General features: G+C 44.1%; 2 protein-coding genes across 2 annotated transcripts; one reads left to right on the top strand and one right to left on the bottom strand.

The window, feature by feature from the left end:
- Positions 1–57,326: 57,326 nt before the first annotated feature.
- LOC136643909 (bcl-2-binding component 3, isoforms 3/4-like) lies at positions 57,327–57,929 on the bottom strand. Its single transcript, XM_066619333.1, has one exon. The coding sequence runs from the start codon at positions 57,927–57,929 to the stop codon at positions 57,327–57,329; it is 603 nt and encodes a 200-aa protein (XP_066475430.1).
- Positions 57,930–58,048: 119 nt separating this feature from the next.
- TUB (TUB bipartite transcription factor) lies at positions 58,049–136,847 on the top strand. Its single transcript, XM_066635258.1, has 12 exons — positions 58,049–58,126; positions 98,471–98,522; positions 101,519–101,681; positions 110,184–110,318; positions 122,288–122,452; positions 124,806–124,927; positions 126,325–126,516; positions 127,926–128,038; positions 130,455–130,569; positions 134,278–134,376; positions 135,168–135,339; positions 136,223–136,847. The coding sequence occupies exons 1-12, from the start codon at positions 58,089–58,091 to the stop codon at positions 136,354–136,356; spliced, it is 1,500 nt and encodes a 499-aa protein (XP_066491355.1). The 5' UTR covers positions 58,049–58,088; the 3' UTR covers positions 136,357–136,847.
- The last annotated feature ends 7,332 nt before the right edge of the window (positions 136,848–144,179 follow it).

The following is a 144,179-nucleotide window of genomic DNA, read 5'->3' as shown; positions in this document are numbered from 1 at the left end:
CTCTGGTTCACAGTACTTTTCTGTACCTTATGGGGGATGGTTTACATGGAGAAATTGTAGTGGTAAATGATCAAATGAAACAAATTGTATTAAACCTGGGAATGAAATTGCATCTCTCATGTTCCAATTTTCTTCAAGGGTCTCATCTATTTTATTAATTAGCTTAGTTTAGCTTTCGGGCATGTTCTAGATGCCATACTTAGTAGCCAGAGCATTGCACTGTCAGTATATATTTGCAATATGCTGAGGCACTTTTTAAAAATGTTGCTTTTCTATGTTGTGGCAGGGCTGAACCAAAAATAAAAATAAAAATCCACACTGGAAACAAACATATTGGAGGATAATATCTAATTGGGATAAGAGTTCATATTATCATAATGTTATTTGCCTGAGCAGAATGTTTGCCATGGAACAGTTACTAAATATGCATTTTGCCTCTGCGTGTTTGTCCGCCAAATGTGAACCTGACAAAAATACTTAAATGGCTCTAAAAATAGAGGTTTGGAAAAAGATGATGATTTTTGGTCTTTGCATTTAAGTGCCTTGTTTTCGGGCTATGACATGGTATGTTCAAGATAATTTAAAATGACAAAGGAATGATTGAGAGCTTCAAGGACCCAATCCTATCCGACTTTCCAGTGCTCATGCAGCCATGCCAATAGGGTGTGAGCTGCATCCTGCAGTGGGGGGGGGGCAGGCACAGAGTCCTCCTCAATATAAGAGAATAAAAATAATGTTCCCTTTCCTTGGGGCTGCACTGCAGCTGCAATGGTACTGGAAAATTGGTTTGGATTGTACCCCAAATCTCTTAGAGTAGTTGTCTGTAGTGTAGTGATCACTGCCCCCGCACATGCAAAATATTCTAGCTTTTAAATTCAGCAGAAATAAAATCACTCCAAAATGTGAAATCCATGAATCTCAGCAGCCAACGTTGATGCACACTATAATGCCCATGGGTTGGACACATCCAGATGTTTATCCTCATTGGGGGCCAGTAGTTGTTACATGTGGTTGGAGCTTGATTGTGGCCATGATGCCCCATGTTCCACTGGCAACTTCCCAATTCAGTCACTATAAGGATATTGAAACATTTAGCGATGTCTAATAGAATCAACCCAAGTCCTGTGGCAAGATAATAGCATCCATTTCCCATCCATGCCTTTTTCCTTGAGCTAATTTGAATGAGCATAGTCTCTGGTGCAAGGATCCAACATCATCTGAATATATGATCCAACTAGCAGTTTCTGAGCTGCAGCACACAAAGTAGCCTCAGGGTTTATCTTTTGTGTGTGTTAGTCTTGCAGGTCTCCAATCAAAGCTATATCCTATCAATCTGTAAAGGTGGGGGTGGGAGAGAAGAACAGCATTGTTTGCAAAGGGAGTTCTCCTTACTGATGTCAGCTACTTCCTCAGCTTTGCTTAAATCAGGGTAGATGTGTAGGTAGAGTGGCAGGCACACCTCCAAAGAAGAAAATTGAGCAAATACTTCGTTAAACAATAAGAAAGACACATGAGATGGAACATAGCTGAAGATGTCAGTTGTTAAATAATCCTATTTTAAATTCAGTTTCGTTCCGAACAGGGAAATGACAGAGAAGGAGATTATGGTTATTTTAACAAATTTTGCAGCATAATCACTACAGACATCTTTGATAGAGGGAGCAAATGAACTGTCTTCAAGCGACTCAAGACCTATCTCCACTCCCTGAAGATTTTCTTTAATGAGAAGTTTACCTTGTTGGCCCTCAGAGTGTAATTATACAAGCACCAGTACTTGTGTCAGCTTTAGCTATATGGCTTTGAGTACCAAGACAGTTTCTCACATTTTAAATGTAGGATTATTATTGCATTTATATGTCCCGCACTGGCAAACATTTGGAAGCATTTTTTAAAAATCAGTCTCAAATCTAGATCCACTTTGAGATGAAAAACTATGGATGAAAGAGAGACACAGGGATGTTAGTGAAAACCTTGGGGATTGGTATCTGTCTCTAGGACTTGGTGTATTCTTACGGGGATTATGCTGCTGCTTTAATTTACGGTAGAGAACTGGGGTGTTTCCATATATACAAATAAACATATTAGACAAATGTTCTCCCTCCAGGCAAGCTGATGAAATTGGTTGTTATTAGCTACTAAAGTGTTTGGGTTTGGTTATGTTTGGTGGTGTGTGTTTTTTGTTTTTTTTTTTTGGTCTCCCTACAATTCTATCCCTGCAGCCCTAATTTGCCCTTTTTAATTTGCTTTTATTCTATATTTACTTAGAAAAAAAAACTGAACAAGGGGGGAAAGGTTCATTGCTTAAATGTCACCTGCAAAGCAAATGAATTCACCTGGGAAATATGAAACTCATTTTTTTCCTGACCTAATTGTAGATGAGCAGGATATGAACTCCATGTGTGTTTTTTTTCCAAGCTCAAATGAATCAGGTGAGGCTGCCCTGTTTGATCCTTTCTGTTTTCCATTAAGCCAAGCTGTTAGCTTCAGTTATGGTGTGCTGTTCCCTCCACCCCTCAGTTGCTAATTTCAGAATTACAGCACTATACTGTAAATGTGGACTTCTCAAACTTTGTCATCTTGTCCCATTTTTTTTAAGCTAGATATAAAGAATTATCTTAAACCAAGGGCCAAAGTAGACATGATTGAGCAGCCACGTCTGTTTTTTCATGTACTGTAGAACCTCTTTAAGTTGACTACCCAAGAGACTGGAGGAATTGGTCAACACAGGGGGGTGGTCAACATACGGAAAAAAAGGCTCTAGAAAATTAGGTCAACTTAAGGAGGTGGTCATTATAGAGAGGTGGTCAACTTTGGAGGTTCTACTGTATTTGCTCCAACCACATTTAAAAAGCAGGTGAAAGTCTACTTTTTAACTTTTCAAAGAGAGTTTAAAAGTTGTTGAATGAATCTTGTACCTCTCTGTACTTTGTTGCACTTTGCTTTCAGTTTTGGCTCACCTGGATTATCAGAGCTGAGTAGGGACAAGCAGAGCATGGGGATTCAGCAGCCATTGTCTCTGACTTGAAAAAGTTGGTTACACAATAAATGCCTGTAGCTAGTACAAAAATGAAACATGTAAGATTACCTGCTGGGAGAACTGCACATAAATACAATGATGGTGAAACTAACACTTGTATCACTTGTAGCTAACACTTGTATCAGGATGAAAGTTCATCATGACACCGATCTTCATGCTTTGGAAATACCTAAACCAGGGTATACCGTACAGCATCTCTGTAACCAACCTAGCAAAGACACTGATATGAGTCAGAACCTGCTTTAAAGGATTCACATGATTCACTCACAGATAAATAACTATTATTAAAAATATTTATATACTGTGTTGTTTGCCAACAAATATAGCATCTGAGCATGAACAGAGTGCCTTATTTCCACCACCAGGTGACTAGAACATCAAATAGAAGATCTTTGGAAACATGGGCATAAGGGAAAGTGAGGCAATAGAAAGAAAGAAAAATCACTTGTCCTGACTGCAAAAACACCAACATACTCAACTAGAATGTAGTAATACCTCTGATAATACCAGGAATCCATTCCAGGAAATCTGAGCATTGTCTGAAACAATGCTATAGGATACGTCATTGGAAGAAACTGGTGCTGATTGGCCAGGATGAGATTTCTCTAATTGGCGAGAGTAGCTGTCAGTCCACCTAGGTCAAAGAGTGTTGTAAAGAAACAGAGTTAAAGAAAGCATTGTTATCTGAGGTATCATTGTATCCCCCTCCTTTCTACCCTCCAGGAAAAAAAACTTCATGTAGATGTGAATACTCACAATTTCAGATTCCTCAAAATCAGAAAACATCCAAAGGTGCACATCCCAAAAATGGGGTGAGGGGGCACCAAGTCCAGAGGCTGTTAACAACTTTGCTATTCAAGCTTTGCCAAGACTCTTCTGTCTAACTGAGCACATTTAGCCCCACTGTTTTACTCTTTGAAATGTAACATGTTTTGCATCCTGGAAGGGAGGTGCCAGCACACTATGAGTTTGGTTCCCTCTGAGCCCTTGCCCTAAAGCAGGGGTGCCCAAACCCCGGCCCGGGGGCCACTTGCAGCCCTCGGGGACTCCCAATCAGGCCCATGGGGAGCCCCAGTCTCCAATGAGCCTCTGGCCCTCTGGAGATTTGTTGGAGCCCGCACTGAGGCAACTATTCTCAGCGTGAGGGCGACTGTTTGCCCTCTCACGTGAGCTGTAGGATGAGGGCTCCCTCCACTGCTTGCTGTTTCATGTTTGTGATGCAGCAGCGCCAGCAAAGGAAAGACCAGTTTTGCTTTGTGCAAGGCCTTTTATAGGCCTTGAGCTAATGCAAGACCTTCATTCCTTTATATAAGTTCCACCTCTAATATATTCAATCATGTAAATTTATTCAAATTTTAGATGTAAATTAATTCTTTTTTCCCCAGCCCCTGACACAGTATCAAAGAGATGATGTGGCCCTCCTGCCAAAATGTTTGGACACCCCTGCCCTAAAGTCTAATTTGATTGCTGTGATTGTTGCAAGGTAGAGAGAAGACAACTCAAGTAATCTCGGTACTCAGGAGTGAAAGTTTGCAGGCTTTATTTCATTGCAAGCAATGGGCATCTCAAGGGACTCATGTCACAAAGCATTGAGAGCAATTTCTCAATATTATCTGGACCCTTTATACCATTCTGGGTCCTTTGTTTGAAAATCTGAACTTCCCATTGGCTGAAGTTTGACATCATAGATGGGACAAACTCCTAATAGGCTGTAGATAACCTTAGAGACACCTGATAGGTGACTTTCAAGTTACAGGTTTCCAAAAAAGATGAAATTAAACAATTAAACACATTGAATTATAAAGTTTTCAAAAGCCAGTAGAGTGTGCTATAACATCATCTATCCAGTGCTGACCCTTTTTCACATCCATCAATTCAATTAAAAATTGTTTTGACAAGGTTTAGACTACCCTCATTAAAAGAGATGACACAATGCTCAAAGACAGGTGTGAAGGCCAACATTTGGCAGATCTTCAGACCCGTTTCTTGGCAGGACTTCACGCCCATCTCGTTAGTGCATCTTGATACAGTCCTCTTATTTTACCTTTCTTCTGTGTTAATCCAAACATTGAACACCTGTGAAGCCTTTCTGCAAAACTAAAGCTTCTTTGTCTTTTCTTAAGACTTTTCTAAAATCAAGCAACCCTTTTGGTTCCTTAAGAACTACTTCTATGGCTAATATGTCTTAATTCTATATAACTATTGTGACCTTTTACTTTGGGTATGTACTTTGGTTTGGTATCAAGGGTCACTTGGTCTCCATATGTATACTTTTGCTCCTAAAGCATTACGGTAAAAGCTACAGGGATACAGGCAGTTAATTAGTGAGTGAATGTTTTTGCCAAGACATCTCTGTCTCTGCCAAGGTCGTCTGCCTGAAACTGGTATTTGCTTATCTGAGTTACATTCCAGACTCTGAGGCCCAAGCATCTTTAGTAAGCCTAGCCTTATTGCTTTTAATAAAATCAAGCAGCTCTTTACCATTCGGTGTGTTTCCATGCTTTAGTCAGACTTTTAAAATGATTCTTTCTTTGCTTATACTTATTCTGGGTTATCCAGTGACTTTACAGTCTAGGGTCAAGGGTCACCGTGCCTCATGATCACAACAGAGATCATATTCTCATAAGGCCTTGTAACCCTGGGGCGAAGGAAAGATAGGCCTCATGGAACTGTGACGCAGCCAGTTGAAGGCAGCTGTCATGTGGTTCTCTCTGCAAATAACCCATGTCATTCCTTGGTGAGGAGGATAAGAATGAGAAGGACCTCCTGACTGGTTACTAGAATGACCAAACTCCTGGAGTATGAAAGGGATACAGCACAGCAACTGGAAAAACAAACCGTTTGGTTAATGGAGTGATTGTTAACGCAAGACCAGGGACACTCTAACTGCATTTGCTGTCTGAGTGGGCACAGCCCTGCAGCCCCAAATGGAGAAAACTCTCATGGATACTACTCAAATACTACTTGAAAGCCAGTAGTACTTATGGAATGGCAAGACTGCAAAGTGCTTTTGGTCAGAGCAGCAAATATTAGTCAAAGGGAATGAAATACTGGCTGCTATAAATAGGACTGCCAGCTTCTTAGCTGGAGGCTGGTGAGCTGAGAACCTGGTGCCCACCACCCTCCTAATTCTGCACATATCCACCTCCATCCGTTGCAGGGTGATTATAGAGGCTTTGAGAATCTCCACCCCCAACATGCCTTGGAGGCAGGGGACAAGTCCAGCTCAGCTTGGGCTGCTCAGTGCCTGTGTGCTTGCTTGTCACTCCTCTCTCCTGATGTATGCTGGGAGGGGGGGGGGGTGAGGGCATTTGCAAAATCCCCATGATCAGGCTGGTGGCTGGTAGGTGCTGAGAGAGGTTCTGAGATCCAGTATGGTTCCAAGCACATGGCAAAGTACACAGCAGAGGAGAGGAAATGGGAACGTGGGAGCAGCTGCTACAGCCATAGGGTGTATTATGGTACGATATACCTGTAAATGAAAGATTTTCATTTTCAGGGTAAAAGAGGTACTTTTATTTTCTGATTTCTCTCTAGCAAACTGTAATAATGAAACAATTGTTTTAGTGAAACAACCTCTTTAAAAAATATCTCCTGGAAACGTTTTAATGTTGATTTCTCTTTCCTTGAGTACTGATTCAGGTTGTAAACCTATCCACACTTACCTGGGAGTAAAGCCCCATTGAGGTTAATGGGACTTACTTCTGAATGCATAAGATTGGCTTCTCAGGCTCTCTACACAGGTGTTGAAAATGTTGCAGTCTTATTTCACAGAATTATATACTCTGGCAGAACTCTAAATTATATACTCTAATTATATACTCTGGCAGAACTCAGGCCTGCAGTAAGATTTCTCGAAGTCTAAGATAAGAGAGACTGAAGCCTGGACTGTCCTTAAGTGCGAAGTTAATTCACTGTACCTGAACACAAAACATCTACCAAAGAATCCCCATGCCCATGGAATTCGTTTGAATTGCAAAGGATTCTGGGGCATATTCTTGGGTTCATAGGACACTGGTCCAGTCTATTGGACTACATTGTTCTGCATGAATTGAAGATATATCCCAGGGGACTACTACCCCCCAAAAAACTTGCTCCCCTGCACAGTGCAGAGCATTGGTGGACAAGCTGTCTTTCAGGAAAGCTAATATAAGGTGACTAATGTTCTCTTGGAGGAACCCCTGATAGGTGTCCAAAGAATTCCAGGATTACCCTGGAACACAGCTGAAAAAGCAGTAGTCTTAACCGGTGGCCAGTAACTACCATAATTCTTAACTGATGCTCTGCTGGCTCAGTTCCTGTAGTGGGCACATGATGCTTGGCAATCCAGTCCTAAACATTTACAGCAGTGACTGCCAGCAAAACGGGTGTAATGTTCTTGCATTGCCAGCAACAACTTCCCTGGTTGTGTGCTGTATTCACCAAGCGATTTGTCTGCCACATCCCAAGCCCTTATTTACTGCTCCATCAAGTCTTCTTAAGCTCAGTCAGGCTGTTGACAGTCACTTGAGTGGCACTGCTTTCTTGTATTTTTCCTTGCTGGGGGGGGGGGGCAATCTTTCCTAAACTGGTATCAATGGGATAGTCTCCAAAGCCTGTCTCTCTGGCTGGAAAGTGCTTGCTGACATATTTGGCAACCCTCAGATATGAGCAAGTACGATGGCCTCAACGATTAGTTATTTAAGAATCCCAGCTTTGTTGCCAAGGCAACAGCCTTTGGCAACGACTAAAAAATGTTGATCTTACGTCAAAGCTTTCAACAAGGATTCCAAAAGGCCCCTGTATCACTCTTCTTGAACATTAATCTTTGTTCAAGCTGTCTGGGCACTATAACTGACAGAATCAAACATGAGAACAGGAAGCAGGGGGAACAGAAGAAGTGCCAGGATGCCCCCTGCAAACACGGTGTGCTGGCACATTTTGTACGAAGTGGTACTTGCAATGCCCTCTGGCATCTGGCTGAAGGAACTGCCTGCTTCCTTTGTTTCATAACCATGCAGTGCATTACAGTTATGGTTTCATTTCAAGAAGGTGCCTTGCATGTTTTACAGATCAACAAGTGATTGTTTAATTGTTCCACACCTATATGAGATGCAAGTCAAATCCAACTGCCTGCATGTGGTAATGTGTCTGCATGCTGGAGATAGTGTTTAACACATCACCTCTTTATGATAGCATAGAAAAACGTACATGTAAGAAGACAGCACTGGCCACCTGTACGCATTCAGCATTTTCATTATCCCATGTACACAGAATAAGCAATAATCATTAATGTCTGTATTCAAGTTCAGAGCATATGCGCAGGGTGAACCTTCCATCTCCAAAACAGCTGTATACAAGACATGCACTGCTGCACTCAAAAAGAGATAAGTAAAGACATGCATTTCAGCAATGTATGGGTCACATCATTCTGCACTGGCAGAGGAACCTGTAGGTGGAGAGAGTTGCTGATAAGTATACCCAAACCAAAGCAGCCCTAGAAACCCATGGCAAAGGTCTCAGGGCCCAATCCTATCCAACTTTCCAGTGCTGATGCAGCTGTGCCAGTGGAGCGTGTACTGCATCCTGTAATGCAGGTGCAGTCATGGAGGCCTCCTCAAGGTAAGGGAATGTTTGTTCCCTTACTTCATGGCTGCATTGCCACTGCATTGGTGCTTAAAAGTTGGATAGGATTGGGTCCACACAGACTCTGGACTTTAGAAGACTCCATTCCCTAGAGTGGATTGCTCAGAGCCACAAATATACAGATGGGGTGGAGACAATTAGACACCTTTGGAAAAGCTACACAGTCTCTGACTTAAAGCAAACTCAACATGTCATCTGAATCCTGACTTGGGCAATTTGAGTGTGTCCCAACTCCGGATTCTTCTAATCAAAGTGCTGAACAGTCTGCCTAACACAAGACTGGGCAGTGGCAGACCTGCCATTCACTTGATGGGGCAAATGCCCTGGGCGCAGAGCCTCGTGCACCTTTTGGACCCCAGGCAAACCTCTTTGAGGCTCCCAACGTGATTGGAAACTGTGGTTCGGGTTTGCTGGAAGCACAGTTTAAAGTATCAGGGAAACTTCTGGAAGCTTCCCCGATGTGTCCTGGAGTCATGTGAGGCTCCGTGCACTTCAAGTAAGGGGGGGCAGATTTGCACGCGGGGGAGTGGTGGCTTCCTGCAGGGGGATGCCATCGTGGACGTTTCCTGGGGTGCATGGCTGGGGAAGTCTACTACTGAGCATGGGCTCCCTCGTGAAACATTTTCAAGCAGAAGTTGGTTAGCTACCTGTCAGGGATGTGGTAGTTGCCTGCACTAAGCAGGAGGTAGGACTAGATGATTTTCAAGGTAGTGGGCAGGGGGAGATATGGGATGGGGATTGGGCCAGGCAAGAGGTGGGGGGAACATCTTGGTGGCAGCAGTGTACAATTAGATCCTGTGTCTCCTTCTTGTACACCCCTTGACTCTCCACGGACTTATGCCAACAAAAGAACTGGCAGAGGACCGAGGAGACCTGTTGACAGCCAGGCAGCCTACAGAAAGTAGTTTTACTTACTTCTCTTGGATTGTCTGGTCACCCCCCACCCCACCATTGCAAGCAGCATGTGCTCTGGCAGTGGCTGCATAGCATAATCTGGTGGGGGGATAGGATTGGGCCATAATGACTGGAATGCAATGTGATCAGTTATGTAGGATCAATTATTTCTAGTTGGGAAAAAAGTAATAGCATCAATTGCACACCAAATTCCTGTGTGTGTCATATACTTAAGATGTTTGGGTTTGGTACTCAGCATTCATTCAAAGACTCTTAAAAGGTCAATCTGCAATGTTAAAATGTCACTGTTCAGTAGTACTCCACAAGCTTCATCATGCTGCATTTAGCATCTAATACAAATCCAAGTTAGCGCAGTTGAACATGTGGCACCATCTGAAAATCCAGGAGAGGATAATTTTGCTTCCTCCTGCAACCCAAGATATTCCAGACATACCATGAAAGTAAAGCCAGTAAATGAGGTCAGCTATTTGATCATGTGGATTATTTTGATATGTGGAGTATGTGGATACTCTTAAGGCATACCACAAGTGAAAACATCATCCAGTATTGCCTTTTAATAACAAACCTAAAATGGAGTGGTTCTGGCAGGTTGCAATAAACTCAGGGCCAGCTGTCACTATGGGCTGCTGAGGTGACCCCATAACTCCACTGGCTCCCTTTACCTGGCTCCTTCTTCTATGCAAACTCTTGAATCAAAGCAGGAAATGTGGACCACATCACAATTGCTCCTAAAGTGCTCTACCTAAGAACATAAGAACAGCCCCACTGGATCTGGCCATAGGCCCATCTAGTCCAGCTTTCTGTATCTGTACCTGTACCTGTCCTCCTTTGTTTAAAGAGCCTGCATGGCGGACAGAGTGATCTTGCTTCTTCCTGCACCGGGCTCTTTTAAAGTACCCAGTGGAAGAAGGTGAGGGACCCAGATTACTGCACTCCAAGGATCGGAATGCGTGATCACATTTCTTCTTCTATGTGGCTTCTTTAAACAAAGCAAGCAATGCAGGGTACATTGTGAGCATGCCCTGCATACCCTGCTTGATTAAAGAGCTGTGCAGAGGAGGCAGCCAGCATGAGGCTGGCTCTGTTCATGGGGGCAGAGTGCAGGGAGGTGGCAGATGTCTCTCTGCCGCCCCTCCACTCCCATCAGGTAGGGGGGTAGATAGGATTGGACTGCCTGACTGTTATAGTCTTAGTCTTAGTCCAGTCTTTCAGTTATATTCTGGCATAAGCTTACATGAACAAGAGCCCATTCTGTCAGTTTTATGCAGTGTCTCAGATGGCAGGGTATGTGTGATGGGCAGGAGGTCTGGTCTAGAGGGTAGAGCCTCCGTTTGCCTGAAGATAACATCCGAAGGTCGCCAGTTCGAGGCCACTGGCACCATGAATCGCAAAACCTTGAAGCAGCTGACAAGCCGAGCTGGGTTATTCCACCTGCTCTTTGGCCGCCCTTCAAGTGAGATATGAAGGATTGTCAGCCTGTGTGGGAGGAAAATGGAGGCCAGAATGTGATACCAGATCATAAAAGATCCATCTGAAGTGTTGTGGTTCTTGAAAGACAGAACCTTCTTCAATTGTAAAAATCCCTATAGGGATTTAGTATAGCCTGCCTATGTAAACTGCCTTGAATTAAAGTCTGAGGAGAAATCTGATGACCAAGAAAGGAGGTATATAAATACCTGTATTATTATAATTATGTGTATAATTGTATCTATATTTGGAATGTTTTAAGTTAGCTTCTTGGCCACCTTAAGATTTTTCTGAAACAAGATGCAATATAAATCTCAATACATCTGCCCCCCCCCCTACAAACACACACACAAGTACAAAGAAAAAATATTGCAAATGGAGTAGACGACTTCCAGAGACATCAGTCTTTCCTTGTTAAAAAAAAAACTCAAGAGTTTTAGAGGTATCCTTGCTTTTTAGAAATGAACGTTTTAACTGAATTCTCTAATTGCCCTAGTTGGGAATCTTCTGAAACAGGAGGATGAATTGACCATTCTCAAAACTTATGATATTGGCAACCTTCAGCCTCGAAAGACTATGGTATCGCGCTCTGAAAGGTGGTTCTGGAACAGCATCTAGTGTGGCTGAAAAGGCCAAAAGTGACAATCCCTTCCACACTGGGAGCAAGTGCAGTCTGTCCCTGGTCTGTCTCCCTGGCTATGGGCCTTCCTTCTTTGCCTCTTAGCCTCAGACTGTTGGCCAAGTGTCTCTTCAAACTGAGAAAGGCCATGCTGCACAGCCTGCCTCCAAGCAGAATGCTCAGAGGCCAGGGTTTCCCACCTGTTGAGGTCCACTCCTAAGGCCTTCAGATCCCTCTTGCAGATGTCCTTGTATTGCAGCTGTGGTCTACCTGTAGGGCGCTTTCCTTGCACGAGTTCTCCATAGAGGAGATCCTTTAGGATCTGGCCATCATCCATTCTCACGACATGACCGAACCAACGCAGGCGTCTCTGTTTCAGCAGTGCATACATGCTAGGGATTCCAGCACGTTCCAGGACTGTGTTGTTAGGAACTTTGTCCTGCCAGGTGATGCCGAGAATGCGTCGGAGGCAGCGCATGTGGAAAGCGTTCAATTTCCTATCCTGTTGTGAGCAGAGAGTCCATGACCCGCTGCAGTACAGAAGTGTACTCAGGACACAAGCTCTGTAGACCTGGATCTTGGTATGTTCTGTCAGCTTCTTGATGGACCAGACTCTCTTTGTGAGTCTGGAAAATGTGGTAGCTGCTTTACTGACGCGTTTGTTTAGCTCGGTATCGAGAGAAAGAGTGTCGGAGATCGTTGAGCCAAGGTACACAAAGTTATGGACAACCTCCAGTTGAGAATGAATTGACCATTCTCAAAACTTAATGCAAATGCAAACAAAGTGAAATACCAAGAACAACTTGCAGCTCTTCCACAATATAGTTCTTGTCCAAAGAGGAGACTAGTGTCAGGGCAAAGCATGACTGGCTGGCTAACGCTACGGAAGGAGAGTTTCGATCTAATATATTGGAACATTGTTCATGACCCATCCATTCTTTATGTAATGATTACCCAGGCAATGCTGACAAGGTTACTGCCTTCCTGGGTTATCTGTCAAGCAAATGCTTGACTTGCAAGTTAACAAGAGCCTGGGCAGCCCTGACTACCCATGTACCTGACTTTTAACGTTGGGCAGAAATGAAATATTGCCATGGGTGACAGAAGGGTTTATTTCCCCTTCAGTGTGTCTTCATTTTCTGTGTGCTACTTTCAGGAGATCTTAAAATGGCTGTTGGGTTCTGACTGGAGATCATAAATTCACCTCCAATGCAAGATTTTGGTAAAGACAGAACAAAATATGGTGACTTCTTCAAAAGAAGACTGCAGTCTTGGGTTGTAAGGTGCATTTTTCATTTTGCCAAAGAAGCTCAGTTTGTGCAAGGAGGAGAAGTAATTTTTGCCAATCTCCCCTTTCCTCTGTAGTTACCCTGCATCCTCCATATATCTGTTCCTGATGGTCCCTTAATTCTCAAGAACAGATTTTCAGCAGCTGCAGAGAGAAAGGGAGATGGCTAAAAATCATCTCCTTCCACAAATGAAAAAGGGGCCCTCAGACAAAAGCCATCATGTTGTGCAGTCCTTTGGGATCTGAGCTTGAGAAATGTTATTCAAGATACATATTTGATATAGATGTTTTTGGTAGCTATAATTAGTGCTGCATATTAAAGGTTTTATCCTATTGCAAGCATTTGGAGTGTTAGAAACTCAGAGATGGGCAAAGACATTTTAATGCCAAAAAAATAAAATTTAAGTGGTGATGATCTCCCTCCAGCATTGTGGAGCTGGCCTGGAAAAAAAGTGTTTTAGAGTAATTCACTTGAAGGTGAATGCTTTAAAGATATAGATTTTATACATACAGCACCAAATACTTTCAAGATCCTTTTCATACCCACCCTCTTTACATTATAATTCTTTCCCCTGCCACAATAGTTTCCTGAGGGACTCTGAACATTTTTGCTGGTTAAAAAAGGTTGTGGACATCTTTGACTGCAAAGTATCAATATCAGAATAAATACAGACCACTAACTAAGCATATGATAATGTGGGGAAGTCTGCTTATTTCTCAAATGTGGGCTGAAGTGCAGCAATACCGACGCCCCTCCTTTGTGAATGCTGGTGTTGCATCCACTAGATGGTGACTAGTTCTGCTGTTATAGAGTGTTACTTCTATTGATCTCTGTAGCTTGGGAAAATAATACCTTATCCATTCAGTATCACCTACTATATATTACTAATTCAGATGATCAGCTGACTAATAGCACAATCCTATCTTGCCCTTATGCCAGTGGAGCACACGCTCCATCTGCAGAAGCTGTTGCAAACTTCCCATAAAGCCTGTTGCAACAGTGCAGAAGTTAGTAGTGCCGGTAGGAAGGCCTGCATTGTCCCGCCAGTGCCAGTGCATGCTGTGATGCACATTGGAACAAGTAAGTTCTATGCCAAACAGCAGAGGGGTGGGGGGCTGGTGGGGGAGTGAACTGGGCTGGGGTGGGGGCTGGATGAGTGGTAACAGTGTGCACTGTATCCTATTCCTTTTCCAAGGCTAGATTTGCGAATAAGGGGCAGCATAGACTTGTGCCAGTGATTTAGCAGGTGCTGGTCCAAGTCACCCCATTACAGCAGTTGGGCTTACCCTGGGGCCAGGTGACAAATGTCCCCTTACCTCAAGGAGCCTGTCAGCATTCCAACTATTTCCATAGGATACAGTGGAGCCCTCTCTGGCACTGCTGTGTTGGTGTGGGGAAGGTTGGTGTTGCGTTGTTGGCGGGGGCTCTGCTCAGCTTCCCCTTGGGGTAGGCCTCTACTGTCAAGGGTTTGGGGCTTTCCCAACTTATCCTGGTCAAGAAGGAGGCGAGATGGTCTCTCGAGAGGTTGGCACAAGTGGTTTATTCTTGTTAAGGCTTTCACATTCATTGGCCCTGTTACTTCTCAGGGGCCATGCTGCTTCAATAGTCCTTACAAAAGGCTGCAACCAGTCTGGTAACATCACAGGGATCACGGGTGTCCAACAGTCTTTGCCAATAGTCCTTGTCAGAAAGATCTTCTCTTGTTGTGCCTCACAGGGGGAGATGTCCACAGGTAGGCACCTGTCTGAAGCTTTGTCCCGCTTCCCCATATTCTCACCCCTGGTTTGGAGCCCAGAAAGGAGTGACCTCTCCCTACAGCTGCTGGGTTCCTTATGAACCCTGCCAGCTGGCCCCATCCCTTCCAGCCCTACTCTCATGGAGCCCCCCTCCCTGGGGGCCAGATCTGGGCATACTTACTCAACCCCCCTACTCCCGAGGACACCCCTGCTCCCAAGGAGACCTGTGGTGCCAGGGCCAGGCCCGGGTGACAGTTGAATTGGACTGGGCTGTAAGTGGTAAATGTAGGGGGCAACTTAAAAGCTATAAGGCCCTTAACATTCACTACACATTAAAGTATGTGGAGAAAGTAAAATTGAACTACATTTTCATTCTTACAGACAACTAAACAAAAACATGATAGAAAACCTTGCTGCGTGATCAGTTGGTCTTACTAAGGATTGGTATTAGGCTACTACTTGTATGTAAAAACATTTCCCTCCCTCCCATCACATTTCTGCTGGTTAACATTGTTCTAACAGAAACCTTTTATGTGCAAAACAAGCCTAATTTGTTGGCTAGAATGTGATGACTCATGGGAAGTGATAGGACACAGCAAATTGCAACAGAATATTACATGGGGGGGGGGGGGAGATCATTCCTAACCCTAAGTTACATTTTAATTGGGTATATACTATGTTGTACAGTTGTGGCCTCTCAACACAGTCTCATTAGAGAAATAATAAATATAATGTGAAGTGGAGTTCCCATTAGATACATTGTGTGCCATTGTGTGCCTGTTTGCCACACAAAAAAATAATGCAGCCTTTTCTTCTTCTGTCTCTGTTGAGTACAGGTGCAACCTATTTATCCATGGATTTTTTATCTGCAGATTTGTCTCAGTGGGGTGAGGGAACTGAAAGTCACATACACCTTTGCCTCCTTTGCCCTGCACTGGCCTCTGCTCCTTTTCCAGGCAGGCCAAAACACTGCAAAAAGGCTCCACCTCACCCAGGCAGGGAAATAGACCTGGAAGAGGTTCCCCTTGCAAAGGAACAGTAACACTCTTGCAGCTCCTGAGCCAACAAAGAGGCTGAATAGGGGAAGAGGGGCAGAAAACCTCTGTAGCCAGAGCAAGCAAGGTGGAGTGTGCACGCTCACTCGCACACGCACACGCACACGCACACGCGCGCACACACACACACACAGGGGCAGGCATGGTAGCAGCAGAGGAGATTGCTTTAAAAAACCCAGGGAGTGTTTGCCCAATTCCCCCCCCCCATGGTGCAGGCTCTCCCGCTCCAGCCTACGGAAGCAAAACAGCCCAGCAAGCAAGTCTTCCCAGCAAGCAAAGAATGAGACAGATCTCCACACTTTCCTGGGAGTAAGCCCCATTGACTACAATGGGGCTTACTTCTGAGTAGAAATGCATAGGACTGGACTCTTAAAAGCTCAGCATCCCACCTGTGAAAGGGGGAGGAGGGGAGGGGATTGAGAACAGCTGCCTTAGTTTCCTTCCAGCCCCTAGTGTCAGGCTTCAGTGTATTTACTTAACTCTACGGAATTTAGCACAACGTGTTTTTTGTTAATCATACTGAGTCATGGAACTGAACTAATGTGGATAAATAGGCTCCACCTGTACTTTACTGTGGGAGAAGAGCAATGAGGTGGAATAGGAATAACAGGATTTTGTGCTTACTGTTTTGGGAAACCGTAAGTGCTTCTGGATGCTAATGCTAAGAATCTGCATGATTCTGCAGTAGCCTTTTTGTCTACACCAGAGACTCAGCAAAGCAAGATCTTTACCAAAGTTACAGAATAGGCTGGCCAACCCTGACTAGCTTTTGTTCTCCAAGTATGCATTGTTGCTTCCAAATCTATTCAATTGTGTTAACAAATGTGGCAGCTCAGTAGCACAAGGAGTTCTGTTCAGGGCTGGACCATACAAGCATGTCATGGCTTGGTTTACTCGATGGATGATGACTTTTGACCCAACTGTGAACTTCTTTGGTTGGAAAGTCTGCTTTTTTGAGTTGACACTGTTGGTACAGAGATTCCATTTGTGGCCATTAATCTGTGACACAAGCATATCATCTGTATTACCTTTCATGCTGACCAAGTATTTTGGTTAAGCCTCATACCCTTTCCCTATTTTTTTGCTTCTGTTCAAGAAGTGTTATGAGATTGGAAGTGTCCAAGAACCTTCTTAAAAAGGCTTTTGTGTTGCATCTAGCAACCTATTAAACATATTTGAGTTAAAGCAATAGAAAAATTCTGTAATTGAGGAGGAACCTTGTCAATACATGACCTTGTCATCCTTTGTGTAGCAGTACACATCGAAATGTGTATTCCACTGAATACAATGCTGTGCACAGACACATTCATACTTAGATGTTCATTGCCATGTGCATCTCATTTATCTTAGGTTCCATTCTATGGTGGGGGAGTTCGACTTTGGCAATGTGACGCTAGATCAGGGGTGCCCAAACCCCGGCCCTGGGGCCATTTGCGGCCCTCAAGGCCTCTCAATGCAGCCCTCAGGGAGCCCCCAGTCTCCAATGAGCCTCTGGCCCTCTGGAGATTTGTTGGAGCCCTCACTGGCCTGACGCAACTGTTCTCAGCGTGAGGGCGACTGTTTGACCTCTTGCGTGAGCTGTGGGATGAGGGCTTCCTCCACTGCTTGCTGTTTCACATCTGTGATGCAGTAGCGGCAGCAAAGGAAAGGCCAGTCTTGCTTTGTGCAAGGCCTTTTATAGGCCTTGAGCTATTACAAGACCTTCATTCATTCATATAAGTCCATCTTTAATATATTCATTTATGTAAACTTATGTAAATTTATTCAAATTTTAAATGTAAATTAATTCTTTTTCCCCCCAGCCCCTGACACAGTGTCAGAGAGATGATGTGGCTCTCCTGCCAAAAACTTTGGACACCTCTGCGCTAGATGATTAATCTCTGAGGCCAATTCCTCCTTGTTTTGGTCCTTTAAGAACATAAGGAGAGTCCTGCTGGATGTAGCCAAAGGCCCTTCTAGTCCAGCTTCCTGTATCTCACAGAGGCCCCCCAGATGCCTCAATGAACACTCAAGATAACAAGATACCTGCATCCTGTTGCAACTCCCTTGCTTCTGACCTTCTGGTATTCTTTAAGCTATGAGAGAGTAGTCCATGGGTGGCCAAACTTTCAACTTTAGAGCTACTGGACCTTTAACAATTGTGTAGCAGAGGGAATTTCAGCAGGTACTGCTTGTCACCTCACAGAGATGTGCAACTCAGAGCCCAATCCTATCCATTCCTCCCCCTGCCTAGGCAGTGGCACCAAAAAGACTATGGTGGTATCCTGTGGGAGGAGGGCAAGACAATTGCAGAAGTCTCCTTTGCGTAAGGGCACATTTCTAAGTCTCTGCAGTGCAGAGGGGTTTACTCAGACCTGGGCAAGTAAATTCACTAGCCTGGACCCACACCTCAGGATGGGGTCTGGGAAGGGGGGTAGGCTTTTGCACCTTGTTCCACCCCACCCAACCCTGTCCTGTTGGGTTTGACCACACCCAACCTTGTTGAACATAGCTGCATTGGTAGATCCAGGGGGATCCTCCAGTGCACATGGGAGGCTCTGGTCTTCCCGCTGGCACTCCTGCAGCATGCATCTCTGTGCACTGTTGCAGGGTTGTTTATGACTGCCATAAGGCAGACTGTGCTAGTGGCACTCTCATTCCACCAGTGGGGCAGCCAAACAGGATAGGGCTGTTAAACTACTGCCTGCTGCTGGCCTATTCTCCCCTTGCTTTCTGGACTTGATGGGTAAAATTACACAGGTGGCAGCCATGCCTTGGGAACTTGGGACATGGCTGTCCCTGACAGAAGGTTCTATGCTCAATGTGCTCAGCCAAACAACTACTCATTCTATAACTTTCTCACAGCTAAAGAGCATATGAGCCTCCTTTCCCACAACTTGGACTTCAATCCTATAATCACTTTCATGGAGTAAGTGCCTTTAAGCACAACTGTATATACTTCTGAGTAGGCATTCGTAGAGTGAAATAAACAGAAAACACCTCTCCCCTCCAGCAGGAAGAGGATTGAAATGCTTTAGGCTTCCCCCTCCTTTTACTTCCCTGGCCACTTCCAAGATCTAAGCTGGCTGACTCCCCAAGACCAACTGGAAGATGCTCCATAGAGTCAGGCCAGTGGGCCTAAGCAAAACCCTGTTAATCTTGAGATGGTGTACCCCGACTGGGGGTAGGACTATAGTGTGTGTGTGTATGCCACAATAAATGTCTGAGCATTAGCCACCTGACCTCCCTGTCTGCCTTACCCAAGTGCACCCCATAAGTAGGAGCAGGTCTTATTCCAACCCTTATGACATGGGACTGCATCCTTGGGATGACCCCCAGGGACTCAGGAGTCACACAGTCTCACTGAATTCTGTGGAGTTTACTTCTGGGTAGATATGCATAGGCTTGCACTGCTAGACAATTGGAGGCACTGGCATTTGCAATCTATCTGTTTTGAGAATGTATTGCATTTTGTTTTTTCAGGATATCTATTAAAATTGTATGAACAGATAAGATTCTACTTACCTGCAATTCCTTTTTTAAAAAATGGCAGGGAAGGCATACACAGACTATTGATTTAAAAAGTGAGGCATAATTAGGTATCCTTTTTCTCTGCTCACTACAAGTTGCAAGACTAAGCACAAACCTAGATATGTTTACACAGAAGTAAGGCCCACTGTGTTTGACAGAGCTTACAGTCACGTAATTGGAAATTGGACTACAGCTTGACTGCCCTCTAGAGGCAGTATCTTTGCATCATATCACATGGAACAAACAGGATGTGGTGACTTATTTTAAATCTCTGCTTAATAAAGAAGAAATGCACTTTGCTGCCTTCAGTAGTGGTTGTCTTAGGCAGCTGTGTCTGTCTGTCTTTCTGTCCACTGCTCCAGTGCTGCTCCTCTTCATCCACCCCTGTATTGGAAAAGAAAAAGGGTTACAGAAAAGAAAAGGAATTGTGGAGTGGAGGCTAAGCTAGAACATTGGAGAGTGGGAGAAGCAGAGACTGACACATCATTGGGGGCAGCATTTGGCTTGCCCCTCAGGCATCAAGAGGTCTTGGGCCAGTCCTGGTAGAGGATGTTATAATAATTGAGCATTTGTAATAATGTAAGTGCTAAATGGGCCAAAGGCCCATGTTCTTAGCATTTTGAAGAAATAGATACATTGTAATAAAAACATACTTTTAAAAGATTCAATCAATTTCAGAATTAATTCTGAAAGAGTTCATACAAAGGTTTTGTTTGTTTGTTTTTTAGTTGTTCCCAAACCCAGAAAAAAAATGGAAAAAATTGGTTCTCTCTAAATTTCTCTTTTTGGGAGGGGGGTAATGGGGGGTGTCTTCACATCTCTACTCTGGAGCCAGCTGGGATGAGTATAAAGGGGTAAAAATGGAATCGGTTGTATCCATACAGTCATAAAGTGCTGAAGTTCATTAGTTTTATTTGCTTATTAGCTTTTGTCCTGACAGGGCAATTGAGTTGTTGATAATGATGATGATGTTAATAATAATAATAATCACCCATGAGACACTACCTTGTAGTGGTGGTGGGGCTTGTGTGCCTCAGTGAGGCAGGGGGCTAAGCTGGACAGGGCCATCCAAACCAGACAGACCTCTGCTGACAAGACAGACTAAATATGTTCCAAACCCATTCCTAGTATGGTGTGAAAAATGAATAGAAAATCTATACTGGCTTGATCGTGACCTGGGTCAACAAGGACCGTGCCAGGTGCTGGAGTTTCTGGGCACCTAGTGATAAGTGGGCTACGGAACTCAGGATCTCCAATTGAGCAACCAGGACCGGAGACTGTAGGGCTACTGGAAGAAATGTCACTTGAGTGGAAAAAATTCATAAAAAACACCAACAAAGAAGTCATGAGATGCTATTAAAAGGCTAGCCCAGCCAGAAGAGGTTATGAGAAAAGAATGTACCAAAGCTGGAAACAAAAACATCCAGATACAGAAATATCAAATATCAAAACAAAGGTTAGCAGATCAGCAAAGATTTATCGAAAGGAAAAAAAGTATTAACAGAAGTTGAACTGGAAGAACTGCAAAGAATAATGCAAGCTCAAGAAATGCAAGAATTACCACCAAGGGAAGAAGGTGCCCAAGCAGAGATGGTGGAGGCATTGGCGATAGAGGATGCTGTGAATGTGTCATAAAGCACATTTGCGCCACCCTGGGAGTAAGCCATGCTGACAGGGAAGCCTGTGCTTCCCCACCAATGCTACACCCACAATTATGGCCCTCAGCAAAGATAAGGAATGTGCCAGGTGGTGACGGGTGGGTGACTCAGAGGCAGGGAATGGGTGTTTTTGGGCAGGGGCAGAACAGAGAGTAGATTGGGCCCATGAGGAGGTTGGGATTGGCAGAGCAGGCCTCTGCTGTATCCCAAGCCCCCTCCCTGACCAGCCAGTGTTACACTGGACTGCTCAGACTTCCAAGTGGCCCCATAGGAGAGGCTAGGGTGTTACTTGGGGCAAGGGGAAAAATATCTCCTTACCCCAAGTAGACCTCCAGCCTTCTTCAAAGCTGCATTGGATGCAGTGGAGACCATGAGGCCTCGCTGCACCAGCACAGCTTAGGATTGTGCTATCAGTGAGGAGAAAACATGATGGCCACATGGCTGCTTGGGTGGGTAGAACTGGTGCAAAACCTGACAAATCTTCAAAATCTGTCTTCAGATTCTGATGTCAAAATGCAACCCAACATGCTACCATTCAAATCTGAAAATCAGCATTGGATGGGAAATTCAGTTCTTTTGATCAGCCAAATAAATTAAATAAGTGAATGTGACGTTTGCTAAATTCTACTAAAAGTTGGCTCTCAGGTACTATCAGAGACTGAACTCTGCATGTCAGCTGTCAGATTCTGTCAGATGTTGACTGCTTACTGCATGTCATCTGTCAAAGGTTGTCAAATACTGACAGCCACATTTTAAATCTGGTCAGATGTTGATTGCTTCTGTAAAACCTACAGCTGTCAAGTGCAGAAGCTGAATATCAAATATTTGCTGGATACTCACATAGCCACTCAGAGGATATTTGCCATCAAAACCAGCAGAGGGGAATTTTGAGAAGAATTGTGGATATTCAATCCTCAGTTCTGGAAATGTACAATTCTGTTGCCTCCCCATAAACTGTTTATTTTCTTGCTTTGTATGGGGGGGGGGGAGTACAGCTCAGTGACAGAAGGTTCTAGGTTTAAACATCAAAAAACATCCATCAGAAACATGGAGATTAACCATGTGGGGCTGGGAAAAGATTCCTGTATGAAACCTTGGAGACCAGTCAATGTGGGCAATTGAGCTAGATGGCTAGATGGTGTGACTCAGTATAAGGTAGTTTTGTATCCTATGTATATATAATTGAGTACATACACTGTGAAAGGAAAAGAGTAAAGTCTCACTTTTTATCGCACTGGTGACATTGAAAATGTCTCTTGCAGAGTTTTAAATATAATCTAAAAATCATTCCTGTGGTTTAGATGTTCAAGGTTCAACCAAGTTGTGGCTCAGGCTAAAGCTCATAGAGCAGCCTTGGACAAGTGCTGTCCCTTCTCAGTGTAGTCTACCTCATAAGATTGTTGTGTGAATATCTATTTAAAGTGCTATGGAAATGACACATTTTAAAATTGTGGTTGTGTATGGCTTAGCAACTGGCAGAATATTCACTTCTACATTGCATTCTTTCAGAAGTCTTTCCATCAATATTTTGCATGTGCTTGTTTGTTTCAGCTTGAGGGGTGTGTGTGTGTGTGTGTGTGTACCCACTAGATAAAATATGATATACATGTAATAAAAGAAAAAAGTGATAATTCTAGTTGTGAACACATGCTAGTGCTATAAAAGTAGGCCATTGTCTCCTGCACATATTTGTCTTAGTGTGTTACCATGGGAACATATATCCCCCTGTGATCGTGCTGGTCTTTGGTATTTCCATGGAAACTGGAACCATGGTGCCACCGAGTGGAACTGCTAGGTCTTTGCAAGACCGGCAGAACCTGCAATTATCATTTGTGCTTCTGAGTAGCATAGAAACCGAGCAGGCTCGAATAATTAAATTGGTAACTTTTCTGTGAAAGGCTCTGTCAACAGCTGTTGCTCTAAGTCAAACATTTCTAAGTAGGAAAATTATTTCCGAGTGCTTCTCAGTCATTAAAAATATAAATACAGAATCACTGGTGTCGGCTCAGAGTGGGGTGGAAGGAATTTTTTATTTTATACATCGGAGTTCTCTTCCTTTTCTCAAGAATGATCACCACAGGATAGTTGTAGGCACAGGATATATATAACGCTTTTAAGCCAGCATGCTAAAGTGACAGCATCAAGATAAACTGCACGTCACTACAAAAAAAAAATAAAGTAGCTTCCCTATTAAGATCGGTTTTGCTTGACGCATCTCTTGTATTCTGTTGCAATTGAAAGGGCAGTTCAAGCAACATGGAAATGACTGAAACTTTGAAAAACTCTTGCTTAGTGCAGTGTTTCTCAAACTGTGGGTCGTGAGCCAATTTTAGGTGGGTCCCAATTCATTTCAATATTTTATTTTTAATATATTAGACTTAACACTAACCTGGTAAGTGACTGCATTTGGGAAATGTCACAGATCTGTGCGTTTAGCAGGCTACTATGAAGATGCTTTTAACAATAATAGTCAATGGAGCTTACTCCTGGGTAAGTGTGGGTAGGATTGTAGCCTAGGAGCGTAAAAATTTTTCCTGCTTGATGATGTCAGGGTTCCTGACAGATTCTCATTCTAAAAAGAAGGTCCCAGTGCTAAAGGAGTGAGAACCACTGGCTTAGTGAATTACAGCCCTGCAGCCCACAACACTCTGTCTAGATGAGTACCAACAACACTGACTGTCTGTGGTTCTCCAGGGTTTCAGGCAGAGGTCCTGGGACTTTCTGTGTGCAGGTAGTGCTCCACCACTGAGCTACAGCCCCTCCAAGTCTGCACTCAGGAGTTCCACAAAAACAGAACTTCTGGAAAGCAAACACCGGCAGAATAGGTTTGCTCAGATTTCCTGCCTCAAAAATGGATTCAGATGGATAATTCGGCAGAGGGGAACAAAAGATACAAGGGAACTTTGTACAAGGGATGCAGTAATATGTGATGGCCAATTGCACTGGCTGACCTGCCTGCTGCTAGTAGCATAGCTAGAGGGGAGCCAAAACAGTAAGTACTGCAGGTGCTGCAATGCACTGTGTAAGTGGCCCCTTCCACTCACTGTTGGAGCCATTCTTAGCAGTGATGGCAATGCACAGGAGATGTTTGGTTCGGCAAGCATCTGTGAATTGTTGTTGCTGCCTGGAATGGATCAGACAGCAAGTGGGAGGGGCCACTTACACAGTGCATTGCAACACCTGCAGTACTTACTGTTTTGGCTCCCCTCTAGCTATGCTACTATGCTATGTTACACAGCATTTAAGAAGGCTGCAGTACTTACCATTTTGTCCCCGCTCTAGCTATGCTACTACCTCCTGCCATAAGCAGTTGATGGTACAAGCAATGATATCTAGGGCAAACATCTACTAGTTCTGATATCATAAGCAGTTGTCTGCATCAAGCTTGTATGGTACAACAGGGACAAGTGTTAGAACTGAGACTGCCTCCAAATCATTTCTCCTGCCATGGATGGCAGGCTTGAAATAGCTGCCATCAGACTAGCCATAGTAAATTATCCCCGAGGCAGTTCAAGCAGTTGCTTACGTATGAGGCACGAAGGAAGAGCAGGAACATTCTGATTTGACAACTAGCTTCTTTTGATGTTGCCCTTAGCAAGTGTGAGCAAGATGCAAGGTGAGCACCCAGGACATTGTGATACAAGCTGAAGCTGAATGCAGGGTGCACGGGGTTGCAATAACTTTAGATTCTATGCATGCAATCATTTTATCCCAATTTTAAAATGAATATGTCGGGTATAAATGCTTTAAAATAATAATACATTAAATAACAGGTCAACACTGTGTTGGTAGAAGCAAGAGTGTTTCTTGGAATTTCTGTATCCTTAAAATATGCCATTCAATTGCCCCATTTGCAGAATACGAATGTTATTTTTGCAACCATTTGGTGGCCTAATTTTTGATGCACTGAATACTTTGGCTTCCTCTCCCTTCCCCCAGCAATAGAAATGCGCTATTCTGTCAATGAAAAAAGTCTTGGAACTATTATCAGACAAGTGATTGGAAAATATACTAGATTTCTCTTCCATATACTATATTCTGAAAATTGTATTTTCTACAACAGTGTTCTCTTGAAATATTATTGGAAACTTTTCCTTAAAATATAATGAATGATACATGTTTTCTAAGTTAACATCTTGCTAAAATTGGATTTGCTTTGCTCTATGGAAAATATTACACCCCTCTCCATAAGTAGAACCATCTATATTCTATCTATACAATCGTTTGATCTAAAAATCACCGTTTTTCAACAAAGAAACTTTAAAGGAAGTCTGCAGTTGGAATGAACTAAGTTAGGATTTATCAAGAGGTTTGATTCTGTTCACTTTGGTTTAAATTGGAATCATGGTTTCCTATAACGTTATAGGGTTAAGGTGCCACAAGACTACCTGCTGTTTGTGCTGTGACAGACTAACATGGCTACTCTTCTGGAAATAAATGGAGTGTTACAAATGTGTTGCTTTTGACAAAGTCTGTCAAAGGCACTTAGCAAATAAATCCTCTGAGCACAGATATATTTGAAATCCTGGTCTGGCAGATTTCCAGTCAATTAGAATGAGCAATTCAAAGGAGCTCTAACTTGTTTTATGGAATGGCAGGAGGGACACATCATTAATCGGTGACATCAGTGTGTACAGTTATTTTCATCTACCTCTGTTTTACCAGCTAATCTTTTCATGAGATAATGTTCTTGGACTTTGTTGTATCATTAAAAAATAATGCGCTTGGCATCACCGATGTCACAGTAAATGGGGTTTGTTCACAGAGAGGGTTAAAAATGCCTATATCTCAATACTGACAAGTCCATCTATTTGTTACATCTTTTTCCAGAGTTTGCTCAGGAATATTTTTAGCTTCACAACAACCAGTGCCTAGGAGAGGGGGGTAAAGGGGGTAATTTGTACCTGGGCCCAGGGTCAAAAGGGGGGCCCTGGAGCCAAAGGAGGGGGCCCAGAAATTTCCTGAGATATTATGTTTTCCTCTCTACTCAGATTTATTGCCCCCATGGCATGCTAGGGACACTACCACGACTGGGGATGCTGGGGACACTACTGATGCCACATGGGTTGGTAGACCTGGGTTCCAAAGACTTTTCCAGTTGTTCTCTATCCTCCCCTCACCCTGTTTCACCCCTCCCTGCCCCTATTCTGCTCACCCATCACCACCCTCCCCCATTCTTTCACCCCTCCCCCTTTGCAAAGGGGCCCAAAAGAAACTTTGTACTCCCTGATAAAATTCCTCTCAGAGGCCCTGACAACAACCCTGTGAAGCAAGTGATATTGAGAGATCTCAGTGCTATTGTTGTGTGGGAACCTGAAGCCAGTTTCCTACATCCAAACCCAGCACTCTTGCCATTACATCACACAGTAAGATCAGGTGTAAGCTTAAATGGTAGCACATTGTACAGGTGCAGCCTATTTATCCACAGATTTATCATCTTCGGATTTGTCTCAGATCCGCACATGGGGTGGGGGAACCAAAAGTCACGCACACCTTTGCCTCCTTTGCCCTGTGCTGGTGTTTCAATCCATTTCCAGGCAGTCCAAAACACTGCAAAAAGGCTCTGCCTCGCTTAGGCAGGGAAATAGCCCTGGAGCCCTGGAAGAGGTTCCCCTTGCAAAGGAACAGTAACACTCCTTGAGCCCCTGAGCCAGCAGAGAGGCTGAAGAGGGGAAGGGGGGCCAAAAATCTCTGTAGCCAGAACATATGTAGCAAGGTGGAGCTTGCGCTTGCTCACTCACTCACTCACACAGGGGCAGGTGTGGTAGCAACAGAGGGGATTGCTTTAAAAAAAAAGGGAGTGTTTGCCAAATTTCCTCCCCCATTGAGATGGTGCAGGCAATCACCAACACAAACAACCCTCCCAATGGTGTGGCTATCACAAGCCACAAGCAAGCCTTCCCACCAAGCAAAGCATGAGATATAGCTTACAATCCTCTCCACACTTTCCTGGGAGTAAGCCCCATTGACTGGAATGGGGCTTACTTCTGAGTAGAAATGCATAGGGCTGGACTCTTAAAAGATAAGCATCCCAACTGTGAAAGAAGCCGGGCAGCTGGCAACAGGGAGGGGGAGGGCTGAGTGGGGAGGGGGAGGCAGGAGGGGGAGGAGAGGGAATTGCTTTAAAAACACAGGGAGTGTTTGCCAAATCCCTCCCATTGAGATGGTGAAGGCAATCACTGACACAAGTAACTCCCCCCCCCAATGGTGCAGCCTATCACAGACACAAGCAAGCCTTCCCACCAAGCAAAGCATGAGAAATAGCCTACAATCCTCTCCACACATTCCTGGGAGTAAGCCCCATTGAAAAAAATGGGGCTTACTTCTGAGTAGAAACACTTCGGGCTGGACTCTTAAAAGCTCAGCTGGACAGCTGGCAATGGGGAGAGCTGAGTGGGGAAGGGAGGGGAGGGGATTGATATCAGTTGCCTTAGTTTCCTTCCATCTGGAAGTGTCAGGCTACAGTGCATTTGCCTAACTCTATGGAATTTAGCACAACCACCGAGTCACAGAACAGAACTAACACGGATAAATAGGCTCCACCTGTAGATATAGGCCTATTAATCTGAATTGGCCTGGTTTTATAGTTTCCTCATGTCAGTGTTCTCTGCAAGAAGATTGACTGATGCCTAGTTGTGATTAATTAGCTAGCCATCTGCCTGTTTTGGAATGGTTGACAGATTACGTTGGTGGGCCTTATACAGATGGCAACATGACCAGGTCTGGTTTGGTACAATGTCTCTCAACTAGAAGCATGGTAGGAGTCAAGGTAGAGGCAACAGTGGATCCAGCACTGGGTGAAAAAAGCAAATGTCCCGGGTGCTGATCCCACACTTCTTTCGGACTGTGCAGAAAGCCTCAGTGAGGCTCCTGATGTGGTTGGACACTGCACTTCTGGTTTTCCGAAAGTGCATTTTAAGACCGCGGGGAAGCATTCTAAAGCTTCTCCAGTTGGTCCTATGGTAGCACGAGACTTTGTCATGCTTTGGAGGTGGGGGATAGCATCTCATGGGGGCAGCTGCACAGAGCTTTATCCCGGGAGCGGGGAGGGGAAAGTTCACCACTTGGCTGGGCAGAGGCAGGTACCTTTGTCCCCACAGTGAGCATAAAAAGCCAGTGACAATTCTTGTCAGCAGTGTGGGTCAGCATTAGTTTAGGTTTGGCTAGCATAGCTAAAGTGCTGTGCAGAAGCTTACCTTGCATGGGTAAACAGTTGGACAAGCCAGACTGGAATTCAATCTGTTTTATATTTCAGTGTGTTATCCTTGGTGGACAGCGAGGCACCAATTTCAGTACAGGCTCAAAACAATTACCCTGAAACATAATCATGTCATTGTCTTGTTATTCAATTAGGAATTAAGCACTGACTGGTGCAATTTGAAGAAACATCACTTTGGAGGTTCTATGAGGCAGGAAATATTGACTTGTTTTCAGGATAACATCCAAAATAAAAATACATGTTGCGTGCTGAAACGAGGGTATTCTTGTAGCATTGTAACAGACACTATTGCATGTTCAAATGTTTATAATATGGAATTTTTTTAGAAAAAAGGAATTGCCTTTAATTATCTCAGTCATTCTGGCCCGATTTAAAAACCAACTGAAACCCAACTCCTTTAAGTATCCAGCTCCTTATTTATCACTCTGTCACCTTGGAGGCTCACTTTTGGAAGGAGATAGCATTCTCACATTTTTGCCTTTTTATCAGAAAGATAAGATGGCAACTGAGATGGGGCTTGGTTTATCAGACAGCCCAGATGATTAATTTTAGGTTAGGTTTATAGCACTATCTGGGATGTGACTAAAATACACAAGTTAAAATTCAACAAAACTTTAGAGAGAGAAAAGAAAGTCTTAAAATGTAATATAAATTCTGCTAAATCAATTCTCTTTAGCAAGTAGATTTTGCAAGATCAAATTTTACCTCTTCCCTTTTCCCTCAAAGTCCTTCAATCTCTTCAGAGTAACTTTGGCCCACAGAGAGACCTCAGTATTATAACAAGCACTCTTGGATACCAATGGGCTACTGAGACTGCAAACCTGTTCGTGTGACCAGGCTGAAGTTTCTCATCATCCCTCCTGGTTCTGAAAATGACCACATCCCGGGCACCGGGGGGGACGGGGGACGGGACGGACGACGACAGTGTCAAATAGTTGCCAGGAATACAGGTCTGCAAGTTTGATTTGCAAAGTTTCACCGCTGGCTACAACTTCACTTTTGGGTTCTCAGTTGCCTAAAGCAGTGGTTCTTAGTGGTGGGTTGTGACCCACCATTGGAAATGAAATGGGTCGTTTCCCCTTAAGGGGAGTGACCCATAAATGAGTGTTCTGATGGCGCCACAGCAAACGCAGTGCCACAGGCATCCAGGTAAATTTAAACATACCTGGGGGAACTGTTTAGCCCCCTGGAGGGTCCTAGAGGCTCGTAGTCCCCTCCGCAAGCCTCCCCTCTGCTGCAGTCGGCTCCAATCTGCACTTGGAGCCCACTTCTGGTTTCAGAATCTCTGCACTTCGAAGCTCTGACTGCAAACCAGAAGTGGGCTCTGACTGCAATTTGGAGCTCACTGCAGTGGAGGGGAGGCTCACAGAGGGGGCTGTGAGCCACTCGGACCCTCCAGGAGGCTGCACTTGCTGTAGCCCTTCAACTTAAGGCAGGCCTGATTTTGTGGCATTAAGCGAGTGGGACTGTGGCATTCAGATCCATGGGGACAAAAGTTACTATATTGATAAGGGAATTGGGCTGCTGCTAGCCTCAGAAACACATTTCAATGACAGGGAGAGATATTGTCCCAGCCAGATTCTCACGGAGACCGTGTCAAGATCAAGAAAGGATGTAGCTTCTTTTCGGTAAGTATCTATTTAAGTTTCTTTTTCTGTCTCTGAACCAACTAATCATGAAACCTATCTGACCCACTCTTGGCAAAAACAAATGTTTCAAATTCAATTCCAAAGAAACTGGTGTCTAGACACTGTTCTACTGATACCAGCAAAGGTACGCGTTATCTGTTCTACATATATATGTGAAATAGACATTTAGGGGAGAGTTCAGTTACTTGAAATGTCAATTTATCATTACCCTGATATCCTCCACAGAGGGCACCTTTGGTGAAGTAATGAGTCCTCTTCAACCAGCAGCTCCTCTCAGACAGTCATTAATCTTCAGGACCTGCATATAGTTCATTAGCGCTTAATTAAAGGAGCACTTCAGGAAACATTCCTAATGTTTTTAAAAGTCAATTATACACCTCCCACAAGTAGTACATTTATTTACTAGACAAGTCATATATTTATTCACTCACAATGTGAAAATAGTGTGGTTGTTTTTAATTGAGTTTCAGATTGAATCTTGCAAACGCACGAACAGATCAAAATTGGAGGGATAATAATATATACAGTATAAGCCAAGTTAAAATGGGGCACTTTTATCAAGGCGTATTTGAATTTACATTAAGAAAACAGACAGCTGCTTTGAATGCCAGGGAGATAATGTGGGGTATAAATGTGTAAATAAACAAACAAACAAATATTTGAAGCTTTTAGGAGGCACCTGTACTAAGACGTCAACTTCTTTGCTGCTAAAACTGAGAACACAGGGCAAAGTCTAATCAACATTAAAAAATGGAAATCCTATTAACTAGGTCAAGCCACAATACACATCCATCAGGGCAGCATGTACCTCTATACCTCCTAAATCAGTTGCCTGCTGCCATCCCTGCTTGAGCACTTCTATTCCGCCTTCCCTGTACTTACAAAGTACATGCTCCGCAGCCTCCTTCATCTGTGTGTCTTCTGTTTGAAAGGAGCTAGAGCAAGGGATGCTGTGAAACCAGCACCCCCTGCCCTTGCTCAATGTAAACAAAAGAGGAGCAGAACAGGGAGGATGCACACCATGATTCATGTAAGTACAGGGAAGGTACAGGTGGTTGGACAGGCTCCAAATCATATGAATCAAGTTGGCAGGGAGAAGCTACTTGGAGTTGCTTTCCCCCCTGCTCTAACAGTGCTGGAGGTTACTGGTGCTGCTACAGTCCTCTTCTGGTTTATTCTCAGCAGGTCAGAAGAGGCTTGGAGCATCCAGTAGAGTGGCAGACTGGAGGGGGAGAGGGTCAGCAGATGGGCTGGGGGCTTTTCTGTTCGCCACCCCTCTAAAGGTACCAATCCGCACAAACATTTCAGGTAAGCTCAGGGATGGGCTGGCCCTGACATCAATGGTTTTAAGTAACCATTGTTTATTTCACTCACAAACCTTGCCTAGAGCCACAGAAAATCAACAAACCAAGGTTTGTTGAAGCCACAGTTTGTCTGGTGTTCCTCCTCCTTCTCTATTTTTCAGGACTTCTGCCCTAAACTATATACTGTTGCACAGCTCTTAACGAAGCATCACTGTATCGACTATAAGCTTGCTATTGGCTAAGAGCAGAATGGTCCCTACAGATTATACTGCTAAAGCTAGCTGTGATAAATATAGCTGTGAGTATAACTATGGAATGAAGACAAGACCAGAGAATACATTGTCTGCTGGAAGGAAGGTGGAAACCGCATATCCCAGCAGCCAAAGAAGGTGATAGGAAAATGCAAAAACCTATAAGATAAAAATGCAATGTAGCCTTGTAAGCAGTACTTTCTTTACAGTAGCTAATGTGACATCAAGAATCCCTAAGTATTCTACGGAGAGCACAGTTGTGGTCTCTTTTCAAAGAAGCTACAAAACTCTCCATGTTAGAACTAGGTACAATCAGGTCAAGAATCTTTCAATGGTCTGTAAGTTCAGATATGCTGTAAGCACAAACCACAGTTAGCACAAATGGTGGTTTTCCCGTCCAAATATCCAACTCCCTTCTAATGCCCACTTTTGGGCTAATTAACCCTCTCTTCTTCAAAGAACAGCAGCTTTGGTGTGAAAAGGAATGACTAGAACTCCTTATCAGTTTGAGCAATTAACAGTAATTTATTGCCACAAACACAGACACTCCCTTTACTTCCTCTTGTCCAGAGGCTTTCCCTCCCCAAAACTCCACTTAACTTAATAGGTAAAGGTCCAAAACCTCCAGTCCAAGTTCAGTCTAATCTCCCAAAGCACAGTCCTATCTTCCCAGTCCAGTCTTCTGCAGCAGAGTCCCTTCTCTGTATCCTCTCAAGCAGAGTGTCTCCTTCAGTAGGGTCCTGGCAGTCCTCTCTTCTGTGTCTTCCAGCAGAGTCTTGGCAGTCCCCTTCTCCCATAGGTCCTGGTCTGTCTGTCCATGTCCCGTAAGTCTGGGTCCTTGTTGCAAACTTAGGGGGGTTTGGAGTGCTCAGAATTCTTGGTTCTCAAACCCTAAGGTTCATAAGGTTACATAAGGTGTACATAAGGTTACAGTAAGGCAGCAAATGCTAGAGGCATAAACATCTAGGTAACATATCAGCAATAAAATAATAAAGCTAACTGGCTATCTCTCACCTGGGTCAGTTATTCTTGTAGATCTTTTAGCTCCAGGGCTACCTATGAAGACAGGTGCCCATGGTGGACAGTGGAGCTCAGAGCAAAACTCTGTCCAAGAAAACACGGACACACCCCTTGGGCACTCATTATTATACTTCTCATGCTAATAGTACTGAGGTGACTTCATACTTATTTAGACTGTGCAGTCAGAAACTTTTGAGGACAAAACCTTCCTGAAGTTGGCCTGGTTGCTAGCCCTCCTAGTTCTTACCCCTCCCAACTGGAGATCCATAGCTGCATTCCATCATGCTTGATCAGGCGCCTCTCCATCTACTAAGATGTTAAACATTCCAATGGGTTATAATTCTTGTTGTCTGTCCTTTCTGGCCAGCAAAGGAGAGACAATCTTTTTGTTTTTTTTACTCATATTCTTGCAGCTAGGAACTGCTAGCCACTTCTCCGTTACTGACTTAGTTTGATTCAGGCTCCACATGCTAACCTAGGCCTAACACGTACATATGCATGACAGTCCTGTAGGTCTGGGGTGTCCCATAGGTCTGGGGTCAGGCTTTGCTCCTTCTGAAGCTGCCTTTTATCCTTGGATGTCCCATTATCCAAAATGCAGCTCAGCTGTGAGCTACCTCATTAGCCCATGACCATTCAAAGTCCCATCAAGGTCAAATTAAGCCCAGGTGTCCATCAGAGTCACCATTGGCCTTGATTGATTACAGCTGTGGAGCCAGCCCTGCCCTTCCCAGAGCTGTCAATCAGCTCTCAAAACATGGGAATCGCTGTCAACACCATATCATCCACCTGGTGATCTTCTGATCTTCCATTACAGTGGTTTGAAAGCCAGCTCTAAGACATGGCTTCAGATCCTGGTCTGTTGGCCCCAAATAAGCCATGGTTTATAGATAGACTTGGGTTCAGACATGAAAAACCCTGGTTTATTTGGGGCCAAGAAACCAAGATCTGAAACCATAGTTTGAAGTTGGGTTGTAAACCCTTGTTTGTATTAACTGTGGTCTGCTCATATCTGAATTCACAAACTATTGACAATGGTTTAGCAAACTGTTTGAGAGGTTTGCAAGTTCTAAAAGAATTTTCCTGATGAAGCTTCACTATACCTTTTATCTTTTACAAGCTGGGCTCAGATGTAACTTGAAGTCATGCTTTGAGAGGGCTGATTCATCAAACACTTGCTAAGGACCACTCCAGTGACAGCATCTCCAATACAGCATTAGCAGTCAATCACACTCTTTGAGGTGTTGCCCAAGCCTGATAATTCTTGCTAATACAACACAGAACATTCTTCTTAACCTGCAAAAATAGCATACGGTATTTTTCGCTCCATAAGACACACCTGACCATAAGACACACCTAGTTTTTAGAGGCGGAAAACAGGAAAAAAAATATTCTGAACCAAATAGTGTAATAAAATATTTAATAAACTATAACAGAACAACATTTGAACCATGTAAAGTGAACAGCAGTCAACAGTGGCATTAAGAACCATTATCACTGTCATTAACAAATGGAGAGACTTAAAGGTTTGAGTACTCTAGTTTTCTGGAAACCCCAAGAACTCATCATCTTGAGAGTCAGAATTTATGAAGCTCACAAAAGCAGGTGCACACAAATAGGGGATCACATTATCTTTCTGCTACAATGATGTTCTGCTAAATTCCAATCCACTGGGCCTCATGCCTGCTTAAGGCTGATCAGTCCCCCTTGTGCAACTCACCAGTGCAGCAAGCAAAAGTGAGTCCAGTTCCAGTCCACAGATGCCAAGTAAATCAGTCCCATCAATCAGAGTTGCCAAATCAGAGTCCAGAACCAATAAGCCAAATTACAGTCTGTCAAATCCATCAGGGTATCCAAGTCCAGTCACAATCCACAGTCAGATTCCAAATTCAATAAACCCAGTCAGTCTCCTCTCCTACCTCCAACCTGCACGCCTTCAAAACCCACAAACCCTTTCTGCCTCAGGTACTCCTTATATCCCTGAGGGCCCTATTGCCTTCCAGTGGCTGCAGCTGTGTAGCACACTCTGCTGGATGCCCAGGCCTTACCCTTAAAGGGGCCACTGCTGACACCACATCTACCTCCTCGACAGTTCTTCCGTGATTCCAATACAAATGAACAAGTGGAAAGTCCAACCACAACTTGAATTCTCAAGACACAACAAACCTCTGGATTTATGGTGAGAACTGAGCCTTACCTGGGGCTTGTGCAATAAGCAAACACTGGCATTCTGACCAAGGAGACAGTTTTTTCTTTGTGATTGGGGGGCTTACATTCAGATGCTGGATGAGGTGAGTGAAAGCGCCCCTCCCCTGCTGTGTGAGTAAGTGTGTGTGTGTGGGGGGCAGAGCATCTGTGTGAGTAAGAGAAGGGGGCAGCCTGTGTGTGAGAGAGAGGGGGGAAAGTGTTTGTGTTGCAGAGAAGTTGTGATGCTCCAGGCTTGGGGTGGGGGGGAAAGAGAGGCTGTGATGCTCCAGGCTTGGGGGGCGGGAGAGAGAGGCTTTCCTGGGAGTAAGCCCCCCTGACTCTAATGGGACTTACTTCAGAGTAGGCATGCACAGGATTGGGCAGCGAGACTGCCACCCCACCCACGCTTTCCTGGGAGTGAGCCCCAGTGACTCTGAGACTTACTTCTGAGTAGCCTCTGACTGCCTGGGGAAGCAGAGCAGAGCGAGCGGGCAGGGGGCGGGGCCAGGGCTGGGCAGAGTTTTTTTTTTTTGCAGTATTCGCTCCATAAGATGCACACACTTTTCCCCCCACTTTTTTTTTGGGGGGGGGAAGTGCATCTTATGGAGCGAAAAATACGGTAATATGGCCTAAGTCCAGATCCTTCTATCTGAGCTAGACTCACTGTGCCAGGGCTCCCAGCAAGCCTGGAAGGTCATGTAGAACCTGCAACATTTGAATTGGCATGGCTTTGGGGAACCAGGTATGCTTTTGATGGACCAAAGTAAAAAAGAGATGCAGAACTTGGTACATAAAATAAACTTACCAATGCAAACTTAAAGCAGTATGAAAGATGCCCAAAACACATAGTTGTGTTGTGTGTAGGACCCAATCCTATCTCCCACTAGAAGTGTCACTGCAGCAACACCAAAAAGGCACATGCTGCATCCAGTGGAATGGATAGACAGACAGAACCTAAAGACAAATGGGAGGTAAGTATAAAACATTTATAACTCTGGCATAAGTCCTGGCATAAGTCCTATGAGTCTCTTTGGATATTCGCCACCTCTTTTGGAGGCATATGTCCAAACAGAGAAAAGGGGCTGAGAGGTTTAAAATGGAGGGGATAGGATCTGGTGTGTACCATTGCTGCCAGATCCACCCCTCCTGCCTCCTCCCTGCCCCCAGTTCCTCCCCCTCCCTGCCCATTTACATCCTAGTCCTCCCATTTCTTGCCCCCTCCTGCTGACTTACAGATCCAGCAGGTGCGGCATGGTCCGGTGGGGTCCAGCAGTGAAGCTGCAGTGCTGTTGCCACCTGTGGCAGTGCTCACAGAACTCCAATGGAACACTGTGCACATTGGTGGCCATTTTACAACAGTGGATGTATCTTGTGCTGTTGTACACTCCTCCTTCTGACAGCCCAATCCTGCAAACCTGCTGTGAGTCAAGTTTATTTCATGAAAACCTGGGTAAGAGTGTGATCACCCAACCCAAATCTACCCTGCATTCCTCATAATGGCAATGTCCTTATTTTATAGCTTGTTATCTAATAAGAAGGCATCAGTGCTCTAATGATGCATTTAAGTGAGGCTGAATTCAATTTCCATTTTCTCTTAGACAAAATCCCATTAAAATGAAGAGTTTTGCTGGCCTAAAAACACACTCTTATTCACAAAACTGATTTATTGTAGTTAAGTGGAGGCCACTTTAATTTATCTCTAATAGTTCATTTGAGGAGAAAACAAAAAGTACTGAAAAAATTGTACTAAATTGCATTAGATTGTCTGAACCATTTTCACCAAGCAAGGAAAAAAGCCATTCATCTCAACATATGCTAGGCAGTAATTAAGAAGGCTGCAATCCTGTGCCATTTTTGTAATGTTTTCAGGGAAGTTGCCATATTGACACCATCAATTACCATAGAACAGCATGCACTGCAGAGCACTAACAAGCTTCATTAAGCCATTAATTATTGCTAAAAACACATGTATGCCTGGAAAATCCAACTTTATTTGTCCAGATGGCATTGGAGAAAAAGACAAAATATTTGAATGATTAGAATAGCAATTTTAATATAGCACTGTAAAGTCAGAAAGCCAAGGATATAATGAACAAGGATATGCGCAACCTCCTGATTTTAGAAATGGGTTATGTCAGAATGCCAGATGCAAGGGAGGGCACCAGGATGAGGTCTCTTGTTATCTGGTGTGCTCCCTGGGGCATTTGGTGGGCTGCTGTGAGATACAGGAAGCTGGACTAGATGGGCCTATGGCCTGATCCAGCGGGGCTGTTCTTATGTTCTTATGAAATCAGAAACTCAGGAGATTAGAGTTCTAGTTTGGAAACTTACATGGCTCACTCTGTCCTTTAGCATGATGGATCAATGGGAATGGCTGGAGGTTGTCCTTCTGTCTAGAATGAAAAGGACAACAGTGGGTTTAATTGGATGAAGGAAATTAAAGGTGCACAATAAACAAGCAGCGCAATCCTAAATTGCGCTGGAACAGGAGGCCGGCATGCTTGTATCCAGCGCAAGTTTTGGGCTGTCTGAGTCTCGGCCTGAGGCAAGGGAAAACATTTCCCCTTATCTGGTGGAGAGCTGCAGCAGTCCCAATGGGACTACTCAGATCTGCGCCACCTAAATTGGTGGTGCAAATCCAAGCAGCCTAGGTCTGCCTCAGGCTGCCTGGGAACAGGGCTAGAACCTGGCATAAGTGCCAGATCCTGACCCTGCCTCCTGCTCCCTGCCTGCCCACCCCTGGGAATGCCTACTGCCTGGCCTCCCCCCCACCTGAAACTCCTCCCTCCCACCTCCTCCACACACACACCCCCCCCCTGACCCCTGCACCGTCTGTGCTCAGCTGATGCAACCTTACTGGGCTCTGGGCTTGCGTTGGCACAGGGAGGCTGGCATACGTCCATGTGCAGTCCTATCTCCCCTGAGAGTGGTGTGAAAATGCTTTAGGGCACTTTTGTGACACTCTTTGGCTGGCGCAACAGACATGCACCAGCAGAAAGGGTGCTTTGGATTGCGCCTAAGGTGCTCAAGTAACATAGAGATAGACAAAAGGAGAACAAGAGGTGCCAGAAAGGAGACCACTGTACATTAAGCAAGGCTTCACTTCAGTGATCACCTTCTGATTCTCAAGGTTTTGGTGAAATGCTGCCTTGCTTAAAGGACAGAGGAAGAACACAGAAGGTAATCAGAACATTAAGAAGAAATGAATTAGTTGATGGATTTCTAAAGAGAAGCCACATCAGAAATAGATGTGGGTTCAGGTGAAATGTCCATCCAGACCCTTCACCATCTAAGGAGGAGTGCATCTCTGCCCATCCTTTGAAAACATATAACATTACTGTATACAATATATACTGTAATACAAAAGAATAAAATGGAGGGAAACCAGAACATTCCTTCACATGCTCCATCACCAGAAGAAAAGAATGTGACATAACTGGAGACAAGAAAAGATATATAGGGTCATGGACCACAGCTGGAGTCACACTGCTGAAGCACAGTGTTCCCCCAATGTTCTGAGCACATTTTGTGTCCCCATATGGGGAAGGCGGGACCAGAGCAGGTTTTCTGACTTGTAGTTTAACAGTAGAGCCAACACAAATGTGATATAGGAGTTCTATGATTGAATATACTGAAGAAATTTTTGTTTTATCTTTAAAACAGCTGCAAGGGCTCTTAATCTGATTAGAGCATCATTGTGCAGAACAGGAGAGAAGAACTTAATCTTTCCCCTGTTCCATTTTCCAGATCTAAACCACCTCTTGAGCTGCTGTGAGCCTCACAGTAGAAGTGCCCTTCAAGGAACATGCTGTAAAAGTAGATTGACTCTGAATCAGAGATGGATGATTGCTCCACTGAGAGCAACTGAGTATTAATTGCTTATTCCAGACCTGCAGCATCTTTCATCTCGGATGTATTCATGCATGTACTGGAATTGGACCATGTTCCAATAACAACAACGACAACAACTAGGTATTTATATACTGCCTTTCTGGTCATCGGATTACTCTGCTGACTTTATTCAAGGCAGTTTACATAGGCAGGCATTTCTAAATTCCTCAAGGGGATTTTTACAATCATAGAGGTTCTCTCTTTCAAGAACCAGCAACATTTCAGAATGGATCTTCCTGGTTTGGTCTCACTTCTGGCCTCCAGTTCTCCCACGCAGGCTGATAAGCAGCTCCATCTCTCACATGGAGGGCAGCCAAGACGCTTCTTGCTCACACCAAGAGCAGGTGGAATCACTCAGCTTGGATTATCAGCTGCTTCAAGGTCTCATCCATTCTCAGCTGTTCAGGGAGCTGCCAGTGTCCTCGAACTGGCGACCTTCTGATGTTATCTTCGGGCTAAGGGAGGCTCTATCCTCTGGACCAGACCTCCTGCCCAACCACTACATTACCAGTATACACTGAAAGAGCTCCAATGTCCCTTTTTAGCATTTTTTTTTTTCACTTTACAACCTTTTAACTCTTGCTTGCCCTTTGGTAGAACCATGTAGCATTGAAAGGACTTTACAGTAATTACATTAATCCTTAAAACAATCATGCAAGGGAGGCCATGGATAGTCTTAGGAAAGTGAGGTTCACTGTAGTTTGCCCAAGTTTCATGGTTAAGCAAGCACTTGAAATTCTACCTCTGTGTTTCAGGATAACACTTTGTCTGCTAAATTACATTGGCTTCTTTGTGTATCATTTCCATGTGCATGTGCTCTTGGACTCTTTCCCCTGATTTAGTGGCTCCTGTGCACATGACAGAACTTTATGCTTACAGAGTATTTCCTTTGAGAATGAAGAAGCCTCTATGTTCACAGAGCCTCAAATGTGCATTGATGCCCTACAATGCATTGCATTGCATTGGTTCTATTATCTACTTGTGATTTCATTTACCCATGCACCCACCAGACTGTGGTTGGAAATTAACTGGGCCACTATGATTTAGATTTTACAATTGCAGAATGGCATGGTGGGGGATAATACACAAACTGATTTTCCCCCTTCAGTGTGCAGAGCCCTAATGAAGGGGGAAACAGTTCTAGCTGTCTACCTCCCCCAAAGTCTCAAGGGCGAACCACCTGACTTAAGGCTGTCTTCGCTCAACGTACTGAGACAACCTGTCAACACCCCCAAAGGGTCAAGGCAGCTGAACTGCATAGCCCACAGTACAAACCTTGTCAAGTCTTGCAACTCCAATCAAGAGGTTTGCTGGCCTGCCTTTTCAAACTGGTCAGGTATCATGTGAGTAGTACTGGCCCACCTCTTGGCCTTGGGTTGGACACCAAGAAGTTCCTACCTACCCTGACCCCACATGCTTCATGTCAAGTGACCATTGAACACCTATTCACTAACAGAACAAAAACTGTGCCCATCCCAACCAGTTTGGAGTAGGCAAAAAAACTACCAGGCGTGGCCAATCAGACTGGCAGCAAAAAATTCCTACCTGGCCCTGGAAATAGCGACCAGCTAGCAACCAGCGCTAACAGCTTATCTTGGCTAAATGACCATTAGTTTTATTAGATCAATGATTATCTATTACATCTCTGTGACAGCCATACAAACTACATTTTGACTGATAGGAACAATAGCACTGAATCATTTATTTCACTCAGATGCTCAGAAGTCACAAACTTGATCTGGCAATGCAAGTACAACCAGTTAACCTGTGAATAACTTGCTGTCATCTTGCTATCATAGTGCTAGCTGGAACTCAGCACTGCATTTCCTGAACAACATAATCTGGGCTCAGCACATATGCCTGATCTCACTTACTTCCTAACAGCACCCTTTGTTTAGGAGGCAATCTTCATGTGATTATTTCCCCCCCCCCCCACAGCTAAACTCTCTCTGTAAAGTGCCTTAAAACTTGGAGACTATTAAGATGATCTATGACTCTGCAAGTGAAATTCAAGGAATTTGCCTGCTGTTGTGTCACTGATAAACTGTAGTCTGGATGAAACGGTTTGGGAGACAAGCTTTTCTGTTCTTTAAAGGCTTCAACCTTTAAGTCTTAGGACAGAATGACATTTGAGCCAGCACTAGAATTAGATTAGCCAGCACAAGAACTAGAATTAGATAATGAAAAAGAAAAGAAAAAACCACATGCAGGCATTAAGTGCTACAAAGTAAAAATGTAAACAAAGTAACTGGTGAAATCTACACTAGCAGGAACAAAAGATACAGATAGAGAATTTTTCATGCGCAATGATTCTGTATCAGAGTTTAAGTGTCGGATTTCTACATGGAAGATCCTGATTTGGGTGAAGTGTTACCTCTCAAGTTTTGGAAACAGTAGGGGCAGATAGAGGTGTCACAGAATGTGCTCAGTCTTTGCTTTCTCCAAAATATGCATATGTCTTTAATTGCGTTTCGCTGTTTCATTCCATAACTGCATTTCTTGGAATCACAGTTTTTGCTATTCCACTCCAATATTGCTCCATCCCATCTCAAATTCTACCATTTTCTCCAGGATACTGGGGGCTTATTTATAGGGGGACTTTGTCTGATTCTATCTGAAGCAGTTCATTAATCTTTCCTCACATTCATCATGTACTCCACCCTAATTTTTTGTCCTTGATTTCAGCATTTTAGGAGATTGTCAGCCCAATCCTAACCACTCCAGGAGCAGTGGGGCGGCCTGGCCCATGCTGTATCCAGCACTGGAATTGAGCAGGTTGAAGGTCTCTTTGGAGTAAGGGAAATTTGTTCCCTTACCCTGTGTTGAGTCCCAGCCTGCACAATGGGGCTACTCGGATCTGCACCAGCAAAATTGTTGGCATAAGTCGGAGAAGGCTTTCAAGCCTGGGAGGGGAATAGCATGTGTTGCTGCCACTAATCCCACCCCCTCCTGAGACTGATCCATCCCTTACCCACCTTCCCCCTGCCTGGTTACACGCTCTCTCTGCCCCCATTCTGTCCTCCCCCTGTCCCCGTACTGCCCGGTGGGAGCTTACCTACCCCACCCGGTGCTCCATTTGGATCCAGCACTAGTGGGGCAGTGCAAGTCTTCTGCCATCAATCCTTACAGGGATTGATCCTTACAGGGTGTCACTGAGCAGTTTATGACATTTTTGCAACACCAGTGTAAGTGCTGGTTAGGATTGTGCCCTGTGTGCATTATAATGTTTGTGCTGATTATTATGGACCTTTTAATTTGCAAAACAAGTTCAACAACTCCCCCCCCCCCCCCCCCCCGCAAACCTCAATTTTTCTTTCTCGCTACTTATAGGGAGTTAATATTTACCTGTTCTCTGATTTTTCTGGCAAATTATGACTTGGATGAGATCTCCTGGAGAAGTCCTTGATTATCTGCAGATATTCAGATTGATTAGAAAACCACAAAAGTTCTAGATAAGTGGTTTCCCCATTGAAACAAATAGGGAACAAATGACCAAACAAGATAATGACATGGATGATTTTCCATGTTGTGACAACTGACCAGCATGATTCCCCATGAGCTAACACAGACATGAATGAAAACATACATTGCATAGAAACGTGACTAGAGACAAGAAAATTTTTTTCCAGTGTCATGTGGACTTTATACATTGAAGTAGGCATTCTAAAATAATCAACCCAGTTTTCTATGTACTAACTGAGAAGTAAAGTAGGTGAGCTCATGGCTTTTGTTCCCAAGGATTGGTGCACAGGATCCCAGCCTAAAAGAGTTCTGAACTTAGCCTTCGTTATTGTAACCTTTCCATCAAGCAGCTAAACCAGTGGCATAGCTAGAAGGGGTGCAAAGCACTAAGTTTTGAAGACAGCCTCAATGCTGTATGCAAGTGGCCCCTCCCCCTCCCCTTTGGAGCCATTCCAGGTGGTGACTCTGAAGGGGAGGGGCTATGCCACTGGGCAAAACTGGCTTTCCTGAATGGCACTTCCACAGTGCACAGCTTTAAGTTCTTTGGCTTGTTTCTATCCTCCTCCTTTTTTTCACTGTGCCATTATCAACATCTCCCTTATGAATTTAGCTGTTGGCACTTTAAATGAAACTACTGTAATATTTTTGCTGTTGGCTTTGTTGGCCTCTCATTATTATTATTAACTTTTTTTAAACCCTCATTTCCTCTAGTGGTTTCTTTTGAGGCCTGTGAAGAGGATGGTCCTTATTGTTCTTTGAGTTCTTCTACAAGTGAGATTGACAGACATGCTGAGAGGCATTAAAAAGATTATCTCCGGGCCTTAAGAGCTGGTGCATGCAAGCAACCCCCTTTTTGGTTTCATTTTCTAATGCTGTGTTCAAACAATTACTTGCATTTTGGAGAATACAGCTCTTCCGACAATGGAAAAGTCTGCCAGTGATAGCAGGCACTGAGGAGAGGAAGCAGACAAACAATGAGCATATGGCAACATGAAAGTGTCTGTTCTAATCTATTGATTCAAAAGCTAGAATGTCTCTGTGAGATGGATATATGAGCATAGGTCGAAGGCATGGGATATTCTTGCCTACAATGAATGCAGATATTTAAAATGGGATGGGAAGGAGGTTTGTTGTCATTATATGTAGGTTTTACTTCTGTCAACATTCACTGGCATTAGTTTTAATCCAAGAGTTATTGAAGGACAAAGTTGGATCAACCAATAATGTTTCCCCAAGCAATTGAGTGCTCTTATGTTTGGGGAGAATTGGAATTTGTGACCTGTAGATCACATAAAGCAGGATGGGTGTGTGCCCCCTCAACCCCATTGCCTTAAAGTCTGCTGTTCTAGTTTGTTTTGTCCTTACGGGCCATCTTATTAAATTTTGCCACCATAGGGTAAGACATCTAAAAAGCTTCTGAATTCAAACTCAGCTGCTACAAGATGCATTTCACCATGGCACCAGCACTAACTGTTTTGGAGATGGAGATATGGATGCACCATTTAAGTGTCTAGCACATGAATCTTGATCTCACTGTTCCACATCCAACAATTTCCATTGCATTATGCACCCTTATCTATATGGTTTCAAAATCTTGTTGGAGCACTTGATTGTTTGTAAATTTTATTTCTTTCCACAATTGATTAGGGGAAATAATAATATGTTCTTCTATCCCACAAAAAGTGACACTTCTCTTTTGAAAGAAAAGTGCATTGTATCAGGAGAATATGACTGCACATCTCTATGGCTGATTTTTTTCCCCATCACATTTTTTGGAAATCCAAATACTTGTTTTGCATACTGACAGATGCTCACTTAATTTGTCAAAGGAATGGGAAAGGAAAAAAAACCACACCAACTTCTCACTTCTGTGCTGTGAATCATGATCATTTTGGAAACAATTTCTTGACAACTTCAAAATAGAAGACTAACAATGGATTTTTTTTCCTATGTAGAAAAGTCTGTTCAAAATTCTGAAGCTTATTGCTTATTGCTTATTCTGATGATGGTAAACTGAGTTGCTAATGAATCATAATGACTTCTTTTGGCTTCAAATGTGAACTGCCCAAGGTGCCTGAATAAAATATTGTTCTATTTGAGGAATTACTCAGTAGGGATTGTCGCATATTTACGTCAGTAGCCATTGCTGTGATAGGCCAATCACCTTGTCACAGGCCAATGCAGAGAAATGCTGAACATTGCCTGTGATATCTTTTTAGACCCAGGAAGGAATTCATAATTGTTAAAACTAAACTAAAAAAAGTGAAATGCCAAGTTGAAGATGACATATGGAATTGATTTATTTTCTTATATCAAAATAATATGCTCAATATTTTTCAATAACTCTGAAATTATTTCTTTCAACAACGTCCTTCCGTGGTATTCACTGAAATAACCTCCAGAAGGTTTTCTCCATGGTCCCTGCTGGGCAACCATTAATACGTGGAGACATCATTTGGAATGATGGAATGAGCGACTGCTCTGCCAAGAAGGTTGAGAAACGACATACTGAAGGTCAGCCTGAAGGTTAAATACCCAATTGCTGTTTAAGGAAATTAGCCAAATTTGTATCCAACCCATCATGTAGTATTTGAATTTTAGCATAGATTCATATATGTCTAGGGATCTCAATAAAAGAACCCCGCATACTTAAATCTACTTTTACACCCACAGTTAAAACAATGAACCAGGAAAGCCATGATGGACCTAGGGTGACCACACACATCAGTAATCACCAGCATAGGGTAGGACATCTAAAAAGCTTCTGAATTCAAATCCCACTGCTACTAGATGTAGTTCCTCCCCTGCTCACAGTTCCTACCCCCTCCCTACCCAGTTATGCTCCCAGGCCTCCCACTCCCCCTCCCTCTCAGCTCACAGCCCACCCTCGCCATTAACTTACTGGCACCAGGTGCTCCAGGAAGGCCGCTACTGCGAAGCTAGTACAACTCACCATTTCCAGCAGTGGCCCTTTGGGCAATATCTGGTGTTGCATTTTGCGACGCTTTAGGTCAGGCTGCAGTGCCAGAATAATAAATCCGGCAGCGCAGCTCAGTGATAGGATTGGGCTGCCAAAGTATTTATTCTGACATCATTGTGGTGAATTTCTTAACCCAGTTTCTGAAGGAAATGTAAAGGGAGAAAGGAAGCAAGATGAAGGTTGCCTAGGTTTCCAATGGTTTTTCATGACTTTGTTTCAGTTAAATAGTTTTAAAAGGGTGCTTACAGTTGCACATACTCACTTCTTTTGCAAGCAGATTGTTAAAACTGCCATGTAATACTTCAAGTGTAATGAGCCAAACCTGCTATACAGTGGATGTAGCAATAAAACAGGCTGCATTATTTTTACTGTTCCAAGAGCAAATGTAGTGAAGGGGCCATAATTGAACCATTACTTTACAAGGCCAAGTTGCTGTATATTCCAGTTAAAATTAAAGCTCCCCACTGCAGTCTTAACATTGTTTACTCCATAAATATTGTGAATAGAGCATCAGTGCAAGAATGCAGCTTTTAATTAATTTCCGAGAATAACAGAAACAAAACAGAAAAGTGAAAAAGACTTAACTTGACTCTCATAAGGACTTGGAAGTAGGTAAATATGTAAAACATTTTGTAATGCTAACAGCCCAATCATGCTCCCATGTTCCACAGATGTAGGTGTGACATCCATCATATCCTAAGCCCATCCAGCAATGCCCCGCCAGCACAGCCCATGTAACCCCGACACAGCTCGTCACCCACAAAGCAGTTTTTTGAAATGGCCACATCATTGGTGTGGCATTTATGCACCATCAGTGTTACATTCTTGCATCATCAGCGTGATATCTAAGGAGGCAATTGCTGCATCTACACAGCCCCAATACCAGCAGCCAGACTATATATAGGGCAGGTCTGTGGCACTTTGGAAAAAAATCAATTGCTTTTTGATATTTGTGTTCATCTGGCTTGATGTTTATAGCTATGCAGGCCTCATATATATATTGCATCCTTAATTGTCACCTTACATTTCTTTTGTCTGAGTTTATGTTCCTCTTTGTTTTCCTCATTTGGACAAGACTTCCTTTTTCCTAAGGAAGCCTTCTTGCCTTTGCCCGATTTTATCCTATTAGAAAGTTCAGCAGCCAGAATGAACTTTTTGAAGTATTGGTTTGTTCCATTTTGGTAAGGAAAGTGCACTCTTCATTTGAGGGTACGTAAAATACACAGTGTGGGAGCTCATTAAAGTGAAAGAAAGACAATAATCTCAAATGAAACAGTACAGAAATGTACTGTAAACAGAAATGTAAAAGTCTCATTTGCAGCAATGCAGACTTAAGGGCTGCCAATTCAGCTCCTGAATCTCTGAACAATGGCTCAGCAGAATGGTCAGCGATGTACCTCATATGTACCATGTGAGGTACATCACTGGTACATGTGAGGTACATCACTGACCATTCTGCTGAGCCATTGTTCAGAGATTCAGGAGCTTTGATACCTGTCTGCACAGACCACTTTTGTGTAATAAAAGACATTGTGATGGATCACTGCACACAGCAGGTCCTCCGAGCTGCTCGCAGCAAAGTCCAGCAGACTGCCAGGAGATGTGCTAATGACTACTGGCTCCAGCTCTGCTCCCAGATACAGATAGCAGCTGACATGGGCAAAATCAACGGGATGTATGACGGTATCAAGCAGGCCCTAGGTCCAATACAGAAGAAAACCCTCTGAAGTCTGCCACAGGTGAGGTCATCCAGGATCGGGCGCAGCAGATGGAACGCTGGGTGCAGCACTACTCTGAGCTATATTCCAGAGAAAATGTAGTCACCGACGAAGTGCTGAACAACATTGAGTGCCTGCCTGTGCTGGAGGAGCTTGACAGTGAACCAACCCTAGAAGAACTTCACGTGGCTCTGGACTCCCTTGCCTTTGGCAAGGCACCTGAAAGCATCCCTGCTGAAGTCCTAAAGAGCTGCAAAGAGATCATCGTCACTAAGCTGCATGAAATCCTCTGTCTCTGCTGGAGAGAAGGTGGAGTACCTCAAGACATGAGGGATGCAAACATCATCATGCTGTACAAGAACAAAGGCGACAGGGGTGACTGCAACAACTACCGCGACATCTCTCTCCTTAGCATTGTAGGAAAGTTGTTTGCCTGAGTTGCACTAAAGAGGCTCCAGGTACTTGCAGAGAGTGTTTATCCAGAATCACAGTGCAGATTCCAAGCCAACAGGTCCACCACTGATATGGTATTCTCCCTTAAGACAACTGCAGGAGAAATGCAGGGAACAATGACAGCCACTCTTTATAGCCTTCATAGATCTCACGAAGGCCTTCGACCTGGTCAGCAGGGATGGCCTCTTCAAGATTCTCCCCAAGATTGGATGTCCACCCAGGCTCCTCAGCATTATCCGATCCTTCCACAAGGACATGAAGGGCACTGTTGTCTTCGATGGCTCCACATCAGACCCTTTTGACATCCGAAGCGGCATGAAGCAGGGCTGTGTTCTTGCACCAACCTTGTTTGGGATTTTCTTCACTGTTCTGCTGAAGCATGCCTTTGGAACCGCAACAGAAGGCATCTATCTCTGGACCAGATCAGACGGAAAGCTCTTCAACCTCTCCAGACTGAGAGCAAAGTCCAAAGTCCAGCTGAAATGTCTGCGTGACTTCCTCTTTGCCGACGATGCAGCTATCACTACCCACTCTGCCAAAGATCTCCAGCAGCTCATGGATTGTTTTCGCAAGGCCTGCCAAGATTTTGGACTGACGATCAGCCTGAAGAAAACACAGGTCATGGTTCAGGATGTGGACTCACCTCCCTGCATTACAATCTCTGCAAATGAACTGGAGGTTGTCCATGACTTTGTGTACCTTGGCTCAACGATCTCCGACACTCTTTCTCTCGATACTGAGCTAAACAAACGCATCGGAAAAGCAGCTACCACGTTTTCCAGACTCACAAAGAGAGTCTGGTCCAACAAGAAGCTAACAGAACATACCAAGATCCAGGTCTACAGAGCTTGCGTCCTGAGTACACTTCTGTACTGCAGCAAGTCATGGACTCTTCGCTCACAACAGGAGAGGAAACTGAACGCTTTTCACATGCGCTGCCTCCGACACATTCTCAGCATCACCTGGCAGGATAAAGTTCCAAACAACAGTCCTGGAACGTGCTGGAATCCCTAGCATGTATGCACTGCTGAAATAGAGATGCCTGCGTTGGCTCGGTCATGTCGTGAGAATGGATGATGGCCGGATCCCAAAGGATCTCCTCTATGGAGAACTCATGCAAGGAAAGCGCCCTACAGGTAGACCACAGCTACGATACAAGGACATCTGCAAGAGGGATCTGAAGGCCTTCGGATTGGACCTCAACAAGTGGGAAACCCTGGCCTCTGAGCGGCCCGCTTGGAGGCAGGCTGTGCAGCATGGCCTTTCCCAGTTTGAAGAGACACTTGGCCAACAGTCTGAGGCTAAGAAGGAAGGCCCATAGCCAGGGAGACAGACCAGGGACAGACTGCACTTGCTCCCAGTGTGGAAGGGATTGTCACTCCCGAATTGGCCTTTTCAGCCACACTAGACGCTGTTCCAGAACCACCTTTCAGAGCGCGATACCAGAGTCTTTCAAGACTGAAGGTTGCCAACAACAACTGCACACAATGAAGACCAAGGCTAATGAGTAATTACTCCTATTTCCATAAGTAGTGATGGGGCTATGCTTTGTCACATAATTCAAGACAGTAATTAATGGATATAGACAAGCAGATGCCACACAGAAATTACGGTGCACTGTCTGATGGCAATTCAACCTTATGACTTGGGATATTTCTCGTGTTCCAGAATACTTTCTACTTTACTCTGAACGTTATTGTTTAATGAATTCAACCAGCAAAGCACATTATATGTCAAAGAGCTGCTTTTGGCTCATGAGCCATGGTTTGACCATGCTCATAGGCACAAGATATTTTGCAGGGGCAGGGTTCTATATGGGCCAATCTTCTGTCTTCAATGCCCAGCCTCATTTCATGATTCTTACTCATTTGCTCCACTCATGAACACTTTGCAGTGTCAATACAGAAGGGGAGGGTGCTATCTGCACAAACAGGAAGAATGTGCAAAGTTCTATTTCCCTTTGGGGAACTTAATATTAGTGCTTTCTCCACCAGTGCTAAACTAGGAATGCTGGAAGCTCCTATACAGCTATAGGAGCCTTGGGTAATGAAGGTTCAGCTGTACTGGTAAAACATTTTATATAAATAGGCTCACCAGACTGACTTACCAGACAGCCCAATCCTAACTGGGTTTTATGACAGCAGAACAGTGGTTCCACTGCTGTAAATGGCCATATGGCAATACGTGCAGTGTGCCATGAGTGACCATTCTGGAGCCTCCGCCACAAACAGTAGTAGTGTCAGAGCCCCTGTGTCACAGCTCTCTGTGTGTGGAACCACAGGTAACCCAGTACAAGGGAAGGCTGGTGAGAATAACAGAGCAGGGAAGAAAGGAGAATGTGGGAGGGGAGGGGCAAGCTGGAGGTGGGAGGAAGGGGTGGATCCAGGCAGCACCAGGATCCTATTTTCATTGCTCTCCCCTAGTCTCCTTGGTTCTGCACCAGCAAAATGATTAGAAGAGATCCCCTGGGGCAGTGGATGCATGTCCCAATGTAAGGGAATGAAATGTCCCTGACCTCAAGGAGGCGTCTGGGACTGTCCCCTCTCCCCCAGCATGCTCTGTTGGTGCAGCTGCATTGGTGGGAGGGTTTTAGTTAGGATTGGACTGAGAGTTATTCATTCAGCTCCTGTGCTTAAATTTCAACTCTGGTGAGATTTAATGAAAAATACATCTTAAATTGTGATAAGCAGTAGGAAAGGTAGGATAATATAGTTTAATGATGGCAAGACCCAGTGTATATGTCATATGCACTCTGGATAATTATAGTTTTGCTCATGATCTCATTCTGCTAAAATGTAGACGTGAAATGGAAAGGGGGAAAATAATTAATGCACATGAGATGGGAATTTTAATTAGGTAACTTAGATAGCCCCAATTAGCACAGGACAGGTATGGAAAATGTTCAGAGTCACAGTGATTAGAGAGAGTATAATTGTGTACAAAGGCATTCATGGAAAAGGCAAAATAACAAAGAAAAGGAAAAAAGAGAGACAAAAAAGAAAAAGGATTGTAAGAAGGAAAATGTAATAAGAATATCAACCAGACACAAAAAATTTATGCTTTAATAATATTATTATTATGTATTATGCTTTAATAATAACACTTTGATTTCAAGTGTTAACAGATATTTATGGTTGGTCAGAGACATTGCATTCACCCTTCATAATACTGCATTATAGGGCTAGGCTATTTAATTTTTGATTGAAAGCAAATCTGTATCAGTTCTTTTTCTTAAATCCTATTCAGATTTTTCTGATGACAGAGACCATTTTCCATAACTTTTCTGAAGCAGGACTGTAAGGAAGAACCACTTTTGCTCTGTGGTGCAGGCAGTAATGTTGAAAGTAGGTCTTCATACTTGAAAAGAAAGTTCAACTTTGCCAAATGTAGATGCTTGTTGCAATTAAAAATCCTTGAGAAAGAGCTGCCAAGCCAGACTGTGGAGTAGAATTGGGAGAAAAAGAGCAAAAAAAAGCAAAAAATATGTGCTGATGTCCATCATCATCATCCTACCTTGCCAGCCTGCCAGATCCACAACATGATATAACAATATAAAAATGAAACAATACGAACATATAAAACAATATCATAAAACCAGTATCATAGAATCAGCAGCAGTGACCCATGGAGGACATAAGGGGATGCAATTATTAAGGAATAACAAGGCTTTTCCCCTTCTGCTGAAACACTAGTAATGAGTGCACTAAATGAGCTTCTTCCCTTAGAGGGATTTGGGTACTGTTGGGTACCCTTGGGTACTGTTGAGAAGGCCCTATCTCATGTGGAGCCATCCACTGCACATCAGATGGGTGTGTGTATACAGAGCCAAGCCTCAGAAGATTATCCAAGGGCTTGTGATCTCAGCTAAGGACACTTTCTAGCAGTGCAACAGCCGAGCCACTGTTTTGCTCTGCTGGGCCACTGAAACAAATTACAAGAGTTGCGATGCGGGTAGCAGTGGCTTCAGAAGGCTCCTCAGGAGCTGGTAAGTTTGTGGCAGGGGAGGGGGAGATTTGGGGGTGTTCCAGGGTGGGAGAGAGGGAAGGGGAGGATCTCAGTGGCAAATGTGCACACCAGATCCTATCCTATATTTTGGTTGTCCCACTGCCTTCCTCTCCCCTAACCTAAACCCAGTGGTGTCGCTAGGGGGGTGTAGGGGTTGCAGGCTGCACCGGCTGATGCAGACAGAGGGATAACACCAGTACTGGTCAAAATTTTTAAAATCTTAGTATTTTCAAATAATACCATCCTGTTATATACCAATCCATGTGTAATTTCATGCAGAATGTAGTGAAGCAAACCTCATTAAAATATCTCTATTCTATCAAACATTATAGCCAAAAACTCAACAGGGTGGGGAAATGGTACACTACCATATCCACCATCAGGAGCATTGCCCCATCCACTGCATGGGAGGAGGTCCTCCCACACCAGGTGACACAAACCCTAGTGACACCACTGCTTACACCAGCTATATTGCTGGCATGGGTCCAGGGCAGACCCATAAGGCATGGTTTTGAGGAGACCCACATTCAGAGTTAAGTAATGATATATTTACTTACCTCTGGCAGGCCTCCTGATCAACCCCCTACTGTTGGATGCAGCATGTATTCCACCAGTGTGGCTGCATCAGCACCAATGGTGGTGGTGGTGGTTAGGATTAGGCAGTTGGTGAGCAAGAAACTCTTGTGAGAAAAGGTGAGCTTCAGGTGTCCTGGCCCTACCTAGATCATTTGGGACTTCTAGGGACAAAACAAACACTTTGAACTGAGCCCAGAAACCAAGTGAACTTAATGAAGGTGACAAAAAAAATCAAAATATGCTGCATGCAGTTGGCCCCTGTTGACAATCTTGCTGCCCTTTCTGAAATGGTGATAATTTTCGAACACTTATAATGAAAGTATGTGTGATGTAAACATGTATTTATTTTGAAGATTTATACCCTGCTTTTTGATCCAATGATCCTCAGAACAATTTACAGCAGGTTACCACAATACAACCGCATAGTAGTAGTAGTATTAGTAGTAACCACACACAAGCACTGCAGCAGCCAGTCCTCTAGTCAATGGCAGAGGCCAGAGTGTGCTCCCTTCAGTTTTGCAGCTTCAGGCAGCAGAGATTTCCAGCAGAGCTGGGTGGGGAGTGGGGGGAAGCATGCTCTCTGCAGTGGCTCCTTCTCTGCTTGCTGGATAGTGCTCAGTTTGTTTGCCCCTTGTTGTGATTTCTTCCTAAGGATGGCAGAGGGTGCAAAATCCTGGCAACCCTTAACCCTCCCCTTGATACTTTTCCAAGACAGACCCATAGAGCTCATTGCAATCTGAATGCTAGCAAGACATGGCCAGTGGCCAGATCTCATGTAGTTCAAGAAAGGGCTCAACTTGCATATGAGCCCATGCTGATAAAAAGCACCCCTGGACTTGCCCCCATCTGAGTTCCCAGGGACAGTGTTGGATCCTGGAAAACCCCCAAGCTCTGAGCCTGAATGTTCAGGAGCAGTGGAAGCCCATCCAGAACAGATGAAACACCTATCCCCTGATCCATTAATCCCCTAATAATCTGAACTGTCATGTTCAGATTGAATTTCTATTTATTTGCCCTCGTCCAATCTAGGAAAAGCTGTGAGGAAGGGTAGGAATAGAAAATGGTAAAGTTAAAAGAAAATTTTTTCTTGTTTTTTGAGTAGGTGCAGAATCAAAACAGCCTATGAGAGAAAGCAAGCACCCCTCTTCCCTCTCTCTCACCATCTTCCAACTCTTTGTTCTGTGAATACGTTTGATACCTCTTCTTCATAAACAATGTGCTGCCAGCCTTTTCTCTGAAACAGAAAAAAATCTCTCATCCTGCATAGGACTTTTATTTTTGTACTTAAAACAGTCTCCCGCTACTAAAACAATGCAAACAGTGCTTCCAATTCAAACAGCTCAAAGGTTCAGTGAGACCTTTTTAATGTTTGCATATGCATTCATCAAGTGGATGGTTGTACTTCCCATTCCTTTGATATCATCAAAAATCCTGAGAGCTTCAGACTTGACAAGTAATTCTTGGAAACAGGCAAGGTGAAAACACTTAGGGCAACAGAGGAGTTTATACTCACCATCTCATGACAATTGGCTTTCACCGATTGGTCTAGGAAGCAGACAGGCTTTATTTAAAAAAAAAAAACTGACTAAGGTTTTGGGACAGCTTGACAAAAATGCTACTACAGCCTTTGGATGTGTCCACTCCTTGCCTCCCATTTCATTTCATTCCAATCCCACCACACGCTAGCCAATCCATCTGGTGTTCCCCATATATCTTCCCAGAGATCAGGCTTGTGTTTCTTTTATTCTTGACAACGCTGACTTTGTGCAACTGTGCACCTCCACATGTCCCCCCCCACCCCATATTTGATGTGACATGCAAAGAAATGGTAACACTGACTGATTGCTTTTTGGAACAGCAGAGCACCTCTGTCTTCACACTGTCAGGCAGCCAGTGAGAAAGGAAGGTGGTGGAATGCATTTTCATCTTCATCAGCTGTAATTTGAGCTACAAATTAGAGGCTCTCAAACTGTTTTGGGGTACAGGTAGGGTGACCAGATACAATGGAGGACAGAGTGCCTATACCTTTAACCATTGTATAGAAGAGGGAATTTTGGCAGGAACAGCTTTTCAAACCTTTCCATTTTGGCACCTGCCAAAATTCCCTCTTCTATACAATGGTTAAAGGTATAGGCACTCTGTCCTCCATTGTATCTGGTCACCCTGGGTACAGGTAGGTTACTGACTGGGAGCACCATTTAAAATGTCAGAGTGAAAAAGGACTGTAGGGCTATTATTTCCTAGGGGCTTTAATTCTGACTTCTTTTGATTGATAGAATTGTCTGAGCAGAAGCTAGACAGCTGGATTAATAATGTAATAACGTGAAGGCAAGAGGTGACAGAATCCTTTATGAAAAGAAGCACTGTCAGTACATAGAGCAATTTTCATGTTTCATCAGCTAGTTGCAGGCTGTTGACCTCCTGGGTTTGCTAGACTGCATGTGGGCATCAGACCAAAAAAGGAAACAAATTCTGTAGGAGTATCTCTCTAAGCCACATACTGTACTTGGTAGTAGTGGCATCACTAGGATTCGTGTTACCCGGTGTAGGAGGCCTGTGCGTCACCCCATGCAGTGGGCAAGGCAACGCCCCAGGTGGTGAGTGTGGTGATGTACCATCACCCTGCCCCCACTGGTTTTTCGGCTGTACCTTTTGTTAGAACACAAATATTTCAATGTGGTTTGATTCATTGCATTCTGCATGAAATTACACATTGATTGATATATAACTTGATGGTATTATTCCTCCAAACTCTGATTTTGAAAACTTGTAGAGTCTCTCTCTCACTCTCACTCTCACACACACACCGTGTCAACTTACTAACAGTGCAGCAGTTCTCAAACTTTTAGCACTGGGACCCACTTTTTAGAATGACAATCTGTCCAGGACCCATTGGAAGTGATGTCATGACTAAAAGTGACATCATCAAGCAAATTAAAATAATTATAAATAATTAAATTAAAATAAAAGAAATAAATAAGAGGGAGCCAGTCCTGTTCCACCAAGTGAATCTACTCTGAAGTAAGTCCCATAGTGGTCAATGGGGCTTACTCTCAGGAAAGTGTGGGTAGAACTGCAGCCTGTGAGCCCAAGCCTATGTAGGTCTACTCTGAAGTAAGTCCCATAGTGGTCAATGGAGCTTGCTCTGTAACCTGCTTGCAATAACAACCCCCAAAAAGAATCAGTGAGATCTTCAGCCCTCCCCAATGCCCAGTGTAAAGTTCTTCTATTTTAGGCATATCAAGATAAAGACCCAACTGGTTTTGCAAGTGCAAAATAGAAAACATGCTCCTTACCAGTTCAAGCCTCTTTTTTGTCCTTTTTGGGGGGGGGGGGAGGCTGCCTTCTGGAGCATTTGTTGCACTCCAGCTCCATCGGATAGGGACCTGTCTGGTGTCCTCACATTCCCCTTTGCCTGGCCTGACCACCAGCTAAGGCATGTCTGCCTACTCATGAGTAAACTTGACCATGAGGCTGCTTTGCTTTCCATAGGGCTCCACAGACTCGCAGCTTGGAAGGAGGGACCTCCTTCTCAGGTGTTTTTTGGGGCTGTATTCATTGGATCAGGGCCATTCTGACGTTGTTGGAGTCCTCTCTGCCTGCCCTTTCCAACGGACTAAGGCAAGTTTGCCTACTCACAAGTAAACACGGCCACGTGGCTTCGTTTCAGGCTCAATAGTCTGCAGCTGGGAGAGGTGGAACCTCCTTCTTGGGTGTTTTTTGGGGGCCGCATTCATTGGATCGGGACCATTTAGGTTTCATTGGATTCCTCTCAGCCTGCTCTTTCTGATGGACTATGGCAAGTACACCTATCTGCGAGTAAACACGCAATACGGCTCACTTTCACTTTCCATAGAGATCCATGCATTTTTTCTTTCCAGTTTTTTGGCCATAACTTTTGAACAAAAGGAGCTATTTCAATTGTTTTTTGCATTGCATTCCGCTGGACATTCCACATCCAACAGGGTATGATGCGGTAGCTCCTAAAGCTGCAATGTTAGCATGTCACCCCCCCCACACCCCCTGCACATCACCCGGTGCAGCCCGCACTCCCTTAGCGACACCACTGCTTGGTAGAAAAGACTGGTTTAAAGCAGAGATGAAGGGTCAAAGTGAGCCTTGTGGAGGAGCTTCCAAAACCAAGGTGTGGCCAATGAAAGGATTTAGTCCCAAGGCCCTGACAGTCTTTCCTTAGCTGACAAAGGATTCTGGAGCAGGACTTCCCCAGATGATCTCATCAGATGTGCAGATTCAAGTAGGGTAAGATGACATTTCAGGTACACTGGACCAAAGTTCTTTAGGGTCCAATCCTAGCCAATTTTCCAGTGCTGATGCAGTTGTGCCAAAGGTGCTTATTTAGTATCCTGTGGTGGAGAGGCTATTACAGAGGCCTCTTCAAGGTAAGGGAATGTTCCCCAGCGTCAGGACTCTGTTGTGGTTGCATAGGTGCTGGAAAGTTGGATAGGACTGGGCCTCCAGGGTTTTAAAAGGTCAAAACCAGCAATTAAGCAGCAGTTCCTGAAAATGAAGGAATCAACTGGGGGGACACAGCAAGACTTGAGGAACCAAGTTGATTCTTTAATTTGGAGAAGAAGTACTTCTTAGAGTGCAATTCTATGCAAGTGTTTATCCAGAAATAAATGTCATGGGTTGAATGGGGTTTCCTCCCAATTTAGGACTCACAGGTGCAGCCTCATGGCCCAATCTTATCCAATTTTCCAGTGAGGGTGAAGCTGTGCCAATGAGACATGTGCTGCATCTTGTGGCGGGGAGGCAGTCACAGAGGTCTCCTCAAAGGAAAGGGAACATTTCTTCCCTTATCTCAGGGCTGCATTGCGGCTATACTGGTGCTGGAAAGTTGGGTGGGATTGGGCCCTCAGTCTGTGGAAGCAAAACCTTGCAAACCTTTGAAGACTGAAGGCCCAGTCCTATCCAATTTTCCAGCCCCGGTGCAACCACAATGCAGCCCCATGGTAAGGGAACAGATGTTCTCATACCTTAAGGAGGCCTCTGTGACTGCCGTGCCACTACACGATGCAGTGCATGCTCCATTAGCACAGTTGGAAAATTGGATAGGATTGGGCCCCAACAGCTATCCACACTTTCCTGGGAGTAAGCCCCATTGATTATAACAGGGCTTACTGCTGATTAGACATGGATTTCGATAGGGCTGTAATTCATTTACTGTGGCCGCAGCTTTTGCAGTAGGCAAAGGCTCAGGGCACTGAAGGCCCAACCCTGTTCACCTTTCCAGCAGTTACCCCTGCTAACTGGTTAAGAGGCACTTTTTCAAGTGGGTGCTCCTCTTTTACTTAGCAGGGGGAGAGTAACTGGCCCACCTCCCCCCCAGCAGTGTCTTTTCTAGTGGCTGTCTGCTGGTGTTGCATCTTTTTAGATTGTGAGCCCTTTTGGGACAGGGAGCCATTAGATATTTGATTTTCTCTGTAAACCACTTTTTGTTGAAAAGCGGTATATAAATACTGTTGTTGTTGTTGCAGCGGTGCCAGTGGGACGGGCACTGCATCCAGCAGTCACAGAGGCCCCCTCAAGCTAGTGGGATGCTTGCTCCCTGACCTCCGCGCTGCGCTGCTGCTGAGAAGCGGCTGGGACGGGCCCTGAGCCCGAGAAGGTGCCACATGCTCGTGCTGCCGCCACGCCCCTCCGTTTCCCACGCGCCTGTGCCAGCTCCCCTCCAGCCGCTCAAGGCGGCGAAGGAGCCCCTTCCGCGCCCGCAACAGCCCCGGGAAGTAGGCGAGGCGGAGGCCACGTGGCTGGCCCGGGGGCCAAGCGCGCGTCGTGCCTGAGCCTGCCTGCGGTTCGAGCCTTGCTGGTCCCTCCGGTTCCCGGCGCCCGACTCGCCCCTTGCAGCCCCGGGGGGGAGCCTGCCTGCGCCGGGCCAGGCCGGGGCGGCTGCAGCGCCCCCGCTGTTGCACTGGGCGCGCGAGGGGCTCCCGGGCCGGCTGGGCTGGGCTGGACTGCGGCGATTGGCCGGCCAAGCGGTCGGCGCGGCGGGGGGAGGCTGTGGCAGTGCGGGCTGCGCTGCAGTGCCCGTGCCTCGCCGCTACTGGGACGGCGGCGCCCCTTGTGCCGAGCGCGAGCCGGGCGGGCGCCGCTGACCCTGATTGGCTGAGGCGCGGGGTAAGAAGAACCGCGCAGGGAAGGGTCTGGGGCAGCGCCGCGTCTCCTGCCTCCTCCTCGCGCCTCCCTCCCGGGGCAGTGGCGGGGCGCCTGCTGCTGTTGCTGCTGCGTGACCCTCCCGGGGAAGATGTTCTCAGGAGCGCTGCTCGGGTAACCCCTCCCCATGTTCTTGCCGCCTCCACCTCCGTTGCTTCCCAGGCCGGATAGAGGATGCTGCCCTGGCCGGAGGGGGGCTGTGACCAGGGGATCGGCGGCCGCTACGTGTCCTCCCGTTCCGGCCACCGGGGCTCCCGCCGCCGCCGCCGCTAGCTCCTTGGGCGAGCGATGACTTCAAAGCACCAGGCGGACTGGATCCCTTACAGGTATGCCCCGGGCGGGCTGCTCCTGGGTTGTGGCCCCCCCCCCCAGTCTCCACTGCTGCCAAAGGCTGCCTGACAGCCCAATTCCAAGTAGGTCTACTCAAAAGTAAATCCCATACTGTTCAATGGGGCTTGCTTCCAGGAAAGTGTGCATAGGGTTGTAGCCCAAGGCTGCAATCCTATCCACACTTTCCTGGGAGCAAGCCCCGTTGACTGTAATGGGGCTTACTTCTGCGTAGACATGCATAGGATTGGGCTCTCAGGCTACAATCCTATCCACACTTTTCTGGGACTATAATGGGGTTTATTTCTGAGTAGACAGGCATAGGCTTGGACTCTGAGTGTGGCTGGAGACGGGCTGCTTGCCTGCAAAGTTTCTGGGGGACGCACACACAGACACACACACAGTGCGCTCCTCTTATTTTTTAAGCATGCGATGAATGCATGCTCAGTTTTGGGAAGGGGGGAGGAGACATCCGGCGGAGCGGAGCGGTTACTAGAACGAGAAGGCTGGTTGTAGCAGAAGAGGTTCCATGAATGAACGCGGGAGGGGGGAGTTGCCTTCCTGCCCTTGCCTGCCTGTGATCTGCTGGGCTATGAAACAGAAGAGCGATAGAACCGGGATCTGTGCAACGGTTCTGGAGGCATCTGTGCACCCCTGTCCTTGCTTTGAGCCATGCCAGGGAAACACTTCGTTTTCAGGGCTGAAATATGGAGTCTGCTGGATCGCTGCCACTGTTTCATCACTCCAGGGAAATGTTTTAGAATGTTTCACCCAGGGATGCGTGGTGGGTGGGCAGGTTGAGGCAGAGCCTCCCCACTGGAGTCCTTCGAAAAGTGCCGCCACTGTATGCATGTTCTGCGCATGGGTTGTGGGTGCTTGGGTGCCTCACACTTTTTGGCAGCACTTTTTGAAGGACTCCAGTGGGGAGGCTCTGCCTCACCTACCTGCCCACCCACCACACATCCCTGGTTTCAGCAGCTTAGAGCTTAGAGTGTGTGTCCTTCATATCCTTTCTGCTTACCAGTTTCTCTCCCACTATTAATATTAGTGAATATATCCTGGGTCATGGTGGTGGCTAAGATGGATCCATTATCTGTTGACATTTGTGTTTACGGCACATGGACGGATTTGTGATCCTACTTCATTTTGAGATTGGCATTTTTATTGTCATACATTCCCTTCTGTCACCACAACATTTTTTGACAGCTGCAAGAGCAGCATTTTGTTTGTTTTTAAACTCAGTAAGCTTTCCTTTGGTACATGTGGAGCATTGAGAATTATCAGAAGGGAAGCTTTTTGGGGGGGGGCAGTCTAGAGGTGAATGTAAGAGCCTCGATTTCTTTTGTTTCAGGGTGCCAGATTTTGTCCCGCTCCTGAAGCTTCATTCTGTTCTGTGGTATTGTCTTAGGGACTCTTCACATTAGAGACTAATTTCAACACTTATATCATTTCTGTGCACTCATATCACATCATCACAATTGCATGAAACCTGTGTGCAAGTGCTGAATGCACATGTGTCTTGTTTTGCTGTGGGCACACTAAGCAAGTGGCTGCTGCAAATTGTGGCTTCTCAGTGTGCATGCATGTGTTGATCAGACCCGGGTGTGTTTTATCCCATGCAGTGCACTGCATACAAGTTTCATGTAACTGTTTACCTGGAAGTGACTTCTGTATAGACATGATTCTTGTCCTAAGTATCCCAAAGAAGACATTGTAGAGCAGAACCAAACTCAAGGTGCCCAGCAAGATCTGGCACCTGCAATTCATCGGAAACTGCAGAGATCAAAGATCTTGAATTAACCTTCTATGTAAGAAATCCTGTCATGTATGAAACAGTCCTTACCTGATGAAAAAGTCAGAGATCATAGTCTTATTAAAAAATATATAGTTGAAGAAGGAAATAAAAAAGAACTGCTCAAAGATAAGCAGCTGGAGTTTTCCACGCTTAGTTTTATTTCTAATTGGATATTTTGTAATCTAGGCCTTGATAAGTAAATAGCTTTGGGGAAGAACACAGTATCTTACATAAGGCTTCTCAAATCTTTCCCCTTCTCACTCCCTTGCCCTACTCTCCCCACCGGTTCCTACAGAATAGCTACACCGTGGACCATGCAGCAGCTTGGCAGTCATGTTAGTTGCTCTCCCAGATCCTCCTGCTGCTGTTCTCGCTACCATGGAGAAGAGCAGGGATCGCCATGGCAGCGCCGGCAGCTGTTGTCTGTCATTGGCTCTTTGGTTGCCATAAGCTACCGAAGCCTCTGCCACTTCTCTTTCTGGGGAAGCAGGTGCGTCAAAAGTGTGAGGGGCAGCACTTGTCATTCTGGGTTCGATCCTCTGGTTCATCTCTGACTGCTGATGAAGGACAGAAAGTAAAGTGGCATAAGATAGGTTGTGTTGTAGAGCTAGTTCTAAGGTTCCTTAGTTGAGAACAATGGTAAGGGGGAGTAAGTTCTTCTTGTTTGTGTAAGGAATCCAACAGTTACTTGGAGTTGATAAAGTTTAGGAGTGCAGTTTTGACAGAAACAGAATTATGACAACAGACCTAAAACCCTCTCAGACTGTTTTTATAGTTGCTTTGATGTCTGGCTTTAATGTATTGTATTTGATTTACTCTTAAATGAGAGTTCTCTACTGAGTGAGACTGAACACTTCAGACATACAGAGTTTGTTGCTACCAGTTTTGTCTGTGAATAAAATCTCTATTAGACAGAATTTAGCAGAAGGGGGCACTTGTCTGAACTACTTGATTCTAGAGGATTGAGCCTTCGTTTATAAAACAGAGGTACTGTATGTTGTTTAAAAAGGTCATTTTGTAGCTGCATAACTACTTGAGCAATTTATTTTTGTTTTTAGGAGATGTAATGGTAAGTGGAGTTGTAGGGGCTTGGATCCTTTGCATTGCTCTGTGTGCCCTGATAATTTCTTGACTGGACTACTGTAATGTTCTCTGTGTGGGGTTGCCCATGAATACAGTGGGAAACTTCAGTTGGTTCAGAATGCGACAGACTGGTGATTCATGTTGGCTCCCAGAGGCAAATGCCACTAATGCTGCAGGGGCTCTGTTGGTTACTGATTTATTTTTGAGTGAATGTCAAGGTGCTGATTTTTGCTGTTAAAGCTCTGTGTGTTGTCCGGGTCCCGGGACCCTCAAGGCATGCCTGCTCACATTCATATCTCCTCAATCACTGTGAGGCAGTCACTGAATCTTTGCCACTTTCAAAGGTTAGATTGTCCTCAACAGTTAGTAGAGCAATTGCTGTCCATTGAATTTATGGAATTCATTGCCTCTTGATATTTTCCAGATTTGAGAACTTGGCTCACTTATGGCACAATCCTATTCAGATATTGCACTGATGGTGTGCAATTGCTAGCGCAATGTTTGTCATATCCTAAGCCCATCCTGGCAATGCCATGCTGATGGCGCACCAATGCCGGTGTAACAAGGACCAAAAGCCAATTTTCACCTGGTAAAGCAACTCTGGTGTAACCCTTCCCAGTAACACCCTCAGTGTCATGGAAACATCAATATAGCCCATTATGCAATGAGCATCATCATGATGTCAGCACATCGTTGGCATGTCATTGGTGCATCTTCATAGTAATGTCACCACATCACTGTGGGATGCCTGTGTGTCATCAGTGTGATGTTCAAGGAACCCATCATTGCATCCAGTCAGCCCCAACTCTTGCGGGCACAGAAGCACTCCCAGAGTGAACTAAGCAGGATATGGGAGCAGGGGGCGGGGTCAATGTGTGGCCAATACTGGGGACACATACTCCTCCCAGTCATTCGGAATGAACAGCACAGCCACAGGCACCACCCCCAATCATGGGGAGATGCTCCGAAGACATAACACACATATACACACTTGCACATAAGAGTACACAAGAATTCCACCACACCCCACCTCCTACAGGAGTTACAGTGTCATCAGCAGCAAAGAGGCAAAAGGAAAGAATTACTAGGAACCCCTGCACTCGGGGTTCAAGTCCCCTCATTCCACTCACCCGAGGAATATCTTTCTGAGCAGAGCAAGGGTAGAAAGATAATTCCCCTTGGAAAAGGGCAGCCATGTGAAAAAGCACACAAGCCCCTTTTTGAGATGGGTTCATATCCTCGTGGGGGCATCTGCCAACTGGAAAGAACCCTTTTGTTAGGGGGGGGATGAGTCACAAGGGGAGCTTCAGTGGCACCTAGGCAGAGCAAGGTGCTTGTACCTCACTGCACAAAGACACACCCAGGTTAGGAGCCAGGCAAGGTGGGTTTGAGTCCAGCCAGGGAGCTTTCCCTAACCAGCAAGGTGCTCACCTGTCACATGACTGGCCAGAAACATCCCTTGCAGGGACAAAAGAAAAGGAGGAGGCAGGTACAGAATCTATACCAGCTACTCCGCAGAGCTGCTGTCTAACCAACCAACCACAGCAAGAGACAGGCAACCAGTGCCTCATCTGGCACTTAACTCCTTGTATTGCCCCTAAAGGTCACACTTGGCTTGGATGCTGTAGCATGTAGACCTATCAGAGGGAGCACTGTATGGGCCAGTCACTGGGCTGGGGTCTAACACAAAGTGCCTACTGCAGCAGTCCACCCGGTTTGCCATAGCCACATAAGCTGATGCTCTTTCCTTCATTGCTGGCGCTTGCTAGTGTGACTGTTGGTATGCTGCCATCCTGTCCCTCTACCCACTGTCCACTATATACCATGACAGCAGAGAAACAGCTAGAGTGGGAAGAAGGGATCCCTATTGACTGACTAAGAGATAAGATGTGTGATCAAGACAAACATTTTATTAAACAGTATCATAGTAGCTTGGGACAGTACCTTTCCTCCTCTTGGGGTGCTGTAGTGGAATTCTTCAGAGGACCACTGTTCAACCCCCTGTGGCAATGGTGCACACCTGAAAAATGAAAGGGATTCTGATGGGTGTTTGGCTAGCAGTAGCAGTGGTTGGAATCTCCGGCATTCACCAAAAAGAAGCAGACACTCCTAGCTCTTAGCTGTTGTAAAAGGAAAGGATGGATAATCCTTTGATATCTGCTATCTCTTGATAGCAGAGACACATGCTGAAGGATCACAATGGGGGAGGTAGAGACATAAGCGTGTGATACAGCATCAGTACATTATAGCATGGGATTTCCTCCCTGCTTTAGTTTACCTGTGTGGGGTGCATTGTCCTTCCTCTGTTGGGGGGTGGTGAGGGTGGGGTTCCTATTGGTTGTTTTGTGTGTGGAGCAAAATACCTGCAACAAGAATCTTGAGACGATATTCTGCCATATATGTTATGAAAGGCATGAGGTTGTTTGTGCAAAGTGCTCCCTTTGTTTGCCAAGTGCCCCTTCACCATGGTTTTCATCAACAAAGTTCCCATTTGAGGGACTGGAGAAGTATAGCCCCCATGCCATGCATCTTCTCTTAGTAACGAGCTTTAATAATGAGGTTGGTGTGGTGTAGTTGGCTGTGAAGTGAGGTCTGTATCCCAAGTTCCGTGGTAAGAAAGTGTGCAGGGTAGGGGGGTGGCAGGAAGTGCAATTTTCTGCCGTTTTCCCCTTCCCCATTTTTCCTTATGTCATTCCTTTTTGTAGTGGTGTAGCTGAAAAGAGTGCTGTCCTCTTACCTGGACTGCCCGCTTACTTGTACCCCTCCAAATGCAACTGGAGCTTTGCTCTGGACGTCTCTGGAGGGTGTTCATGTGACCTTCCCAAGCCTCAGAAGGCCTTCTAAAAGCCTTAAAACATCACTTAAGGAGGTCTTGGAACACCCTCTGTGTGCTGCTTCAAGTGATGCTGGCCAAAGTGGGTGGCTTAGCTTTGAGAACCTCAGCTGATTGCAAGGGAGGCAGGACCCCAGTGGCTGTGGCGGGTGGGTCACCGCATCCGTGTGAAACCCCTTCTGCTATGCAATTGCCTTTCTGTCATTTGCATAGCTTTTTTCTGGCATCATGGCTGTGTGTGTTGTCTGAAGGCTGGTTAGGACATGGAATGTGTCAACTCTTCCTCATCCCTCCTATGTTCCTCCCATGATGCACTCCAACCTTCTTTCTGTTTTGGCCTTTCTGCTGGCACAATTGCACTGACATCCAAACTATGCCAACATTGCGTTTTTCCAGCATTGAGCTGGCTATCATGGCGTGTCCAGCTGCGGGTGGGCTTCTGCACTGGTGGGACTTCCATCGCATTGGCGTATATGGAGATATACTGGCTTTAGAGGACAGGATTGGTCCTTTAGACAAGCTATTAAGACTTTTCTTTTAAGTAGCTTTGAACCTTGAAGTGTGATGGAGTTGGATTTGTTTTATTTTTCCTGCTGTTAAAAAATAATCCTGCTAACTTATTGTGCGTTTTTTCCTTGAAAGTGTTAATTGGTTTTGTCTTTTTTAACATTGTTCTCCACTTTGAGAACTCTAGAGGCTAGTTTTTGTGCATTAATATTTTTTCTGTGCTCTACCGGATCCTGTGTGGAAAATAACTTGTTGGGCCAGTCTTATCCTTTCTGCCCCCATTGTCACAGTGGTGCCAAATGGTGACTGCTGCATCCAGTGGGGGGGGGGCAGTTGCAGAGGTCTCCTCTAGGTAAGGGAACAATTGTTTCCTTACCCGGGGTATGCCTCCTTGATGCTGACATGTCTGCTCTGACCTGCAACAGCTACTTTGCCATCCCATGTCTGCATTGACCTGTGTCACAGGATTGGACCCGAGAAGGGGTTTATGGTATTGATGGCATTGTCACCACCGATTCCGCTACCCTCCTGGGTTTGAGCATCCTATTCCCAAAGTAAGTACTCAGCAACTGAGCAATAAGCCTACATAAAGCAAGAAAACAGAAACCCAGCCTCTTACCACAGAAACATGGCATTTAACAGCACGTCAGAGTGCCTCTTGCTTGCTCTTTCTTGCTGTATGTGCTGTATTTTCATACTTTTAATCTGAGGTTTCCAGAAGCTTAGACATGAACATAAGCTCACTGCAAAGGTCTACATTTCCTAGAGTTTGCACATTAGCTTTTTGACAGAGCAGCAAGCAGGCTTTGAGTGAAGTGTCACAGTCGCAGTGCTGATTCTGCAGAATTTTTGCTAAAAGAGTCCTGAAGTGATAATTCTGTCTTTGGTGTCTTAATGTCTCAGTAGGTGCCGTTCTTTGGATTATTCATACATGGATGGAAAAATTATTTGCACAGTATAATGCTAAAAATGATGCATATATAAGTGGGGGGGGGGGGGGGTCAGAGCAGAACTGTAAAGCAGCCATGCTCTGAATGTGTGGGCTGAGCCTAGGGAACCTGCTATCATTGCCTCTCTAAATTCTCAGCAAGCCCCATATAATCTGATTACCAACATTCGGCGCACTTCACAGCAGCAGATGGCAGTGCATAAAGCACCATAAATATGCAATACGGGAACCTTTTAGGGGGAGAGAGTGGATGGATGACATCTTCAAGTCTTGATTGACTTAATCCAGAGTAGCTTTATTAATTTCACAGAGACATTATCACAGGAGCATTCATAGGGGAAGCGCAGCACAAACAGAGACACTTAACACAATGGCACCTGTTGATTACATTGTTAGTACATTTCAAGTAAAAATGAACCTTCCCTGCTTGCTCCTATAATTTAGCATGGTAGCTGCACTCCTCCAGAGTTAAATGTTGTCCAGATCTGAGCTCCCCAAGCTTTAGAAATTGAAAGTGGAGCGATCGCGCCCTACTTCCGGCTTTCGATCACAAACCGGAGGTGGGGTGCAATTGCTCCACTTTAGTTTTCTTAAGGTTGGGGAGCCCTGCAGAGAGTTGCACAGGGCTCCCCGCACTCCTGGGAGGCTGCTACAAGGACTGGTAAGTGCATGCCAGCGCCTGCGTCTCCCTTAGCAACATGATCCTGGGGATCGCGTTGCTGCCTTCCTCCCACCCCTGCTGCCTTCTCTGCTCCCCCCATGCACTTATAGCGGTTCTTGAGTTCCCTGGGAGTTTGAGAATTGCTGGTGTATAGGAATACAGCCTATCTCCCTGGATAAACAGTTGGCTAAGAAAGAGCCTCCAGCCTCTATGAGAGCACACTTCACAAAAGCAGCTTCATTCTCCACCATGAACCTGAGGGGTGTTCTGCTCCAGGAGCTCTGCAGAGCAACAGTGTGGTCAGCACATTAGCAAACTCTACTAGTAGTGTTCCTAATGGGTACACAGTGCTACGTTTTGCAGTCACCTCAATGTGCCATGTAAGCTGCCCCTTCCCCTTGCTGTCAGAGCCATTCTGGGCAGTGAGAGGAAAGCGGAAGAGATGCCTCTGCATTGCTTTCACCACATGGAATGGCTCCAAAGGTGAGCAGGAGGGGATACTTACACGGTGCATTGACACCCACAAAACTTAGCACTGTCTCCCCCCTCTGGGAACGCTACTGAGCACTACATTCTGTGCACAAGGTTGAGAGCTGATGCCTTGTTTTGGTGCACTGTTCTGCAGAACAGTATGTGTGATTGCACAGAAACTATGAGCAAGGACATATTGCTTGCCCATAACTGTAATTCACCTGTGCAGAGACACGACAAACTCAACTGTCCTCAATCCCGGTCTGATTGTAACAGCTTGATCTGTCTTCAGATCTACAATTTGAAATAAGACGTCAGCTCCTCAAAAGAACTGAGGGATTTTGTGTTTTTCATGGAATTTTAAAGCTGTAGTTGGGGATTGGAACCTTAAAGCAGGAACTTTCCAAATGACATCAGTAAAACAATAGCAGATGACTAAAACCTGCATTTGCTTAAGGCAGCATGTTGAAGGAGTGGGTATTAGGAACATTTGAATGAATCCTTAGTTGCTATTTTTGTGTGCTGTACCAGGACTGATGACAAAAAGGCCCAGTTGATTGAATTCAGTGAGGGGTAAAGATTTGCTTGAGCTTGCAGAAAAAAAATCAAAGGCACATTTCCCAAGTCAGTGTTGGAGCCAGAAGCATGGATATAATTGTGCAATACGCTAATAGTGAGGTTGAGAGTAGCAATAGGCTCAGGATAGCCATTAGGTAGTGAAAAAATTACTTACTACTGAAATGGCCTAGATTTAAATAGTAATAAATAATACTGATAATAATACCAGTATTGATATACTGCCTTTCTTACAATTTGACTTTAATCCAAGGCGGTTTGTGTAGGCAGGCTTTCTAAATCTCCCAATTAAGGATTTTTATAATTATAAGTTCTAATCTTTCATAGAACATCTTCATTCCAGGTAGAATCCTTCACAGTCCGCTGTCGTTCTGCCTCATTTGCCTCCATGCTTTATCTGATGGCCACTCTTTCACTCTCAAGGAAAGCCAGGGTCATCCTCCACTCCTCTCATGACCAGGATGACTCATCCTGTCAGCAGCAGCAGCTCTTCTTTGTTTCCAGCAGTCTCGAACTGCATTCCCAGATGTTCTGTGGGCACTGTAGGCAGCTCTACCACTAAGCCAGACCTCCAACCTATCTACAGGAGGGTAACTCCTGCCCAAATACAAGAATGACTTCTGGGCCTCATTTTCCTTAGTTTGTTTTTGGGATGTACTTGTCCATCAGTGTGCCTTAACTTCCATCCCACGTAAACAGCAGACATGTGATACAGTCTCACATATTATGTTTCTTTTTGACTCCATGCATCCACTCTTTACTCTTTCAAAACTAAGACCTTCTCCTCAGACTGGGGACAACTCTGAAGCTGAGATCAGTAGTATGTGGTCACTGGAGCTAGGCAGTTTGACTCTGTCAGCCCGCTTCTCCGGGGGCTGCATTGGCTGCCCATTTGTTTCCGGGCCTAATTCGAGGTGCTGGTTTTGACCTTTAAAGCCCTATACTGCTCTGGGCCAGGGTATCTCAGAGATTGCCTACTTCCGTACAATCCGGCTCGTCCTCTTAGGTCATCAGAGAAGGCCTTTTTACAAGTGCCGCCGCCTAAGGAGGTACGTGGGGCGGCAGCAAGAAATAGGGCCTTCTCAGTAGTGGCACCAATGTTATGGAACTCCCTTCCCCTTGATTTTTGAATGGCTCCCTTTCTTGAGACTTTTCAGCGAGAACTGAAGACCTTTTTGTTTAAACAAGCCTTCTGTCTCCATGGCCTTTTTTTAACATCTTTTCTATATCTTTTAGTATTTTTACAGGCCTGATTCCTCTATGATTTGCTGCGTTTTGCTCTTTTTATCTGACTTTTTATCTGACTGCTGTTTTTATGGGTATCTGTTAATGTGTTTTAATATGTTTTTATTTGCAGTTAAATTATGTTTTTAATCTGTTTTTAATATGTTGTAAGCCGCCCTGGGTCCCTTCGGGGAGAAGGGCGGGATATAAATAAAGTTTATTATTATTTATTATTAGTAGTATGTTAGTTTTTAAGGAGGAACATGCTTTTAAATTCTAAATGCTTAATTCTGTCAGCCAACAAACATCTTTGCAAAGCTGTTGTTTGCAAAGCTTTTCGTAAACTGCAGAATGCAATCTTGTGCCTATTTACCTTTAGCAAAGTAATTATTCAAGCATTATCAGAACATCAGACTTGCTGTGCACTGTTTGTAAATTCTAAGGATTGAACTAATTTATGAGCTACCCTCATTGTCCAGGCCAGTCTATATGGTATCATATTTGCATGCCTTTTTTTTTTTGCTTGATTTTGTATATGACCTTGTGATACAGACACTTGCTCCAATTCTCCAGTTCCTTTCACATCTTCTGTCTATCAATTTTGTATGTCACTTGTTCACATATAGCTATATCGCCACAAACACATGCCATTCTCTTTAACCCAAATGGAAGTATATAGGGAAAGCAGAGGAGACATTCTCCAGCTAGATTGCCAGTGCTCCCATAGTGTCCTTGGTGTCCCTCAAGCTGCAGAGGAAAATGAAGAGATAGAAGGGTGAAAGATAATTTGTAAGTGAGCATTACATGTGAGTCTGTAGAACAGGTTTTCTATTTACATGGCAGGATAGTTCATGGTTTATTTTTTCTTTTTTTTCCCCCCATGCACGGACCAATTTATAAGCACCTTACCTCTAATTTTAAACCAAAAGCTTTTTGATCTTTGAATATTATCCTAGCTGGTCCAGTTTCAGGATTTTAAACCCAGCCAGATCTTCTGCCCTGCCTAACTTCTTTTTCTATTCTTCGATCTTAATGCCTCCATATTTTTTTCCAGCTTTTTTCAAACTTTTTAGGATTGAACAGTGACTAAATTGGTTTCTAACCACCTGCCAATCTTTTTCATGTAGTGCTGTACAAAACAGCAATTCCAGCTGCAAACTGTTAGCACGACAGATGATGTGGTACAGTGGCCAAAAGAAGGAAATGTGTGGGCAAGCAGAGATGGTTCTTAATTGTATCTATGCAGAATGCCAGCTTACTTCTACAACTGCACATATAGCTAACCTCAAAGAGATTTGTACTTTTTAATCCAGGATTATCTTAAGCAACAGAGCCTTGTTTCTCACCTTCTGGAGGTAATGTTTTGGGAGTAATGTTTCTGTTGTCATTTGGAAGGATGATCATGTTGGAAAATTTCATGCAACAGAAAGGTGATTTAGCTCTCCTTCTGTGTTATTTATAGCTGTTGGCTGCAGATAGGGGAGCCACATACCACATGATTTATTTACCAATTTATCAACTGAAATTGCAGGGATTCATTCATTCATTTCTTAGGCACTTATTAAATGCTTTTTAAAAAAATCAGAGTTGTTGGTTATTGAGGATTTTTATTTGTTTTACTTAACAGATGAGGCTTGTCATGATGCTGGGATTTGGTCAGTCATTAAAGTCACCTGAACATAAACCATAAATATGCCAGGTGGTTCAGCCATCTTATTTTCTGTGGCAGAGCTCAGGGATACTTTTGACAGAAGGTCAGGTATCATGGGTAATATCTCTGTTGTGAGAGAGACTAGGATTTGTGTGTCTTTTGAGGTGACAAAGAGGCTGTCAGGCACAACTCACTGATTACTTACTAAATAACAAGAGGAGTCCCACAACAAAATGGTGCATCACCCCATCCATGAATTATTCATATCCAGGTGTTAAAAACTCAAGCAGTCTTCCCTTCAACTTCTGTTTCCCGTGCCCCAGTTTCCACTTCAATGTTCTGGGGTTCTCAACTTCTGGGCCACTGAGGATGCTCAGTCTGCAGCAGGATTTTTTTTTTTTTTGGGGGGGGGGGTAGTGTTTCCCTTGAAGTAAGCCCCACTGGATTCCATGAAGCTTACTTAGAGAGAACCTACCCTGATGCACAGGTTGCAGCATTCACTGTGTTTCCAGTCTTCCTGATGCTCTCTCTCTTTTCACCCAGTCGGCTTTTCTAGTGTACCTCGAATGCATTGTCCTTCTTCTGCTTATCCCTGCCTTGTTTCTAGCAGGAAATGCATTTTCTAAGCGCTGTGAAACTTTTCTAGGAAACTGGACTCTCTCTCTCTCCCTAACCTTTAAAGACTTTGGGACTAAGAACATTTTGTTTCTGTTACGCAGCAGCAGCATCTGTAAACCTCTGGTGTTCAGTAAGTATGTAGAACCCTCCATTTTCTTTTCAAGTGGTCCCATTCAGCTACAGTCTGATTGGTTTGTATGCAAGAGGTGAATTTGTTATCATTAGGAGAAATACAGCCACAGATACTTCCTCCCTGTCATGCAGTTCTTCATGTGAGTATAATAATCTTCATTTTCCTGTTTCATCAGTGTGCACACAGTCTTTTGACTCTTATGATTCTGGATTATAATTTGCTGGTCAAACGGAGGGATATTTATTCAAAACATCTCATCTAGCAGGGATACAATTGCTACAAATCCTCTTGTGCTGGCAGAGCACAGTATTAAGTCAGAAGAGAAAAAAATGACACTAGCATTGAAATTGCCTTTTGCTGATGGGAAGCTGCAACTGATGTAACCTTTCCTTAGAAGAAGTCCACCAGCAAAAGAGGAGACGTGGGTCTTTGCCCTCTTCTCACGCTGAATTCCCCACCATAATGACAGCCTGAGGTAAGTGCTTGTCCTTCCTCCCTTGTGTGGGCCTGATGTATTCTCTCGCAAAGGCAGGTTGTTTGAGGCTATATGCTGGCTATATTTGGAAAGTGGAGATCGGGGCCCCTGTATGAGGGAACCCCTGGATGTTGTAGTTGCAAGACTTGGTTACCATCTCCTGGTGCTCAATCTGTGTGAGGTTGACAGTGAAGGAAGACTGCATCCTTAGTGGCATAGCTATGCCGGCCCCTGGGGGGGTTTTCCACTGCCTCCCCAGGGGTGATAAGCACTCACATTAGGCACACTGCAAACGCTGCATAATCTGCCCTATTGGCCACTCTTGTATCCATACAGCTGTAAATGGAGCCGTTTCTGGGGTTGCGCATATGCGAAGGAGGGGCGTGACAGTGCAGGTGCGGGGTGACACAATGACGTGGGGGGGCATCATGCATCACTGTGCCCCATACACCTACCTCCCAGCTATGCTACCGCTCATCCTGACTGCCTTTTGCTGCCTGCTACCTAAAGTGGATGGAGGGTGGGTTGCAACTTCACATAATTCATGTATGAAACAAGATAGTAAAATAGTCAATAAAATGGAGAGCCTGGATTGTTGTTTCAGGTACCAACAGCTGTAGCATGTACTTTCTATTACCTGTAGTTTCTCTCTTATCTTACATGCATTTTTCTATAAAATACCCAAATGCTAACAGGCTGCAATCCTAACCTCACTTTCCTGGAAGTAAATCCCATTAAGCACAACAGGACTTACTTCTGAGTAGACTTGGTTAGGATTGTGCCCTTATTTAGCAAGAACAAAAGCACAAACACATCATCACAAAAGCAAATGCAAGTAATAGCAACAGCATGTCATAGTTGGTTAAAATACAATTTAGGAAATACAGCTACCAATCAGAGTTCAAACATCTGCTGTAAGAAATAGGTTTCAGCTATCCACTAGAAACCAAGCAAAGATGGAGTCAGGCAGATTTCCCTTTGGAGGGCATTCTGTAAGTCAGGCAACACATTACAGGTGACTATATATAATTGTAAGTAAGTACAAAGAATAAAATGGGAATTATGAGTGGGCTGACCCCTGTGAGCACTGATTGGTATGATCTGAAACAAATCAAATGAAGGAACCTGGCTGTGTTCCTTCAGGAGTACTTCACGCTTTTGACTGCTTTCACTACTTTGCTGGTCAATACTCAACTACATGGTTCTTCCATAGCTGCTCTACAGTGAGTCATGTCAGAAGCATAACAATAGAAGAACACCCTGCTGGATTATGCTTTTCAGTCATCAACAGTATTCAGCAGCTTGAATGTGCTTTGCTCTTTCTTGGCTTCAGGCACTGAGTCCATGAGAAGCTGTAAGACTCTGCCGTGCCTGTTGCCCTCATTAAGGCTGCTTTGCATACTATGATGGGAGCGATCTGGAGGCTTGGGGAATAAGGAAAATGTTTTACTTTACCCCTCTGTAAGTACCCTGACCAACTGTGGGTCTCCTTGGATCTTTTTAGCTGGAGCAATTGCAAGGAGAAAAAGACAGCTGGCTCTGGAGAGTATAGCATTCCATTCAGAGAGTATAGCATTCACCACACTGGGTGCCACCCCCTCCTGCCTCCACCACACCCCCAGAATTCTCCCCATTCAGCCCCGATCTGCCATGCCCTGTTATATACTCTCTGCCTGTTACTGCGGTTGGTGAGCCTTCTCCTCCCTACCTCCATGCACAAGGCCTCTACGGCATCTGTACCAGCAGTCCAGAAGGCTATGCGTGTTTCGGGATCAGTGTTTGTGATGCCATAAAGTGCATTCCACTACCAGAATGCCAGGTAGAGTTGTAGCAGTGTTGCGTAGGATTAGGCAGTAAGCCTCCCAACAAATAGTTATCAGGCTTTTCATCTACCAAAGAGAAATGGTAAAGCATAACATTATTTTAGAAATTGTGGATATGTTATGGGTTCATCTAGGCTGCGCCTGCAGCTAGGTACCTTTCTTAACCAGCCCTAGTTACTCTGTTTTATATGGTGGAGTACTGCAGCTTGTTTAGCGTAAAGCAGTAGTTCTCAAACTGGTGGGTCATGACCCACCAGTTTGTGTGAAGCTTCCCCCATCCCTTTAAGGGGAAGGGGGAGGCAGCGATGCAATCCCCAGGATCACATCACTAAGGGAAGTGAGCAGGGTGCTTTTACTTACTGTGGATTTAGGCAAGCAGCAGGAGGTGCGGGGAGCCCCACGCAGCCCTCTGCCGAGCTGTTGAGAAACAGCACATGCAAACCACCTCCTGGTTGCAATGCAAAACCGGATGTGGTTTACGCATGCTGTTTCTCCACATTCCAAGCCTCGGGGAGCCCTGCAGCAGGCTGCGTGCGACTCCTTGTGCCTCCTGCTGCTTGCCCAAGCCCACAGGAAGTGAAAGCACTCTCCTTGCCCCCCTTAGTGACATGATCCTGTCATGTCACTGTCCTTGCCCCTCCCCCACAAACTTATTTAGGGAGTAAATTTCCCTAAAAGTTTGAGAACCACTGGTGTAATGGTTAATCCAGCTTCCAGCTCTACAGTTTAGAGATTGACAGACCAGTCCTATTCTTTCCAATGCCCAGGGCTGCAGCGGTGCCAAAATGACTACTGCTGGAACCCACAGGGTTGGGAACTAATGCTGGGACTACTTGGAGTACAGGAGCTTATTATTCCTTACCCCGTGTAATCCCTAGGCAGCCTCAGTCAGTCTTCTTGGATCAGGTAGAGGTTTGAGGAGACCCGAGACAGGAAGGGGGTTAGGATATGGTGGCAGGACCTGCTGCCATCTCCGCCCCCTCCTGCTCCACTCCCTCTCCCTGCCATGCCTTCTCCCTGCCCTCCCCCACCCTAGAACACTTCCCTCCATGCTCCAACTTACCTGTCCACTGCCCAGCACTTGCCCAGAGCTCCGGACGGCGGTCGTTGCTCCTCTGCCCAGTACTGGCTCATTCATTCATCTATAAAACATTAAAAGTTGGAAAGTCATGCTTGAAAGCAACTGTTTGCTGTTACATTCTTTCACTTTGCACACTTAAATTCAACTTGTTCATCTTAACTGGACTGGGAGTCAAAATAGCCTATTTGGCATAAACTGTGTAATGATATCATGTCATTATTATGCCGTGTGAGCTGTGATAGGAACCTTATTCATGCAGACATGCAGGACTGTGCAACCATGTGTAATCATTTGCAAAGCATGGCCAAACAATTAGGCTACAGATTTCAATTATGAATAGCAGGAAATCTTATTCTGGCTACATAAACAGTACAATTTGGGGAAAATAAACATAACATTTAGAAATGGCTTCCCGCAGAGCCAGGAACAACATAATTATAACTGGTAGTATTGCAAATAATCTGTGAGGTTGTCTTCTGTTCATTTCCAGAAAAAAGTAGCAAAATTATTATTCCAGTTCTTGATGTTCTGAAGTCCATTCAGCTTCCAGTCATCCAGTCTGAGGGGCTGATTGGAAGCTGATCTTCATATGATGGAACAGATTTGTTCTCAGGTGCTATTGATGGTAAGGCCTGGACATGTGGATTTAAGTTAAAAGGAAGGAGGCAAGGAAGATTTTTACTAAATGTTCGGAATAACTTCCTGACAGTAAGCATGGTCTGGCACTGCCGCAGCCAGTCAATGTTCCAAGGCAGGCTTTTTCACTGCCAGACAGTTCTTACCAGGGATGGAAACTCAACTTGTAAAGACTTGAGTCAAGTTGCAAAAACACAGTTTTTGTGTGACTCATGTTAAGTTGAGCCATGGATGTCACTGACTTAAATCCGACGCGTGACTCAGGACCAGTGATAAAACTTGGATACATCTAAGTCTCGACTGGCTTTTGCATGTGCTTTCAATTCTGTTTTGTGTGTGCTTATGCGTGCTTGCTTACCTTTTTGGGGGGCCGCACTTGACACACCACAACTAATTTCTCGTAATGACTTGAACTTGAGTCAATAATGACTCTATGGTGGCTCAGGACAAATTGTGACAGCTCCTCACTATGACTTGTGACTCAACTCGAGTCGGGATAATTGAGTTGCGACTCATCTTGCAACTTGACTCTGTCACTCCGGGACATCCCTGGTATTTACTGTCAGGATACAGTGGTACCATTACTTCTTGCATTCTGGACATTATATTTCTCTTGATACAGCATACAATCACATATTGGTAGGTTTTAAGAGTAAACTTAGAAAGCTGAACCCTGTGATCCCAAGCACGTTAATTTGGCAACAAATGCTATTGTTGATTCCAGATTCTAAATGCTATTGGAATGAATGAATGAAATGAACAAGCTTAGAAATTTGGAAGTTGTACCATTTCTCCTCACAAAACATCATAACAGTGCATCCCCATCAAAACTCCCTCTCCACACCAATGCAGCTGCACCATCAGAGTATGTACTGCATCCTGTGGGGGGGGGGCAGTTCCAGAGGTCTCCTCCAGGTGAGGGAACAGGTGAGGGGGACGACGACACCCTCACTGCAGCACTGGGTCTACTATGATCTGTGTCAGCTATTTTACTGGCACAAGTCCGAGTGGTCCCAGGAAGGTGGGTTGAGGCTGGGAAGGGGATAGAATATCAGTAGCACAGCTGCAATTGATGCCATCCCTTCTTGACACCCGTTGGTCCACCCCCCTCCAGTCTCTAACCTGTTCCTCGTCATCCCTGTCTTTTTCTGCCCACCTCGCCTCCCTACCATCGCATGTGCTGATTTACCTGTGCCAGACGATCATAATGAGGCCCTTGGTTGTGGCCTCTTGCTGCTATCGGGGATGGCGCAGGTATACAAAATAGCACAGTGCCTTTTGTGACAGCTGTAAAGGACCTTGTGCTGCCTTATGTTAATTCTGGCAGCCAAGGCCCCAATAGGATTGAGGCTTTAGAGCCCAATCCTATGCAGGTCTTCTCAGAAGTAAGTCCTATTACAGTTAATGGGGCTTACTCCCAGGAAAGTGTGGATAGGATTGGGCTGTGAGTCTCTTCACAATACTGTAAATGTGCATTGTTTTCTCAGAGTTGTGCCTATTGCCTTTAGAGACCTCTTTGTGGATGGTTGTTGGGTCTTGTTCTGTACAATTACTGTGACCTACTTTATGAACATCTGAAGAATTCTAGCTTCTTGTTGTGCTAGCAAGTATTTTTATTGACAGGGACTAACTCATAACTGCTGCGCAGAGAGTAGGTTTGGATAAACAGCTGTGGTTCTGAAGCAACAGTGAAATGATTTTATTCTTAATAATTTAAACGATCTCATGCTTCACAGATAACCATCAAGATTGCAGTCTCTTGTATATCTTCTGGAATCAAAGCTGAGCCAGAAGGTGGCAAGTCGTAATCTTGCCACTTCTATGTAGTGTGTCAGAGCAATGGTCATTGCTCCAAAATGATATCACTCTTTTATGGATTCATGTCCTCAGCTGTTCATTTGAATCCCACGAATCGTTTAGCTATAATGTCAGTGTGCCTTTACACATTGGCCTTGTGCATGTTCTTGTACCTTCCATATCTCTTCTTAGTAATATTATTGTTCATTTGAAAACTCATTATGCAGTGGTTTTAATTTTGGAGATCCTGCCGGTTACAGACATATATCTTAAATATCATTTTAAAATTTCAGTCAGCCATGTAAATGGGCATGCAGTAATGAATCTTATCCAGAATAATAAATGGAACATTGCCTGCATTCCTCTGTGTTCTGAAAATTGTCTGGCAATAATTGGGATGTTGTCTGTATAGTAATATTAAATGATGCCTGGTCTTAATTGTCTATAGAAATGTTGACCAGCTTAGGTAAATGAGTAACTGAGTGTGACTCCCCCAGAGGCAGCCAGCAACCCAGTCCATGCGGCGACAGACTGCTGACACCCACTACTTCAAGTAAGGCTGTGCAGGGGCTGGGAGGGAGGCAGAGAGGGGGCAGGATGAAGTGGCATTTGGGGCATGGAGGTGAGAAGATCATGCCTGGAAAGGGGGTGGGTTTGGTGGCAGTGGCACCCGCTGAATCCTGACCCCCTTTCTGGGCCTGTTCTGCCTTTGTGGATCAATGCAGACTAGCGCCAGCAATATCTCTGCCGCAGGTTGGAATAGACCCATCAAGCTGACACAGGACTTTCTCAGGGCAAGGGAACAAATGTACCCTTATCCTGAGGAGGCCTCAACACTCTAAAACTCCCCCACGGGATACAGCAGATGCCATGTTGGTGCCACAGCATCCCCATTCTGGGGGTTATGGTGGATTGGGCTGCCTAGCATCAGCTGCCAATGACCATTTTAATTCTGTTTGTAAGCTTCAACACTTGGTTCTATTCCCTTTTATTAGCTTGCTTTTATGTTTGTTGCTGATGAACAAGTTGCAGGTGCTGGTATATCTTCTGAAAAATAGAGAGAGGAGCTATCAGTGGCAGTTAGACTAAATTGTAACTTCCTAATTCATTCAAGGCAGTTTGCAATATGGGCCGAAATGGAAGCAAAATGACAATTAATATTAAGGATGCCGCATATTATATATATCAGGGTTTTGTACTTTATTGTGTTCTTTATTGTGAATTAATTGGAGATTTTCTTTAATATAATGAAAGAAAATTATATTCACAGGATTTCAGACTACTGGGAAAAGTCATTAGGCAAAATTTGTGTCTTTATTCAGTGAGGCATGCTTACAAGGCTTACATGGTGTAATTTTCAATTTGTGATGTACATGTTCCACAGAGAGAGAATGAAATGTGTTTAAAGAAGGTTCAGTGGAATTATGACATAGAACTGTCTGAGATGCTCTTTGGGCAGCAGTATCAAGTTAATGTGCATATTTGGGACTGTCACTCACAAAAAATCTTAGGTAACCAATTGCCTCACTTTTAGTCAGATTAAATTTGCATACATTTGCAGATGTAAAACCAAGGTTTCAAAGAAAAACATTTGAATACGTTTTGTTTGTTAGAAGTACGATATTGTTTCGCTCCCGCTTCTGATATTCAGATGTGTCACAGACACACGTATCTGCTTCACCCCTACTTGCAAAGAATTTACCAGCCCAGTCCTAATCAAGGGCTTTATTTCTTCCAAATCAAAACCAATTTTATTTTTAGTGATCAGAGTGACATTGTTTTATTTACATTTTTGCAATGTTCTTTTCTTATGGAGAAAGAGAACAAAAGGCTTGAAAGCATTCTTAAAGAAGTCTGTTTGACAACTTCTCTGGATTGTTATAAATGGGACAACTTTGGTTCATATTAAAAAATAAAAGAAAGGAAAATAAACGTATTTTACTTGCAGTGAGACTTGCTATTGCACCAGCAATGACGGATATTTTGTACAAGGCTTGTATTTGGTTGTTTTGAGAGCGAGGCTGTGGTTACTTGTGACTGAGAAAGCAATGAAGAAAACGACGATGCGTTTCTCATATGCAACCCTTTCTTTGAGGTAAACGCTTCTGTCTTCTTGGCTTTCCTGCCTCTCCCTGCCAGGAGTCAGCTGTGCAGTGCGCCCCTCTGCCTTCATGGAGTCTCCTTTCTTCCTTCTCATCCCCCAGCCAAGCTCAAAGCTGAGGGACGCAGCCCTTCACTTTTGCCACCAAAAGGAGGAGGACCATGACTGAGAGAGACACCTGGCGCCTGTCTGCAAGGCGGACGGGAGAGAAGAGTGGAGCACTTGCGAGGGTCCGACTCCAGTGATGGCGGCTACAGCTGCTGTAAAGGTGTGACGGGCATGCTTGGCCTTTCCATTGGCAGCAGCTATTGCAGCTGGCGCTTGAGCTGGAGCCTCACTAGTGCTCCACTCTGCCTGAGCTCCTTGTAGGCAAGAGAAGCATGGGGTCACCACCAGGGAATGGGGCAGGTCTTACGGCAGTGTTCTCATGGAATCCCTGAAGGGGTTTCACAGAGCTCCAGGACTCCATAGAGCACAGTTTGAAAAATGCTGCTTTAGTCAATCTTGGATATCACGATGGCGCATACAGTAGGATTCTCTGCATGTTTAGGTTTGAGTGTATTCTGTGTGCTTTACTCCTAGGTATGCACAGAAGTAGAGCCTTAGGTATGTTAATTTCAATGTTTCAGGGCTTTGTAAGTCAAAATCAACTCCTTTAAATGTGCTTGGAGGGTACTCAGAAACCAGAGCAGATGCTGACAGCATCTCACACATCACCTGCTGCTCAGTAACAACAAAGTATGTCATGATATGGTTTGGAATTCACATTTTTCCCCCCCAATACAAAATATCTAGTGGCTGTCTGCTGGTATTTCTAGTGGCTGTCTGCTGGTATTCATTTTGCATCTTTTTAGATTGTGAGCCCTTTTGGGACAGGGAGCCATTTAGTTATTTGATTTTTCTCTGTAAACCGCTTTGTGAACTTTTAGTTGAAAAGCGGTATATAAATACTGTTAATAATAATAATAATAATAATAATAATAATAATACTCCTAGAATGATCAGTAAGAAACACAAACATAATGAAGATATTACTCTTTCAATTCACAAAAGTAGGATAACAAATTGGAGTAACAGTATATATGTGCCAATTAATTAGATAAAAAGGTTTTTACATCATTAAAAAAGGGATTATATCTGATATCCAAACTACATATGCACACTGATTTGGATGCAATGTGGTGTTCAAATTGCAAAGTATAATTCAACTCCATGCAAATTACAAGCTTAATTAGGATTTACACAGTGCTCACTCTCATGGTAGCAAGGAAGGGAACAGTGCTTAGAATGCTAAGCTGTACCTATCACTTCCATGTAATTATGGAAATTGGCTAACATGTTACAACACATCAGGCTATTCTTTTGCCAATTGGAAATTTGCAGACATTTGCCTGTGCAGCTTGTATAACAGCGGTACCTGGGAACACAGCACAGAATTGTACCCTCAAATAACATAGAGCATAAAGCAATAAAAGAATCATTTTCTTAATTGTTTTTAAAGTAATAACAAAGCCAGAGTTTCAGTAGGATAATCATGAACAAACTTGAAAAAAAAATGGACTCTTATACGGAATTCTTAATACTCCAACTTTAAGAGTCCGTTTCTGCACAGCCCACAGGTGTACACATTTGATCCCTGTTGCGTATATGCACTGTTAGGCAGAAATGGCTTTTAAGATAGAGCCAATCCTGAGCTCTGCTTAGTGCCAGCCCAGCACCAGAGATAGCCTAGTGCCAGTTGGCACTGAGCTAGCACTGGTGGAAAGCCGGTGCTGCACAGTTGCCCAAACTGCTGGCGGCGGAGAAGTAGGTGGGGGCATGGGGTGAGGCGAGGAGGAGGTGTTTCGGGGTGGGGAGATGGGGGAGTGTGGGGAAGAAGGGTTCCGGAGGGAGAGAGTGGGGTGAGAGGAGGTGGGACCTGTGGAGCTCAGCTCCACTGGATCCTGAGCTCTGTGTCAGGGCGTGTGACCTGTCACGGAACTCTTTGATTCTGTGGCAGCTCCAGAGCTGCTGTAGAATCAAGTAGCCTCATTGTGGGACTACTTTACTTTACTTGGGGGAAATGAACGAAAGTCCCCTTCTCCCGAGGAGGTGGTGACAGCTACTTGGGGCGTACTGGATGCTGCAGTAGCAGTTTTTGCCTCCGTGACAGCCCTGCACTGCAAGCAGCTCAGAATTGGGCTGTAAAGACTTTTTTTTATATGTTACAGTAAGAAGGGCAATTGCATCTTTCTTATTCTTTTTGTGTCCTATTTGGATGTCATTGATGTGGGAGTGAATTTAGAAGTAAAATCAGAAGTACACCTCAATCAGTGCAGGTTTTCTGTACACTTTAAAGTGAAGCAGTTTAAAAGTTTCCTGGGAGAAAAGTAGATGCCCTGAGCTGGTATGGATGTGGCAGGCCCAAAGAGGGCTGCTCTGCAAGCTGTAGTCGGTTCTGCAGGCTGTTAGATGTATTTCACTTCTGACAGAGGGTGAGAGGAAAGGAAATCGTGTTATACACTGTACCTATACAGTGAAAAACTTATAAGATAGCTCTGAAGAGGCTCTGCAAAAATGTAAAAATCACTACTCAAGTAAAGCATTTTTCCTATGCAGGAAAAGACTGTCAAATTGGACCTTGCACACCAGAGGCAATGTTGGGAAGCCCATGTTGGGGTAAAACGAATGGCTTGGAACTAAAGGCCTTCTTCTGATAGCAGAAGTCTCTTTTGGTCATGGAAGAGGTTGGTGTGGCAAAAGTGAAGTGAAAGTCAGAGATGTTCTCCCATTTGTGCACGCTGCGTTCCTCTGGATTACCTGTTGTCATAGAACGCCCTAACAGTGTCACGGGGTGGGGCAAGTGCCTTTCCCCTTAAAATGGATTAGGTTGGTTGTTGGCTACCCAGGTGTAGTGGATCAGTAATTTAGAGAATAAAACCTGGGTGTGGGTGCCTGAAAAGAGGAGACAGCAGGAGGAAGGAAGCTGGGGGTTAACAGCTTTTACACTGAAAGAAATGCTGAGAGACCTGTAAGGTGGTAATTTTAGCCTATTTTAGTTATATGATCTCCTCTTGTTTTTAGCTACTGTAATTCATGTAAATATGTTTTTTGGAGCAACTGAAGCTCCCTTAAAGTTATAATAAAAATCTTATGCATGACAATTGAGTGCAATAATTGACCATGGAAATGTATGTTAATAGGACCTGGGGCTTGAAGTAAGAAAAATAGAAAACATTGTCCTTGAGGGTTTATGGAGGATGGTGTAGGTGGAGGAGGGTTAAATCCTGCTTGATTTGGGAATCTCCCCTGGTCCTTCCCTACCCCAAGGGAGATGTTTGTGACAAACAGTATGTGCAAACCAAGCCCTAATATGTGCCCCAATGGACATTATTGTGATTATTATTACAGTTATTGTCATTGCGTGCGTCGTCTACTTCTTGCAAGGTCGTCAGGGAAGCCAAGTGTCATTGTCCTAACATTCCAGGTGCCCAGCTTTAGGGCAGGAGTTTTCTGTTTTCTGTTGCCTGGCGCAGAGTTGTCGATCTGCTTGTCGTTTTTCACCCTAAATCCCACACACCCCGTGAGGTTAATGGACCGTGGCGAGGCAGCACCTTACTGGTCGGGGACTGCCCAGCTTAAGGCAGGCAATAGCTGCCCAATGAGATGCAATGATCTCTCCCACTGTCGGAAGCAGCCCCTGGCATTGTGCTCTACGCCAATTGAGCGAAGACTTATAACCGGTAAACTGCTGCTTCCCGTGTTGTGCCGACGCCATATGGCGAAGTTGGAGTGTCCTCTCCAGTGCGTGAGGACTGGGTAAAGTGGGTATGGAGGATAGACTGTTACCCATGCAGCAAATCCCCCCTCTCCACGTCACTGAAGTGGTCCAATGGAAAGGCAGAAGCCAATACAGACGGAACATACCAAGATCCAGGTCTACAGAGCTTGCATCTTGAGTACACTTCTGTACTGCAGCGAGTCATGGACTCTTCACTCACAACAGGAGAAGAAGCTGAATGCTTTCCACATGCGCTGCCTCTGATGCATCCTCGGTATCACCTGGCAGGACAATGTTCCAAACAACACAGTCCTGGAATGAACTGGAATCCCCAGTGTGTATACAGTGCTGAAACAGAGATGCCTGCGTTGGCTTGGTCATGTCGTGAGAATGGGCGATGGTTGGATCCCAAAGAATCTCCTCTATGGAGAACTTGTGCAGGGAAAGCGCCCTAAGGGTAGACCACAACTGTGCTACAAGGATATCTGCAAGAGGGATCTGAAAGCCTTAGGAATGAACCTCAACAGATGGGAAACCCTGGCCTCTGAGCGTTCTGCTTGGAGGCAGACTGTGCAGCATGGCCTTTCCCAATTTGAAGAGACACTTTGCCAACAGACTGAGGCAAAGAGGCAAAGAAGGAAGGCCCATAGCCAGGGAGACAGACCCGGGACACACTACACTTGCTCCCAGTGTGGAAGGGATTGTCACTCCCGAATCGGCCTTTTCAGCCACACTAGACGCTGTTCCAGAACCACCATTCAGAGCGCGATACCATAGTTTTTCGAGACTGAAGGTTGCTAACCACTATTGTCATTGATTTCTATACCACCTTTCTCACTGACTCTCACAATGTGTGAGAGTCTTGCAGACCGAAGGCAGTTCACATAGGCAGGCTATCACCACACTCCATTTTTTGAAAATTGAATTTTTACAAATAATGTTCTGTGAGAACTCCGGAACTCCTTATTTCCAGATGTCTTTCCTCCCAATGTGGCCATCATTCTTTTTCCTGCCACATCCCATTTGAGCTCCCAGCAGGAGCAGCCATAAATCAGTCAGGTGTTATTCATTTTTGGCAGCTGATCTCTACACTCCTCCACTTCACAGCTAATCACAGTGATTCCTTGCCCTCTCATGGCCTGGTAATAATCGGCAACAGTGACTCCTCATGGCTTTGTACTCTCACCAGTGGTGTCACTAGGAGTCGTGTCACCCAGGAGGCCTGCACGTCACCCCACGCAGTGGGCGGGGGCAATGCCCCAGATGGTGGGGCGTGGTGATGTGCTGTTGCCCCACCCCCACTGGTTTTTTGGCTGTACTTTTTGTTAGAACACAGATATTTCAATGTGGTTTGTTTCCTTGCATTCTACATGAAATTACACATTGATTGATATATAACATGATGGTATTATTCCTCCAAATTCTGATTTTAGTGATTTTGAAAACTTGTAGAGTGTCTGTCTGTCTGTCTGTCTGTCTGTCTGTCTGTCTCTCTCTCTCTCACACACACACACACACACACACACACACACACACACACACACGTCAACTCACTAACACCTTATTGCAGCAGTTCTCAAACTTTTAGCACTGGGACCCACTTTTTAGAATGACAGTCTGTTGGAAGTGATGTCATGGCCAGAAGTGACATCATCAAGCAAATTAAAATAAATAATTATAAATAATTAAATTAAAATAAAAGAAATAATTGAATAAGGGGGAGCTAGTCCTGTTCCTGTCGGAGCCAGTCCAGTCCTGAATCTACTCTGAAGTAAGTCCCATAGTGGTCAATCGGGCTTACTCTCAGGAAAGTGTGGGTAGGATTGCAGCCTGTGAGCCCAATCCTATGCATGTCTACTCTGAAGTAAGTCCCATAGTGGTCAATGGAGCTTACTCTGCAGTCCGCCTGCAATAACAACCCCCCAAAAAGGATCAGTGAGATTTCCAGCCCTCCCAGTTTAAAGTTCTTCTATTTCAGGCATTTCAAGATAAAGACCCTCCTGGCTTTGCAAGTGCAAAATAGAAAACTTTCCTGTTGCCATTCAAGCCTCCTTTTTTGTCCTTTTTAGTGGGGGGGGGGTCTGCCTTCTGGAACATATGTTGAGCTTCAGTTCCATCGGATAGGGACCATTCTGGTGTCCTCACATTCCCCTTTGCCTGGCCTGACCACCAGCCAAGGCTTGTCTGTCTACTCATGAGTAAACGCAACCGTGAGGCTGCTTTGCTTTTCATAGGACTGGGAGGGAGGGATCCCTTTTGTGTTTTGGGGGGCTGCATTCATTGGATCAGGACCATTCTGATGTCCTTGAAGTCCTCTCAGCCTGCCCTGAGTCCTTTCAGTCCTTGCCTGGACTAAGGCAAGTTCACCTACTCGCGAGTAAATGCGGCCACATGGCTTTGTTTTGGGCTCAATAGACGCAGCTGGGAGGGAGGCAGGGATCTTCTCATTTGGGGGGGGCTGCATTAATTGAATCGGGACCATTCTGATGTTGTTGGATTCCTCTCTGCTTGCCCTTTCCGACAGACTATGGCAAGTACACCTACTCGTGAGTAAACATGCGATACGGCTCACTGTCATGTTCTATAGGGATCCATTCATTTGTTCTTTCCGGTTTTTTGGCCATAACTTTTGAAGGAAAGGAGCTATTTCAATTATTTTTTTTTGCATTGCACACTGCTGGACATTCCACATCCAGTGGTGTATGGCACAACGGGGTAGCTCCAAAAGCCTCAAAGTTAGTGCATCCTTCCCCAGGGTGCATCACCCCCGGTGTGTCACCCGGTGCGGCCTGCACCCCCCTAGCGACGCCAGTGACTCTCACTATGGCTTATCAGCTGCATTAGTCTCTTCCAAATCATGGTTATTCCCACTTGGCTTCTTCGGGCAGGCAGCAGCTTATCCTCCAGACCACATCTCCTGCCCACTGCTTGCAGCAGCAGCTGCTTGCAAGCATGGTACAAGCCTTAGAACAAGACTCTGGTCTCTAAAACTCCCCATTGGCATATTGGTTTTCCTGTAGGGAAGTGTATGTGTGCTGCAGCCATTGCACTCAGGAAATGGGCATTTAAAAGTGTACCAGTGGCTGCTGCAGGCACCTTGCAGTGGGGATCTGTGCATGTTCCAGCTGTTAGACTTGTGCTGCAGTGGCGAGAAAGGACTTTTGCACTGATTTATGGAACAGCACCATTGTGTAACCCCCTTCTGATCAGGCATCTTTCTATCCAACCCATTAAATTCACATTATATGGGCAATATGCTTCATCCATCTTCACAATAAAAAGCTGTAAAGTCCAAGGTTTGTGTGACTGTCAAAAAATATCTTAATCTGTGATTAAATAAGAGCAACTCATTATCCTTCTGAGACTGTATTCTGAGAGCAGACTTTCCCCCCAAAAAACTCTAAATAAAATCCAGTGATGTATCACTTTCCAAATGTGCTGTGGCATTGCTTTAGTTCTTTCTGTGCTCCCATTCAGCTTTCAACTTTTAAGTAGGTCTCGGTGTAGCTAGCACATTTCCTCGGTCTTTGTTGTTTTCAATGAATAAGAAAATGATCAGCTCTTGCTTTGGAACAGCATTCTGTTGAAACACTCTGTGAAAAAGAAGGGGCATAATCCAAAGTGGGCAGCTGTTGTGTGATCTCTGTCTGTACTACAGTGGGGTTTTTTCTTGCCTTCCCTGTGTCCATTTTATGGGTAGCCATGAGTGTTTTTGCACTCTCAAAAATTCAGGTACAACTGTGGCAAATTCAGGACAGGACTCCTAGCGCCTTCTGATTTCAAAGAGTCACTTTCCTTCCCTAGCCTTGGAATGTTACAAAATCCTTGCAGTCCAAATGAGAAAACTTACATGGTCACAGTTCTGGTCCCAATATAGCATAGGATCTGTATTGATTCTGTTCAAACATTAGTTTAACAGACTTATCCAGGAAAATTATACCTGTTGGGGTCCCTCAGCACCCCAAGACCCCTGACTTAACGGGGGAGGAGAGCCAGGGTGGAGAGTCACAGGGTGAGATGGTCCAGAGGCCACTCCCTCTGTGATGCTTGTCAGCCCCAAGGTGCCACGGGCAACAGGCAGAGGCAGCCCAGCAACCCTGGCCCTGCAACCCCGCAACAGGAGGGCCAGTGGATGCCAGGATGACACGGCACCTGCAGCCACAGAGTGGCCAGACACCCCCGACAGGCCCACACCTGAGAATGCAGGCCTGCCCAATAGGATGGACCTCGGCCTGAGAGAAACAGCGTCTCTTGATGACACTGCCGAGGGCTACACGAGTTGCTATGCGAGTGGTACGCGAGGGGTACATGAGTTGCTGGGGCCAAGAAGCGGAGGAGGGACCAGGACCAGCAGCCAGGGTCTCGAGGCAGGCCTTTGGGCAAGGGAGACACAGTCGGGTAAGATCCAGGGCTGGGCCCCTTTACCAGGGAGGCACTTTCAACCCTCTCAGCAGGAAGGGGAGGGGCCAGGGAAGGGAGGCAGCCCCATAAAAGGCGAGAGGTCTGTGATGACAGACAGAACTGGAGGTGAGGCAGGAGGCTGTGCAGTCTACAGCCCCTGTCCAGGACACAGGACACACCAACCAAGGCAGGGAGGAGGACCAGGGTGCCTTAACCCCCTTCCCCTGACCAAGTCTGAGGCCTCTTGCTGGGGTGCCCTGACCGCACACCCCTACAATACCAAATAATAGTTTGAATTATTTAATACCAGGCAAAACACTCAAATGTTCGATAGGACATTATCCATTATCACCTACCATATAATCCCCTTACTTCCAGCTATCCATATTAGACTGGTCACCAAAGTTTTGCTATTGTGTCAAGAATTTAATTCATGTTGTGTTCTGTATGCTCTGAGATATGTGGGAATTGGATGTACAGGTGTGTTCCCATTCCACAGACCCCCCTCCATGGATACGGAAACCACAGATACGGGGGATGCTATAAAAATAGAAGTCCCCACCCAATCACATTATTAAGAAGTTTACTGGGGTGACGTTTTCTTGTTTAAACAGGTTGCTATAAGCATTTAAGCTTATAGGCCCACAGAACAGGCTGCCAGAAGCCTCAATGCTCGGTGAAACTAGTTCTAAAGCTAAACAGGAAGTGATTAACTTCTGCTTCCTGTTTAGCTTTAGAGTAGTTTCATCAAGCATTCAGGCTTTTGGCAGGCTGCTTTGTTGTGCTATAAACTTAAATGCTTATAAAGACCTGTTTAAACAAGAAAACGTCACCCCACTAAACTTAACAATGTGAACGGCATGCGGATGACTGAATCAGCAGATATGGGATCTGCAGATAAGGGGTTCCACCTGTACTGTTTTCAGTGCTTCTGATCTCTGCAGTCCAAGATTATGAAGTGCTGACTCTCTCCCAGTCTTTCATGATTGATGATAACTGGAGAGTCAGCATGGACTGTGCAACCCACACTGCTCTCTTCCTGTGTTTGAGCATGACTGCGTTTGGGAAGAAAAGCTATTTGCCACTTCTCTAAACTGGAGAATTCTGGCATTTATGTAATTTTCCTTATTGCTTCCCTTCCCAGTAGTATCTTGCAGGAGAGGTTTCCTTCACAGAAAATGCTAATTGCAAAGGAACACATTTATGAGAGTGACTAGAATGATCATATATGCGTGCCTTTGGGAATTGGATTGCAATTAAATTTTGTAAGTATCTGCTTGGAATTGAGAAAATAATGTGCAGGGATGTGATGTGAGAGCTTTAATCTTGAACAATCTCCATTCATTGGTGGTATGATCTGCGCAGGAAGTGGAGATGAGCTCATGTGTTGACATTTCAGTTCTCTTTGCTGCGTGGCTCTCAGAATGGAGTGTTGCTAAAGGCCAAAGTTGCTGCTTATTCAAATGTTAATACCAGGAACGGTGAAAGCAGAGACAGCTACCTGCTTTAAAAGTGCAAAATTCCATGTATTAATTCCAGTTGACAAACACTTGAATACCGAATTCATACAAAACATGACTTTGGTATTTATCGAACGCACAGTAACTGTTCAAAGAACAAGCCCTGCAGTCAGCATTTCAAGCAGCAAAATGATGAGATCACTGACACGTTACTCACTCTGATTCTTATGTTATGCTCCATGTTTGTTCCTTGGAGAAGTAAACCTCTGCTGAGTAAACTGTCCTCGCACACTGGGCTAGTTAAAGCAATGATCTAAACCAGTGTTTTAAACTGTGGCTTTGGGGCGCAACCCACCAGCAGTGGGTCATTGAACTGACATGCTGAAAACCGAGAAGGAAAATGTATTGAGCCCTATGGAAAGTGAAACTGAGCCGCATGTGCATGTTTACTCCCAAGTAGGCAAGCATGTCCCAGTCCACTTCAGAGGGCAGGCCAAGAGGAACACAATGCCACCAGAACGGTACCAATCCGATGAATGCAGATCTCAAAAAATACTTGAGAAAGAAGTTCACCTTCCCCCCAAAGCTGACTAGGAAAATGTTTGGAGCCTTATGGAAAGTGAGCCAAACATGCATGTTTACTCATGAGTAGGCAACCATGCCTTGAATCCTGTCAAAGACCAGGTGAAGGGGAATGCAAGGCCACCAGAATGGTCCCGATCAGATGAACACGGAGCTCAAGAAACACTCCAGAAGGTGCCTCCCCTAGCAAAAAGGATAAAAACAGAGGCTTGAGCACCTGGTAAGGTGAAACTTTTTTAAAAAGTTTCATAAAGCTAGGTGGATCCCAATAGAGTGTCATTTTAAAAAGTGGTTCCTGGTTTTTAAAATGTTTGTGAACCACTGATCTAAACCATAGTTGAAATCAGCAGTTTTCAACCTTTTTCATCTCACAGCACACTGACAAGGCACTAAAATGGTTAAGGCACACCATCAGTTTTTTTGTCTAGATGATAATCTGAATTGGCTGACTATGTAAATGATCCTGTGTTGCTAACTTTAAAGAAGCCTGCAAGACCAACATGGCAACACTGCTATTTTTTTTATAGCTTGCAGTGTGGTTCTCTTACAAGGAGACCTAGAAAGCTATTTATAGACCTGCTATCCTATTCCTATCCATGACACTGTGTAGACTTTGGCACATAAGACATTTTTTCCTTTACACAGGGCATAGTTATTTTGCATTACTTTGCAAGAGATAGTCTGAAATTTCTCCCTCTTGGAAGTAAGGGCCTTGTTTACTTCGAATGCATTCACTGCCTACATGCTACAGCTACTTGGCAGCTGGGATTGACATCTGTCCAACCCAGAACTCTTGTATGTCATTTTAAAAATTCTGAAGCAACAACAAAGAAGGCAGTCACTGAGCCTCCAGTGCTGTTCCTCCAAAGGCCTTGTACACACTCCTTTTATACTTGAAGATCTTTTGACCTACAGCAGAGGATAGAGAAGGGTGAGTGAAATGACCAGTAGAAGAACAACAGTCTGATCCTATCCCACACCATCTTCTGCTATTCAGCTTTGCTGATGGAGCATGTGCTGCATGCAGTGCTGGTGGTGGGGAATTGGATGGCTAATGAGAGATGGCCTACTCCTGGTAGGCCGCCTAGTTGCCAGTGGGTCTCCTTGGACATACGCTGGTTATTTTGCTGATGTAAGTCTGTCCAATGAGAGGAAAGGGGCAAATTTTGGCCAGGAAAAGGGATAGAGCCCAGCATGCATGACAGCCACTGAGATCCCCTCTGCACCACCCCCTGCACCACCTCCTCATTTGGTCACAACTGAGTCCACAACTCACAGGGCATCCCTCAACTTTGTTGTGGCTTGAGAGCTCCATTACAATGATGTGGTGCACCCAATCCCTGTTGGTGTCATGGCATCTGTGAACAATTTGTGTTGATCTCCTGATTGTCCATGTGGCTCATTGGGATGGGCCCTGAGATCAGTACAACCTGCACCTGAAAAGGATGCTGAAATCTTCATAAACATTAACACTACATGATTTTGAATAGTGCTTCTCACACTGTGGGAAGCTAAAGTGTGGTCCTGCCCTGAAGCTTTCGAGCATATTTTCAAAATACAAACTCCAAATGTGGTTTGTGCTCCTGGCAATTTGCTCAGTAAAAGTCAACAATGTTGGCTGCCTTTTAAGAGATGATGGCTGTGGTTCCTTTGCTGTGTGGTGCTGCACATACCTGCTGGCAGTGTTGGAAGAGTCAAAGACCATTGGTCTTTGTACAGAATGTTTCTCTCTCTTTGCACTCCTGCTTTTTGTTCACTTCGCATTTGATCAATTGTTTTCTTGTGCAGAAATCCAGCCGCTGCAGCAGGAATGGCATAATGATGCTGCACTCCAGGCACAGAGGGGTTTGGCCCATAATGCAAACTGTAGGCTGACAGTTAGATGCTATGTGACAACACAGTCCTTACCTTTCAGGCTGCTATTGCTATTTGGAGTAAAGCAAGGGGGGGAAACCCAAGGAGTTTTTCTTCTTTTACCCAAGGATATTACTTCTTGCATCACACCCTGGCACCTGTACTTCCTTGTGACAATGCGCTGAAGTTGGAGAGGCTTTGTGCATCCAGAGGTCCAGGATTAGCTGCCTTTCTAAATCTGATCCAATACTATTTTTTTTAAATAAACAATGGATTCAGAATAATACCACTTAACAGCTATAGAGGTTCTTCTTTGATGAAAATATGCTATTGAGAGACGCTCTTTTAAATCAAGGACTGGTGAACTGCTTTTAAGACTACTGTCTGTTTGAGATGAGCCCTTGATTTACTCTAAGCCAGTGGTTCTCAAACATTTTAGCACAAGGGCCCACTTTTTAGAATGACAATCTGTCATTGGGACAATCTGTCACTTCCACCAAAAGTGATGTCATTAACCTGGGAGTGATGTCATGGCCAGGAGTGATATCAACAAGCAGGAAGCCCAGTCCTTGTGATGCCAGAGCCTGTTGCTTTCCTGAGAATGTAGCCATCAGTTGGGTTATTCCTCAACCATTTTGCAATAGCAAAGTAAATCAGAAAGAAAAAAGCCCCTTTACAACCTCGACACAAGCCAAATAACCACACAGCCCTCCCCATTTCCAGCATCCCCATATTTTCAATGGTGGCTGTGCTAGGTGCTACACAATGCACTTGAAATTGACTCGCAACCCACCTAGTGGGTCCCAACCCATAATTTGAGAATCACTGCTCTAAGCAAAACTGATGTCAAGAAAATGCTTCAGTAAGGCTGCAATGTAGCATATTTGCTGGGTCTTTCCTAGGATTCCAGGTCTGATCCTGTTCCCTGAGTGCCTTTTCACTAGTGCTTCTCTTAGACAGAGCTCTGGGCCCTACAGTATTTTGTGTTTGTGAGAAAAGCAGGATAAACCAGTGGGATGGGTGAAAGTATTCCTGGTTTAAGACTACTTTTCTTTCTTGAATTTGCTGTTTCCATGGCAGATAGTTGCAGCTTGTGCTTTACCTGCAGGTGCTTGTACACTCCAGATCTACAACAGTAGGGATAGCTGGGTAACTGCCTGCTTCTTGGCTCATGCTGGATAGCTTTCACTTAACAACCTCTATGTGCCATGGGGAGACTGGTAAGGAGAACTGTTGTCCTATCAGTGGGGGAAAACTGGACCTTTTTTTAACTGTGGGCAGCCCTTCCAGTCCAGTATCAATACCATGTGGATGTGGCACTGGCTTGAATGCTGTAATAGTTCTGTGATTTATCAGTTCCTTGTTGCTTTCTTTGTGGTCACAACAGTGGAATGATTTAAAGCACCCACAGTGCAATTTAAAATATGCACAGTTGGTGCTTGATATGCAATCAATACTTCCTGCTTTTGTAAGGTACCTAAGTGGTGACTGGAAGACTGTGTCCTCGCTCCAAATGTGTGCACTGCCCCGAAGCTAAACAAAAGCCTGATGTGGAATATGCCTTGTGATGCCCTTTTGCAGGCTGAAATACCGCCTACAGTTTGATGTGTGAAAATATTACAGGACTTCTGAAGGGTTTATGAAATCTTCATGAGAATGTGGCACTGAGGAAGATGCCTTGGGCACCATTCATTTGTGTCATTTAAACATCTCCTGCAATACTTCTTCTGAAGGAATTTCCTACAAAAATATTTTGACTGAAGTCAGACCTGTCAGTTTGAACTCATCCACAGCGAATAAGTAAATGGGAAGGTGTTAGTGAAATGGCATAACTTAGATGTACAAATAAAGTTCTCTTTTTTGGTGCTTCAAATCTTGCATCTGTCTTAAGTTACAGTATGGACTCTCATTGACTCAGGTGTACTTGATTTTAGCCTTATAGCCTCTTTGAGGCTGACACTGCTGGATGAAATACTGACACCTAGTCTGCATGTGGATAATGACATGTGTAAATCATACATTTAAACGTTTAAACTGTCAAGGGCCTGTTTAGAGTGAAGTGCGCTTTCTCTCTCTATATACCGTATTTTTCGCTCCATAAGACGCACCTGACCATAAGACGCACCTAGTTTTTAGAGGAGAAAAACAAGGAAAAAAATATTCTGAGCCAAATAGTGTAATAAAATATTTAATAAACTATAACAGAATAACATTTGAACCATGTAAAGTGAACAGCAGTCAACAGTGGCATTAAGAACCATTATCACTGTCATTAACAAATGGAGAGACTTAAAGGTTTGAGCACTCTAGTTTTCTGGAAACACCAAGAAATCATCATCTTGAGAGTCAGAATTTATGAAGCTCACAAAAGCAGGTGCACACAAATAGGGGATCACATTATCTTTCTGCTACAATGATGTTCTGCCAAATTCCAATCCACTGGGCCTCGTGCCCACTTAAGGCTGATCAGCCCCCCTTGTGCAACTCACCAGTGCAGCAAGCAAAAATGAGTCCAGTTCCAGTCCACAGATGCCAAGTAAATCAGTCCCATCATTCAGAGTTACCAAATCAGAGTCCAGAGCCAATAAGCCAAATTACAGTCCAAGGTCAGGTTCCAGGTAGGTCAGTTAAATCCATCAGGGTATCCAAGTCCAGTCACAATCCACAGTCAGATTCCAAATTCAATAAACCCAGTCAGTCTCCTCCCCTACCTCCAACCTGCACTCCTTCAAAACCCACAAACCCTTTCTGCCTCAGGTACTCCTTATATCCCTGAGGGCCCTATTGCCTTCCAGTGGCTGCAGCTATGCAGCACACTCTGCTGGATGCCCAGGCCTTACCCTTAAAGGGGCCACTGCTGACACCACATCTACCTCCTCACCAGATCTTCCTGGATTCCAATACAAGGGGGGGGGGAGCAGATCTCTATACAGACCAGTGCAAAAACAGGGGAAAGGTGTGGGGGAGGTAAGATCTTTGTATAGGCATCACAGCAAGACCAGTGCAAAACCCCTTGCACACAGAACCAACAGATGGAAGTGGGGGGGGGGGTGCAGATCTCCATACATACCAGTGCAAAAGCAGGGGAAAAGTGTGGGGGAGGTAAGATCTCTGTATAGGCATCATAGCAAGACCATTGCAAAACCCCTTGCACACAGAACCAACAGATGGAAGTGGGGGGGGTGCAGATCTCCATACATACCAGTGCAAAAGCAGGGGAAAGGTAAGTCAGCCCCAGTAGAGCCAATGGGGCTCACTCCCAGGGATGAGTGGACGGGAGAAAAGCCTGCCAGCGCCTCCTCTCCCAGGGAGGAGCCCGTCTCAGTCCCTGGGCTCCCTGGACTCACTCCCTAGGCTCGCTCCCTGGGCTCACAAGCCTGCCAGGGGCTCACTCCTAGGGATGCATGGACAGGAGAGAAGCCCTCGATTGACTCATTTCGCCTGGAGATGGACTGGTAGCTCGAGGATCGACATAATGAGCACCCCTGCTCTAGGGGCTTGCTCAGCAAGACTGCCACCCCACCCCCGCTTTCCTGGGAGTGAGCCCCAGTGACTCTGAGACTTACTTCTGAGTAGACACATGGGCTTTCGCAGCGAGCCTGCCATCCCCCCCCTTTCCTGGGAGTGAGTCCCAGTGACTCTGAGACTTACTTCTGAGTAGACACATGGGCTTTCGCTGCGAGCCTGCCATCCCCCCCCTTTCCTGGGAGTGAGTCCCAGTGACTCTGAGACTTACTTCTGAGTAGACACATGGGTTTTCGCAGCGAGCCTGCCATCCCACCCACCCACCCCCGCTTTCCTGGGAGTGAGCCCCAGTGAGTCTGAGACTTACTTCTGAGTAGACACGTGGGCTTTCTCAGCGAGCCTGCCATCCCCCCCCCTTTCCTGGGAGTGAGCCCCAGTGACTCTGAGACTTACTTCTGAGTAGACACATGGGCTTTCGCAGCGAGCCTGCCATCCTACCCACGCACCCACCCCTGCTTTCCTGGGAGTGAACCCCAGTGATTCTGAGACTTATTTCTGAGTAGACACGAGGGCTTGCTCAGCAAGACTGCCACCCCACCCACGCTTTCCTGGGAAGCAGAGCAGAGCAGAGCGGGCAGGGGGCGGGGCCAGGGGCGGAGTTTTTTTTTTCCCAGTATTCGCTCCATAAGACGCACACACTTTTCCCCCCACTTTTTTTGGGGGAAAAAGTGCGTCTTATAGAGCGAAAAATACGGTATATTAATTTTGTATATAGATATTTTTCATAGCAGAAGCTGTGTTTGTCGCTTCACTGATACAAATAAGCAATTTACAGTTTTAATCAAATCCTTATTCCTGCTGCCTCGTCAAATGTAGTGGAAGTATGCAGTGGCCCTGACAGGCTTACTGCATGGTGCTTGTAACCACCTGTGCTCATCCATTGGTTCTGACCTCATAGAAGTCCTAACATTGCAAGTGATCCACAGCTGCTTGGAAATCTGGAAAAGAGAGGAGTTGGTAACAGCGAGAGTAACTGTGTGGTCAGACTGCAGGTGACTGCCTTCCCTTCTTATTGCGGACCTCACACACAGCCCAATCCTACCTAAATTCCCCCGCACTGATGTAGTGGCGTCAGTGTGGCTTCTGCTGCATCCTGTGGGGGAATTTCAGCTTCTGGAGATCTCTGCACAGTAAGGGGACATCTGTCTCCTTGCCCCAGGGTAAGCCCAAGCAACCAAAATAGAGCTTCTCGGGACTGCACCAGTCATAACTCAAGTCTGCATTGCCCCATGTTGGCAGATCAGGCCTGGCAAGGGGATAGGATACCTGTGCTGGTGATACCGATCTCACCCCCTCCTGGGCCTGATCTGCCCACCTCCTGCCCTCCCCATTACACTCCCTCCCCACCCTTCTCCCGTCCCTGTGCTGCTTAGCAGATGACTTACCTTATGTGGTGCTCACTGTTTCTTACACTTTAGCCTGCAGGAAGGCTTTGGCCTCCCTGCCATGAGACCTAGATGGTGCACCGTTGAAACATGCTTTATTTATTTAAATAATTTCTACCCCGCCTTTCTCCCACTCATTGGGGCACCCAAGGCAGCTTATAATATAAAAACACAATACAAAGATTAAAACAATACTGAAATATGCTGCATCTCATGTGCATAATTTTGCAGCAGTGTCATATTACATCTGAACTGGACTTTGGGTGAACTTTGTGCTTTGAAGTAGCGACACTAAGGAAGAGAATAGCTGGTTATTATATTGTAATAACCTGAATCAGTGATTGGGTTCACTTTTAGAGCATCAGCATCTTTCTGAGTTTACAGCCATGTAAATGCTCAGTATGTCGCCTCTTTCCCTCAGTGTCCTCTGGATGCTTTTCACCAAAAAAAGCAGTAATGTGCTTGAACATGAGGATCGCATAATTCCTGTCACTTCTGTCTTGTGCAATTAATCGCTCACTGCTCACAATGAAGCAATGAAACACTGTTGTTCTAGTGTAAAATGTGACATCAATGCTCTTCTCCACATGATTATTTTAGAGAGTATGAGCCACTTGCTGGATATTCTCTATGACATCCAGTGAGGGCAGATTAAACATTTACTGCATTTCTTATCCAGGTCAGGGAAGCAGGACAGCTCTTAAGTAGCAGCTGCAGCTTCACTTACTGCTCTACTTTCCTGTCTCCCACAGGGTGACTCCTCAGTAGTTCAGGCCTAACAGCCTGTATCGTCTGTCAGTGTATGTTGGTTTTCTGTTGGGGGGGGGGGAATGTTCTGAGCTAGTTGATTTTCATCTATATCTACCAAACAATCACTTAAAGAGCTTCATGGAATTTTTCTGGAGATGTGTCAGAAATATACAAATTTATGCCACACATAGTTGCAAATCAGTTTTAGGCACTGCTTTTCTGCGAAGCTGATCTCCAACTTCTTTACTCTTTTAAAATATTGTTTTCATCCCCACCCTTTCCCTGGATTTAACTAGATCTAGGATATGGTGTAAGTTGACTCCTCCCCATCTTCCCTCCATCTCCATCCCTTTTCAGTTGTGCCAGCGGTGGAGGGCGTACTTCGTGTCTTATGCCACTCAGAATGGTGTTTCAGAAGTATAAGATTGGACTGCCTATTTTGTATTTTCCAGTGCTTGGTTCAGACTTTTCTGTTCTGAAGGATGATTGGGTGATCAAATGGGTTGTTTGTTACATTTTAACACTATTACCCTTTTGGCAGATTTTAACTCCTTACAATTATTGCTCTTTGGTATCTGGTGGGTGATGTAATTTTTTAAAATTTACTTTAAAATTTTATGGGTTTTTAATTTTTTGTTCCTGGTTTAGGCATACTTTCCCTACCCTTCTCCCTGTGTACTCTGGGGAAGTGAGGTTATGTCTTTCCACTCCTCGCATGGGGCTCGACTATTCCTGCTCTAGTGTCCTTACATGTTCACATATGGATTTTAACTATACAGCCATAAAATCAAATGCACGTAGGCCCAAACTGCAGGGTCCTGAGCAGCTGACAATATGGTTTGAGCCCATGCATGCTGGATTGTATGCATGTGCATTTTACTGAAACATATATAGGGGTGCTGAAGGTGGGGACAAGCGATTCCAGTGACTGGGGTGGGAAGTTATGATGTCAGTCCCTCACTGACAAGGCAATCCTGTGCATGTCTACTCAGAAGTAAGTTCTATTGAGTTCAATGGGACTTACTTCCAAGTAAGTGTGCATAGAATTGCAGCTGGGCAGACTAATCCTGAGCTGCCCCGAGCACGGGGCTGCTGTGGCACCGAAAATGGCTACCATAGCATCCAGCGCACCCCAGGCAGCTACCCCTGCCTCCTCAGGAGAAGGGAACCTTTGTCCCTTTCCCCCAAGTAAAGGAAGTAGCCCCGCAACAGGGTTACTTGATTATACTGCAGCTCTGGAGCTGCTGCAGAATCAAGAGTTCCGTGTCAGGTTGCGCGGCATGACACAGAGCCCAGGATCCAGTGCAGCTGAACTCCGCTGGTCCTACCCTCCTCCCGCCCCGCTCCCTCTCCCCAGAACACCTCCCCCCCATGAGCCCACCTACCTCTCTGCTGCCTGGTGGTTTGGGCGACTGTGGAGCGGTGGAGCACTGACTTTCCACTGGTGATAGTCCAGCACCGACTGGTGCTGAGCTAGCTCTGGTGCTGGGGTGGCCATAAGCTTCGCAAACATACCTTATGGCAACTTTGCGACAGTGGGTGCTGTCAGTAAGCTGGTGTGCAGAGCTCAGGCCCTAAGGAAAGTATTTTTTGAGTCAGGCTTTTGGAGCCATCTTATAAGTCTGACACAGATAGACACATAGTGGGACAGAAATAAAGTTGTTGATAATTACAATATTGTGTCAACTCTCCTGATCAAAATATTGTAGGACAACCATCTTCCCTGGGATGAGCAGCATGAAGAGACCCTTCCCCTCAGCTCTCCATGCCTCACAGAGAAGTCAGAAGTGGGGGAGATCCTCCACTTTGTGCTTGGTTGGAAAAATGGGTCCTTGTCCCAAAGGTCATCAGGCACATGCAGAGAACTTGACAGAGGTTCTGTCACCCTGTGCCAGACTGTAGGGATACACTGAAGCAATGAGATAGATTGTTGCTGCTTGAGTGTCTCCAAAGCCCAGCAGCATGTAAGAGACCGACATCTTCCCTGGAGTCCTTTGCAGATTGTAGAACACCCAGGGAATCAGGAAAGGCAGAGTTGGCGGGTGGCGCAAATTATTATAAGTGGCTGTTGACTGCTATCCGCAGTGTGTCACTTGCAGGGTATTTGTACAACATTCCTATGAACTACTATGTAGGTTGTTTTTCTCTTGAAGTAGCTGCAACGTTTTCCTCTGTGTAAATAAATTCTTTTTAATATCTTTTATCTTGGCAGTGTTTTAGATGACGAGAGCAGCAATCTGCGACAACAAAAGCTTGATAGGCAGGTGAGTTAATAAAAGCACCATTGTGCTTTGTTGGCTGTTTCCTTCTTGATAAATACAGCTTGCTTAATTCTTCTGGGTGCAAAACATTCTTTTACTGATTTACCAGCTGATAACTGTTAGATTTTTAATGTCAGAAATCAATGCTGGATGTTAGTTTCTCTGTCTTCCTGGAATACATGTCAGATGATTGCAAAGGGAAGCCTGCAAGAATTCGTGGAGTATACTAAGTGCAGCTGTCCCCATGTCACAATATATATCCTACCAATGATGCACACATGCATGTGCTAAAGTACTCTGCAGAGTTGGCCCGAGATCTCCTAACACAGTGATTTTCAACCACTGTGCCATGGCACACTGGTGTGCCACAGATGGTCTGCAGGTGTGCTGCAGGAGTTTGAGGAGCGTCATTTTTTAGTAGGGCAGTTGAGGGATTTGAGCCCCTAGCAGCAGCATGGTGTGCCTTTTCAATGGTCAAAATACTGATGGTGTGCTTTGACAATTTTAGTGCCTTGTCAGTGTGCCATGAGATGAAAAAGGTTAAAAATCTCTATCCTAACACCTGAAGCACATGGGAACACCACACTTCAAAACAGATATAACATTTTTAATGCTGCTGGGTATATGAAAGCATACTCATTGTCTAGAGCAGCCATTCTCAACATTTTGGTTTTTTTGGCTTTGGCCCCTGAGGAGCACTTCTCAGGTTCCAGGTCCCCGTTGTCAAACAAGGATACAACATGATCAGATAAAAATAAAATTATTATTGAACACCAAGAAAATTTGAACATTTTGGCTTTTCATCCTCCTCCCAGGTTGCTTTGTTTATACCTTGCTTCACTTCAGCTAAGTCAGTCCTGACACCAATTTCCTTTTGAAGTTGATTGTTCTTCATATTCCAGCCAATGGGAATAATGAGTGGGAGTAGGTCACCAACATGAGGACACCGCAGTAAAAATTCTTTTAGAACTCCTCTTTTCCTTTTCAGTGAAGCTAGAAACTCTGAGGAAATTGATTCAACATATTGGACTGCAAATATGGGCCCAGTTAATATTTTCATAGGTCACCAGGCCCACCACGAAGTTCCCTAGATCAGTTTTGTGAAAGAAGTTTCTCCTTTCAAGCAAGCGTCAGTGATCCAATGTTGGTAATCTACTCTGCATTTTCCAGTCACTGGCAATCAGCCACAACAGAGCAGTTGCTTCTCAAGGGGATCTTCAAGCTAGATCACTTTTATCAGACTATAAGGAGGTCGGGGTCCCCCTGACGTACCTGGGGAAAACCTAGAGGGAACAGGCTTGAAGGGCGAGATGGGGGCTCAAGGCAAGGAAGAGACAGGCTCCAAGGCCAGCAGCAGGTGGAGTACCGGTCTGGAGAGCCAGGAGAGGGAGGAGGAACACCAGGCTCCAACCTTTTGGCTCTCACAAGCAGTGAAGGGAGGGGCTAGTCAATCTTTTAAGCCTCCCATGGAGGAAAGGGCGGGGCCTGGAGGGGCTGGCCATGAGCATAAAGCCCAGCTGGGCCAAGGATGAAGTCAGTCTGGGGCAGGCAGCTGGAGGGAGCAGAACCCAACCTGGCCATGACCCAAAGACTGGCTAGGAGCCAAAAAGCCCTAGCACATGGGGGAGAAGGACCCAGGTGATGCAACCTCCTTCACCCCACACTCTCTGCTGAGGCCCCAGTGGCTGTGCTGTTGCTCTGGGAGACAGAACCTCCAGTGCCCTGCTGCCGCCTCTTGCAAATACAAGGGTCCCCATCAAGCCAGGACCCCACAAAGGAGAAACAAAGGGTAGTGCTACAAGCAGCCTCCCTGGAAAACTCAAACTAAGGGACTCTGATACAGAAATCAATTGCAGTCCCAACGCCTCTTGAGACAAATAGCTTTTCATGGTCTTGCAGCAAGGCACGGCTCCCTTGGGAGTGTTATCTTTAGTTCCCATTCATTTCCACGCATGGTGGACAACTGTATCTCTCAAAATGCATTGGGGCTGCCATTGATTTTTTTAAAGTATTAAACTGCCGCCGGCACCTGTCAGGTGTTTTGTTTTTTTCAAATATAGCACCTTGTTTCTAAGGCACTTCACAAAGATTGCGTTGGTTGTTTTATGGCATGTAAAAATCCTTCACTTTGTTGCTTTCCTACAACAAATGCTTTCCATTTAGTGTAAGCCATTGTTTTATCTGAGAAACCTGGCAGTTGTCAAATCTCTCTACTCTCAGCACTTTAGACATTTATTGTTTTGAGTATTTTAAATATGCTGTCTGTAATGTATTGGCTTGGATCTTTTATTGCTCTTGCCAAAGGAAAGATATTGTCTATTCATGGATGGGGGGGGGGGAGTTTTAGCAATCCCTTTCCCCACTGCTGCCCCCAGCCATATCACATCTTATTCTGAAGAGTAGCCCAGCCCTCAGGGGGCATTGGGAGCTGCAGGGGAAGGGAGAGAGATTTTCTAAAATCACTTGATACCTTTGCACAAATGGAAGTGCCTTTTGTTCTCACAGGAACAATTTAAGAACTGCCTTCTCTCTGACCCAGCACTCACAAATTCACTTGGGACTACCAGAGTGGCAGCACCACAACTGTGGAATTTTCTTCCTAGGGAGTTAGGCCAGTTTTCTGATCCTATGCTCTGGTTATTTTATTTGCTACTGTTGCATTTTGCTTCTGTTCTATTGTTTTGGCTTTTGTGTTGATTTCATTGTTGTTTTTACATGTGCTTTTAATATTTTGTAAGCTAATTTGTTGTTTATAATTTAATACATTGAACCGAATTGGGATCCAAGGTAGTGTCTCTATATTCCACTGTACATAATAATAGCAAATAAATGGGTTGTTCTAGAGCTGCCAGGTGGTTGGTTGGGTGTCAGATTTACAATTGTTGGGTTTGTATATCTCGCTGAGATACCCAGCAAATGCCTCTGCCCATCGCTTTCTATGCTGCTGTCGCTTTTAATCAGATGTGAAGGTTTTGTGTGCATCTGTGTGTTCTTCCTAGCGAGCACTGCTGGAGCAAAAGCAGAAGAAAAAACGTCAGGAGCCACTGATGGTGCAGTCCAATGTGGACAGCCGTGCAAGAGCACGCCGGACGAAGCAATCAGAAGAACAAGCACCGTTGGTTGAATCTTACCTCAACAGCAATAGCAGCACCATTTATCATGGTATATTGGCACCTTTCAAATGTTGCTAATGTGGTGTGTGCGTGGAGTGGGAGGGGGCACCTTACCAATAGATGTGTTCAGCGATAGGTTAACCATAAAGTCAGCTAAATAAATAAGGCTGCAATCCTAACCACACTTTCCTGAAAGTAAGCCTCAGTGAACAAAATAGGACTTACTTCTGAGTAGGCCTGGTTAGGATTGTGCCCTAAATAAGGTAACAGAAACTGACCTGAAAACAAATGGCAACATTTAGAAATCTATATGGTTAAATTCAGCCAGGAGTTCTCAGAGTGTGGGTTGTGACACCCAGGGGGTTTATGAGCAGCTTGGGGTAGGGTTGCCAAACTCTGAGGAACTAGATTCAGCGCTTGGAATCCTCAGGTAGGGCTGGGGAAGACCTCTGTCTGGAACCCCCAAAAGTCATTGCCAGTTGGCTCAGGCAATATAGAGCAGCATGGACCAGTTGGCTTGCGTCAGGTGTTCTCAAAATGTGGGCTGTGACTTCCTGTAATATGGAGAGTGGGTGTGTGACTGTCTATATTTTTGAGGGGTCTCACAGCCAATCCTGGGCTGCCCAGCGCCAAAATGGCTGCTATGGCATCCAATGCATGCTGGGCAGCCTGCAGCAGCTACTCAGGCAAGGTAGACATTTGTCTCCTTCCCCCAGTTAAGGGAAGTAGCCCTGCAAGGAATCTTGTTTCAGGCCACGTGGTCCGACATAGGGCTCAAGATCCGGTGGAGCTGAGCTCTGCCAGTCCTGCCCCTCCCACCCTGCTATCCCCCTCCACTATCTCCCATCCCTCCCCCTGCTAGCTCTGGTGGTGGGCCTGTGTAAGGCTCGCAAACGTACTTTACGGCATGTTTGTGACAGTGTGCGTGCTGGGCTCTGAATCGGGCCCACAATCACATAAAGTTTCAGAGTTAAGCATTTTTGAATTTTTTGTTGTTTTCCAACTGCTGTATGATTGCCATATGTTTTAGTCTTCTTTTCATCTCCTTTCAATAGTTACATCAAAGAATAATTTGATTATTCTCCCACTAGCAAGAATAGGGGAATATTCACTCTCACTGTTAGAACTACCAAGAAAATAGCTATTTGGTGGTCTTTCTTCACTTGAAAATTGTATGCTATTTGTGAGTTTCCTTCTCTTAAATGTGTTTTTTGGTTTTTTTTTCTTTAGTGATAAACTTCTAGTGGTTTTTGGCATAACCTAAAAATGCTACTTTTTCTCAAAATGAAAGATGACAACATGTCAACAGAATCTACATCTCTTTTCTATGCTCTATAGAGAGTTGACTGTTCCTAAACCCTTTCAGATTTATCTTCTTTTATGTTGGCTATTTTTTAAATTGAACTCTTTTTTAATATAAAAATACATCAGTGGTTGAGTGTCTGTCTGAATAATTCTTCCTTTACATATTAGCTGTGTTCTCATTCTCTTAATCTACACAAAGAATTAGAAGCCCCTGTTTTGTCAGTAAACAGTATACAGTACATGGTTTTCGGAAAAAAAAAATAAATCCTGCACCCGAGGTGACACTCTTGATGTCAGAGGGCATTTTCAATACTGTACATTCTCCTGAACATTACATAATCTATATACACCCCCATTTTATTTTCACCTCTGGTTTTGCAGTTATTTGCTTGAATACAAAATTGTGGGCCCAATCCTATCCAACATTCTAGGTGCAATACAGCCACAGTGCAGCCCTGAGGTAAGGGAACAAATGAATCCTTATCCTGAGAAGGCCTCCATGACTGCACCCCCAGTGCAGGATGCAGCACTCGCCCTGTTGGTATGGCTGCCTCAGTGCAGGAAAGGTGGGTAGGTCTGGGCCCTGATTCAATTTCTTCCCCCATTCATCTTAATGCTTGGTGAAAACAACTTGCCCAAAATTATTAAATGGGTTGCAGTTCAGTATCCCTTAAAATGATACGAATATCCCTTAAAATGATACCTCGTATATTACCTTGCAAAAGCTTCTATTAGAAACATTATTTTGACAATAGTATTTAAAAATTCAACATTGGTGCTCTCTGGCTTTCCTCAAGAATGCCTTTTTGCTAAAGTATTTACCATTTTAACAGCCATGTTTTCCGACAAGAGATAAGCAGTCAAAATCCTGAAGGAACATCAGTGAATTATACTGTTAACATGTACATTTGTATATAACCTGTTAATGAGCATTATTTAATGCTTCAGATGCTTTTAAGTGTTTGTTCACACAACCAAACTGATTTAGCAGTTTTTAACATGGTGTTTCTGAGGTGGTGTGCACAACTGCATTTCAGAATGTGAGAACATTGCAAGTTAATTAATTTAGAATTAAAACGTGAATTAATTATTAATCCTTAATGAAGAATTCAATATGCACCAAATGCCTGAAAGAAATGTTTCTTTTTGCCTTCACCTGGACTGTGTGAACAAAAGTTTGGTTAAAACATTGCAAGTTTGTGTTATGTGAGAATGATGTACATGGTTTGCATAATAATTCAAAGGATGAATAAATTCAATTAGTTCAAAGGATGAAATACTACTACAACTAATGGTCTAGTCTATCCTCGTGATACGCTGGATCTCATGAATCACCATCATATTACAGAGGCTGCCATTGCATGATCAGCTCCGATGGTCCGCTGAATGCTGTTAATGGCATGGCAGCTGGTGAGCCCTGTGCCACCAGCAGCAGGCCACAGACTGTCTGGTGACAAAGATAGGTTAGTGGTGAGGACAGATTAGGGGGAGGAACGGGCTGATCTTGGCAACAGTGGCTTTGGACCCAACAGTTTTATACTATAGCTAGTGTAGATCTGAATAGGCTCTTTGTGGACCAGGGAGCGGCGGAAGAGATAAGAATTTCTTTACTTATCTCTCCTCGCCAGCCAGGTCCCCATCTAGCATGTGAAGGCTGCGTCAGCATCCCTGCATCACACAGGCCAACTGAGGATAGGATTGGGCCCTAAGCTAAGGTAATATTATTATCATACAATGAGAATGTGTCAATGTTGCATTAACTCTCCAGTTTTTTGAGGGGAATCTTTATCATGTGAATTAGAACAATATTTTAAGCTGCCTACCAAAAGAAAAAGAAGCTGCCCCAGTTCCTCATTTTGAGGTCTGCCTAAGGAAGGCTCCCAGGGAGTGGCTTGGCTTGATGAATAGGGTTAGGTATTTCTAGGATGAACAATTAAAGGTTATCTGCTTCACAAGTTGCAGAATTGTATCTTGCAATCTATATGCCTGAACAGAATGAGATGTCAGACCAAGCAGCACACATGATATAATACACTATTGGAAGTCTATTCAGTATAAAACACAGACATAAACAGACATCTGTTGATATGAACAGACATCTGTTCAGTATAAAACACAGACCACACTCAGCATGTGGTTGGTCTGTGGAACTCCTTGCCGCAGGATGTGGTGACAGCATCTGGCCTGGATGCCTTCAAAAGGGGATTGGACAAGTGTCTGGAGGGAAAGTCCATTATGGCTTACAAGCCATGATGTGTATGTGCAACCTCCTGATTTTAGAAATGGGCTGTGTCAGAATGCCAGATGCAAGGGAGGGCACCAGGATGAGGTCTCTTGTTATGTGGTGTGCTCCCTGGGGCATTTGGTGGGTCGCTGTGAGATACAGGAAGCTGGACTAGATGGGCCTATGGCCTGATCCAGTGGGCTGTTCTTATGTTCTTATGACATCTCATTTGCACCTTGTGCTTTTCAAAGGCAGAGCATCTGCTCCATGGCAATCATTTGTACAGGAAGAAATTCAGAATGTAAATGAGCTCACATACGTTTAAGCTTCTTATCAAAGAAGGATAATTGGATTCTATACTGCTTGCACTCTGTGTTTGTTAACTCAGTGAAATTCATCTGCATCACATTTTTGTTTTCTGGAGGTTCTGTTCCCCACCCCCCTCAAATTACCTGATATAAGATAGCTAGTGCTGTGTGGTATAACAGAAGCTAAAAAAACTATAGCTATCTGAATCTCACTCCCTTTGAGAAGATATTTACACTCTGCAGACCTTATATCTGACATGCTAAGAACTGTTATCCAACCATTTATCCTTTCTTTCAATCTGTATTCTGAATACAGCATTCTTAACACAGTGGCCCAGTTCACACAGGGTCCAGTCCTATCCAACTTTCCAGCTCCGGTGCAGCCGCAGTGCAGCCCCGAGGTAAGAGAACAAGTCTCCCATACCTTGAGGAGGCCTATGTGACTGTCCCTCCACCGCAGGATACACCCCATTGATATAGTTGCACTGGCCCTGGAAAATTGGATAGGATTGGGCCCACAATTGATAAACCATGGTTTATCAACCGGGAATGTGACTGAGTCCATACTCTCTCCCCCTTCCCTTTCCCCTTAACTTGCATGCTGCTAGGCACCCTGACTTGTTAAACCATGGCTTGACAGCTTGTTCAAAGTTGGAAACTGTGGTTTAACTCTGGTTTATAATTAGGAATGTTAAGCCAACTAGAAACTATGGTTAGTAAACTGTAGTTGAATCACAGTGCTCCTAGGTCTTCTGGAGAATGCTCTGAATGCCTATTCCAGACTCTCTGGGTATAAAGAGATATAAAGCCCCTTGGAGGAGTTGCTGCAAGCTTCACGCCCAGCCTATTATGCAAGAGAGAGCTATGCCTGAAGAGGTTGGAAAAGGAATTTAGAATGTCCTCTGGGAGAACATAAATTCATGGTAAGAATTTTTGATTTCTTGGCTTTGCAAAAGCTGTGGAGTCATGATTTAAGGAGTTAGTAAGTGAAAACATTGCAACCCCATGACACAGCTAAGGGAAGGAGCACATGTGTATCTGCCTGGTGAGTATTGCTTCAATATTAGCAGGTAACGAGAGGCCTGATACATTACAGCATTCAGTTCATGTGTTCTCTCTACACACCCTCTGCTAAACACTCCCTCCTACTAAGACAGGGGCAGTTAATGGTTCACCTGAGATGCGATCAGGTTAGTGGCTTCAGGTTTGCTGCAGGCAATTAATCTTCTTCAGTCAGGTAAGGCAGCTCCCTGAGGCAGTTGTGAAAAGTCAGCATAGAAATTAATAAATAAGAATGGTAGGCATGGGTAGTTGAAAGGAATTGTGCCAGCTCTGAAAGTGCTGAGTGGGACTTGCAGGAAATTCTTGTACAGGCATGCCCCTGTATCCGTGGTGTATCCTAGCCTAGACGCCTTTAAAAGGGGATTGGACGAGTTTCTGGAGGAAAAATCCATTATGGGGTACAAGCCATGATGTGTATGCGCAACCTCCTGATTTTAGGAATGGGTTAAGTCAGAATGCCAGATGTAGGGGAGAGCACCAGGATGAGGTCTCTTGTTATCTGGTGTGCTCCCTGGGGCATTTGGTGGGCCGCTGTGAGATACAGGAAGCTGGACTAGATGGGCCTATGGCCTGATCCAGTGGGGCTGTTCTTATGTTCTTATGTTCTTATGGTTCCGATACCAGCGGTTTCACTTATCCATGGTTCTTTGCAGGGGGCCCAACCCCCCTTCTGTACTTTCATTTTTTCTGTGCTTTTATTTTCTTGCTTAACACAGGAACACAACATGCAGGCAGGCAGCCTACACGCTAGAGGGACAGTCAGAATGCTAACAGAAAGCAGGAACTACCCTGCTTCCTGTTAACGTTCAATTCGTCTCCATCTTCTAGCATGTAGGCTGCCTGTGTACCTATCACATTTTTGTGTTAAGCAAGAAACTCTTCCTATGTTAAGCAAGAAAATAAAAGAAAGAACAGAAAAATGAAGATACTGGACGCATGGGGAAGTGCAGGGGGCACATTGTAAGATGCTTCATACAGAATTCCCTGTCTTTGCAGTTTCCATATCTTGTGGGGGAGGGGAATGGAACTCCTGCTGATACGGGGGGGGGGAATGCCTGTACTTGATTCTTCTGGCAGGAAAATACATGCAAAGAAGTGAGTTTCATTATTCAAACCCACCTTTAGTCTTATCCCCACATAACAGATTGAAAAATCACTTGCCCTGCAGGTGACAACACAATTTCTCTTTCTGTGGCCTGCAGAAAATCAGCAAAGTTAGAACTGTGTCAGCAAAACCAGCTGTTCACAACAATTAGAGGCACATGTTTTCACGGGCAGAAACAATAAACATAGATGCCCAACTTCACCTGTCAGTCAGCATTAATCAAATGCTGCATTTTGATCATAGATGACAACTCACATGTTTCACAACCGTTTTGCAGTATATCACCTTTGCAGTCAGAATGAGGCATTATGTCCAGTGTTTTCTTACCTAAGCAGTTGCAAAAGAAGTCAGATGTATGTGCTTGAGGCTCAGTGTACTTATGTGCTACCTTGGAAGGACTCTTAATTTTTCAACTTAATTTCTTTAAAGAAAAAAGATGTTTAAATGAGGTGAAAGAGTGAATGTTGTGAGCTTTTAGAAAGTGACTGAGTAGGTTTTCGGTCCAAATTAACAGGGCTAGTTTACTGTTGGGCAGCTGCAGCACTGAGCTCCTGTTAGGAAATGAGGCTGCTTGTGGAGACAGCCTCAATCTGTTTCCACAATTGTGGCTTTACTGTTTCCAGCTATCACATTTGTAGAACTAAGAGCACAATCCTAACCAACTTTCCAGCACTGGCTTAGCTGTGCCAGAGGGGCATGTGCTGCATCCTGCAGTTGGGGGGACAGTCATGGAGGCCTCCTCAAGGTAAGGCAATGTTTGTTCCCTTACCTCAGAGTTGCGTTGCCCTTATGTCAGTGCTGGAAAGTTGGTTAGGATTGCGGCCTAACCCTGCATCTGCGTGCAGCTGGACTGACATTTACCTGCATTATTGTGAATGTGTGTAGCCGAGGAGAGACTATGGCTGCTTGCGTGGAAGACCCACTGACTGCTCATTGGCACTTAGATCCCATTGGAAGTTAAATAATGAATGGGGGGGATGCTATTTTTTTATGTGCTAGTTTAAGTAAATGACAGCCCAATAACAGCAGCGGCATCCTTTGTGGAACAGGGCAGCTGTCAGCGGCTCCTCAGGGAAGGGAAGTAGCCCTGCAGTGGGGCTACTTGATTCTGCCCTTGGCCTTGTGGCCCGACATGGAGGCTCTGGATGTAGCCTCCCAGCCGCCCCGTTCCCTCCCCCAGCATGCCTGCTCACCCCTCCCCACAAGCCCCCACCCACCTCTCTGCCACCCCATGGTCCACATGACTGCCAAGTGGTAGAGCGCCAGCAATCCACCAGCACTAGCCCTGCACCAGGTGGTGCTGAGCTACCTCCAGTGCTGGGCTGGCATTGAGGGCCACGAACGTGCTTTACGGCACATTTGTGACACTGCTGCCGAAGCGCCAGTAATACAAGCTCAGGATTGGGTTCTAAACCTTTCTGTCTGATTTGGGATTATAATCCTACTCGAAATCTTCTCATTTTAGTCTGTCCACATTCTAGGGTATTTACAGCTCAGTTTTATGCACATTCTGCTAGTGTTATCACCCAATTGGATTGGGCTATAAATGTAGGATTTTGAAAACCTCAGTTTACCTGATTTAATAACCAAGAATATTTTTTTAAGAATTATTTCCAGTGCTCTTTCTGACTCTAGTCCTGTTTAAGCTCTCACTTGACAAGTTTACATATTTGCATTAAATACCATGGTCTGTCAACAGTTGAGGATGTTCCCACTCTTTGGAATGAATTCCTCCAAATGCATTTCACAGTAATAGACATTTTTTAGCGTCTACATTACCTGGACAATATGGGGGCATCTTCAGATTACAGGGTGTGACTTCTGGAAGGAATTAATGATCAGAGGAGTAACAAGGACGGAGCCTGAGGGGCATTTGCCCTGGGCATTATGCCAAGAGGGCACAATTCAGCCGTGACAGACCTCTGAGTGCTGCACTTGGAGGTCTGCCATGGCTCGGCAGACAACAAGAGTTGGCTGGAAATCTGATTGGGAATGTACCTACTTATAAATCAGTGGGCTTGCAGGTGGATGTTGCTGCTTGCGATTTGAAATGGTGTGTTGGTGGTGGTGGGGAGATGTTTCTTGTGATGTCTCTCCAAGAATTCTTAGGGATATAGCAAGAATATTAGTCCCTTTACATAAGTTGCTGTTTTTTTTCTAGAATGAAATGGAGCCCTAATGAGGACACTGCAAGAGACCCAGTGGACACAGCTCCATCTGTTTCCACTGGGTCCTGGGAAATAACCTGGTAAATCAAACCTGGTCCATACTTTCACAAACTCACAAAGAAAATGACCAGGAGACCTGTCTGTAGCACTTGATTGTACGAAGGTCAAAAGCAACTTGTAAATGCCATTGTGAACCTTCAGTCTTTTGTCCTGTACAGTCTTCTTTCTACTGATCTATGAAACAAATGCTTCATAACCTGCTGTGCTTTGCTCGCTTGCTTTTCAGCGGCTTCATAGATTTCTGATTTCTTCTCTCCCTTGTCTTTTTTCTCTCTCTTGTTCTCCTTTTTGATTGGGATGTCCTGAATTTCTCAAGCAGTGCAGGAGGCTGAGCCCGAAGATGTAAAGGTGGTAGCAGACTCACAAGCTCCAAAATCAACTAAAAAAAACAAGGCAGCCACAGGAGGCTGTCAGACTGGCAGCACCAGAAAGGAGAAAAAAGGGAAACACAAAGGTTAGCTGCATGCTGGCTACTTGTTAATGAAGAATGGGACAGTAGCAAGACTTTTAACAATGTTCAGGGGTTTATTTGCTGCTTGTCACCTTGTATAACCCGCGCGTTGTCCTAAAACCAATACTCTTCAAAAGCATTTAGTAGATAGAATCTGCGTTGTTCAGTTGAGGTGGCATGTATATCCAGGTGCTAGTAAGGGGGCTTCAAACTCATTTCATACAGGGGGCTGAATAGCATCATGAATGCCTGCCGAGGGCTGATGTGACCTCATAAAGCAGGTGATGGCCAGAAATGAGTGGTTTGTTTTCATGCAGGAACCCATTAGCTGCAAATGACAGAAGAGAAAATGTGCAAGTCTTAATCATGTTTTCAAGATATGGGAGAGCCCAATTATCATGTGGGCTGCCCTTTTAGCAGCACAGCTTCTGGTGAGGCACTACTTTCCAGCTCAACAGTGAGAGTTGCTCTGCAAAGTGACACCTTGGCAGAAGCAGCACTGCTGAAAGGGTGGCTGAAATGATAATTGGGCTCTCCCGGCACCTTGGCAGCATCTCCTTCTCTCATCTCTTCTGGTCTGCTCCTTCCCCTACAGAATTCCTTGCCTTCTGAGGCCTCCTTCTTTCACTGCCTCCCAGATCCTCAGCCAAAATGGAACTGCTGAAAGAGTGATGCTTTGAGATTATTGTGTGGACTGGATAAAGAGCTTCTGTGGGCTATATCTGGCCCACGGGCCTTATGTTTGACATCCCAGTACTAGTAATTGCATTGCTCAGACTGTTGGCATTAAGTATGAATTTCTTCCTGTCTGAAAAGCTTGGAGGAAGATGCAACATGTAAAATCCCAAATTCTAATAACAAAATGATACTGAAATCATACGAAGAAACAAGATTAAAACCCCTGGTGTTTCCTGTCTACAGATTGCTACCTTCACTCCATTGATCCAAATCTGAAAACTGTAGAGCTTTGAAAAGATACTTATATTCAACTTCTGTGTAGCATTGAGGAGGTGGAAGGTTTTGCCATACATTCAGAGATCCCTAAGTTTCTTTGTCTGTGCCATATATTTTTAGTGATTGATTCCAGCAATAATATTTCTTTATACTATCCAGCACTTATACCTGTATCCAAACATTAATTTATCACATTTTTATACTGCCCTTCCTCTGAGGAGCTCAGAGCTCCTCCCCTCCTTTTGTCCTTAAAACAACCCTGTGAGGTAGATGAGGCTGCAAGATAGGTCACCAGGTGACCCAGGAAGCTTCATGGCTGTGCGGGAATTTGAATCTGGATCTTCTAGGATAAAGACCAATTCCTGAACCACTACACTATGCTGACAATCATCTGTATTGATTTACCTCTGTATTGATTGACTGATTCATCACATTTGTGGTAGAAATGCTTCTCTAGTCTCTAGTCTAGTCTTTCTCTAGAAATGCCACTAGTCTATAATTGAGGAAAAAGTTCACAATTTGGTGGGGGGTTTGGGGTTTATCTTTGTGAATTTGGTGATGGACTCCCAGGGAGTTTTCAGACTGGACTATTTTACTGTATCCCTATTGTATTCCTTACTCTGTTTTCAGCATCTAAATGAAGAAATGGATCTGCAGATTGACTTTGGTAATCTGCACAGGATTCCTTTGTTAACTATGAACAGCAGGATTCCACATGTATATATGTGCATACAGGAGGTAAAGAAAATGATCTGCTCTTGGTTTCTGTGTGTATAGGGAGTCTCTGTAAGGATTCCCATGCATGGAACACCTGACCAGCTTAGAAAATGACCTTACTGGGAAAAATTAGAGTGATTATTGTAATGCACAGTCCAGGGGTAGATTGGCCACACCAGGCAAAGTCAGATATTTCTTGGATGCAAATCACAGCTAAAATGACTGTTTCAAATTTTTTAATGGTTCATATTTTCATGGATTCATGTGACTGACATGGAACCCTTTCCTTCTTTTCCTGTCAGTAGCACAATCTTGATGTTCAGATTCTTAGATACCCATTGGCTGCACATGCAAGATAGCAACTTCGCACACTACTGGCCCTACTTTCAGCTGTATGATGGTCATGTGGACCCTTCTGATTTCTTGGATTATAGCTTGTGTCTAGTAGTTGCTGAATTTGTTTTCTTAAAAAAAGCATGAATCTGGAAATTGATTCTCACAAAGTGCCTTTCCTCATGATGTTCCATAAGGCAGATGCTCTGTAGAAGTAATATGTCCAAAATCATCAGATTATCCAGAAATATTGTTCATCTGTTAGATTATGCCAAGAAATAAGACTAAAGAGCTTGGCTAAAGAGACAAGCAATCATTTGATTTGTGGATTTGAAAAGACCATTCACGAACTGAAGCTCTGATGTACTCTCTATGTACAGTTGGCTATACAAAATGTCCATTGAATGTGTTTGTGTATCCCAGTCTTGAAAGACCTCACTTACAAATCTGTTGGGACAGAGCCAAATACTGCAGGTGCTCTCAGCTATCTCGTCCTGAAATGGCAGGTCTGTCTCAAAATGGCTCTAGACCCAATTAGACCCAGTTAATTAGCATTTACTTTAAATGGACTTTGTGTGTGGATATAGAGCCTATCTAAACTGAATTTAAAGTGTCTATTATAATTTAGTAGTATAATTTAGTATAATTTAGTAGTATCCTTCAGTTGAAAAAATAGCGCAGGCAGGCGCTTCCTTCCTTGACGGCAGGAAGTCTACTTCAGATAGCTTTTTCAAAGCAGAATGCCTCCGTTTTGCTCCCACCACCCAGAATGTCTCTGAAGGGGAGGGGGAGGGGCTGCTTGTATGCTACGGTGGGGCTCCCTGCAAAAGTTAGCACTTTGCACCCCCTCTAGCTATGCCACTGCATGAAATCACATAATTTATTTTGCGTACGTGGCAGTGTTTCTCAAACTGTGGGTGGGTTGTGAGCCAATTTCAGGTGGCTCCCCATTCATTTCAATGTTTTATTTTTAGGGCGCAATCCTAACCCCTTATGTCACTGCTTTCCAGCACTGACATAAGGGCAATACAGCTCTGAGGAAAGGAAACAATCATTGCCTTACTTTGAGGAGGCCTCCATGAGTGACACCCAACTGAAGGATGCAGCACACGGCCCATTGGCACTGCTATGCCAGTGCTGGAAAGCACTGACAAAAGGGGTTAGGATTGTGCCCTTAATACGTATATTAGACTTCATGCTCCCATGGTGTGTGACTGCATTTGGGGAAATGTTATAGCTCTGTACTTTTAACAGGCTACTATGTATATGCTTTTAACAATGATAGTCAATGAGACTTACTTTTGGGTAAGTGTGGACAGGATTGCAGTCTAGGATTGTCAAAAATTTTCCTTCCTGATGATGTCACTTCCAGTCATGACATCATTTCCGGTGGGTTCTGACAGATTCTCATTCAAAAAGTAGGTCCCGATGCTAAATGTGTGAGAACCACTGGTATGTGGTGTAGCCCATTAGATCAAGCCTAGTATAGTGCCATAAGAATTCTGCTGTACAGCAACATTTTCCTGAAGGTTTGTTCATGCATTGAAATTGTTGTAAAAGTCCCATTTCATAGCATGGCTAATCTCTTTGTGCTAAAAGTAGTCCAAGTTTTATGAATAATCAGCTAATTCAGAACTAGAAACTGTTGAATTATACATGAGCAGTACTCAGAATCTCTCCTGCAAGAACGGAATGCAGGACCTTCAATATGTGATGCTTTTCTGAGTGACTCTCTGACTGATGAAGCTGGGACGAGAACAATGCAATAAAGACAAGCACCAGGGAGTGTTAGGCTTAACAGAGCTGCACTGTCGCAGGAGGAAAGACGTGGTTGCCGGAAGTGGCTAATTGTTTGCACAGGGTGATAGCTCTTCCCCTGTTTTATGGCCCAATAAATAGGTATAGCTTTGGTGCAGCACATAACAGCTATCACTGGAATTAAAGCAGGGTTATCCAGCCCTCAGAATGTGCATCAATACAAAGCCTGATTTCTTGTTTATTTTTTAAGCATGCATTCTGTAGGCAAAAAAACAACAACCTCAATAATGTGCAAGTACGAGTGCTTTCGTTTCTCAGCTGTGTGATTATAACGGCCTTCCAGCTAAGTGGCTGATTAAATATGTGCATTTGTCTCCTGTAAATCCAGTTATTTGTGGGTGTAAGATGGTACATTAAATTGCCCTTTGGCCTCAGAGCAATTTGACTGTCATGATTATGATTTGTGAAATGAGTTCCCTTTTCAACTCAGTCAGTGCTTGGCATACAGATTTGGAAAGAACGGGGACTTGCAAAATGCAGTCAACAAAGAAAACCAAAAACGTTAACCATTCAAAATGTACATGTGCGTCAATAATGAAATCCTGTGAGTGGTTTTCCATGATTAAGTGAGTGAAGAGCAATCATAACACAATATTTGCCCCTTACTATCATGAATTTCCGTATCGTGATAACTTAGGACAAATAGTAAAAAGTTCCATATTGTGATAACTTAGGACAAATAATAAAAAGTTAAGTAGAGATTTGGCGTATTCCAAGGCCAAGTGCGCACGGAGATCAGCATACATTCTAAATTCATTCATTCTCAGATTCATCTCCTGCTTCCCAAACATGCAGAAATGAATCAGAGGCACTGCTACCCAAATTGTTGCTATTCTAAGGATGTAGGTTTAGGGTTGATGCAACCCCACTTCCAGTGCAGCAAGTCTTTGGCAACTCAAAGGATGAGTGAATACTTAGGTCAGGGACCAAATGCAAGATGAAACTACAGGTGCAACCTTGTTATACATGGATTTTTTATGTGATCAAGATTTGCATATTTTCTCTTCTGTCATTTGCAGCTAATGAATTCCTAAGTGAGAAAAAGTGCTTATTTTTGATTATGACCTGTTTAATGACATCACTTCTGGCTGTCATCAGACATCATGAATGCTATTCGGCCCTTGGTTTGAAACAAGTTTGACACCCCTGCTTTAAATATTAGCGAAGAACAGGACACCTTGTCCACACTGGAACCATAATGATAGAGATGGGGGGCACATTTTTGCACAATTATTAGTTAAAGCAATCTGAACGTAAGCTTTGCTTTCATACAAATAATTTTTTTTACAAGCAACAAATTCAAATCATTACCAGCTATTTGCTCTATTTAATTTTCTAATATGAATCTCTTGTGAGAAAAGGTTTGGATCAAATGAAAGGTTTTATAGTGTTTTTGTTACAGCATTTGGAAATAATTTTTTAAAAAATACGTGGTGTTCTCTTTTATTGTTAAACTATCATTCTTCCTCATTTCAGAGCAACCCAGTGTTAATTGAAGTTTATGGTGCCAACTTTTCAGCAGGGATGGCTTTTTAGTTGTGCTCCAGAATTCTAATGTGCAGATGTGACTCCACTGTACACCCTAGGCTTTTGAATGTAACAAATATCGTGGGGAAAAAAGAGCAATGAGTCCCACTTCCGATGAGAACAACTCATTTTGTTTGTTGTCTTATGTAGCTTAGGGCTGAAACAATTTCATTTTGTCATCATTGAAAAACACCTACATGGAAGACAATTAGTTTTCTAAAATATTCCAGTTTTCTAAAATTTTCTGAAATAAAAATATTTCAGAAATTTGTTATGTATAAATCTGACAATAGGCGCTGAACAGGCTGGAGGTCTCCTCCCTTACTCCATGTGGAGTCCCAGCCTGCTCAATGGGCATACTCAAATCTATGCCAGCTAAATTGCTGGTGCAAGTTCAAGAAGCCCCTTGTTGGACTTCCAGGTCCAGAAATGGGGTAAGGATATGGTGGAGGGCTTCCTCCACTGATCCTTCCCCCTCCCAGGCTTTTTCCGCCATCCCTGACCCATTACATTTCCTCCCTGCCTCCATCCTCCATGTAAAATGATTACTGGGCTGGGGCACCTCCCTTACAAGGAAAGGCTACAGTGTTTGGGGCTCTTCAGTCTAGAAAAGAGGCACCTGAGGGGGGGGGGAATGATTGAGACATACAGAATTATGCAGGGGATGGATAGAGTGGATAGAGAAACACTCTTTTCCCTCTCACATAACACCAGGACCAGGGGACATCCACTCAAACTGAGTGTTGAGAGAGTTAGGACAGACAAAATAAAATATTTCTTTACCCAGTGCGTAATTAGTTTGTGAAACTCTTTGCCACAGGAAGTGGTGATGGCATCTTGACTGGATGCCTTTAAGAGGGGATGGGACAAATTTCTGGAGGAAAGGTCCATCACGGGTTACAAATCATGATAGGTATGTGCAAGTTCCTGATTTTAGAAGTGAGCTACCTCAGAGTGTAAGATGCAGGGGAGGGCACCAGGACGCAGGTTGTGTCTTGTATCTCCCTGAAACACATGGTGGGCCACTGTGAGATACAGGAAGCTGGGCTAGATGGGCCTTTGGCCCAATCCTGCACGGCTCATCTTACATTCTTATCCTGTCTTCCCCCTACCACTGCACCACTGAGCACAGAATTCACCTCCCCTAGCAGCCATGGATCTGGATACAGTGCTGGTGGGATGGTGCAGACCTTCCCACCGGCACTGCCAACTTGTATGGTGCCACAAATATGTTTAAGGCACATTGCAACACCTATCTCTGGCACAGCACTTGCTAAGCTAGCACTCACTGATGTTTGGATTGTGCTGTGAACCCTTTTTCTTTTCTCCTTTTATTCAAGCTACTGCAAGATCCTGTCATTTCAGACTTGTAATTCTTGCTAAAATTCATTGTTCTTTGTCTTCTCCAATTGCAAATATATTGGATTATTTGCTTATTATTTCCTGCTTGATTTATTGTGATTCTCTCTCTGTCTCTTTCCAAGATTTCTCCTCTTTGTTTTCTTAATTCTGTTACCGACTCTCTTTTTTTTTTCCCCCTGTCCCTCATTTTGCTCACATTTCTCCTTTGTTACAATCCCTTCATTGGCTCCTGTTTTCTTATTGGTTCCAGTTACTTAACAATCATTCAGTTTTTGACTCCTCCCTCTCTCTCTCTGCTGGTCTTTGTATATTTGGTTGACATTGTATACTTGGACCTTCAGAAAGCTTTTGAAAAAATCCATCACCAAAGACTGTGCTTTGGCTCTGTTGCTGGAACTAGGGTTCTGGTGGTGGAGAGAGCTTTACACATAGCCATGTACTTCTGGGCTTCCGGAAAAGCCCCACCAGTGTTGGTAAGTTGGCAGGGTGGGCAGAACGAGGCAAAGGGTGAGCTGAATGGGGTGGTTCAGGGGAGGGAAGGGGTCATGTTGGAGGCGGGAGGAGGTATAGCCCAGTACAAACATCTTGTGCTGTGAGGTTATCCCCTCCAGAGCTACTCAACATGCCCCCTTTGTCGCAGATGTGCAACAGCTATAGAGTTGATGCAGATCCAAGGAGACACAATGGCAATTGAAGGACTTTTCACTTATCTCTCCCAAGCTTCCTGATCGCCCCCCCCTCACTGTAGCATGCAGCATAGTCTGTTTTGTTGCAGCTGCATGCTCTTGCAGGGGAAATGATAGGATTGGGCTGTCAAATGAGCATGGAATAAGACAAGTCCTTTTATGGATTGGTAACAGGTTAAAGAATAGGGAGCACAGATTAGGAATAAATGGGTAATTTTCACAGTGGCAGAAAGTAAGAAGTGAGATATCCCAAGGATCAATATTGGAACTGGTACTTTTCAACTTGCTCATAAATGATCTGGAGCTAGGGATAAGGAGCAGGGTAGCCAAGTTTGCAGATGACACCAAACTATTGAGATGGTAAAAACCAAAGCAGATTGTGAAGATTCCCCCAAAGGACTACTTAACACTGGGTGAATAGACAATCAAATATCCAGTGCAGTTCAGTGTAAGTCAGCATAAAATGATGCACAGTGGGGCCAAAAAAAATCCCCACTGATTGTCAGTGACCAATCAGGCAAGAGATTTTTGGATGTGGTGGACAGCTCAATGACAACATTGATGCAGTATGTGGGAGTTGTAAGAAGGCAAACTCCATGCCGTGTGCACAATATTTTCCCAACTTTCAATCATGTTATACCATACTGCCAAGACTTGCCCTGCCAGTACCAAAGTATTTAAAGATGGCATGCCCAACACCTTCAATTTCCCACCATCCCATTCTACCCATAGTGAAGCTATTTTAGTACAGCTACAGGACCATAATGCAGATATTTGCAGTCTGCATCTCCAACAATCAGCAGTAGTAATAATTTAGCTTTTTTAATTTCAATTTTGGCGGCTCTAATGTGTGCCAGATCCTAACTCTATTCCCTGTCACCTTCCTTCTCCTGTACTCTCCTTGAACTTGCATCAGCAAAAGAGGTGGCACAGATCTTAGGAGACTGATAGGTGCAATAGAGGCTTGCCCTGGAGAAAGGGAACAAAAGTTCCCTTACTTCAAGGAGGACTGCCCCCCCCCCCCGCAAGATACAGTATGTACTCAATTGGTGCTGCGGCATCAGCAATGGGGGATTTAGTTAGGATTGGGCTGTTAATTTGCTACAAAGCAAAATCTGCTTGAAGGGAAAATGACCATTTTTTTAAAAGAAGTGCACAGAGATGAGATTCTAAAGCTATATCAATATTTGTAGTTGTATTGTTTTCTACAACAACAAAAAATTAGACTCACTACTGTTTCTGAAAAGTAGGCCTTGACATCCAGAATGAGAACCTGTATACAGATCCTATTATTAGTTCTAGTTAGACTGTTGTGTGTAAAGGACTTCAGGATGGTTAACACACTTGCAGCCCAATCCTGGTGGGCTCTGCCATAGTTCTGGCAGCAGTAGACACTTTATGGCCACTGTTAAACGGTTCCTGGAAGCATGCGGAGCCACATGCTTCCAGATTGCTGTCAGAGAGGCTGGAGAAACCCCACACACAATGTTGGGGAAACAAGTGTCCACCAACAAATGTGAATTGGGTGGAGGAAGGGTGGACTGGGGCAGAATGGGGAGGGTGAGAGGCTAAAGAGCTGGTGCAGGTCCAAGGAGACCTCCACTGGCGATCAGAAGACTTATGGAGGGGGAGGGGAAAATATTTTTTCTTTTCCTTTCCAGGTTTCCCGATCTGCGTCCCAACCATCTCATGTAGTGGAAGACCATTCAGCTACAGCTGCATGCTGTGGCTGGGAAAACCTTAGGACTGGGCTCTCATGGAGCCAATGGGAGTAGACATGTATGCCTCATGGTGTGATAGTTTTCTTTCACATTGGGTGTGCACAGATACAGGAGTGCAGGGGTTCTACCCAGATCATACATTGTGTTGTATACATTGTGAACTGTGCATTTGCTGTCCCACTGTACACCAGAGATTCCTAGCTTAATGAGTGTGTTTAATCACCCCAGCTAATTGCTGCAAACCAGCAGACCATTAGATCCACTGTTCCATCTAGGATGGATAGCCAATAAAGGGAACTACCAGGATAATACTACTTTAAGGGAACTACCAGGATAATCTGCACTGCGCTGTGTGAATTAAGTCCCATGGCTTTGCTTCATTGGTTGTTACAGTGCAATTATGGCTATAGTACTTGTAATTATTTCCCTAAATGATTCTGTAAGTACACTAGTGAGCCATCTCAGTTAAAGCACTGTTTCTCAAACTGTGGGTCAGGACCAACTAGGTGGGTCGTGAGCCAATTTCAGGTGGGTCCCCATTCGTTTCAGTGTTTTATTTTGAGTATGTTAGACTTGATGCCAACATAGTATGTGACTACATTTGGGGAGATCTGTACTTTTAACAGTCTACAATGTATATAATTTTAAAAATGATAGTCTATGGCAGTGGTTCTCACACATTTAGCACCGGGACCCACTTTTTAGAATGAGAATCTGTCAGGACCTACCAGAAGTGATGTTATGACTGGAAGTGACATCATCAAGCAGGAAAGTTTTTAATAATCCTAGGCTGCAATTGTATCCAAACTGACCCAGGAATAAGTCCCATTGACTACCACTGTTAAAAGAATATACATAGTAGCTTGTTAAAAGTACAAGTCTATAATTTCCCCAAATGCAGTCACATACCATGGTAGCATCAAGTCTAATATATTAAAAATAAAATATTGAAATGAATGGGGACCCACCTGAAATTGGTTCATGATCCACCTACTGTGTCCCGACCCACAGTTTGAGAAACACTGGTCTATGGGGCTTATTCTTAGGTAAGTGTGGATAGGATTGCAGCCTAGGAGTGTTAAAAATTTTTCCTGCTTGATGATGTCACTTCTGCCCATGACCTCACTTCCAGGTTAATGATATCACTTCCAGTGGGTCCTGACAGATTTTCATTCTAAAAAGTGGGTCCTGGGCTAAAACGTTTGAGAACAATGAGTTAAAGCATTTCCTTAATTTATTTTTACATCTCATATACTGCCCTTCCTCCAAAAAGCACAGGGCAGTGTACATGACCCCTCCTCATCTTACATGCCAATCCTAGGCATGTCTACTCATACGTAAGTCTCATTAATTTCAGTGGGACTTACTGCCAGGTAAGTCCACTTAGATTGCATTCTTAGCTTCACAGCAACCCTGTGAGGTGGATTAGGCTGAGAGATAGTGACTGGTTTAAGATTACCCAGGAAGTTTCATGGCTAAACGGGGATTTGAAACCAGGTCTTCTTGGTCCAAGTCCAACACTCATACCGTTACAGACACTGTAATGCCTGTACTGGCTCTGTCTGTACAAATTTAAAGCAAACATGTGCAGTAATTCACAGTAATTATTTTTGTAAAATCACTTTTCATGGATGTAAGCAAGAAAGATTAGAATTAAGTTTCTAATCACAGAAAAGTAAAAAGGATAAAACAAATTAATGTTAATAACTGAGGAGAGAATTAGGTAATGTTTGCCTAGTTCTGATTGATTTCTTTTTTCTGTTTCTGCCCAATCTGTGTGGTTAAATTTATTAAGATGTTGACATTTTGCAATAGTAACCAATTGCACATTAGGAATGGTTTCTGGTTCCTGCCTTCATAAGTTGATGAAGACAAGGATTAGGAATATTTATGAAATAGGAGCAGTGCAGGATATTATATTAAAAATCATTATGGATAGCTCATATCAGGACAGGAATGAATTTTTATATGGTTGACGCAGCAGTATACACTAGTGTAAATGCTAAATATGGAGCTGAAATGCATTTAAAATCTTATTTTGATAACCTGCTATCATAGTAAAAATGAATTTTTTTTTTTCAAAGTCAGCAGACAAACTGCTACCTCTCCAGCTTTCAATTCTGAGATGTATTCTTGTTGGCCCTTATTATGGCCTGCTAGATCACTTACAAATAATCCTTCAATTACTCTGTTTATCCAGAAATGACTTTGTACAGCTTGATGGTTTGCTCTAACGGGGATAAAGAAGTTGCTTTTCACAGTCTGTTAGGAACTGAAATGTTCCTGGGCCATTTGAAGCAAGGACAGTGCCTTGTGCTCTCTTGCAAGGTTAGGTATGGCTTTGTAATTCTGGAACCACTCCCTACGCAATGAAATCCTATATTGTTGCTGCCAATATCCTTTTAGGTCACAGGAGTTTGGGGGTAAAGGATCCAGGGTCTGGGAGCAAGTCAATGGAATTGCGTTAATTTTATTGTTATTGTTATTATTATTATTAACAGTATTTATATACCGCTTTTCAACAAAAAGTTCACAAAGCGGTTTACAGAGAAAAATCAAATAATTAATGGCTCCGTGTCCCAAAAGGGCTCACAATCTAAAAAGATGCAAAAGAACACCAGCAGGCAGTCACTAGAAAAAGCACTGCTGGGGTGAGGAGGGCCAGTTACTCTCCCCCTGCTAAAAAAAGAGGAGCACCCACTTGAAATATTGAAAATCATTGATTTTATTCATCAAAAGACGAGTGAAGTCGGCTGCCACGCTTGAATTTTTAGAGACATTGTGATTGAAGAGCACACAAGGTTTCAGCTTTTCATACTTTCTTTGATGGTGAATTGATTTTTCTGCTCGATAGGCATTGATGGTCCAGCTGCTTTCCAAGATGATGTGCAGGAAGTAGGGAGCCAAGTTCAAATTCTTACTGTTGGGGAGGCTGGCCAAGATGAGGATGATGGCGAGACAATGGCAGGCAGTCAGCAAACAGGCAAACAGGACCTGAGAGTAACGATGCAGAAGAAAGGTAAGGGCGCTGTGAAAGAAGCTTGTTCCTGCTCATGATGGCTTATTCCACTCTGTAAGAGTTTTGGGATTCAGGAGGACTTTCCTGACCTCATCTTCAGGACCTGGAGGCCATGTCCAGTTTGAGGGGAAAGGGACAGGTTTGGAAACACAGGCCTAGTCTCCTCCTTTCTCTGCCTGTGGCAGAGGCCTCGATGATGGGAGAAGAATAGAGAAAGAATTGAGAAAAGTACTGGAGCACTTTATCTTTTCTTCTCTGCCACACCTCAAACTTGATGGCCTCCCCCGATTAGTTTTTAAATGAAATATGATGGCTGACATGATTTACGGGACCTCTTATATTTTTCATAGCCTAATATAATTTCTTTTTAAAAATTCAAGACTTTGGTTTATTGAATTTCATATGCATTCTATTTGCTTTTAAAGTATGAGCTGACACTTTCCCCTGCCTCTTTCAGCTCTGATTTTTCTCAGAGGGAAAGGACAATGATCATGTTAAAAATCATGCACTTGAGGTCCAGAGTGACAGTTTGTGGGAAAGTGTGACATGAGAACATGGAGGCTTAGCTGCAGATGACTATGGAGGTCTGAGGCTTAGCAGTGTGACCTCTCTTAATACTGGTGGATTATATCATGTCCTGGAAGGATCAAGAATTTTAGACAAGCAGGTTTCCTCTGATGGGAGGTCTGAGGAATATTTCTGTCAACAATCAAAATGTGCCAACCTGGTAGACAAGTGAAGTCGTCGTTGGCACACTAGTTTCCCATATGGATATTTGGAATATGGACAGCTCTTTCAGAGCCCCCCTCCCAAACTGAATATTAATGGAAAGTTACAAGTCACAGAAGGAGACTACTGAGAAAACTAACAGAATTCTTTTTTCTGCGCCAATATTCTTTTAAATTGCTTGGCCTCGGAGTGAACTTCATTCTGCTCAGTTTTGTTTTGTAGATGCAGCTGTGCACTGAGAGCCCAATATGAACAGAGAATTTGTTTGTTCCCCAGAGTGTGCCCAGAAAGTCTTTTTTTTTTCAGGCACAGACTTCCTAAGGATACTTCAAGCATACAGGAAATATAAACTATGCAGAAAAATGCCGTTTCATTTGAGCCTCCCCATCTGTCAGAATACACCACCAGCATCATCACTTCCTGGAGCCTTTGGGTTTCAAGATTCCTTGTGTGTGAATAGCATCAAAGCAGCAGGGTGGCCATCCATTGATTTTAGTAACTGTTGCCTTTCTGTGGTGCTATCAGCACCATTAATGTCGTTGTAGCGATAAGAGAGGAAGCAGCCTTAATAGTCCTTAACAGCCACAATGACATTGTATTTATAAGCGGAAACCACACTGCAATAATGCTACAGTGTAAAAGTGTCATCTGTTTTGCACAGCAATGTAAGCAGCACTTGGGTTTTATTTACTAATTTTAAATGCTCTCAGCCCTCTTTTTATACTTTTCCAGGATTCTATACTTTCCCTGTCCTGTTTGCTCTGTTGTCCAGACAATTTTACTATTAGAAGTAAATAGGATATTCGCATAATAATAAGATATCCTAATTTCCTAATCTCAAGCTTAAATATGCTTGATTTTAATCTGAAAGAATAATTTCTTCTTTTACTGTTCCTGAAGATTAAATAAACCTAGAGGTCATTTTGTGGCTTGGAGTTCTGCCCTAAGACAGAAGCGTGAAGAAATTCTTCAGTTTGTATCTAAGTAACAAATAATGGCTATAATGCAGTGGTTCCCAAACTTACCAGGGTCATGACAGCCTCTTCTTCCTGGCTGAGATGGATGCTGCCATCTTGGATCTCATGATATGCAAGATGGCAGCACCCAGATCTTGTGACATTTGGTGAGTTCCAAGATGGCAGTGTCCAAGTCATCTTGTGAGGTTTGGATACCGCCATCCTGGATCTCACAAAATTTCATGCGATTCAAGATGATGGCATCTGGGGGAACAGGTTGGGGGGCAACTGGGAGCATGCTGTGATGCCCTAAGGCATCCCAGTCCTGCAGCCCCCTTAGCGACGCGATCCTGGGGATTGCATCACTGCCTTCCCCCATCCCCACTCCTTAAGGGGAAAGTGGCCAGGGCTCTCTGGCTGAGGCGTCACAATGGCCCAGTTAGAAAAGCCCTGTGTTACAGGATTGTATGGGGCCCAGACAATGATGCCAGAATGCTGCCTGATAGTCTGAGGAGTGCTATCTCTGAAGATCAGAAAATGGATGGAAGTGCCAATACACTATGTGTAAACAATATGTGTGTACTCAGATTTAAAGATTATAGAAGCAAACAACTTAAATAAAGTCAATGTAGTGGTTTTTTCTGATAAATGTGATTGCTGTCTCTCAGGTATTTCAAGCAGCATGAACTTTGATGAAGAAGAGGATGAGGATGATGAAAACAGTTCAAGTTCCTCACAGTTAAACAGTAACACCCGTCCAGGTTCTGCAACGAGCAAGAAGTCAAACAAGGTCAGAAATCTGGTGCAATCGGACCAAAGCATGGTTAAGGCAGACCTTGAAAGTGAACCTTCTTGTTCAGTTGCTTGCAGCAGCAGAATTTTATAGACAGAAATTAGCCTTCCCAACAGAATCCTCTTAAAATTCTCTGGAGCAATTCCAGACCTTCCCTCTGATATTTGCCCTGCTACCTGGACCCTTTTACAGCTAAGGCTATAATCCTGTATACACTTTCCTGGGTGTAAGCCCCATTAAACATGATAGGATTTACTTCTGAGTAGACATGTATAGGATTGTGCTCTAAGAAGCTTTTCCAGTTATTTGTCCTAAATTTGCTTTGCTGCAATTTGAAAGCATCATTTCTTCTCTTACCCTTTCCAGATGATTAAAAAAATGCAAAGTTATTTTTGTATCTTAGTAGAAGCTCTAATCATTGCACCAGTAGCTTGTTACCCCATCTCATGTGAATGTGAGGGCGGAGTGGGAGATATGTTTTCCTGCGGGAATTACACTGAGCTAGTTACACTTTTTTCCGCCTAAATCATCATAGAGCTGCTTTTAGCTATTTGAAAGTTGGGCAAAGGTTAAATAAAAAATGTTCATAAAAAGAGCAGAATGTTTAGAAAATACAGGTTGAGTCTGATTATTTGAGAGGGTTCCATTCCCAGAACTCATGTGAATGGCAAAAATATGTAGCAAATCAATTTAAGAAACAAAGTTCCTTTGCTCAGGTGATTTGAAAACAGCCTTGCTGACCTTTGTGATGTTAAAATAGAGTCATTAGGATGACGATCCAATAATCAGTCTCTCTCCAGGCTCTTAGAAAGGATTATCTTCCTTTCACTGTTCAGGGGGAAGGGAGGGGGTCCCTTGGAGAGAGAGTGATAGATGATCAGCTGACTGCCCTCTCTCTAACTATTGTAAAGGACTGTTTTCCTTTAAAGGGCCCTTCTCATCATGTTGAGATAAAAATCTCTACAACAGGAAGAAAAGCATTTTCCAGGGGTGCATTTTTCTCCTTCTCCAGGGATCAGCACATTCCTTCTCAATTGCAGTGGCCACTCATGTTGAGTCAAAAGTGCTATTGTGCCTTGGTGGCCTTCTTAAACTTCAGAGTAATCTAGTTTTTCATCTACCATTTTGAAAGCATAATTCATTGAGAATATCCAAATATTCTCAATGTAACTCATTTAGCTCCCCCAACTAGGTTGCACCCAAGGCAGGTGTCCCCCTTGTTCCACCTTGTTAGTATACTGGGCATGGTAAGTGAGCCTTGTGGTCTTCATGATTCCTGCATTTTTCTAATACTGCATTTGCAGTGCTGAGCATCTACTTAAATTTGTGGTCAAAAATGATCTGATTCTGCTGTTTGCATTTTAAATACATGGTTGCTTTACTTCCTGTCTTAGGAGACAGCCTCAGGGCCCAGCCCTTCGACTAACAACCCTGTAATAGACGTTGATGACCTGGAGGAGTTTGCTGTGAGACCTGCACCTCAGGGTGCGACTGTCAAATGCCGGATCACAAGAGACAAGAAGGGAATGGACCGTGGAATGTACCCTACTTATTACCTCCATTTGGAAAGGGAGGATGGTAAAAAGGTCATAAAACACACTTTGCTGATTGCATACAAAATGGCACAATAAAGCAAGCAGAAGTATAGTAATGCAGAATTTTAGGAGGGGAAAAGTCTTTATGACCGAGCAGAATTGACCATGCATACAGACAGTGCTTCCATTCAATTCCAAAACCTTTTATTGGCATAAGCAAAAATTAAATAAAACATTAAAATACAGTACAGGAAAATAATCAAGACAGTGGCTGTGCTACGGAGAAAAGATCACAACGAAACAGAGATACATCAAGGTAAAGGTTTTAACTTAGCAACTGCAAATAGAAATTCTGCAACAGCACCAGTGGTGGCTACAACCGAGTCACTCAGAAGTGCAGATAAGGTCTCTGACAAGGAACTTACAGGGAAAGAAAGTACAGAATGTAGATGAATTTCTCGGAGTAATTGAAGGGATGGACAACAGAGTAAAATGTGGGCCACTGTGTCCGGCTCCAAAGAGCAAAGGGGACAAAGGACAGTGCTTGAGAGGTCATATCTTCTGTGTCGTAACATCTTCATGATGGGCAGTAGTGCAAGTAATCATTTGAATTTCACTCCTGGGCTTGTTCTTGTTTTCATAACACCATTCAATATGTTTATGATTGATTGATTGATTACAGCATTTGTGTACCGCCTCTCTCACTGACTCTCACAACACATTGTGAGAGTCTTATAGGCTCAAGACGTTTCACATAGGTGGGCTGTACTAAACTCATCTTTATTTCAAATGAGTTTTTTTACAATAATTGTTCTACACACACTCATAGAGCCCTTCCAGATGGAATCCTTCATGATGAGGTCATCTCATCTGGCATCTGGGTATTATTCAAGAACATTCTCTGTGCTATAAAGCACATCATTAACAACAGAGTCTGATTTATTAACTGTTCCTGGATAGAGAGGTTTGGAGTCTTTATCTCATTTGAAAAAGCTGTAGTCATTTTCCACCCTTGAGCAATTTGCAAATATTCTGTGGCTGCCACTAAAAATCCACAAAGTAGCATCTCTGCTCATGCGGCTTTAGGGACCCCTTTTATTTCTCCTCCGTCCTTAGAAGGTGATGTCCTTGGGGACTTTAAATGGTTAGCAGTTGGCTCCACCTTTCATCAGCTGAACTGGCATCTGTTTTTTTCCCTCACTTGAAGGAGACTTGAATTAAACATTTAACGAAGTGTACCAGGTTTAATTATTTAAATCATAAATAATGGATCGAAGAGAATAGTACTTGGTTTCCTCTGCTGATTTTTTTTAACCCATTTTTGCCTACTTTCATTTTCACCTTCTGCATTTTTGCTGATGACATTAAACTGCAAGAAAAATTAGTCATGGTTTTCTTTTCCTAACAGTGTTGTCAAATTCTGACTAGACTGTGACATTTTTATCCCCCTAATTCCTTAGATATTTTTGTTAGCTGGAAGGAAGCGAAAGAAGAGCAAAACTTCAAATTACCTCATCTCCATAGACCCAACAGACCTGTCAAGAGGAGGAGAGAGTTTCATTGGAAAACTAAGGTATTAAGCTGTTTAAGGCCTGCACTAAGAATATCAAATATTTGTTGGGAGTCAGAATACTAGTGACAGTTTTGCAAGCAAACCCCTTGATGTTTTTGAAAAATCATGACTCCAGGTATATTCCTGCCTAGTGATATACATTCTTTTGCTCTTAAAGAACAGTCCCTGTTTCCAGCAGTTGGACCTTGGTATCTGTGGGGAATCTGTTTCTGGACCGAATTATCGAATCTGTGGATAATTGAATTTGTGGGTCAGCCCTCCCTGTACCTCCTGGATGTGACTGAAACTGCCTTTTGGAGACCTACTGCAGGCTTTCTGGGGCTTGGGGAGGCCTTGCACAGCCTCCCTGGGCCTCAGAAGGCCTCCCTTCTGAACATGACCAGAAGATCATGTTGGGTCAAATCTGTGGGTCCTGCACAGTACAGGCTTGACTTGTATTCACATATGAATTAAGCAAGCACTGTTCCTCATCTGCTGGGGGGGGGGGGGAGTCAGAAGATTTTCTGGCACTGTTTTCTTGCCCCCTTCCACATTGTAATCACTTTTTGGGACGTTTTTATTGAACTCTCACAAATTGCCTCCTTAATCTACTTTATCTTTCCTTTCGTTTACACAAGTTGGTATAATTAAAACCGTGAAAAGAAACTTACATTATTTCCTCTTCCAAAGAGCACTGGGATATGAAGCCAAGCTGGGATATGAAACCAGTGTGATGAGGTGGAAAGAGTGAGGACCCAGGATTGGGGAAATCTGGGATCAAATCCTTTTGCAGCCATGAAGTTTGCTGGGCCTGACCCTGTTTGCTAGTTCAGATGACTGAAGAAACCAACTGTGCAATCCTATGCTTTTCTACTCAGAAGTCCCACTGAATTCAGTGGATCTTATACCGAGAAAAGTGCAGAAAAGATTGCAGTCCAGGTCTGGGTACTTCTTCCTCTCCTCTTACCTTCTCAGCTTTTATGCAAAGGGGATCCTGGTTTGCTTAACACCTCTGTGTTTCATCCAAACACAGAGTTGCTTACTTGTGGTTAACCAGCCACAATCAGGCTATGATCTGAGATCAGGGGTGAACTTTGGTTTTAGATTGTAGTTTGATCATGGTTTGTAAACCACATTTCAATGGCAGTTCCAAGTTTGGATGACATACTTAGGGTGCAATCTGGACCTGGGGTTGGACTGCCTCAAGTCCCTTGTGTCAGCCCAGGAGGGTTGCAAACGTGCCAGAAAGTACGTTTGCACCTCCTCATGAGTTGGCTGTGCCGGTGCACAGATGCACGCTGGCCCGTGGAGGCTGAATCCAGCCTCTGAGCCGACTTGGGGAGGGAGCCTTGCATCGGCCAAGCTTGGCCAATGCAAGGCTCTGGGGTGGGCAGGGAAAAGGCAGGATGGAGGCATTCTGTGGAGGGGGAGGCAGAGGGTGGTGCTGTGGGCGGGCAGGCAGGAAGCAGGCAGGATGGAGGTGTTCTGGGAAGGGGCGACAGAGGGCGGTGCTGCAGGCGGGCAGGCAGGGAGCAGGACTTGGGGCTGGGATCCAGCAGTTACGCCAGATCCCAACCCCCATTCCCGAGCAGTGCAGAGCGACTGCAAGCTGCTCCACTCTTCCTGGACTTATGCCACCTCAGGAAGTGGCGCAGGTCTGAGGAGACCCACTGGGGCTGCAGTGGCTTACTTGGGATTAAGGGGAAGAGTTTCCCCTTACCTCCAGCTGAGCCACTTTGGAGTTCTTTCTTGCGCTGGATACAGCAGAGCCCTTCTGGCCTGCCTGTTCCAGTGCAAGATAGAATTGTGCTGTTAGCAATTGTTGAAGCAAAATAGGATACTGACATCACACCACTACACCAGAGCTGAGGAACGAGCCAGAAGAGGGAGTACATGAAATCCGAAGGGACATGTTTGCTTCAGCCAGTCTGTTCTCTCAGGCCAACTGATTTCATAGGTTATTACAAGATTAGGAAAGAATTCAAGATTCAGCTCCTTGCTGAAGATATGGGAAGATACAGATGGAATAAGTATTATTTTTGGATTACTTAATACAGGATGAAAGTGTGCTTCTGTGAAGGCAACTGTTGTGTATTCTGGGATCACATCTCTTAGTTTTACTGGTTTTAATTTATATGAGGTTTAGTGAAATTCTCTCAGGCTGCAATTATATCTACACTTACCTGGGAGTAAGCCCCATTGACTATAATTGGCCTTAGTTCTGAGTAGCATAGTATTGGGCTCTCAGAGTCATATGGTAAATAGTAACTCAGTCTGGCACGTTCCTTACTATCACTGTGAGCCAGAGCCTCAGTGAACCTGGAATTATCAGATGGCTATATATCGTATTATTTTTAATGTTCTTTGAGCTCAAGCGGTTCAGATCATGATAATAGGCAAGATGGATAGTGAAATTTTTTTTCCCTCTGTCTTACAGATCAAACCTAATGGGGACTAAGTTTACAGTTTATGATAATGGAGTAAACCCAATGAAAACAACACTGAGTTTAGAAGCAAGTAATTTGCGCCAGGAGTTAGCTGCTATTTGCTATGTAAGTACAATTCAAAGCAAACATATTACTTCAATAGATCAGATAATCAAGCATATATAATCTTGCCCTTCTGTTATCCTCCTACACATTTCTGGCTGGAACTTACTTGCTAGGCTTGCTCTGTTTTGTAAATCAGAGCTACATGCAGCTCCTGCCCCAAGTGATTGTAGCTCCAGTCTGCTGGAGAGGGCTGGCAGTCATCTGGGAGAGAAGCTTGAGACTGCCTTTTGCTTCGTCAGCACAGTTCTCAGGGTTCTCTCCCAAGGCCCTTCCCCCAGAAACACAAATTAGAGGACACCTAAGAGACCTCTGTGATCATGGCGTATGAGAGTAGATCAGTGTACCCAGAAGTGACATCATGGCCAGGGGTATTCAGCCTCAGGGTGGCTTGGCTGTGTGGAGGGGAAATTATGATTTGTGCCTAGGCTGGAGAGGTTGGCCATCTCATTCTTCAGCTTTGATGAATTTTCTTTTTACTGGAAAGCCAGAGAGAGCCATCAGGAATTAGAAGTCTGAGGTAGATTGTACCTGTTTCAAACATTACCCTGGCTATATGGTTGCCTCTTAAAATACCAAGCATAATGATGAACATTGCTTGTGTGAGTGCACTTTGGACCACCTAAGAACATAGTTCTTCAATAAGAAATGGTTATGCACCTTAACACCATCCCTTAGTATGTTTCCTCTGTTTCAGGCCTCTGTTTCTTTTGGTGTAATAATCTCTCATTAATAGACAACTGTTTATGACACATTGAATCAGAAGCACCGGTGTAAAAACAGAGGAAATGAGACTAGTAAATGTGTCCATTGATTCACTCTGGCCAAGGACATGTGCATTAATTTGTTAATGATAGTGGAGGTTCTTGGATGAGTCATCCAGCTACAGGCCAACAGTATGATGTAGTAGAGTGGTGCTCAGAGGATTCCCAAGTTTGCTTGACCCTCAAATAACCCTTTTCCATTTAAGTCCTGAGTTTCCCTGGAGCTAAGGCAACTCACTGAAATGAGCATTTGATGTACAAGATGCAGAATTTTCAGATCTGTACACTGTGTGCTCTTAGTTCATGCTGATCACATGCCCTGTTGCTGCTCCTGGGTCAAGCAAATTGCTGATGCCACTGTGCAGCTGAGTCTTCCAGCCAGGTTTGAGTTGCGCAAACAAAGTCAAAGGTTGGCAGTCACTTCATGCCAGATATACAGAATCATAAAACTGGACAGAATTCCTAGTCAGCGTTCAATTATAAAATGAGGTATGTTGGCAGGAAGACCTCAAGAATGCCTTCAGATCATTTCCTCTGCTTTGGATGCCACTGACCCTAACCCCAGATGTATAAAACCCAGTTGAAAGAAATGTACTCTGCGCGTGATCAAATGCACTGTCATGTGCTCAAAGGCTCAGCCCTGATCTTTAAGTTAGGTTCCAGGGCTAAATACTAGGTAAGATTGAGCCTTGAATCTAGTCCAACCCTCCATCCTAAGGCAGGATTCTTGTTTGCTGCCTCCAGTCCAGGTCAGTTACATTCTGGAAGCCGAAAACAAGAAGGAATCAAATGACAGTCAGTGCAATTCTAGGTGTACTTGAGTAAAACCATGTCAGTGACATACGTTGCAGGGTCAGTTCATATCAGTTTGTACCTAGTGAGTGGCCTTTGGAACTGTTGTTTGAGTGCATAAATATGAAAAACATTTTGTTGCACTCTGTCATGTGTACAGCATGGTACAGGACCATCTGCATGAAAGTAGCATTACTGAATGTTCCATTCTGACAAAACTTTTTTCCAGCACATATTTATAGGAAACGTTCTAGGCGTAACTTGCAACATGCAATTGTCACATCAGAACTGGGCTGAAACACGTATGTGCTAAATCCTAGCCCTGTGCACCTCCTATTGCTTAAGCGCAAACTATGCTCCTGAATTGCTTTTAGCCTCTTATGATCCCACAGGAATGCTGTTGCTGGTCATTAATAAACCTTCAGCTGCACCTAATGGTCACTATCAGAACTGCAGTAAAGTTGCAAATAGTTGGGAAGAGAGATACTAGACGCACAGTAATTTAGACATCATAGCCATAAGTTAGGCTAGTGCAACCATTTTCAACCACTGTGCCATGGCACACTGGTGTGCCACGAATGGTCCTCAGGTGTGCCGCAGGAATCTGGGAGAGGATCATTTATCAATAGGACCATTAGGGTATGTGAGCCCCCATTGACAGAACAGTGTGCCTTGTCAGTTGTCCAAAAGCTGATGATGTGCCTTGACTATTTTAGTGCCTTGCCAGTGTGCTGCGAGATGAAAAAGGTTGCAAATCACTGGGCTAGTGGGAGAAATAATCTGTTGTTACTTAACCATTTACAGGCATTTTGATTTTTGCAGAACTGTGACTTGGAGCTCAGTTCATAATCCACATACTGGGCTGTAATGTATTGTCTATTTCAGTGTTTCTCAGACTGTGGGTCGGGACCCACTAGGTGGGTCGCGAGCCAATTTCAGGTGGGTCCCCATTCATTTCAATATTTTATTTTCAGTATATTAGATTTGATGCTCCCACGGTATATGACTGCATTTGGGGAAATTATAGACCTGTACTTTTAACAAGCTACTATGTATATTCTTTTAACCATGATAGTCAATGGGCCTTACTCCTGGGTAAGCATGGGTAGGATTGCAGCCTAGGATTATTAAAAATTTTCTTGCTTGATGATGTCACTTCCAGTCATGACATCACTTCTGCTGGGTCCTGACAGATTCTCATTCTAAAAAGTGGGTCCCAGTGCTAAATTTGTGAAAACCACTGGTCTATCTGTTTGCCTAATTTCAGTGGAAGGGAGTGTGTATAACTGAGTGCAAACATTTGCACGCAGATTTTGCCAGTATGAAATGGCAACTGAATTTAACGATCGGGCTTGGCTAGAAGCTGGCAATTGGCAGTTACAGGGCTGAATCAGGCAACCAGCTGCTAACAGATGAATAGTAAGAAGAAAAATGGTAGATGTAAGAGGATGAAATATCTTGTCTGATTTTCTCCTTTCCTCCCTTCTCCACTGCAGCCAATGGTAGACGAGGGAGTCCCTTCCCTGCAGGCTTTCCTTTCTCTCTTACCCTCCACTGCTTTCTCAGAATGGGCCTCCTTCAAAACTAGAGAGATAAGAACATAATGTAATGACATAATGTAAGAACATAATGTAATGACTAGCAGTGCAATCTGATGCATATCTATTCACAAGTTATTGTGTTCAGTGGAGCTTACTGCCAGGAAAGTACATATAAACAACAACAAAACAGAACAAAGCAATAGTGAGTAAAATAGTCACACTTTTGTAAACTCTAGGCAAAGCATATGTTTTTCTTTTATTCATTTGAAAGATAACATTGAATGTTTTCAGGTTGCTTACAAGTGGGGTGACTCTGAAGCACCTTGAGAAATAGTTTTGTAGGCTGCAACCCATTTTGTCGTCATAAATATTTTTTTGAAACAGTAGCATAACAAGTGGGGGTAAGGAGTGCGGTCTGCCCCAGGTGACATGCCCCAGGAGATGACATTTGTGCTACCTGAGCCCCCACTGAGCAGATGCCTGTGCCATGTTTGGCGGTGGATGGGCTGTGGATGGGCTGTGCTGGCGACACTGCTGGTTTGAAGTGATTGGTTTCCCAGATACATGTTTGCAATATTAAACATGTTGTACTTCTCCTATTTGTTTAAAAACAGGAAACAAATGTCTTGGGGTTTAAAGGGCCTCGCAAAATGAGCGTCATCATACCAGGAATGAACATGGATCATGAAAGGGTTTCCATCAGACCACGCAATGTAAGTCACGGTTATCTATTAAAGTCAAGAAAACCAACTTGTCTGCAGTGTGTATGGGTGCATTCACTCAATCAAGTTGAAGCCAGAGTCCAGCCATGACATAATGAGTGTCAATGAATCAAGAGAGAAAAAAACACATGGCGTTGTTGTTCTTGGTTCAAATGTCTTTAACTAGTATTTAGTTTATTGGGGTGAGGGACTATAATAAATGAACTGGTGTATGCGCGCCAGATGAATTCAGATCTGACCTTCATACTTCACTTTGCACAGGATTTGATGGAGCTGCTGGTCATGCTGCTAGTTCCTGTTCTCATGGCCAGTAAAGGCAGGGCTGCAGCTGCCCCCTCTGATTTCTGGTTGCTAGACCCAGATGTTGAGGCAATAGCGTGAGCCCCAAGCCCACAAATGGAAAGCTGTGCGGTCTGGCCACTGCCATCCAGTTGATTGGTTGGATGCAGTGGACTTTAGTATGCTTGCATCTGTGGTCACTGACTTTTCACAAACTGTGTGAGGGTTGAAAAAGCCTCTTTGTCAGCAGATATATTATGATACATGTTTGCAGTAGGGGAATGGTTTGTCTTGCCACATATGTTGAAGTTCTGGAAGAGGTTTGTCATGCCTGTAATTTTCTTGGCAGTAATATAAAGGTCTCAGGCCTTCTATATTCTTTTAGGTACCTTTTAGACAGCAGAGGTTGCATTTTGAGGGGAATTTTGATCTAGGAGTGGCAAGTGGGAGATAGTGTTTAAAAGTGACCCTTGCTGAATCACTTATGTGCCTGGTTCTTACAGGAACATGAAACACTCCTTGCAAGGTGGCAGAACAAAAACACTGAGAGTGTAATTGAGCTGCACAACAAAACCCCCGTCTGGAACGATGACACCCAGTCTTATGTTTTAAATTTCCACGGTCGTGTAACACAAGCCTCTGTGAAAAACTTCCAAATTATTCATGATAACGATCGTAAGTATGGTTCTGCTTACCAAATTGTGCAAAATGTGATGGCTTACTTAAACAGCTGCCCCCCCCCCGCAATTGTTTTGTGTTTCTTAGGCTCAGGAATTGCATTCTGTTCAGTCATTTAGATAAATACAACATGGCCACAGAACCCTCCTGTTTTAGTTACCCTTTTTCTACTGAGACTTAAGATTTATTTGTTGGCAAGGACCACAAACTAATCAGTGGTCCCTTGGTCCATCACTTTGTTATGGAATACGTCATAGGGCAGGGTGGAGACAAACTGCACCTCTTAGCATGTTTCATGGGGGACAGGTATAGTCTGACCAGGGAACTCCCTGTGCATTCAGAGATGCTTGCTAGGAAAACAAGCATTCTCCTCATCACTGGCAGGGCCCCTGCAATCTTTGCTGGCACCAACATCAAGCTTGCAGGAACTGGCAAGGACTGAGGTGTAACAATGTCCTGTAAGAAGTGCATACAGGCTGCGACTCTGGACTAGGAGGCTGGGCAAAAGGTAGACTCATCCTGTTTCATCCTCTATATAGGGAGACTGACTGTATGTGCCTGTACTGACTCCACTTCTTGATTCAATTCACCTGTGTCCAGCTTTCTGTTCTTTTCCCTTTTCCAGCTCTGCCCTTTATGTGGGGAGGGGGTTATTTCTTGGGGTGGAGGTCCCCAATAATCCACAGCTGCATAGCATCTCATTCATACCATTTTCAGTTCTTGAAAGAAAATGGTTTCCTGGCCTGAATTTGGGAGGTGAAAAGGATTTTTTTCCCCTTCCCATTTTATTATTTTGAATTGCAGCTGGTGCCACATCCACATTTCACAAGGACTGAAAGTTCTATTGATGTTCTTCTGCGTTTCTTTGGTTTTGTTTCAGCTGACTATATTGTGATGCAGTTTGGCCGTGTGGCTGAGGATATTTTCACCATGGACTACAACTACCCAATGTGTGCACTTCAGGCATTTGCAATCGCACTGTCCAGTTTTGACAGCAAGCTGGCTTGTGAGTGAACTGGCTGGGTCTGAGCCTTACGACAGCCCAAACCATGTGCCACCAAGAGAATGAGGAGGAGAAGGAAACAAGTGTTCCAGATTTTCTATGGTGTCATCACTGGTTTCATACTATAAGGGGCAGGTAATTTGCTTTCTGAAGGACCAACCTTTTTGCTGGGGAGAAAATATTTTAAAATTCAGAACTTTCAGGAAATATTTTTGTCTGTCTATCTCTATTTTTCTGGAAGTGGCATCCAAGATCTGTAAATAGACGTCCTATCTTGTGTCCTCAGTTATGTTATGAAGATGTGCCATGATGTACTGTACCGTGGCTTAAGTGAAAACACCATTGGAAGTGGTGTGTCTTTTTTCTAAATCCATGAAAGCTATCACAACGCAAATCTGTTTTTAGATTTAAGAAGTATTCCAAGGCTGTAAGCATACCTCAAGATTGCATTAAATACCTTGAGAGTTTCACATACCCCACCTTAGAAATAAGACCACGTGGAAGATGCACTTTTAAAACATTTTGTCTCAATGCCAAGACTGAACTTGATCTGTGATGTTGTTTGTGTGGGAGGGACCTGATGAATTATTAGTTTTAGTGGGAGATGGGTGGGAGGAAAATAGGAAGCACAAGTTAATGTTGCACAAGTCACTTGTATTCCAAGGTGTCATTTTTATAGAGGTGTTTTAATTTAAATGTCACTTTCAAATGCAAGTTCCTTGTTTTTAAAAGGGAAATATTGAAATGTATGGACACTAGCAAGATGTTTTATCACAATAGTAGCTAAAGCGCAGGGAAGTTCCTATGTCAGAGAAAGCACATGTGCTTGCCTGAATGATGTCCCAAGCAAGGTTGAGAGGAAGCTCTGCCTGTGTCCTTGGAAAGTGGCGGCCAGACAGGGTAGATGGTACTAGGCTAGGCTAGCTGGATCAAGGACTACTCTGTCTCAGGCAGCTTCATCTGTTCAACTGGGTTGATTTCTAAAGCATTTAATTATTTGGATAAAGAACCCTTAATATAGCTGCCTCATCAAGGTAGTTGTTTAGAAGATACTGGGACAATTGCAAAATATGATTACTTCAAAGTTTGTTTTGCCCTTTTTACTATACAAGATGAGTTGTAACTCCTGTTAAACCTGCAATGATTGACAGTTTTCCAAACAAGAAATTAATAGTTCTGTATCGCTTAGTGCGTAAGTGCCAGCTACAAAATTGAGCCAGTGTTTCCGCCCAAATTTATTGGCGGTTACGTAAAAAAGGGACTTGTGCTGTGCCTTCATGTTGATTTCAGATCACTTTTTCCTGGGTTTAAAATATTGTTTTGCCTGTTTATTAATACATGAAACATATCTCAAAATAACAAAGTTCCGCATAGCCCACTGTCATGCACCCATGCTTCCAGATCTGCAGATCTACACTCGCTTCCCTGCGGGTAATTCAGCTTGTGTTGACCAAGGAATACAGAGGGTGATCTCTGAACCTGCTCGAATTGGCATTCCTGTTGTAGTAGGAGACTGGTTTTGTGTGGGCAATGTGTAGTGAAAAAACACCAGCTGTTTAATTTTCATATAACAGAGAAACAATGGCATTTCCTACTGATGATACTCACTCAATGCAAGAGAGATAAGGACCTGTATTAGGTTTCTAAAGAGTGGCAAATCAGAGGGGTGGGAAAAACTGCTGCCTCCAGGTGCTTACATAAAGACAGGTTGAAGGAACAAGTAAATAGGTCATGAGAGCTGTAGACTTCCAGAAGATGAATTAACTGGGGATTCCACTTCTAGGCTTTCTTAAAAGGTTACACAAAATTTGATGAAAGAATTGGGAAATATGACTGAGACAGAACCATGTACTTATTTTTTAAGCTTGACAGCAACTCTGTATTAACCAAATAATGAGAAAATGACATTCAATCTGCTTGGCTCACAGCTTTTGATGACTGGAGGGAACTGGCTATGAGGTCAGCTTGTGACCATGTGGGCTTTGTAATATTATGGAATCAAAGGAATTCTGTGCATTTGTACCTCACCCCTCCCAGTGATTTTACAAACCTAATGTGAGGAACCTACAAAACCTACAAAACTAATGTGAGGAACAATGAGATTATGATGGATACGTTTTCTTCCATCTGAATTTTTGTTGCTTTGTGAAAGGTTTTTCTTTAATACATTTTTTGGTGAATGAAGACAGCTTTACAGCCCAATCCTATCCACACTTTCCTGGGAGTAAGCTCCATTGACACTAATAGGACTTACTTCTGAGTAGACATGCATAGGATTGGACTGTCAATGAACTACCAGTCACAATGCCTTCCAACTGCAGGTAGTAGAGAGGCCTTCAACTTGAGTGCAAGTTTGTTAATCCCTTGGAACATCAGTCAAAAATTTTCAGAACAAGATTAGAGGTTCTTTTTTCAACATCAGTCATTTTAAACAGAAAACTTATTTTTTCCTTCTTCACCAGAGCAAGAGTGCATCTTTTAGCATGAAAGTCATCCCTGTTCTGGGCTGGTGCTTGGGGACACAATTTTAAATTTTATAGGCAGAGGGAAGCAAAAGCCACCTAAAGTATATGAAGTTCTTGCAGTAACTGAGAACCAAGAAAGAAAATTGATTACGTGCAGCCCCCCCCCACTCCAGTCAAGGATGTGCATTTGTTTTGCTTCTTCCCCCCCCCCCTTAGAAAAACAGCACTGGGTGGATGGGTCAGTGTGGATGCATTTGCATGCCCAAATGGGGCAAAATCATTGCAGAGGTGGAGGGGGCACTTGATACCCACTACTGTTCTGTTTCTGCCCCCCATACACACTTTTAATGAAAATGCATCCCTTGATTAGACGCTTCCCCATTAGAATAGCACACAGGGGAATGTGCAATGGGGACAGAAATCACAGTGAGGCAGAGTTACTCTCCCTACTTCTTCACTGATTCACCTTGTGTTGGTTGCCTCTCAGCACTATTTGTTTAAAAAAAAAAAAAAGCAAAATGAACAGATCAGAAAACCCATTTAACATATCATGTACTTTGGCCCTAAGTGTGTCTTTCTTTCTCTCTTGAGTCATTGCCACTCATTAAGAGATCCTGAACAAAACATCCAGAAAGAAAAATTAATGGGAATAAGGTAGAGGTTTGTAAAAATCATGCATATTGTGGGGAGAGAGTAGATTGACATAAAAATGCTCTCTTTCCCATACTAGAATTTGGAGTCACTCAGTGAAATTGATTGGCAGGCAAGAGAGAGAGAGAGAGAGAGAGAGAAGCTTCTTAATTGTCATATAATTTGCTTATGGAATTAACTGCTGCAATAAGTGGGCATGGGAGGCTAACACACATGGCTCTAAAAGAGTATTAGACAGATGTCTACCACCAGCTTGTAGTTATGATGGATGACTAATTGGAACCTGCATTTTCAGATGCAAAATGTCACTGAGTACAATTAGTTGCGTGGCATCTGACTAAGCATTGTCCATCCAACAGGATGCTGGATTTGATGACCTTCTGAACTAGTCCATTCTCATGAAAATTATTCCAGGATCCTTCACTACAGTTGGAGTACATTAAGCAGATGATGACATTTTGCAAAAGCAAGTGAATTTGTTAAAAACACTCTCCCCACCAATGGGTTGGATCATTAGTTCTCTTAGAGAAGGGAGCAGTTGGGGCTAAATCCTGGAAGTCTCACCACCCTGGAAAGCCTTACTGTACTCCCAGGTATGTGGGAGGTGGTAGTAGTTTCCTACCAGTGAGGAATATTAGTCTATATATACTCAAAAGATGCTTGTCTTATTTCAAATAGTAGAGAGCTTATGCCCTGGCATTTGAAACTGGTTCAGGAGCTGAGTCAAACTAAGCCCTATTAGCATGGCTTTGCCTACTGTAATATACTGAAGGTAACCTTGCTTATGAGCAAGAATAGGATTTCTTTTTTAAAAAAATTTATAAAAACTCATGTGTATTTATTTTTAATATTTATGAACTGCCTAATAAAAGTCCCTGCGGTGATATCACAATAGAACCCACATTTTCTGCAGCAATTGTGGTAGCAAGGAGTGTCCTACCTACAGGCAGTATAGCTTTCTGGAAACCAAAGTTGTGCTCAGAATGTTCAGGAAATGCAATATCCTGGCCATATAAGCTCAGCTCTTGAGTAAAGACATGTGTGAACTGCATTTTTTATGCAAATATGTATGGCTTGCACAGTAAAGTGATCATGCAGAAAGGTCTTCAGCATATACAACCATGTTTTCATGATCTATGTTTCCAGAGGTCACCAAACAAGTCCTAGTAAATAGAGGTCATCAAACAAGCCCTAGTAAACAGAGTGCTAACTCTGTCTTCAGTGAGTCTACATGAAATTACAGTAGTCCTTCAGATGACCTCATGAATTTATGGACCTGTTCCACCCATCAACACTGTAGGTTATTGATGCTTATTTTTCCTCTTAGAGAAACATCATCTTGATTTTTCCCCTAAGGATGGCACCTCCCTGTGCACTAGAAAATGGAGAGTGTGATACTTCTAAGAGTGTCAATAAGTTGATATAGGAACATGCATGATGTGGGATGGGGGACAGAACTGCATAGAAAGGACTTTTTTCTTTTAGCATGGTTTTAATGTGTGTGGCAATAAGAGGTTTTAAAAGTCAAGCCGCTAAGAGCACACAAATGCCTTTGACTGCTTAGTATCAAGCAACATTGATTTGTGTCTGCAGCAGACTCGGTGTGTAAGTAAAAAGATCCATTGTTTTGAGCTCCTCTTGGCAATCCTAATACATCTTGTTTAGCTTCAACTTTGGTGGTTCAAGGAGATGCAAGGTCACTTGAATTTGCCCACTTCGCTTACACAAATAAAGTCATTTTTTTTTTCTTGAACAAATATGGTCAGCCTAGAACAATGGGAAATGAAAGTGTTTCCCACCACTGGGAATTTTGAGACTTCTTGGTTTGTTAGTAGATGGTTTGTTAGTGGTAAGAGTGTAATAAATCTCTACTGTAAGCCCCTTTTCTCTCCCTACCCTGCCCAATCCTTACTCCTCCCTTCCCATTCTATCCAAATCCTGTGAAATATTGTAAGCAAAGTTCTCCATGCTACATAGAAGAAAATGAATAAAAAGAGAGTAGATAGTTGGCCATAAATGCGACTCTACCTTCTCTCTTTAGGACAATTTCTTATCTTTGTACAGCTTTCTTCTTAGAGGTGGCATTATTCCAGCAGCAGAAATGTCAAGGTGATTGTTGTGTAAATGTCAGGGAAATGAAAGATTAGGGTGTGTATAACCGTGTCACTCCTGCAGAATGAGAATGAAAATGAAAAGCAAATAAATTAAATCAGGCTTTGTAAAACAATTTAGAAATTATATTCCATTTCTATCCCTTCTATATTGTTCTAAGAGTTGATGTTAATAAAGTTTATCCTGCAATTTCATGCAGATCCTTGTTCCAGAAAATGTACTGCAGTCTGGGTTTCTTGTACAGACCTGATCTTGAGATTCTTGAGCTGTGGAGGGTTCCAAGCACCTCCAAGAGAAGCAAGACTCAAACTGGTCCTTAGCAGATGAAAGGCTTGTTTTGGCAGAGTAAAACCACAGAGTGCCCAACATGTTGGGAAAGATCTTTTGAGAGTAAGATGCCCTGCAGTCTAGTCTAATCTAGTCTACTTTTATCTGGACATTTAATCCCATTTGGTTCAGCCTGCCTAGTATTGCAGCCTAAGGAAATTTTTGTGACAGCATAATCTCATGCATGTATACTCAGAAGTAAGTTCCATTGTGTTCAATGAGGCTTACTCCCAGGAAAGTGTTATAGCATTGCAGTCTAAGAAAAGGACAACAGATCCCATTACCCATGTTGAAAAACACGGCTTATCCTTAAAAACTGGAAGTGCACAAATTTTGAAACACAAAATTCCTATTTTGTGGAATAGGAATAGGAATTCCTATTCCTAAAATAACCTATTCCTTCTTTACTTTATTCCAAAATTTATTCTTCCTAGCTCAACTTACCAAATTCCTCTCTCCTCTTTATTTTTTAACTCTTTTGCTGCTGATTCCACTATTCCTAAAGAAAAGGTATTCTTCTGTTTGTATCCATTGCACCTTGAATCCTATCCATCACATAACGCCTTCCCTCTTTAGCCCTGCATCCATTTCCCTTCCTCTCTTCTCCCTTGTGTTGACATCTAGATGGCAAGTCTCCCACATCAGGGACCTTTCATCTCATTTTTTAAATGCTCCATGTACATAGATTGTTGTTGGCAACCTTCAGTCTCGAAAGACTATGGTATCACGCTCTGAATGGTACATAGATAGCACTGTATAAATACCAAGTAATTATGATACCCATTTCAGATCATGCTTTCCGGTGCTCTCCAGCACTTTCACAGCTGACAAAACTTCTGTAGGCAACAACACAAAACAAGTTTTATAAACTCCTATGAGTACATTTTTTCCCTGGTATTGTTCTTTGTTTCTCATTAGTAGACTTCCTGCCAAATCTGCAATTTCATCAATATGTTCCCTAATTATTAAATAATGTAGCAAAAGTCTTCTATATAGAAATGTTCTCCACCCTTTTCATTTGCACATGGATTCCTTTGTAGAATAGTTTCATGTATTTTGACTGACATCTTTGTTTCTGCACAATCTCCTCCAGCCTCCCTTTTGCTTCCTCATTCCCCACCCCCGTCTCTTTGCTATCAGGGTCTCATTATATGACATTCTTTTAGAATTAGAAAAAGCACTCTTTACAGAGTCATCTTGAGCTAAAACATCAGAAGTTGCTGAAGAAACTAAAAAGATTCCTCACATAATCTACCATCTCCAAATTCCCAGCATTTACATTCCTATCTCTCTATTTCTCTCTGTCTCTTTTGTCTTCACAACTTTCAACATCTGGCATTCCTTCAGTCTCATAAAAAGCAGTCATAACCCTTAGAGAATTATCTGTTGTTTCTGAGAAAGAATGGTTGCTCCTTTATCTTCTGTCTTCAGAGGTCCAGAACCTTCACAGCTCCTTTTTTCTAGCTCAGTAAGAATTTCCAGTGCCGATTGATTCTGAAGAGAATCAACTCTGACCTCCAAGAAGTCATTCCTAGCTACCACATAGTCTGGTTGGCTTCTTGTGCTAACATCTTATTCTCTACAAGCTTCTTCTTGTGATGCAACATTTTGTCTGCCTTGTCTCAGAGACCTTCTTTTGTGTGCGCCATTGCATCAGAAGTTGCAAAAGCCTATATTCCTTTATGTTTCTCTCCTTAAGCAAGTGAACTTTCTTCATTGTTACTCTTACACCTTGCCAAGGTTCAGTCTGGCCTTATGCCAATCCATAAGAACCACCCTGGTGAATAACCCACCTAGAATAAATTTAGTGAACTCCTTAAGAGTATTTTCCTAGCTCGTTGTGAAAGGATTGTCCAAAGGTTAATCTTGCAGAGATTCCTAGGCCTTGCCTTTCTGATACTCATGCAATGAAAGATAAACATGACCTCTATCTCTTATCTTCACTTTCAAATGATTCTCAAGAAAATGCCAGGATATTAAGGTTTAGGGGTGTAGAGCTGGCAACAGCCATAGGATTCACTCATGGAAGGGCTGTATATATAAATATACAGACCAAAACTTCCGATGTTACAGGAAAAGGTTGGTGAGCTTTGTTCAGAGAATTTCATCTTGGAGATGAAAGATGAAATAAACATTAGCCATTCATTTCTTATAGACGAGTATGTTTCATAGAACAGCCTTTCCAAGTGACACTAATAGGTATTAAAATATGTAATGTGACCTGTTTACTTTCAGATGCTTGCAACAATTCATGAAGACACAATTCTGAAAGTAGAGTC

The sequence above is a fragment of the Tiliqua scincoides genome, chromosome 1, assembly GCF_035046505.1.
Source record: "Tiliqua scincoides isolate rTilSci1 chromosome 1, rTilSci1.hap2, whole genome shotgun sequence".
Classification (NCBI taxonomy): domain Eukaryota; kingdom Metazoa; phylum Chordata; class Lepidosauria; order Squamata; family Scincidae; genus Tiliqua; species Tiliqua scincoides.
The sequence above is the reverse complement of the archived record's forward strand: the minus strand, read 5'-3'. Positions and strand labels throughout refer to the sequence as shown.

Coding starts and splice junctions, on each gene's coding strand:
- LOC136643909 (XM_066619333.1), bottom strand. CDS start 57,929: ATGGGGAGGGGTTACCCGAGCAGCGCTCCTGAGAACATCTTCCCCGGG.
- TUB (XM_066635258.1), top strand. CDS start 58,089: ATGACTTCAAAGCACCAGGCGGACTGGATCCCTTACAG. Junction 98,523..101,518: donor AACAAAAGCTTGATAGGCAG/GTGAGTTAATAA, acceptor TGTTCTTCCTAG/CGAGCACTGCTGGAGCAAAA. Junction 128,039..130,454: donor AGTTTCATTGGAAAACTAAG/GTATTAAGCTGT, acceptor TCTGTCTTACAG/ATCAAACCTAATGGGGACTA.